The sequence below is a fragment of the Bemisia tabaci genome, chromosome 8 (genome assembly GCF_918797505.1).
Source record: "Bemisia tabaci chromosome 8, PGI_BMITA_v3".
Lineage (NCBI taxonomy): Eukaryota > Metazoa > Arthropoda > Insecta > Hemiptera > Aleyrodidae > Bemisia > Bemisia tabaci.
In genome coordinates this window covers 4,116,530-4,260,708 of record NC_092800.1, presented here as the reverse complement: position 1 = coordinate 4,260,708, position 144,179 = coordinate 4,116,530, and the positions used below count along the sequence as shown (strand labels likewise).

At 39.1% G+C, this 144,179-nt stretch overlaps 2 protein-coding genes and 1 pseudogene across 3 annotated transcripts; 1 reads left to right on the top strand and 2 right to left on the bottom strand.

Moving 5' to 3' along the window:
- Positions 1-25,578: 25,578 nt before the first annotated feature.
- LOC109037984 (angiogenic factor with G patch and FHA domains 1) lies at positions 25,579-85,980 on the bottom strand. Of its 2 annotated transcripts, none has more exons than XM_019052883.2 (10): positions 85,485-85,980; positions 83,519-83,755; positions 82,376-82,567; positions 80,711-80,792; positions 78,050-78,210; positions 76,705-76,948; positions 75,359-75,563; positions 74,170-74,275; positions 30,110-30,301; positions 25,579-27,486 (listed from the first exon to the last, which is right to left on the bottom strand). In XM_019052883.2, the coding sequence occupies exons 1-9, from the start codon at positions 85,659-85,661 to the stop codon at positions 30,164-30,166; spliced, it is 1,542 nt and encodes a 513-aa protein (XP_018908428.2). In that variant the 5' UTR covers positions 85,662-85,980; the 3' UTR covers positions 25,579-27,486; positions 30,110-30,163. The 2 variants fall into 2 exon arrangements, with proteins under 2 accessions (XP_018908428.2, XP_018908427.2); XM_019052882.2 differs by lacking the exon at positions 80,711-80,792 and adding an exon at positions 78,905-79,148 and having other exon boundaries at positions 85,485-85,976.
- Positions 85,981-87,970: 1,990 nt separating this feature from the next.
- On the bottom strand, positions 87,971-121,443 carry LOC109033343 (valine--tRNA ligase). Its single transcript, XM_072303536.1, is given in 19 exon segments — positions 87,971-92,482; positions 93,645-93,811; positions 95,270-95,390; positions 96,590-96,784; positions 97,578-97,736; positions 100,164-100,279; positions 102,428-102,551; positions 105,355-105,549; positions 106,191-106,287; positions 106,688-106,804; positions 108,771-108,916; positions 109,278-109,402; positions 109,775-110,009; positions 110,978-111,179; positions 112,481-112,645; positions 113,065-113,192; positions 114,350-114,526; positions 119,462-119,645; positions 121,192-121,443. Coding segments are annotated over 18 exon segments (2,781 nt in total). The 5' UTR covers positions 119,552-119,645; positions 121,192-121,443; the 3' UTR covers positions 87,971-92,260.
- Positions 121,444-125,374: 3,931 nt separating this feature from the next.
- LOC109036053 (cytoplasmic FMR1-interacting protein-like) overlaps positions 125,375-144,179 on the top strand; it is a 36,712-nt pseudogene continuing 17,907 nt past the window's right edge.

The window sequence follows — 144,179 nt, the reverse complement described above, 5'->3', positions numbered from 1 at the left end:
ATTGCATGTCCGACTATTCCACATGACTCGTTCTATTATCGTGCGACGCACTTCAGTTTGGGAAGTGTCATTTCTTTCCACTTTTTAAAGTTTGATATTTTGGCTTAGGAATCAAGATAAATCCGAGCAGTGCGAAGCAGTTTCGACGGTTTCTAATAAGTTAAATAGCGTCAGTTCCCCGACGAAATAACGTAACTAAAATCTGAGAGGTCTGGAAATTGACTCTAACAATTTTATTTTTTACAAAATTGTACCAGTTCAATATATGTCCAAAATTTTTCTGATTTTTACACGAGATCAGAGGAAAAATCAAGGAAATTTTCAGTTAGAAATGCCCAAGAGTCTCCTGGTATAAATACAATTTGTGAGAGGAATTGTGGCAACATTGGAATGTAGTTAAGTTCTTTCGTGAGGGAAAAGACTATATTAGCATAGGGATCGCGCATACTCGCTGTTCAGCACATACAGTTGGTTTCAATGCATCGCATCAGTTAGTTCCTCAAAACATACTTTTCGTTGCCCTAGTCTCTAAGCGACTTTAAGATCTCTTATCTTGTAACTGCACTATTGTGCTATGAGTTTTCCTGGTTGTTTTCAAATTGTTAAATTTGTGGCCGACCTTCGAAAATCAATGGTTCTTGAGGGCCCAACTGCTTTTGACACAATTTGATTAGCACTTTGTGGATGCACCGCGCGGAAAACAATGTTATCTGACATTTTGGAAACTTGAAAGTGTGAGCTCGGACCCTTGATGAGAAAAAATTTACAATCGTTTGACACATTCGACAAAAAAATTTCAGACGGTGATAATGTTCATTGAGCGTTATCCGAATAAAATAGGAAATTTCATTTTATTGAAACGTCAGTTAGCTCTGGGAGGAATTGTATTTAAACATCTTGAGACATAAATTTTCTAATTCCTTTCAATACCAAGCACGAGCATTATTTCAGGGGAAAGGTGGACAGCTGACCCTTGAAGTTTGAAAATGGAATACTTTTTTTAGTATAAATGTTGTTAATCTTAGCACGATCTTCAAGACTTGCTCAACTGTACCCTCTCCACCCACCCCCAAAAAAATAACTTTAACCAAAGTCGTTGGAGATAAATCTTCAGTTTATCTGCAACTTCTGGCACTAAATTAGCTCTATTAAGTACAACTTATGATCTCAGGAATTAAAGGACTAACGTAATCCTTTCCTCGGATATAATTACGTTTCAGTTAGAAACGCCTGATGTTCTTTCAGTAAATACGTAATTTGCAAGAGGAAATTTGACAACATTGAAATGGAGTTACGTTCTTTTGTGAGGGAACACTGGAAAAAAATTTACTTGGATCTAGGGTCCAGACTCTGTAAAAAATTGACAAGAAAAAATACGCTCGATTCAATCGGGCTTTTTGCTGAAATCAAGAGGAAATCCGCCTGAATCAAGAGGCTCGGCTTTTCGATTCAAGGAAAAATCGGATTCAACTAAGAGTATTTGGACTGAGTCAAGCAGAAAGGAACCAACCCACATTTTGGAAAAAATTGAGTTATGAGTGGTTTTGAACTCAACCACTGCTCTACTATCCATCGCCAAAAATTCAAAGTTTTTGTTGGAGCAAATTTTGTAGAAATTTAACTTGAAGTTTATCTTTTACATTAAGTCTTATGCAGGAGCTAAACTTTAAACCTCTTTTTCTCTGTTCGATCCCGATTTGGCTTGGTTCCTTTCTGTTAAACGCGGTCCAATTAAGAGTTTTTTTCCTTGTCTATGTTCTCAAGTGTCTGGACTCTAGAGCCGAGCGACTTTTTTCACCAGTGAAACAACGAGCTCACACTCTTCTTCACCCCTAAGAAAACACCAAGATAAGAAAAATCGAAGTGAAATAGGTATTCAACTTTTCTTGGCGGGCCCCGAAGTCTGCGGTCTTCCAGCTCAGATGATCAATCACTCCTGGTCTCGGCGTGGCGGTGGCGCTGCCGCTGTGTGGGTGGTGACTTTGAGCGCTGCACTCGCGACCGACCGTGCACTTGAACTTCCCCGAGACCGTAAAACAATATTTGGTCTCCGACCTTTACCCCTTTCACGCTCACACTCCCTCCCCCGGCCCCCTTTTAATCCGCGCCTTTCAGCGTACTACCACTTTTTTCAAGCAAACACCGCCCGGAGGATGAGTAATGGAGCTTCAAGATCCGTATCGCTCCCCCCCCCCTCCCCGCCCCTCCCATCGCCGTAACTCCGCGCTAAGATGAGCCCTGCTTCACATTTAACTCCTTGCTGTCCAGGGCTCACAAGCGAATGGAATTGTGCTTGGTAAGACGATTGATTCGGGCGATCCGTCACAGCCTGACATCTCGTCGCTCCTCTGACAAAAGGGCATATCTCGATTTCGGGATGAGCCCCAAAAAGCATGGATTCATATGTAAACCAGGACTCGCGTGGAAATTGACATACGTTCTTTTGTTGGAGGAACGACGATTTGTCCGCGGTGCACCAGACTGAAACAAGTTGAACCGTGGCTCGTGGTCACCAGATCGAGCCCGGCTTCCGAGGAACCTAACCTCAAAATCCCCGGCTCCCGCACGATCAGGCGCTGATGGCTCCGCTAATAGATTCGCCCGGGACGGTGATAAAATGGATCGTATAATACACATTCTGAACCTTGACCCGTTTGCAGTTTCAAGTTTAGTCTTTTCAGGGTTAACTGCAACCCCAGAGACAGGAGACCCTCCACTAGTCTCTTGGCGACAGGTGGAAACTTCTGCTGTTGGGGATTCAACCATCCAACATTTCCTTTTTGACGATTACATGGGAGCAACAATCATCTTACCTACTCCGTGGATAATGAGTTTAGGGTGTCTTAATGAGCCAAACAAATTTACCAAACTTCGGTATGTTTGCCCAAGGAGATACTTCAATGTCGTTCTTCAACATCCACCAAATAGGTAAAGTCAACAGTTGAAAGTTGGATTCCGAAATAAAAAGCTTTCGCCATTGAAAAATAATTAATATTTTCCCGAACGTCTTATTTAAAAATGATCGCCTTGAATAAACGTTGAATTCGCCAGTGAAATAATAATCGTACAGTTACTTCCGAGCATTCTGGCTTATTTGTTATTGAAATTCATGGCATAACCATAAATGTGCCATGAATTTCAACAATACAGAAAGCCAGACCCTGGTAAAAATTGGCAGTAGAATCTGTGTTCCAAATTACCGTAGACCTACAGCCGGCTGTAAAATTTCCAATAGCTTCTATAGCCGGCTACACAATTTCTTATAGCCTTTCATAGCCGATGGCGATTAAGCAACAGCCAGGCGATGAAGTGTATGCTAAACGTTACTAATTACGGATGCTAGGACTTAGTGAGTTTTTGGAATACTGCTCTCTTTTGGGGCCGTAGTATCTTGATTTATTTTGCGAGGAAAGCTCCGTACTTCTGATGGATGCCTGCCATTACTAATACATTAGAGCGCCTTCAGTTTTGTTTGATACTGTGCAATACCTCTGGTGTGAAATAGTTGCTTCAAGAGCCGTGGCAGGCGGGCAGCCAGCGCGAAACACGCATTGGCGCCTACAAACCTAACAGGAAAACTTCACGCGTTGCGCAATGCGTGAAGTATCCCTGTTAGGTTTGTAGGCGCCAGTGCGTCGCCGCTCTGCTTTGTGTTAGGCTCTAATATTTAATCAGGCGGAGTCAGCGTTTTTCAACTCATAACTTTGAAATGTTTGCACATCCTGTATGGATTATTCTCATTTTAATTGATGAAAAAAAATTGTATTAAAGGAAAAAATAATGTGTGTGAATTGTAAATATTAAGGTGGTTCCTTGTCAAACTTAATGATTTCCAAAGTACACGAATTTCTACAGAATTTCTTATAGCCTTTTATAATCTATGGCGAAAAAGCAACAGCCAGGCGATAAAGTGTAAAGCCCGGCAATAGGAACTATAGCCAGGCTGCATAATTTTTTATCGCTTCGTATAGCCCGGTCGTATGATTTTCTCCGCATTCTACAGCCAACTATATGATTTTCTGTAGCCTTCTTTAGACGGCTATAAGAATTCCTATGGTATTTTGAAACGCAGCTCTTATCGCCAATTTTTACCGGGGGAAAGCTCGTAAGTAACTGTATGATCGCTTTGTTTGAATTCGTCTTAAATTTGTTACCTATTTGGACTGCATTTTGCAATTTGGAACTATAAATTCTGGCTCTTCTGGAAAAACACTTATGTGCATAGGAAAACTAATGGCACATACGTTGTTTTTAAACCGGACTAGAAGTTACAGTTCCAAATTGCAAAATGTAATCCATTTATAAAGCCTACGGTACAAAAACCTATCGTGGTCAAAAAGGCTGAAAATTCAACATTAAACGGCGATGAGACTTGAAAAATGAGTGACTATACTCAATGGAAATTAAAATTAATTAGTAACGATTTTTCTGGAAAACCTCAGTGGTTCATTACAGGCGATGTATCGGTTCCGACGGACCTCCTCAGTGCCGCCTCGAGTACATCCAGGACCTTGAAAGAGGAGCGAATCAATTTCGGCATGCTTCCCTCACCCGAAAAATTCCTAAAATCCAGTCACTCTGCGCAATAACGACCCGCCTACGCAGGGCATTGTAATACCGCGAGAGGAAAAATTGTTCCTCTCACGACAGGGTTCTGACTGATGGCTTCCCACCTGATCACCCTCTTCACCCCTTACTCCGCGGGTCTTCACTGTCCACCCTCCGCTCCACATGCCCGAAAAATTTTCGGCTACACCCGCCGCGATAATCCTTAGCTCAGATTCTTCCGCCTGCTTTCAATGAGGTTTTAAGTACAAGGTTGCCGTGATGGGTCTCTTTTTCTAATCTCGGGGGATTTTCCCTGTTTCCACAGAATTTTAAAGATGAAATTCCCTGACATTTCCCTGATTTTCCTCGCGCATTTGAGTAAAATTCCCTGACAATTGAGGATATGCCAGATGGTTTAAAAGACATAGTTTGAAATGGTTTTCAGGCATTTGTTGTTCAAAACGTCAAACCCATTCTAAAAGCAAATAAAGGTCAATTAACAATTTCTTTCTGACACTTTCATCATTTTCCCTGACATTTTCCGGTATTCCTGGTATTCCCTGACTGTGGCGTCCCTGTGTTTCCCCTTCTTCAACGTAGATTAACTGAAAATGGGATGAGTCGACCTTAGAGAAAAAAGAAAAACATACGTTTAAAAGGCCTTCAGGCAAGGTGCTGTCGGCGGATCCAGATACTGTGAAGGGGGGCGAAAGGGGTGTCTGGGGGGATTCACGCGAACAAATCACACAACAAGAAGTCTAGAAATGAACCACTATCCGGAAGTGTTTATGCTGAAAGGAACTATGTAACATGCAATCCCTATGCACATAGTTCATTTCAGCATAAATAAGTTCATCTTTACAATTGGATTGCATTTTGCAAAAAGGAACCACTAGCATTGCAATGATGCTAAGATTGTGCAACTTCAGCTTTTGCAATAAAATTGCGGAAATCGTGAAAAACTATGAAATTTAGATGATAATTTTTGTCTTAAATTTACAGTTTTTAGCGAGTGAAATAGAAACTAATAATGGATAATCGGGTTTTTCCTCCAAGACAAAAGAAGTTGCACAATCTTAGCAACATTGCAATGCTAGTGGTTCCTTTTTGCAAAATGCAATCCATTTAACATTGGTTGAACTGCTGAAATGAAAATGACATCATTTGTAAAATCTTTCTTCCGTTAGACCTAGGTTAAAAAATACTTGTTGAAATCTCGATCAGCAGTTGACTTCTGAACTTCGGGATCGTTTCCCACGAGGAGGCAACTTGTAATTTTTTCTAATTGAGGCTCATAGATCGACGAAAATTTTTGTGAAATTTTCGGGAATTCGTAAGCTTTTCCGGTAAAAGGCAACCCCGCGACAGAATCATAAATCAGCGAGGCCCCGGCGCGCTAATGCCATCACTCAAACTCTGCAAGCCCGCTAATTTTCATATCTTCTTTCTCGGGCTGTCATCAGCCAGGACCCCGGCGTTGCCATTTACCAAATCACACCTACGAAAATCGGGTAATTTCCGGTTAAAAACGGCAACGCTGGTTGCAGGGTCGTCGTGGGTGAGAGTGAATCGTGCGGATTCCTGGCCGTAATTTTCAATGGCACCGCGGCGGCGCGGCGGCGCGCGGGGCGCTGAGTGCCAAATTCCGGCGGTCCTGCCCCCCGGTGCGGTGATTCGGTGCTCCGGCCCGAATTTTCGGGGCTCCGAGTGGGCCTCACCGTGTAATCAACGGCCCGTGTCGGGATGAGCCTCAAGACGCGCCCACCATCCAAAATCGGAGGTCTCCCAGCTCATTTTTTACCATTTAATCAATGCGAGATCTAATCCTTCGTATCTCAGCCAGCTAATTTTGAAAATTTCATTACTCTTCCAAAAATCGTTCTTATATTTGAATCAGTGAGAACGAAAAAACATCAACTCGAAAAAATGGAAATTTTCAAGAAATAGTCCAGTACTAATAGGAGTTTATGAATGCAAGAAAGAGGTCAGAAGAGGTTAAAGCTGATTCTTATGTATTTTTGGTCGCTGAATCCGAATTTGATGCTTCCCACGCACCAAATCCGCCTTGTGCGTTTTCCGGAAAAGCCGGAAAATTGCCGAAAATCACGTTTTTACGCGCTTTTTCTGGAATAAATTGTTGATATTAGATGAATCGGTGAAAAAGAAAGCACACCAACTCGGAAAAATGAAAATAACGAAGACACACACAAAACTGCACAGTAGGTGAAAAAGTTAGTCGGACAAAAATATTTTTGGTGCCGAGAGACAAGTAGCTAAGGACACTTGGAAGGTCCAAGTTGGAACAGATGCGCTAAGTCCAATGACCTTCATGAAAATTGAGCATTTTCGAGTTACCGAGTTGGTATGTTTTCGTTCTCACTGATTCTTTTTGGGTTTGGAATTATTTTTTACTACTCGGTGGGCAGGATATCTTATCTATACACTGTTCAAAAATAAATTAGGAGTGAAATTCTGCGAGCTATATTAACATTCTCATAATACATCAATCGTAATGAAATATTTACGTTGGCTCCTTACTTTTCCAGATTTTCCGATTGCGCGCTGCGGACAGCTGGGACTCCTAGTTTTCGCCAGTGGTAAAAACGTAATATATACAGTCAGACTACCGTGCGAAGGAAGAATTTTTTTTTTTTTTTTTTTTTACACTAAGTTTATGCTTTTGTGACTATTTATAGTTTCAATCTTAAAACATTGTAATTGTATCACAACATTCTATATGTTTTATTTGATGCAATAAATATCTTGAATCTTGAATGCCGCATGAACCTCCGGAGGTTATCAAGTTTCCTTCGATAAATCACGAATTTCATTGGAAGTTTGAGAATATTTGTCCTCCAATCTTTCAGAGCACATATATGTATTCCAATTTAACATCATTAAAAATGTTAAGGAAAACATTCATAAAACGCCGTCCCTATATTACGTGACGCTCTAGGGGGGTTGAGGAGAGCGTTGCGCCATTTTGTTTTAACGTGCTTTAAGGATAGGGACCTACGTCTCAAAAGCATTATAAAGACGGGAGGGGGAGGAGATCAGAAACGCCGAAAAAGTGCGTTAGGTAATTTGGAGACGATCCCTAACCTTCCTCCTAAATAAAGTTTAGCCCCTGAAAAAATTTGGACCTTTGATTATGCATTTTTGAATGGATAAGGCTACTTTTAGGGAATAGTTCCCGGACACCGCAATCACACGCTAAATGCGGGAGCTGAATGTGGCTTGAATGTGGAAGTCATCGGCCCGATGCCTGAATTTTGCGCGTGACGCGAAAAACTCAGCAACGATTCTCAGCAACCATCGGACCAATTTTGAATTTGTCTGAACTATTCGAGTAGATTTGATACACATCTGGATGAAAATAACTCGAACTTGCTTTTCAGCCGTTGGGCAATGACTGTTGACTTCCACATTCAGGTGCTAAATTCAGCGTCTGATTGCGGCATGAAGCCCGAAAAAGGGTTTTTCAGATGTAAACACTCATCACCCTGATTTGAAAATACTTAGCACGGCAACAGGAGTCTCCCACGAGCCATGGCCAAGCCGCGCTCCCACTACGCTGTCACCTGTCTCGTCTTCAACAACAGCGTCCGCGGTCTGGCCTGGACGACTCCGCAGAATTCCGACGTTGCCATTTTAAACAGAAATTGATAACTTTGAATCCCCATTGGAGGAGCGGAGTATTTTAAGCCGAACGGCAGCCCTGCTGTCTGCCGTTTCTTTGACGTCTACGTCGTCATCGTACTATGAACTAACGAGACGTCGCGTCGTACGTTGGGGCGCGTCGCGACGCCGCGGCTACGTAACCATGACCAAGTTCGCGAGTTTTTTCACCGCTAGCGCCCACCGCTCAGTGACGCAGATTCTCTGGTTTGCGGAACTCATGAAGATGATGGTTGGAATTGAGGGGCTTGGAGGACAAGGCGCATAAGTGCAGTTTTTGAAAAAAAAAAACGGGGAAATTGTGCCGGGAAATTATTCATTTTCTTGTTCGGCCGGAAGGGAAAATAATGATTTTTAACACTAGATCTCAAATCCGTGCATTCTCAGGATTGCACATTTTAAGGATAATTGGACTTCATTTCGCAATTGGGAACTGTAATTTCTGGCACACCCGAAAAAACACTTAGGTGTATAGGGAAACTAATGGTACATGCGTTGTTTTCAAGCTGAGCCAGAATTTATAGTTCCAAATTGGAAAATGGAGTCCAACTGAGAGACTTTGAGAGCAAGGCGTATAAGTGCAGTTTTTGAAAAAATTGAGATATTAATGATTTCAAGTGAAACTAGTCCTAATGCAAATTCGGTGAAAAATTCACTCCCGAATTACAATTTCAATATGCAACAAAAAATGTCAGTTTGAACTTTCATTCCGCCTTAAGGATCCATGTAGTTTCGAAACTTCAAACACGTATTTCTACAAATAGCAAAAAATGCGCTTATGCACCTTGGCTTCCAAGCCCCTCACTTGGAGTATTGATTGTGGAGCGCTTCTTCGTCTTCAAAAGTATTGAGAATGGGCCTCTTGCAAACTTCAGATAGAGATAAAAGAAGAGTTATTTCGTATAGAAAATGGCCCCAAAATCACGATGAGCGCATCGGGAAAATCTGAACTACACCCTAACTTCACAATCTGCCTAAAAAATGTGCGTTTTCCACAAGTCTCCCGCTTCAAAAACGACTTATCGTTTGTGAAGCGGGAGACTGGACGAAAGTTCACTGAGACGTCGTAACGTCACACTGGACAAAAAAAACACATTGGATCTTGAGTCCAGACTCATGAAAACATTGACAAGAAAAAATACTCTTGATTCAATCGGATTTTTGCTTGAATCAAAACGAAATCCGCTTAAGTTAAGAGGCTTGGTTCTTGATTTAAGATAGATTCTGATTGAATCAAGGGTACTTTTTCTTGACGATGTTTTTAAGAGTCTGGACTCAAGATCCAACGTGGTTTTTTCTCCAGTGTACACGATACTAAAAACGAACATGTTGGTGAGTGAAACATTTTAGCATGATGACGCAAACATGGTATACCAACTGGGTCTATTGTACCTTGCTGGTATGTACCATGCTGATAGCGTGTTGGTCACTTTGGCGCAGTAGTTACCATGTTGGTACCATCCAGGGTTGCCATAGAAGTTGGAAAATTAAATTTCCTGACATTTCCCTGATTTCCCTGACAAATTTTGGTGAAATTACCTGATAATTGAAGATCTGACGGATGGTTAAGAAAGCATAATTGAAGATAGTCTCTTTTTTTAAATCTCAAACCCATTCTAGAAAGCAAATGTATGTGATTTAACACATTTTCCCTGACATTTTCCGGTTTTCCCTGACTACATGGCAACCCTGCCATCATGATCTCAAGATGGTACCAACAGGTTCGTTTTCAGCAGGGATTTGCCAACGTCGAGATGACGTCTCCTTCGGATGTCGCGGATGCAGTCATGTCTGAGTCTGCTCGGCCCTTGGTCGCCCATTATTCATTGGATCGTTAGGTTTGAGGACCTCTCCGCCAGATGGTGTTGGCGAACCGGTTTTCTCGGTTCCCCGCGGGTTGCGATCCGCGGATTCTCGGGCACCATTTGACGACTGCGGCGAAGAATGAATGACCAAGCAGCCGACAGTAGCAGTGGCCACCGCGGGAGTGGACCGAAAAAAGAGGAACGCGGTTCCCGGGAGAGAGACGAAATAATGGTCTACCAGAGAGCAAAGACGAGGAGGCCATCGGCCTAGGCTAAATAGAAGGTGCCTGACCCCATTGTTGCCTGTTTGAAAGACGAAAACATAAAATTTGACACGATTTCGTACTGTTCCGGAAGTTCCTTCAGATTCTCGTCTACAAATTCTATAAGAAGGTAATGTAGCATCGCGTCCATAATATTGGACTCCATGCTCAGCTATATCTGTTCGGTTGCTCATCATGTCCAATATCTTGGACTCCATGCTTACTTTAACTAGAGATGCTTTTTTTGAAAAATCGAAGTGAGCAAAGCGTCCAAAATTGTGGGATGCAGGTATTCTCTGACAATACACGAGCATAGGGTCCAAAATGCATTAGGACAATTTTTGTGAAATAAATGCGAAAAAATGTGTCCTCAAAAAATTGTGCATTGCTTAGGTTAGGTTAGGTAAGGTTAGGTTAGGTTAAGTTAGTTCAAGTTACATTGGATAAGCGAAATATACGACGTTCAATCATGATGAACTTTAAAACCAAGGGAGGTCTGCTTGCTTTTGGACTCCATGCTCAAGTAAAGAAGTGAGAAGTTTGGAGATGAGCATGGAGTCCAAGATCTTGGACGAGGTGAGCAGGCATAGTATATCAAGGATGAGCATGGAGTCCAATATATTGGACGCGATGCTACATAATCCATAAGAATACAAGTGAAAAAAAATTGTTCTGCATGTATAAAAGGCCCTCTGATGCAATATCGGACGCTCGATACGCCATAACTTATTCAATGGATGTGTTGGACATTATTTTTTATTATGTATTGCTTGTATCGAAAGAACTAAGGAGCCTGATGTCACAGGAATTTTTCCGGAGTTTTTGGCCGACCGAAGACCCTAGAAAAATCAACTCGAGACGCCCCGAAATTTGGATTTTTAAAACGGTCACTTTCACGCACGGTTCCTAAAACAGCTGTTTTGTGTTCGGAAGGTGATTTCAAGATTTCTTAATGGCGCCAACGTTCTTTTCACGAAATTTGCCATTGGATTATCATTTTGCAAATACCCGCACCTTGCAACAGGCCCACTGGAAGTTCAAGGGACCGGGCGAATCTTTCGTTAAGAAGACATGTTCGTTACTACGGATGTCGTTAGGCATTGTCCTCACGGCACATTTCACGGGATTTCTCCAATTTCGAGTCGCAGGAATGAATCTTCTGGGCTTTTCCCCCGTTAAACAACACAAAAAATGTCTTCTTCTTTTAAGTCATTCCTGGAAATCCACAAGGAGTCTTAGTTGCACTGGAAAAAAAACACATTGGATCCAGAGTCCAGACTCTTGAAAACATTGACAAGAAAAAATACTCTTGATTCAATCAGATTTAAGCTTACATCAAAAGGAAATCCGCTCCAATTAAGAGGCTGGGTTCTTGATTTAAGCTTAAATCTGATTGAATCAAGAGTATTTTTTCTTGTCGATGTTTTTAAGAGTCTGGACTCTAGATCCAATATGTTTTTTTTTCCAATGTGGTACTGTGACTATTATTGACTAACTCAATATTTTTCCCAACTTCGCGGGTGAGATTTTTCCCTGGGACAGATCCCACGACACGTCATGTATAGCCAAGACGTCATAGAGAGAGAATGCTGTAAACATAGAATTTACCCCGAATATCTACTCCGTCAGACCTGGCACCCTCGCCTGGAAGCCCGCGCATCATAATTTCTTGCGCGGAAAAGCGCACTGACAACAGGAACAGTCGATGGAATATTAAAATGGCGGCAGTAGTTCATGTTGGTGCAAGTGCACGGGAGCCCGGATTTAAAGACGGGCATCTCCTTCTCTCTCATTCCACCGCCGCAGTCCTCGGTCAGGAGGAAAGGAGAGAGCCGCAAAACCTTCCGGATCAACTCTCTTATTCTGCCGCACTGAGGAAGAACACCGTATGAGCCTTCAGACGTTGTCAAGTTTCCTACCATAAAAGCAGGCTTTACTGGAAAAATTGCGAATACAGCGTGTCTAGTTTTTTTTATTCTGGGAAATCCTGATTTTTCACTTCTATATCCTGATTTCCTAATTTTTCCAAATCCTGGTTTTTCTCCTAAAATCCAAGTTTCCTCCCATACAAACAGGCTTTACTGGGAAAATTGCGAATACAGCGTGTCTAGTTTTTCCCATTTTGGAAATCCTGATTTTTCCTGATTTTTCACTTCTAAATCCTGATTTCCTAATGTTTCCAAATCCTGGTTTTTCTCGAAAAAGCCATGTTTCCTCCTATAAAAACAGGCTTTACTGGGAAAATTGCGAATACAGCGTGTCTAGTTTTTTTCATTTGGGAAATCCTAATTTTTCCTGATTTTTCACTTCTAAATCCTGATATCCTAATTTTTCCAAATCCTGGTTTTTGGCGGAGAAAAAGAGGCGAATGATTTAAGATTAGATGCTTAGACATTGGAGTTTGGAAACGAATTTTTCACAGACACGGGGAAAAAAACCGCTTGGATCTAGAGTCCAGACTCTTGAAAACAATGACAAGAAAAAAAAATAGTCTTGATTCAATCAGAATCTAGCTTAAATCAAGGACCAAGCCTCTTAATTTAGGCGGATTTTGTTTTGATTCAAGCAAAAATCCGATTGAATCAAGAGTATTTTTTCTTGTCAATGTTTTCAAGAGTCTGGACTCTAGATCCAATGTGTTTTTTTTTCCAGTGTGGCAACGTTTGAAGGTTCATACGGCGTTTTTCCTTAGCACGGCGGTATGCATGAATGTTGTGAGAAATACATGTTTATCAGGGGAAATTTGGCAACTCTGGAGTGTTGATACGGCGTTCTTCCTGAGGACGGGAGTATTGTTCTTGATCTGGCCCCTGAGGGGGCGGGGGGGGGGGGGGGCTCGGGAGGGGGACGAGCCGGGGGATTCTGCCGAGTGATGGGTGACGAGCGGACCCGTTTTTTGCGGCGAGGAATTCCGTGCGCTGCATGCGTGCATATCTATGAGCCGCGCCGCGGCCGCGCACATCTACATTCGCTCGTATATTTCCCCGGGCCGAGGCTTGGGTTCCTGGATCCTGTGCCATTTCAATGAGCGACCGCAGTCTCTCGCGGGACACCTTTCCGAGCGCAGAAATGCCGCCCGGATCCGCGAGCTTGTGTTTCAGCTGCGCTACGATTTTGCACAAAAGTTTTGTGCGGTTTTCGAAGTTTTTAGCTCAACGCCCCGAGTAGCATTTTTCAATGTAAAAGTTGCAACAAGTTGAAACAATGTTGGTATTTGCTGCAATAAAGTTGCAACTTTCGGTCGACTTTTGGTCGATGAGTGCCGATTTTCGGCGATCTGATCGGAAGACAAAGTTGCAACCTGCTGAGATTGCAAAATTGCTGAACCAAAGTTGTTTAAAATCTAAAGATAGGCAACCAGCAATACTTTGAAGTTGAAACATGTGTTTCAACTTAATTGCAACTAGGTCCAACAATGATAGCTCCTTCGGGGGGAGAGTAGGCAATCTGCACATCAATCTATTAGTTGCAAGAATCAAACGATTTTGTTGCAAGTTGTTGCAACCTCTGCTACTTGTGGTAGTTTGGTTCTAGGATTCTCACCTTTCTGATGATCTTTGTCGATAATTCACGCAGGAGTATGAAGACCTTGGACACATGTCTCAAGTTTCTGAAAATACGAATGGAATTAACGATCATCTTTGTTATTTTGCATTCAGGATTCTTAATGGAAAGCAACTTGGCTAAAGAGCGAGGGTGGTTTTTGATGCATCGGCTACGACCTCTACTGGATTGTCTCTAAACGATACACTTCATAGTGGACCAGTCATACTGCATGGAAGATGATTATTTCTCAATATTGATAAGATCCAGAGAATATAAAGTTGTCATCTGTGCAGATGTCACCAAAATGTATCGACAAATTTGGATCCATCCTTCACATTGACGATTCCAACGAATTTTCCGGAGAAAATAACCGGACGAACCCATGAGGAAGTCTTCATGCAACGTTGCTTTCAGAATAGTATCAACAATCTGCCTAACCTACGTCAATTAACTGATTTATGAACAAAAGAAATTGACAAAAATTGGCACAATACAACCACATCCGTTAAGGCTAGATTGCCTTTTCATTATATTGTAATGACAGAGTTCAACTTTTTCTCATTTTACATCAACTTCGTCAACTCGACGTTTGACGTGATACATTTTCGTAAACTTTCATGAAAAAGGGCTTGTGATGGCGCCAAACTGTACTATATTGGCTAGGCAACTAAACTAACTGCAAGGCACAAAGTGGAAGGTATCACAAGAAAGTGAAGGCGTCCAAACCCGAATCGTGCGTTCTCATTCCTGGTAATCTCTTCGAATAAACCCTGGTAAAAATTGGCAGTAGAATCTGTGTTCCAAAATACCATAGACCTACAGCCGCCTGTAAGATTTCCAATAGCTTCTATAGCCGGCAACACAATTTCCTATAGCCTTTTATGGCCGATGGCGATGAAGCAACAGCCTGGCGATAAAGTGTATATTAAATGTTACCAACTACGGATGCTAGGACTTAGTGAGTTTTTGGACTACCGCTCTCTTTTTGGGCCGTAGTATCTTGATTTATTTTGCGAGGAAAGCTCCGTACTTTTGAAGGATGCCTGCCATTCCTAATATGTTGGAGCGCCTTCAATTTCGTTCGATTGATACTGTGCAGTGCCTCTGGTGCGAAATAGTTGCTTCAAGAGCCGTGGTATGCTGCGGCGCGGCGCGGCGCGGCGGGCGGGCAGCCAGCGCGAAACGCGCATAGGCGCCTACAAACCTAACAGGGATACTTCACGCATTGCGCAATGCGTGAAGTATCCCTGTTAGGTTTGTAGGCGCTATTGCGCCGCCGCTCCGCTTTGTGTTAGGCTCTAATATTTAATCTCGTGGAGTCAGCGTTTTTCAACTCATGACTTTGAAATGTTTGCACACTCTGTATGGATTATTCTCATTTTAATTGATGAAAAAAAAATAACGTAGTAAAGGAAAATATAATGTGCGTTTTGTAAATATTAAGATGATTCCGCACAAACTTAGGATTTGCAACGAACAAAGCACACGAATTTCTACACAATTTCTTATTATAGCCTTTTATAGCCGATGGCGAAAAAGCAACAGCCAGGCGATACAGTGTAAAGCCCGGCGATAGGAACTATAGCCCGGCTGTATAATTTTTTATCGCTTCGTATAGCCCGGCCGTATGATTTTTTCCACTTCCTACAGCCACCTATATGATTTTCTATCGCCTTCTTCTGTCGGCTATAAGAATTCCTATGGTATTTTGAAACGCAGCTCCTACCGCCAATTTTTACCAGGGAAATCCTCGTTTCGGTGTCCTCGAGTTAGGTTTGAGCCATGTTCGCCGATGTCCTCATCGTGATTTTTGAGCCATTGTCTCTAAGAGACAACTCTTCTTTTTGTTCTAGCTGAAGTTTGTTATAGACCCATAAAGATTATCACTGAGAAATCAATGTATGGTTTGAGAGACAGTGGTATGAGTATGGTGATCACCAACGTACTCTATAGTAGTATTCTCCAAAAGTATAGTTGATCCTACGAGATGTCTGCTTATATTTACCCCCTACAGGATCACTCTGTCATAAATAAAGTAGACTCGTGATAGAAACAACCGTTACTCTGGGAAAATCTTTCATACTTTTTTCAGTGCCAACCGAACTTTCGTGTTACGAAAAAATGTTCACCAGTGTCGTAGTATCCTTTTGGAAGCGGAAAGCTTGAAAAAACTAATATCAACGGTGAAACGGCCAGACCACGTATCTCGGTTTGCAACGTTGCAGACTTCCTGTCATACTCCATTTTGTAGATGAAAAACTACTCAACGTCAATTCTTGAGAACTTCCGTGATTTTCTCTCTTTGAGCGAAGAAAAATCTGTGAAAACTTCAAGGAATGATATCGGTTTGTTTTCCTTCACAAAAATAAAATGGGAGCAGAGATTTTGAAACACCGCAAACGAGATACGTGGTCTAGTAATTACACCGTCGATATTTCCAATCGCTTGGATTGTGATTGTGATGTTAGGAGTGTATTTCAGAATGTCCCGAATGCACTCATTGTGATTTTTGAGACATTTTCTTAAAAAAAAAACTCTACTTTTTGCACAAAGCTTTGCTTTTTTACTTCTTTTTGCTTTTTATTTTCTTTCAGGAGGCTGCACTTCACTGATGATTGGCCCAACGAGGCCGAAACGCGTCTGCAGTTGCCTTCCTGATGGACGTAACGAGTGTTGCACCAAACAGCATATCTGTTGGTTAGCAGACGTTTGGTCCAATTTTTTTGTCCAATAAAGTTTTTGTCCCATTTTGTTCGTCCATGGTTATTGTCCAAAACATTAGGGAGTCGGCAGCACAACAACCTAGTGCAAGGCCTAGTGAGATCATCAGGACACAAGTAGGTGAACCTGACGAAGAAGTCATGATTAAGTTACCTTAAATATAGGACGAAATATATTTGCCCACATAGTCTTAGACAAAAACAGTAAACGGACCAATTTTTGGGTAGGACCAAATCATATTGGACAAATTTTTAAGGACTAAAAACCGTGGACGAACAAAATGGGACGAAAAGTTTATTGGACAAAAAAATTGGACCAAACGTCCTGTAACCTATCTGGTTGAGCGAAAACTGTGCTCATACGAGCTTTTCCCCTCTGTATCGAGCTTTTCAGCTTTATGCTGAGTCTTCTTTTCGCTTTAACTGAAGATTGCAAGAACAGATTCATTGATCCCTCAACCAATCGAATTGCTCTAGCCAGTCCTACCGAGCATGCTTTAAGTGCAATTTAACTTGGGCTACCAATTTCGACTCTCGTTTGGCATTAATAACTGACCCACTACCGCGAGTGCGTCACAACTGGGCTACTTCCAAAAGTTCGCGAAGGACTGGCTCGAGGCGCGGAGGCATTTCTGGACTCCGGATTCCAGCGCTGGCTCCCCGTGCCCCGTCAATCAGGCAGAAATTTACTACGAGCGGTGGCGTGGCCATTGTCCGGCCGGTGCCGCGACGCGACGACACTCGGCCTCATCGGGGGGCAGCGGGGAGTCCACCTGTTGCGGCTCGCGGGGGTCTGAGCCGTGTCACACCTTCGCGTCACTCAGACGTCCTTCGCGCCCGCGTTGCCGCTCCCCCCGGAATCCCCGGGTTTCGAGACAGGAATCCCCGGGTCCCGCCGCCGGGGAATCCGGGGGAACGGCAACGCGCGCCAGACTCGACGCACCGAGGAGCTGTCGAATTTGTTCTGCTCTAAAAATAAAAAACGCCAGCGAGTAGACATCCTCTCCGCCCGGTTGCCAAACCTCTCGCCTGATTATTGAAATTTCATAGACAAGGTTATAGACAAAAATGACTAGCATGATATAGAGTCGTTCTATTGGTAGTAGGGGGTGTACATTTGAAAATTCCTGTGTTACTTTTTTTCGGTCAGACCAGACAACACTGGAAAAAAAAACACATTGGATCTAGAGTCCAGACTCTTGAAAACATTGACAAGAAAACATACTCTTGATTCAATCGGATTTTTGCTTGAATCAAAACGAAATCCGCTCAAATTAAGAGGCTTGGTTCTTGATTGAAGCTAGGTTCTGACTGAATCAAGAGTACTTTTTCTTGTCAATGTTTTTAAGAGTCCTGGACTCTAGATCCAATGTGTTTTTTTTTTCCTGTATAGTGAAAGCTATAGACAAGAAGGACGAAGAGAATATAGAGCCATCCTATTTGTGAAATGGGGTGCACATTTGAAAATGTCCGTGTTTATGGTTACTTTTTTTCGGTCAGATCAACCAAAAGTTGCCAAACCTCCTGCCTGATTATTGAAATTCGTAGACAAGGCTATAGACAAAAGGACGAAGAGAGTATGGAGCCGTTCTATTGGTGAAAGGAGGTGCACATTTAAAAATGTCTGTGTTTTAAGTTGTTTTATTTCCGTCAGATCAACTTAAAGGACTTGGATTATCGACTACATTTTTGGTTAATAGGTCGACCGAAACCGTGGGTTAATCTGGGCATCTGGGAATGAAGAGCATGTCCTGCTGAACTAATGTACTCCTCTTTCTCCCAATATTATTCAGATGTTCATCACCAACGCGATCAAGGCTGGATCATGGCTACTCCCGCCTGGTTTTTCACAAGGTTGCAAATTTTCAACCCCAAGATTTGCTCAAAACCCGATGAAAAACTAACCAAAATATTGCTAACCTGACTTTTAGGTTACTCTGTGTTCTACTCCCATATTAACTTACAATATTGGTTACTTGTTCTTACTGCGTGGTTTTAAGGGTAAAATGAACACTGGAAAAAAAAAAAAAAAACATTGGATCTAGAGTCTAGACTCTTGATAACATTGACAAGAAAAAATACTCTTGATTCAATCGGATTTTTGCTTGAATCAAAAGAAAATCCGCTTAAATTAAGAGGCTTGGTTCTTGATTTAAGCTAGATTCTGAATGAATCAAGAGTACTTTTTCTTGTCGATGTTTTTAAGAGTCTGGACTCTAGATCCAATGTGTTTTTTTCCATTGAGGGGGAAAAAAAGACTACTTAACGGCAACCTACGAAAGCCCCTTTAGTTAGTCCATCATTTTCCTTCTTTGTCCATAGGGACCACCTGCTCTCATCGATAAAATCGCTCCATTTTTCTTTTGACTTCTTTGACCATCGCTTTGCCCATCAATATCAATGATCAGTCCGTAGGAAACGAAAACCAAAAATTACATTACATATACCTTACATGATGATTTGGGGTGGGGGAGGGTGGCAAAGTGAATCCGAGAAAAAAGCCCATCGTCATTTATGAGCGGCCCCTTATCTCTCCTGCGCTCCGGACTCATTAGTTTTGGCATGCGGATAAAACGACCAATGATGGGCACGACAAACTCCTATGCTATACAGAAACCGCTTATCAACGGGGGTTTTTCATTGGAGATAAGTGGTTCTTGCGCGGGAAGGCAGACAAGCGGTGCCGCCGGGTGAGGTCAGACCAGAGTCGCGACTACTCGTTGAAAGGCTCACCCGGATTGGAATTGGGAGGGTGGGTGAGGGGTAGAGGGGAGGGTGGGTGAGGGGAGAGGGGAGGGTGGACGTGGGAGATGCAATTTGATTTTGGACGGAGCGTAATTAAATTAAGTTCCTCGCTTCGCGGTCTCCCCGACAAATCGCCACAACGCCGCACAGTGGGTTCGAAGATTCATCTTGGGTGAGAATCAAAGTGGTTTTAGCATTACTTCCATGCTTGAATGCATTGAGTGCTTTCATGCATACTCAATGGAAGAACGCCGTATGAGCATTTGAATGTTGCCAAATTTACTCTTAGAAAATGTTTATTTGGACGTATTTCTGTCAAACGGAACTATGTGCATTAAGACATGCGCCCTGAGACCCTTAAGAATATATGTATGCGTAATAGGGCTCACGCCATAATACACTAAGTTCCGTTTGACAGAAATACGTCCATTTCTGAGAGCGTTATGCAAATTTTCCCTTCAAATTGTCGAACTTTACAGATTTAATTATCACAATTTTAGCAGAAACAAACCGAACACCCTTTGATTTTTCCGAGGGGGAGTCGAAATTAATTTCGGATTCAACATTGAATATAGAAGATCTAGAGTTATAATAATGTTTTTATCAAAATGTTGTAGCTATTGCCAAATTTCCCTCGACAAATCAAGAATTCTCAAGAAATTTGTGAAATATATCTCTTCCGAGTTTCCAGGGGCTTCCGTTCAGGATTCGATCATAAAGGTTGAGAATTTGAAAGGAAAATATGCAGAACGTTCTTCAGAAATAAACATTTTCTGATAGTAAATTTGGCAACATTCGAATGATCATACGGCGCATTTCCTTGGCACGGCACAAGGGTAGTGAGAAAAAGCGGTCCACTGATGTATTCTGGCGAGGGGATTTTAAATTTTGAACGGATCACCGGTGTAGGTAAGAGTTACTTGTAAAATACCGCAAGACGACAAGACGTTTCACACGCCCTATGGAAATTTCATATGGTGCCTTTTGAATTGTAAAAAAAAAGCCAAAAACTGAGAGAACATAATTTCATCACCACAATTTAGTTGATGACCGATTTGTTGCCTACAGTCTGAGGTAGTTTGACAAGCGCGAACTTTAGTGAGAGCGTGCAAAGTTGATTCCTCACTGATGAACTTGGAATTTTATTTAAAGCACATCCAGCATGATCTACGTGGAATCTAATGAAAGATAAATACACTATGCTATATTTCTTCCAACTCTTATTATCAGGGCTCTAAATTTTCCAAAGAGCCTAAAAAGGTGGGCAGATGGACATCAGGAAATATGAGTTAAGCACAAACTTCGTCTGTTTCGTGAGATTAAAAAGATCAACAATAACGCAACAGTTTAGCGGCTTGGGTGTGCGCCTTCAGAAACCGAGTGTGGCAACTCCATGTACACGAACGGAATCCGAATGAATTCACTAGCGTTGCGTTGATGCTGTAAATGACGATCACCAGTTATATTTAACCGTCCTCTCTAATCACTAAATGAAAAATATCGACATTGGGCAGCAAATACAGTCAAAGTATGATAGTCTATAATTGATTTCCAATCTAAACCTGGATACAAATCGAACTCTTCTTCGTATATTTCAAAAAAATGTTGGTGACAATATACTTGTTGGCATTGTTGTCCCCTTTGGAAGCTTTAAGTAGGGTCCTGACGTTGAAAAGTCTTCCCTTTACAATTTTTAAATTAACTTCTTAAATTCAAAAAGTAATAAGATTTTTATCTTAATCAATACCAAAAGTCCGAAATCCGCCCATTCTCGTTCAAAATACTGACCCTTGATGAGGAGGAGCAGAGCTCCCTACGATAGAATAATAGATCACAAAATTGACTTTAGCGGCCCGGGAAAAAGATGTTTTCATGGTTAATCGACCCCGAGGAATCCGTATCTGACGGCATCAATGTCTCTCGAGCCAGGAGCCTCGCTGCTATGGTAGAAGGGCGTTTTAAACTTTTTAAGTCTAGGGTTTGTTCAGTACCTCATCAGCGAACCTGGGCTAACGAATGAACCACTAGACAAGGTACGAATTTCAGCGTTCTGATACATGTTTCTTAACCAAAATTTTACGTAAAACACATTACAAACATTACCGCACATGCGCATTACATTATGCACAAAACAAAAATTACCGACATTAACTCCTCACGAAGATATTTAATGATTCTTGATGGGTGAATTCAAACCATCCGCTCATGAAAACTCAATGCTATACGTGATTCACATCGCGCGCTGAACGTTATCATGACAGTCTCTGCGATATAAAAATCTGACAACCTCAATCTTGACGCTTTGGCTTAGATTTAGCAAATTGCTCATAGTTTGAACAACACATGGTGGGAAATGAACATTACTTGATTGAGAAGCTTGCTGAAACCGTTGTAGTGCGCGATTTGACTCACGTAGAGCTTTGAGTTTCTTGTGAGCGGGCAGTTCAAATTCCTCGTGACCAATGTGAAATAAAAATGTCAATATCTCCGTCAGGAGTTGGTTTCAGTAATTTTCGTTGCGCGAATCATGTTATACGTAAAATTTTGGTTAGGATGTATGTATCAGAATGCTTAAATTCGTACCTTATCTAGTGATCCATTCGAGGTCACTTCAAAGTCCCACCATTTTATCGAGAACGCCTCTGTCCCCAAACTTTGGACCTACTCTGGACGAGGATGGGCTGATTTTGGATTTTAAGGGAACATACATTCAGGTCAACATTTTCGGCTCTTTCTTATTTTGATGCAGTAATATCCAAATTGTGAAGGGAACCCTACTTTTCAAAGTTGATCTCAATTAATTTTAGAAGATTCATAAATATGCATTCAGCACTAGTAGTGTCTGCGATATGTGCAAAAAATTGCACATAAATTTGGTATCGATGTACGTCAAAATTGTCTGCTCTTTTTTCTTCTGATGCAGTGATTTCAAAATTGTGGCGCGGAGCCCACTTTTTAAAGTTGATCTCAGTGGATTTAGAGGATACATTTTTGGACGAAATTTTCGGATTTCCTGACTTTCGAATGGAACTTCCACTTTGGTTTTCCCCCTTTAAATTACACTCACTTCTAGTAAACGCACCTCGCAAAATTTCCTTACTTTCACTGACCTTCCTGGCTTTCCAGACCTTTGGTAACTCTGTAGCAGTGTCCAAAATTTACCAAAAATTACATGCAATTTGCAAAATTTTGTAAAAATTCAAAAAAAATTACGTGAAATTCCATAACTTCCGTGATATCTCAAAAATAGAGTCTCAAAGGGTAACTCTGTGGCAGTGTCAAAAATGTACCAAACATTACATGCGTTTTGCAAAATTTTGTACAAATTTAAAAAAAAATTACGTGAGATTCCATAACTTCCGTGATATCTCAAAAATAGAGTCTCAAAGGGTAACTCTGTGGCAGTGTCCAAAATTTACCAAAAATTACATGAATTTTGCAAAATTTTGTAAAAATTAAAAAAAAATTACGTGGGATTCCATAACTTCCGTGATATCTCAAAAATAGAGTCTCAAAGGGTAACTCTGTGGCAGTGTCCGAAATGTACCAAATATTACATGCAATTTGCAAAATTTTGTAAAAATTTAAAAAAAAAATCACGTGAAATTCCATAACTTCCGTGATATCTCAAAAATAAAGTTTCAAAGGGTAACTCTGTGGCAGTGTCCAAAATGTACCAAAAATTACATGCAATTTGTAAAAATTTAAGAAAAAATTACGCGAAATTCCATAACTTCCGTGATATCACAAAAATAGAGTCTCAAAGGGCTGAATTTGATTAAAATTTCACGGCTCGGCGGCGCAACATGGTTCCCGACGTCTCGTCGCGGCAGACAGGCCCGGAGACGGGCGAAGGCCGGGGCCGGCGGGGGCCCTCGGGCCGAAAAACTCGGGAGAGGGCCCCGGCACAATAGCGGCCTTAATTATCCACGAGACTCGGCGAGCGTCTGGGCCGCGTCTCGCGATTTCGTCTGCTCCGTCCAGGATCCCGCCGCGGCGATCCCGGTTGACCCGGAGTCCGGAGGAATTTTCGCACCTGGCTCACCTGCCTCTCCACGTCCTGTTTGTTTCTTCGCCACCGTCTGCCTCGGCGTCGCCGTCCATGGTCGATGAACTTCGTCGTCGCGACGCCACCGCGATCCGCCGCTGACAAACAGCGTCTGCCCTGGAAAGTTCCGATTTGACTCATCTCCGAGGTGCTCTCGCCGAGCACCGGTTGCCAATTCTGCGGTGCTATCACGGAGAAAAAAACTTCGTGCGTGGGACCCGAAGTTTAGGTCATATGGATCTCTGAAGTTTCCGGATTGAGCATCTGAACACTTTAGGTCCAGCTGCTGAGGTTTGGATCACACATCTGAAACTTCAGTTCTTACATCTGAAGTACTTCGGTTTTCACATCCGAAAAACTTCGGTTCTCACATGTGAAGTACTTCGGATGTAAGAACTGGAGTTTCAGATGTGTGATCCAAACCTCGACAGCTAGACCTAAAGTGTTCAGATGCTCAATCTGAAAACTTCAAAGATCCATATGACCTAAACTTCAGGTTCCACGCACGAGGTTTTTTTCTCCGTGTAAAGAAGAACGTCATATCGTCGTTCTCTGGACGAAAGAACGTAACTTCATTCCGAGGTTGCAAAATTGACTCAAACAATTTAATTTTTCCTAAAAATGTACAGATGCGATTCTTCCCTAAATTAATCTGATTTTTGCGTGGGATCATAACAGAAAAATCAGGGAAATTTTCAGTCATAGAGTTGCCGTAAATGGAGATGTTGCATGTATGAGGAATTTGCAATTTGAATATTGATTCTTACGTAAAAGTTCGGGAGAAACACGATGGTGCCACTGGTTTTTTCTGAAATCAACCCCCAAGCTCAAAAAAAGCTCTCAAAGTGAGCCCAAAATGGAGGGGATATCCCACCCTACCCTGAGAGTCCATCTCTACATCAGGACGAACTCTCCATGCAAAGATAGGGAGCAAATACATTGACAGGGTTGCCGTGTTTCCAGTTTTGGAGTCCCCAAATAAAGTGGCAGCCCTGTCAATGTATTTGCTCCCTATCTTTGCATGGAGAGTTTGTTTTGATGTAAAGGTGGACTCTCAGGATAGCGTGGGATATCCCCTCCATTTTGGCCAAAACTTGAGAGCTTTTTTCAAGCTTGGGTGTTGATTTCAAAGAAAACCAGTGGCACCAGTGTTTCTCGCGAACTTCTAAGTAAGAATCAACAGTCAAATCGCAAATTTCTCACACATGCAACATCTCCATTCTCTTCCTAAAAATGCAATTCTCAACGAAAAATTTGGCAACATAAGGATGTAGTTACGTTTTTTCATGAATAAGACGACGATATGAGCTACCATAATTTTAATTAGTGGCAAATCACGAATTATCAGGTAAATTTGTGCATATATCCCTTCCGATTTTTCAGGGAATATCGTTAGTAATTTGATGTAGAAAGTCTGAAAATTTGAAGGAAAAATATTCATAACTTTCTTCTGAAGTAAATATTTTCTGTGAAGAAATTATGCAACCCTCAAAAGCTCATGCGGCACTCTTCCTATGTAGGGGTAGAACTCTTCGTGCGTAGTTCTTAGTTGAGCAGAGGCGGAACTATAGTAGCCCAGTACCAATGGATCTCAAATGGTGGTTATGAGTGCGAGAAAGAGGTCAGTATTTTTGGTCGCTGAATCCGAATTTGACGTTTTCGACCAAATCCCCATGGTGCATTTGCCGGTAAAGCCGGAATTCTGCCAATGCGTCCCACTGTCCCATCATGTCCCCACTTTTCCGACTACATGAACCTTAATTTTGGTCGGAATAGACAATTAGTCATGATCAAAGTTCTGGGTGGGTATAATACCAACAAAATTGATCTCAAGAATTGATGCGAGATTGTATGAAAGAAAGAGGTCAGAGGAGGTTAAATGTTGCTCTTGTGTATTTTTGGTCGCTGAATCAAAGTTCAATCCGCCTTGTGAATTTTCCGGGAAACTCAAAAAAATCACGTTTTTGCCCGCTTTTCCGGCAATATGAAGCTTGATTTTTGTCGAAACGGAAAATTGGTTATCTACGAAGTTCTGGCTGAGTAAAATTCCAACAAAATTGTGGGGGGGGGGGGGAAATTGGAAACAAAGAAGCGAATCAGACTAAGTTGGTTGACTAAATCATCAAAAGAAATGGTTCACACGCATCGCCAGGTCACTACCAGTGGATTGAGAAACTGCAAAGATCGATGAACAGGTTGTTTTTGAGAGCAGAAAAAAACTACCAGTTTTTTAATTTTTTCAAATTTATTTGAACAAAAAATGAAGTAACGAAAACTAGGTGGCAGAAAAGGCGAGCACATAATACTAACGAAAATAAGTTACACATTGGTATTAATTAAACTAAGATTGGTAGGTACGTTAATCAATAAAAGAAAGATGATAACAATTAAACAATTTTCATACTTGAACACTTGGTGAAAAGACAGTTTGTATTAAAAATCATGATCGTCCTAGTTGAAGTATAGCTTGATCCGTAGCATTTGAGGGGCTATATAAAGTGAATCTTAAAGAAATAGGGAGGGAAAAATTCATGTAAAAAACAAACAGCCGTGAATATTCCCGCGAATTTCCATTACCGGTGCTCAACTTCCACGAGAAACTTTAATTCCCGAGAGTAAATAACATTCTGCACAGTTGGAAACGTGGAATGGTTTCTTCCACGGATAATAAGGAATATCGTGGCGCAGTTTTCGCGTGGATTAGACAGATATCCACAAAACTACTCGTGGAATATGGAATGTTCGTGATTGTAGAAGTGAGCAGGGTATGATTCCAAACTATGTTTGACGTCATTTACCGCAAAATTAGAGAGACAATATATTTGTAGCCACGCTAATCTACAGGTTTGACGTTTTAAGCTGTTGTTTTCTCTCTTTTTCATACCTTATAATCAAAAACATCTATTTTTTGGCAATTTACCAAAAAATATACCCAAAAAAATGAAACAGAGGGAGAGAGAAAAAAATGAAGAAGAATTGAAGGGGCTTGGGGGACAAGGCGCATAAGTGCAGTTTTTGAAAAAATTGAGAAATTAATGATTTTTAGTAAAATTAGTCTTAATGCATAATTTGTGAAAAATTCGTTTCCGAACTCCAATGTCTAAGCATCTAAAAGTCAGTTCGAACTTTCTTCCGGGTCATAAGGATCCGTGTAATTTCGAAACTCCAAACACGTATTTCTCGAGATAGCAAAAACTGCACTTATGCGCCCATTCCTCCAAGCTCCTTAATTGAAAGCAGTACATGGCGAGAGCACATATTAGATTGGCGACTTCATAGAATCGAATTTTGCGGGGAACTAAAATGTATCTTCTTACCGTTCGAAAATGATTGCAAGCAAACACCAGCACCCTTCTTTACGCGAGAGATTGCCGTTTTTTTTACCAATAATTTTTACTTTTTCTAGCTATCACTACGTTTTTTGGTAAAGTTCACTGACGAGTTTCTCATATGTGATACTCTGAGATAGTTGGAAAAAGTTCAAATTATTGGTAAAACAATACACAGCTATAACGAAATACTCTCGGCTGTTTTTTTATTTATTTTTTCTTTTTGCTACGCCAGCCGGCGAAAGGAACAGTCTAAATTCTCAATCGGTTGATCACAGCTAAAAATGAGGGCAACCATAGATAATGGGCTAGAACTAAAATTTTTCACCTATATCTCTCTCCTAAAAGAAAGAATGACAATAAATGACTCTTTAATAAAATCGAAAAGCGACGAAATATGTTAGGTACCTGGTACATACGCAAAAAAAACGTAAAAAATTCAGTAATCAGTCGATCAACTTAAAGGGATTTTCTAATTTTCTTGCGCTAAAAAACTGATATGAAGAAGAATGACAATATAACGTAAGACTATTTAAAAAATTAAAGGTTTTGCCCTGAAGGTTTCCTCCTGTTTCCGATGTAGACTTTAGCCATCTCATTAAAAGTTGGAATTAAACTTAATTTCAACACAGTTCAACAATTGATTGAATAAAACTAAAATCTGAGTGGACACGCAGCCTATCAAAACCGAGCCCGGCTATGGGAAAATTCTTTCAGCGACGTCATCGGTATCTTAGAACAGCAGCAAGACAAGCATAGGAACACCATGGATAGCCCAAGAGGTGAGATGAACAGCAAATTTGACTGAAAAACCACACGAAAGGTATATATGAAATTTCTGAAGTGACACAATTTTAATGACGTTTGAACGCAAAGGAATCAGGGCCAAAATGGCTCATCTCAGGGCGTAAACCCTTTAGCCGGCTATGAGGGCAACCGGAAGACTTGTGAAATACTTTTAAAAAAAAAAAACAAATCAAAGCTAGGTGCTAGACGCATCCATGAATCATTATTTCCAGAAGAACCGAGTCAGAGCTTATAAACTATAATACTGATTTTAAAAACTATTAGTCTGAAAAAGATGAATTTTCCAATCATCCCGATCATTTTTGAAGAGAAATACGTCAGCTGAAAAGATCATTTTAACCTTATCGAAGAATGAATCATTCAATCTAAAAAGTACGAGGAAAAATTTTGAAGTAGAGACATGATGCTTAGTAAGAAAAATAAAAATAAAGAGATAGGAATACAAATATTTTAAACGAATCAGAGATCTAAAACAGCAAATCCCATTCAACGATCATTTTGTTGCCAATGACCATGTATTTAGACGTGACCGAACGATTGGAGCCCAGTTATGCGAGATAAAACATAACTAAATAATTGTATTGAAATCCACTGACTGGCCGCGAATAGCTTCTTTTGGCTGCGCTGTTGTGAGTTTTGAGTTTTTGGCGAACGAAAAGCAATCATTTTAATGATAGATTCATTAACCCTTAGCTGTTGAAGTCGGGTCAAATTGACCCTAGGCTTGCTTAAAACACGAGTCCCCTGGGTTGTAGGGACCGGTAAATACGAGCCTTAAATTTAGCTCAGCAAATACATCCTGAACAATAATCAGATATCAAATAGGAGAGATAAATAATTCGAGTGCAAACAGAGCCGAAGATAGAATAGACGTATTCGGGCCTCGTTTTTAACTTTTCTCCCGAAACACATCTGACAGCGTAGAACGGAGCATTGAAAGTTCACGCCTCGCGCCATCGCGCCTTCAATTTTGCAGATACAACACGGACATCCATCGAGTACGAATAGTTGTATCTCTGCGCCGTCATCATCGCGCATATATTCGCTCGCTCTTTTTCCATGTTTTGTAGGTTCCGTAAATCTTATTCGGAGTAATACTTGGAGGGCTAAGTGAGCAACACAGCGGATGACTAAAGGGACATAAACAAGCCTAGGTTTTTAAATTTCCTCGAATCTAAGTGATACCTAATTGCCAGCATGATGCGAATCATTGCAAGTACACGGCTCGTGCCATCGTGCCTTCAATTTTGTAGATACAACACGGACATCCATCAAATGCGAATAATTGTATCTCTGCGCCGTCATCATCGCGCATATATTCTCTCGCTCTATTTCCATGTTTTGTAGGTTCCGTAAATCTTATTCGGAGTAATACTTGGAGGACTATGTGAGCAACACAGCGGATGATTGAAGGGACATTAACAAGCCTAGGTTTTTAAATTTCCTCGAATCTAGATGATACCTAATTGGCAGCATGATGCGAATCATTGCAAGTACACGCCTCGCGCCAGCGCGCCTTCAATTTTTCAGACACAACACGGACATCCATCGAGTACGATTAGTTGTATCTCTGCGCCGTCATCAACGCGCCTCCTTTCCCGTGTTCTCTTTCCACACTATGTTTGTTCCAGTTTTTCTTATTTGTATTCGTACTGGAGCTTCAAAGGTTGTGTGAAGAACACAGCAGTAAATAGGAGAGACGTATAATCGGGCCTCGTCTTTTTCTTTTTCTACGGAATCTGAGCGACACCTCATTGCCATGATAAAATGGAGCTGCGGAGCATCGCAAATTCACAGCTCGCGCCATCGCGCCTTCAATTCTGCAGATACAGCACGGACATCGATCAAGCACGAATAGTTGTATCTCTGCGCCGTCGTCAACACGCGTCCCTTCCCGTGCTATATTTCCGTATTGTGTTAGTTCTGTTTTTATTATTTGTAGTGGTGCTTCAAGGGCTACGTGAGCAACACAGTGAAAAAAATGTGTAAAAAATGTGCACTTGCAAATAAAAATATACTATATTATTAGTATGTATTATATTACATATTATTATTATTATATATTATACAGTCGAAGATGGGAAAGACGTAATCCAACCTTCTTTTTTAACTTTTCTTCCGAATCTCACTAGCAGCATAGAACAGAACCATTGCGAGTTCACGCCTCACAATTCACGCCATTGTGGACCTGTCCTGTCAAGTGGACCTTTTCAAAAGGAGTTGGGGAGTTTCTATGATTTTCCTGAGATTCGGGGAAAATCTCAATTTGTCAACCTTTAAAATACGACGGGAAAAAAGGACTAACCCAAAGGATAAGAAAAAGTTAGACCATTTTTCATAAATCTTTCAGAGAGCAGTATGTAAACAAATTTTCACATACTAGTTCCTTCAGAGGCAGATAGAAGCGATTTTGCACGTTGGCAACACTGTTTCTCTTCCATTAAAATCCATTAAAAATATCGATTTTAGGCGATGCTTCGCCAAGGATCGATTGTTTTACATCCATTTAAATGCAGGAAAAGCAGTCCTGACAACTTTCAAGAATCGCCACAGCTCTCTTCGGAAGCAGATCAGTGTAAGGCACTGATAATAGAATAACAAAATGCAATTCTTCACTTACCCAGTAATCATTCACAGCCACAGAAACGTAATTTTTCAATAGAAAGGAGAGGGACTACTTCAGCTTTTTGAACCTTTGCTGTGTTTTACGCCACAATTCCTGTTTCTTCTCCTCCTTAGGATCCAACAACTTCGTCGGCGCAGAGCCCTCTGCCCCCAACCCAGCTTTAGCGGGACGCTGCTGTATCAGAATCTGGAACAAGGGTACAAAACATGTCAATTTTATTGCGGTCTTTAGAGCTTACGTAACAAGTAAATTAAGGAAAAATCGACAAAGCAACAGAGTATTGTGGTACAGACATACATAATGAACGGTGCCATTTTCCTCTTTGAAGCAAACAAATTTGGATGGAACGATGGAACGCCTTAAAACGCGCTTGACTATTTGGATTACATTTTGCGCCAAGGAACCACAATCTCTGGCCCATTTTAGAAACAACAAACATGCCATTAGTTTCCCCTTGCATATATGCGCTTTCATGGGAGAGCCAGAGATAGTGGTTCCTTATTGCAGAATGTAATCCATTTGTCGTATCCTGGACGAAGGAACGTAACTCAATTCCAAGGTTGCCAAATGGATTTGAACGATTAATTTTTTACGAAATAGTACCTGTGCAATTTTGGCACGAATTTTGTTGATTATTTCATGAGATCTGAGGAGAAATCAGTGAAATTTTTCGTTGGAGACGCCTAGGATTCACCGGAAAACAATTCAATTTATGAGGGGAAATTTGGCAATACTGATATGCAATTACATCCTTTCATGAGTAAAACGACGAGTGAGCCGTGCTTAATTTCCTTGATGTTACCCAACCAAGTTTCCATGACATTTCTTTGAAAGTTCTAAGAACAGTTCCTTCAAAAAAATGTATTCTCCTCGTCTTTAAAAGTTTCTTCCAGTTTTTTTAAACTAGTCTACATTACAAAGGCTAACAAAGAATTACATTACAGCGCGACTCTCCGTTATAATCAGATAATTTCCGGATTTACGGGTCGGAATGAGAAAAAAAAGAGGCAAAATACGGCGGATTTTTGGTGGGAAATTCTTGAGGGGCTTTCCATTGGTTCGGCTGCAAAGGATGTACTTATTTGCACATTCTGAGCAACACCCCTATAGGAAACATATTCCAGAGGCCCTGCACTACGTAACTATCTAAGCAATGTGATCAAGAGAGGCAGACAGTTGCGAGATTAACTCTAGTTTTCGCCTGGTGATGATATGCAATGATGTGCAACTTATTGAACAAAAAATCAGAATTGCACTGGGGAAAAAAAACGCATTGGATCTAGAGTCCAGACTCTTAAATTATCGACAAGAAAAAATACTCTTGATTCAATCGGACTTAAGCTTAAATCAAGAATCCAGCCTCTTAATTTGAGCGGATTTCCTTTTGATGTAAGCTTAAATCTGATTGAATCAAGAGTATTTTTTCTTGTCAATGTTTTCAAGAGTCTGGACTCTAGATCCAATGTGTTTTTTTCCCAGTATGGCCTATGATGACTGATGAATGTTGGAATGAGCACTTTCTTACGCGAGATTTAACAAATTAGTTTCGGATGGCTATAGAAATTGCTCATCTCTCTGTTCATCAGTCATCATTGGGCGAATTTGAGCATTGACTTTCGACAGCGACTTCTATACTGTAGGGAGGACAACAGTACGGGGTCTCAAAAAGGCATTGTCTCTTATCACTCCAAAACTTAAACGCCATTTCTGCAGAGAATGACTCGATTTCGCTCTTGAAAATGTGTGCAAAGGTGTTGCGGGTATGTGATCCATTTCAATGTCACCGATACCTCAAATGCCCCGCCGCAAAGTCCTGCTAATGCTTGGAGAGATTAAAAAGGATAATCCTGAATTATGTCCTTAATTTATAGGGCAATGTTGACTCTCCCGCCTTCTCGGAAAACTCCCGTCTTTGCTGTCACTACCCGGAACCGATGGATTTTCTCGGCACATCTCCAAAGCCTTTGAAATGGCAATTCATTCGACATTAGCTTGATCGCGGATGAACACCGTTAAGGACATTTTAAGAGTAAGAAATGTTAGAGAGTTAGCACAAAAACTCGAAAGCCCAGAAAATGCCTTAATAAATTCACATGCGGCCCCGAAATGACCTTTTAAGGGGAAAATTCTGAACTAAGGAAGAGTCCGGATGAAATCTACTTTTCCGAGAAATCTCAATAGGGAAACATACAGGCACGTGCAGATGCGAAGTTACTGTTCGAACTTTAAAGAACCATTAAGAAGGTTCCTGGAAGAGTGTTCGCGGATTTTTTCGTTCTAGTTTCCGGCGCTTAAAAGCATGGAGAAACAGGAACTGTTGCACTCCCAAAGCATAAAAAAATTGTCGAGCCCGTTAAAATTAACGAGCAAAGTCTCCATGTGGCAGAGACTTGTGTTTTAAGCTCAGCTGGAAACCCGTCATGATCGTTGTTAGAATTATAGACTTCCTTCTTGTCCGACATTCTAAGTTTCATCCCTATACTGCCTTGCGAAGTAAGAACGTCGTAAGTACCATCAGGCGTTGCCAAATTTCCTTCGAAAAATCACGAATTTTCAGGAAAATTTGTGAAAATTTCTCCTCAGATTTTCCCAGGGTTTTGTTCGCAATTTGATCTAAAAAGTTTGAAATTTTTTTTTTTTTTTTTAAAAAAAAACTTTATTGGATAAAGTACATATTGTCACCACTACCACATTACATTTACAGGGTATCTATTTACATGTGTTAATTATGGATATTAAATGATATAAATAGATAATAATAGCGAACTCCTTGAAAATTTCAGGGAGAAATATTAAAAAATTTCTTCAAAAATATATATTTTCCAAGAAGAAATTTGGCAACATTCGCTTATACGATTATTCGCTTATACAATGCTTATACGATGTTTTTACTCAGCACGGCAGTATATTCCCTCGACTCTTTGGGTAAATTTTTGCCAGAAATTCTCATTCGGACGAAATTATTGATTTTCAACGATCTACCAGAGATAACTTTGCGGCCCAATTTCTAAAGAAGGGACGCTCCGCGATACTCAGGACCTTAATCTTAATTCGAAAATTAGGAGACCGCAAGTTTACCTAGAGCATGATTCATACATTAAAAACTCGATTCCCAAAACCAAAATTGAGGACTCTTCATCAAGGGTTGTTCAGGGACTTCCGAAAAATTCTTCCAGTATGCTTCCGGGGATAGGCAACAAATTTTAAAGGCTTCAAAAAATGCGGTGAGAAATAGAAATTCCCTTTTTACACAGCTTTATGTGCTACTTCTTTGTTCTCTACTAATTAAGTATCAAAACTCAAACAGATATAAAAAAGGACGAAATTTTACAATTTGAAAGTTTTACTTATTTAAAACTCACTTTTCTACATAGTAAGGGCTAGAAAAACAGAGCTGAGGTCTCAGTCGAAGAAGAACAAGAAGTGAACAAAAAATAAGGAGATGAGGTAGTGGAGGAAGTTTCAGTACTGAAAAAATAGAGGGACACATTTTCGAATCCGCCGCTACGAATGAACCGAGCGACGTAAAATTCGAGGAATTCCAAGGACAGTAGTGCAATTTCCCGGCATCGAAATTTATTCAAGAACGTGGAAATTCGACAATAAATACAAGCGCATGAAAGGCGTTAAGAACCGTGGATCATTGCTCGCCGATTGCCGAAAAATCATGGAAATCGGCCCGGTAGATCTCCAGAAATAACCTCGCTCCTCTGACGTAACAGCGTATCTCGATTTTCGCAAGAACCCCAGAAAGCACGGATTTATATTTGAACCAGGGCTCACGTGGAGATTGAAATACGTGCTTACGTCAAAAGAGCGACGATAACTCGGGGGGAAAATGTAAATTCTCGGAGTCAGACTGGCTTGTAGTATTAAGAGAAAAAAGGCGTGCATCTTGCGGAATAAAAGCAATCAAAAAATGGCAATAAAAAGGCCACGAAGCTGACCCAGACGCTATGCGGCGTCTTTCCTTAATCCTCGGAGAACGGCGGTCATAAACCGCGTATCCACCATGTGTATGCTATGCGGATACGCGTTTTTCTCCGGCGGAAAGACGTCCGCGAGACGAACGCGTGAGTCAGAGCCGGCTTTTAAGCCGGCGATCTACCTCGCTTAGGAAAAACGTCGTATGAGCCTTTAGACGTTGCCAAATTTGTTTCGATAAAACACGAATTATCTGGGAAACTTGACCGTGTTTTTTCTCCATTTTTTAAGAAAATTTTGTTCAGAATTTAATCTGTAGTACCTGAAAATCTTAGAGAGAAATGTTCATAAGTTTTGTCGGAATTAAGTATTTGATTAGGGGAAATTTGGCAACTTTCAAATGTTCATACGGCGTTTTTCCTTAAGACTGCGTTGATGTCGACAGAGCCGGAGGAGGAAAACGAGGGAAAGAATGCTCGAGTTGAGTTTCCGAAAAAAAACCGGTGTCTGGTTTTGGCGAGTGCAGAAATTAGCGACACAAACGATCGGAATCCCATGCAAGACCGGTTTCGATTCCTCGCGGCCGATAGGTGCAAAATTAAAGACTGGGTGCAGATTCTTTCCGAGCCCGGATTTCGGGACCCAAGGCCCGGGGTGCGCTCACTCGCCCCGCGGTTGCGCGATTTTGCAGATTGCAATTTTTCTCCTCCCCCCCCCCCCCCCCCTCCATACCGTCGTACTAAAGAAAACAGCCGTATGAACATTGGAGGGTTTCCGGATTCCGAGTGATCAAAACTTCATTTTTGAGGAAATTAAAGGGTATTTTTTCTTGAAGTTTTCGACTATGTTGCGAGGAGAATCCTCTGAAAAATTGGAAGAAAAATATTTACGATGGAGAATTTGCATGCAATTTTTTTATTGCCTCGTGTGAAAGTGCTTAAAGAGCTGATTTCACAGTATTTTTTATGGTTTTTTCCTGAAATGGGAAATAATTTAAAAATAGTTTTAAAAGAGAGAAAATGCACGGCCTCGTGACGTTATCTGGCGGCATTTCCCATTTAAACACACGCATTTTAGCAGATTAGATCATTTTGTCATATCTTCTCCAATAATTGTTCAATTCATGAACCAAGGGTATCCTCGTGTTCAGTTCACTCAGTAGTTTCCACTTAAACACGAAATTCATCAAATTTCAGACAACTGCAAATTCTCTATTCGTTTATATCAAAGGGAATTCGGCAACGTCTGAAGGCTCATACGGCGTTCTTCCTCAGCATGGCAGCGTGCGAGAGAGGTTTTGCATTATTAAAACGCAATCTTTCAAGTAAAGATCAAGACATGCATAGAAGGTTACTTTAGCAGATTTGTCCGGAACCATAGCCTAGCTGCAAATCACGCTGCCTAATTTTCTATCATTTCGGTGGCCGAAGTGCAAAACCACGTATCTCCGTTTAGGACGTTGCCAGTTACACGATCAAATTGAGCCATCAAATTGAAGCTCTGATTGGTGGAAAAAGACCTGAGGTGAGGATGCGACCAATGAGAGGCCCAATTTGATGGCTCAATTTGATCGTGTTACTGGACCTTTCCCTGCCGTACTTTATTCCTTCTCGGGAATACTAGGTAAGGTAATTTCAAAAAAACTTCTTTGATTTTTTTTCCCTGTCAGCAGAATATTCTGTATAAATTTCACGCTGTACAGTTATAGGTTCTTTCTCCTCGAAAAAAATAAAATAGAGTCAGTAATTTTGAAACACAACAATGAACTTATGTAGTTTCGCATTTTGGTCATTGCTGTTGTGTTTTTTAGCAGAGAGCTAAACAACATATCGCCTAGAAACTTTCTACAAATTTTCTATTGATTATACAGAATATAAACTAAAAATTTCGAGGCGAAGTGTCGCTTAGTTCTCTGTAAAACGTAAAACGCAAACTGTGCGTAAGGAGTATACTTTAGACACTTTTTACACACCCGACGTAATTTTTGTACAATTTTCCTGATAAATTGTCTACGCGGTAGGCAATATCTCTTGGGTGCAACAGACTTATCGAACCAAGTTCAGCAGCAAAGAATTCAGCCACATCAAAACGGAGGTGAGAAAAAGAGGTGTCAGGTTTTATCCCTCCAAATATACGACTCGATGTTACATAAACCCTCATCCCTAAATTAACACTCAAAATACTTTTCCTTGACTTGGAATTTTGAAAGGCAGAAAATGTGCAAGTCGCATACATTTTCTTCCATCCAAAATTCCAAGTCGTTGAACTAAAAAAATACCTCCAACTCGTTTAATCTAAAAATGTGGTCCGATTTATTTTGAGTCATATAAGTACTCTACCGTGCACTGTATAAAAAAGTCGTATGAACACCTCAATGTTGCGAAATCTTCCCCTCAGAAACATACATTTTGAAGGGAAGTTGTGAATACTTTTCTTTGAAATTTTGCACAGCCTGTGATGAATTGATGACTGTGATTGATAATTGCTGATGAAATTCTCTGCTGAATCGGGAGAAATATATCCACAAGCCCCCTTAAAAGTTCGTATTTTGTCGAAGGAGATTTGGCACGTCTGAGGGCACATACGGCATTTTTCCTGAGTTTAGCATTATTACGTAATAGACTTAGGGAGGAGGGAGCTTGATCGTCATGGCCGGATTTACCTACTTGCCGCCCATGGGCCGCCTGTATTTTGCCGCCCACTTCTCTTTCATTTTGAAACATCAAAAAAACCATCAAATGAACGTACCGGAGGGAGAAGGGTGCATAAGACGCGTTCACTCGTGTTGGACACATTTTTTGCGTAAGCCCTGTCAACACTATTAGCAAAAGTTCACGGAACTTCGCGCGAAAGTTCAGTTCCGTAAACCTATCTCTGTGGGGACGAGGCCTTTCATTTGTAAGAAATTGACTAAAAAATTAAGAAAGAACAAACATAAATGTGGTTTAATAATTTTAACTTCCGCCGCCGCGCCGCGCTGACCACACTGTGTTTGGCGCAATGCGTGAAGTATTCATGTAGTCTTGTAGGCGCTGTGCGTTTCACGCCGCGCCGACCGCTGTTGACCGTACTGTATTTGACGCAATGCGTGAAGTATTCATGCAGTCTCGTAGGCGCTAATAAGTGTTACATGCCGACCGCCGCGTCGAGGGCTTCTCCTTTTCATCTCAAGTCCTCGTCATCATATCTCTTTGCGCCGCGCCGCTCCAGGCCAAATTACGTGTTTGGTTTCTCTCTCAACTAGACAAATGAAAGGCGCTGTCTCTTGTAAGTAAAAAAGTGTACATTGTAAGTGTAAATTAAAGGTGCGCAGTCTTTTGTATCAATGCTAAGTGAAACTGCCACCATAAAAGTTTGTAACAACCCGCAAAAAGAGTAGATTCCGCTTCGTAAAAGCGTAAATCACTCCATAAGAAGAGAAGATTTCGCTACATATTCCAGCCATAATTTCTTCATTTTTAAATTCCCCTTTCCTTGATATTTCCCTGACTATTTTTGCTTTTCCCCGACTCCAAAACTTCCAAATGCCTTGAATTTCCCTAACCTTGGAACAAAATTACTATTTTTCTATAAATACGATGACTTTCGCTAAACTTTGGACAAAATTTCCTTGTTTGGAGATCGAATCATGGGAAAAGGCGTTCGGTGGCTGGGTGAAAGATGACAATATGACAAGCCTTAAAAATGACCGCAGAAAGTGTAAACAGTTGGAGGATAAGTGATATGTTTCAGGATTAGTAGCTGTATCAGAAATTCCCTGACTTTTCCCACGAATTCCCTGACTCATCTCACAAATTCCCTGACTTTCTCCACGAATTCCCTGACTTTTCCCACAAATTCCCTAACTTTTCCCACGAATTCCCTGACTTATCTCACAAATTCCCTGACTTTCTCCACGAATTCCTTGACTTTTCCCACGAATTCCCTGACTTTTCCCACGAATTCCCTGACTCATCTCACAAATTCCCTGACTTTTCCCACAAATCCCTTAACTTTTTCCACGAATGCCCTGATATTTTCCACGAACTCCCTGACATTCCCCGACATTCCCTGATTTTCCCTTTTTTCCAGACCGCCAGCAAACCTGCCATTCATGTCACTCGGGGTTTTCCGGTGCAATATTGACTCCGACACAGAATTTCACTTCAAAATTTTCAACACTACAGTCTTACGTAAGCCTTCCATTTCAAAAAAAACCCCGCGCCCGTATCTTCGGGATGGTAACGCGATAACGCGGCAACGCGGAGGAGTATAACAAAACGGCCGACGAGGACGCCGCACGGTGGATCGAGTCAAAAGGAGAGGTCGGACCGAATTCGGAAACTTTAAACGCTCATAACTCCGTTTATACAAAACTTTGAGGTTCAAAAGTGGTTCCATTGGTTTTCTCGTGAAGTTTTCGTCAAGAAGCACTCTTTAAAATTTAAAATATGACGAAATAAACGACAAAATTTGCAGTTTTAGTCAAAAATTTCATGTCCGACCTCTCTAAGGAACTCGATCCAGTGTGCGCCGCTGCACCCAGCGAAATCCGTGCACTCCGGCTCGGGGACCCGGCAGGTGGATTTTTCAGCGGTGACGTCACCGCGCCGACACCGGCGAAGGGTTAAACAAATACGGAGCGACCCGTACCGGTTCGCCTTCACCTGCACAAGCGCATGCGCCGCCTGCACCCAGCAACAAAGACCGCCTTTCAAATCGTGGGATTTTATTGACTGAGTCGGCAATTAGCGCCAGGCACACGGTGTCCTCAAAGCAACCGACGAGATGCACTTTTATCCCGTCGTCACTCCTCACATCCAAGGTAGATTTACACAGGTATGGAAAAGTTGAAAATTTCCCATGAGCCTCAGTACGTGTCACATGACTACGTGACGTAGGTTAAGGGGCCCGTTTTTTAATTAAATTACAATCAAATTAACATTCAAACGTTTGTGCGTTTAAACGTTAAAATTAATATCGCATTATCAAAATTGTGCAAAAAATCCCACAAAATTTTGACAAACGATAAACCGAACATAATAAATCAAAATAATCAAAACATTCAAAATGGCTGACGTTAAGGGGCCGCTGGAGAGCCAATCAGAGGCCAGTTGTTAAGTTCTGTCCATACCTGTGTAAATCTACCTTGTCTCACATCGTCGCGCCTCTGACGTGACGACGTATCTCGGTTTCCACGTGAGCCATGGAAAGCGTGGTTGTATATGGAGAAAAAGGCTCACGGGGAAATTGAATACGCCTTTACGTCATTGGAGCGACAACACGCAGAAAAACTAACGAAAAAAGCAGGAATACGTGAAGATTCAATGGTAAAGAACCGATGGTTACAACGTATACCTATTGACGACATTGAGGATTTGCTTACAACAAGGTGGTAAAATAGTGCTGGGTCCATACTACTTTGCGGCGAAAACAAGGCGAAAAACTTCAAAGAAATTTTGTGAAATTTTCGAACTTTTTGTCCTTGTTTTCCCGCAAAATAGCGTGGGCCCAATACTATTTTACCACCTTGTTGCATACAGTTCGGGCCACGTTTTTAGTGGTTTTTTTTCTTGTCTATTTACAACTACTCATTCTGGTAATTTATGGATATTTCTCGTCATTCTAGATATTTTTGGTCTTTCCGGGCATTTATGGTAAAATCTGGTCATTTTGGTCATTCCTGGTCAATGGTTATTTCTGGCCGATTCTAGTCATTTCGGTCATTCTGATGATTACTGAGACTTCTGATCACTAGGAGACATGTCTAAATGTCATTATAGACACGTCTGATGGTCACTCTGGTCACTTCTGGCTATTTTTGGTCGATCAGGTAGGTTCCTCATCATTCTGGTCAAATATGGTGATTACTAACGATCTCAACTCATTCTATCTGTTTCCCGTTATTAACTTACAGCTTACAAGTCTCACTAGCGGACACGACTATTCAGTCTCAGGAACCATCCATTTCAACAAATAGAATTGCTCAATACTCCCAATGTCTTCTTTGTCTATAGCTTTGTCTATCAATTTCGATGATCAGCCCGCTGCTTTTTCTGGGACTGCAGCCATCCTAAAAAAAATTCCCGGACTACGGTCGACATTCTACGGCTGATCCCTGAATTTAAGTGGTTTTGGGGGACCGTCGCAACCCTGAATGGACATTCAACAAGTAGGAATCCCATTTTGCGAGACTACAAGAGGAGAAAGGGTGGCCTCGAGCTTTAAGGGCTCCGTGTGCCGTGCATGAGCCCCGCTGAGCCGGTGCAAATTGCAATTAATTTAACGCAACGGTGTCGTTTAAAGCGCAGTTTCGCAGTGCAATTTTATTGACGGAGGATTTTCTCGGGTCGTATAATTAAGGCTACAACTTTGCACAGCCGTCCGCGCTCATGGACCGCGCCGCGAGGGGGGGGGGGGGGGGAGAGGACGGGGCACGTACAAAGTAAGTAATAAGTCATAAAAGTGATAAGATCGTGTCGCCATAAAACGAAAACTCAGCGGACGGACCGTCCGAGCGGCGAGCGCACAGTAGGTTCAGATTTTTGCGGGAGGAAAACAATTATCATGGTCGAAATGTACCGAACCATGTACCGAATATGACGTGTGCCATAGCCTCGGCCAGAGGCTCAATTGTACAAATTATAAAATAAAATAAATAAATTGAGGAGTTAGGTGCAAAAACGACTCGAGTACTACACGGAGAAAAAACCTCGTGCGTGGGACCCGAAGTTTAGGTCATATGGATCTCTGAAGTTTTCAGATTGAGCATCTGAACACTTTAGGTCTAGCTGTCAAGGTTCGGATCACATATCTGAAACTTCAGTTCTTACATCTGAAGTACTTCGACCAAACAACCAACAACCAAAGTTTTTCGGATGTGAAAACCAAAGTACTTTAGATGTAAGAACTGAAGTTTCAGATGTATGATCCAAGTGTGTTAAGTGTTCAGATGCTCAATCTGAAAACTTCAGAGATCCATATGACCTAAACTTCGGGTCCCACTTACGAAGTTTTTTTCTCCGTGTAAAATCGCGGTACCACAAAGCAGCGATTGAATGTTTTACTGTGTACCAATTCGTCAAATTATCAGGTATGGCAATGGCTGAGTTTAAAAATTAGTTGTATCCTCAAGTTTAAGTTGGTACGATTGAAATACAAAAAGATATTATTAGAAATGAGAAATAACAGACAGAGAGAGGGTGCACTGGGGCCATTTTTGCATAGAACGACTGATTTAAGAAGTACATTATGTGTTCACAGGCCTGAAACTCAGGCCGTTTTTGCATGGAATCACTTTTAACCTATGTGGGATGCCAATAGGGGTTTCTTAGAAGAAAAAAAATAAAAAATTGAAATAAATACTTGAATTTTTTTATAAAAATGATAATGACATTGCTTTTTTATGTATGATCCGAAAAGTTGTTCTCCGCAAAAACGTTGCACCTAATTACTCAAATTTGGTGGGATCGCGTATTTATCTGGCTATTCAAGGGGAAGCTCTGACTAATCGAACCAGAGTTTCCTGATTTTTCCTACTTAATAAGAGTATGTTTTGAGTTTCTTTCTTTGCATGGAGTTTGTACGTGCGCAAAGTTTCTGAGTTCAATGCAAATGTAGATCAGGCCGATTGAAAACAATCCATTAGAGAATGTATAGGCGTCTGAACTTTTGTAAATTGTATTTTTAAAATGAAACCGCAAGGGAAATTAGGCACGAAGGTATCCTTGGTTTCTAAGTTGAACAATTATTTGAGAGAAAATGACAAAATAAACCATCTGCTAAAATGCATGTCTTTAAATGGGAAATGCCACCAGATGACGTCACAAGGCGGTACATTTTCTCACTTTTAAATCTATTTTTTCCGATTTCCTTTTTCAGAAAAAATTATGAAAAATACTGAAAACTCAGCTCAAAAAGCGCTCTCAGATGTTGCAATGAAATTTTTGTGTGTAAATTCTCCAGTCTGATGTCATTATCGACATCGCGGCAGAGCATATTATGGTTCTTTCCACCTCAGTTTTATCGGCTATGTACTTGGAGTCATTGATGCACAAATTTACATCATTCATTGGTAAAAGGAACTAGGAGATACAATCACCCGGGCGGTAACGTCGAAGTAACACCCTTTTGAGGGGATGATACGTGGATTGACATTTTACTCAAAGGTCCGGTGGAGATCAGGGAAATTTCAGGGAATTTCATCCCCCAAATTCTGTGGCAATCCTGAAATTATCATTTTTTCCCGGTTCGTTCTATCGTTCACGGAAAAACAACTTGGCGCTGAGCCCAAACACTGTAAGTAAAAGAGCGTCAACTAAAGACAATGATAGTGCTGAGCCCTTCAGCCCTACAGCTCTAAAGCTGTAGGGCTGAACCTTAAAGCTGAAGGACTCAGCACAATCATTGTCTTTAGTTGATGCTATTTTACCTAAAGTGTTGGGGCTCAGCGCTCAGTTGTCTTTTCCGTGGACGATGGAACGAACTGTGACAAAAATGAAAATTTATGGGGTCAGAGAGCTAATGCTTATAGTAATGATTATTTTTGTTAAGATTTGCGCCAAGGAGCTAAACTAGACTTAAATGTTGCTTGTTTATTTTCCCAAATCCGTTGCAGCAACCTCAATGACGGTTCCGCTGTAAATCAAATAAACGATAACTTCGACGAAACTACAATATCGTCAGCTTCCGGCCAAAGTATCACGAGCACCATGCGACGTTTCAAAATTTCCGCCGCCGTTTCATTTTTTACAGAGAAATTTTTCAACGAACCTATCCAAAACTTTCACTGAATTTTCTTCGCGCTGCCGATAAAATTCGATGAAATTTTCGAACTGATTCAACCAACAATTTCTGTGTAAAAAAATAAAATGGCGGCGGAAATTTTGAAACGTCGCAAGGCGCTTGTGATACTTCGGTCGGGAGGTGACGAATTCTGCACCCCTAACTCTCACATTTCGTCGAGTGTCTTGAGATCCTAAGCCTTTGCCACACAAAATCCGGCCCTCCGTGTGGCGGGCGGCCCATCCCACAAATCCACACCTCCACGTTCCTCGCAACTCGCCACGTCTTAGTGACTCAATTTTTTTTTATTATTCTTCATTTTCGCTTTTGTTTGTGATTTACTTCTTTTCGCGAACTGGAGCAAATATTAGCTCAGGTGAGGAGCGCGAGACTTGCTTTATGGGCACTGAGACCTCCTCGGATCGGTCATCGCGAATGCATGCGCTGAGTATCTCCTGGTGCAATTGCAAACTTTCGTGCAATGAGGGTTTGGTGGCGGGGGCAGGGAAGAAGAAAGGGGGGCGGGGAGGGGACGCTATAAAATTGACCGGGAGGCGGGGAGGGGGGGTCCAAGGTCAACAGTCATAAATAGAGACTTTTGTGGCTTCAATTGAATTACCACAGGTGTGGCGCTTACTGGTGGAATACCTTCAGTTGGACGTATTTCTATCAAACGGAACTATGTGCATTAAGACATGAGCCCTGAGACCGATAAGAATGTATACGTAACAGGGCTCACGTCATAATGCACATGGTTCCGTTTAATAGAAACACATCCAGTTGTGTGACGTGCTTTGCGAGAGATCGATAGATCTGTCATTTAAACCAACGAAAAAGGATTGATAAACAGGATATTCGTAACGAATACTTTGATGATCGATTCTTTACCATAGCTACAAATGGGGAAGTATCGCATCGATTATCGATCATTCACGCCTCGCCATTGAATGCCTCTAACCAGCCACGCAAATGGGCCTGTTACAGACTTCGGCTAGAGCAAATTGAGGAGTTGTTTCTTATGGAAAATGGCTCGAAAATCATAATGAACGCATTGGAAAAGTCCGAAATTAATTCCTGCCTTCACAATCCGCGTAAATAATATGCGTTTTTATTTTAAGCTTTAGTATCCTAGTGCACCCTGGTAAAAATTGGCAGTAGAATCTGTGTTCCAAAATACCATAGACCTACAGCCGGCTGTAAGATTTCCAATAGCTTCTGTAGCCGGATACACAATTTCTTATAGCCTTTTATAGCCGATGGTGACTAAGCAACAGCCAGGCGATAAAGTGTATACTGAATGTTACCAACTACGGATGCTAAGACTTAGTGAGTTTTTGGACTGCCGCTCTCTTTTTATTTATGCCGGCGTAGTATCTTGCGATTTATTTTGCGAGGAAAGCTCCGTACTTTTGAAGGATGCCTGTCATTCTTAATATGTTGGAGCGCCTTCAGTTTCGTATGATACTGTGCAATACCTCTGGTGTGAAATAGTTGCTTCATGCGCCGTGGCAGGCGGGCAGCCGGCGCGAAACACGGAATTGCCGCTGCCATTTCATTTTTTAACAGAAAAATTGTAACTTGAATGTGTTCGAAAATTTCACGGAACTTTATCGGTAGCACGAAGAAAATTCAGTGAAATTTAGGACAGCTTCGTTGAACGATTTCCCCGTAAAAAAATAAAATGGCGGAAATTTTGATTCGTCGCACGGCGCTTGTGATACTTTGTCCGGTAGGTGACGATATAGTCTCTGAACGCAACTCGTCCAGAAAAGACTCCTTCGTCCCAAACGGAGGAGCGGAATGGAGATGTTGCATGTGTGAGGAATTTGCGATTTGACTGTTAATTCTTATGTAAAAGTTCGCGAGAAACACGATGGTGCCACTGGTTTTCTCTGAAATCAACTCTCAAGCTCAGAAAATGCTCTCAAGTTGAGGCCAAAATGGAGGGGATATCCCACCCTACCCTGAGAGTCCACCTCTACATCAAAACAAACTCTCCGTGCAAAGATAGGGAGCAAATACATTGACAGGGCTGCCACTTTATTTGGGGACTCCAAAACTGGAAACACGGCAACCCTGTCAATGTATTTGCTCCCTATCTTTGCACGGAGAGTTTGTTTTGATGTAGAGGTGGACTCACGGGGTAGGGTGGGATATCCCCTCCATTTTGGCCTCAATTTGAGAGCTTTTCTTGAGCTTGGAAGTTGATTTCAGAGAAAACCAGTGGCACCATCGTGTTTCTCGCGAACTTTTACACAAGAATCAACAGTCAAATCGCAAATTCCTCACGCATGCAACATCTCCATTCCTCGGGAATCGCGGCAATTTGGCGGGTGACCGGTCCGGTCGGGCGGTCGGTCCGCGGGCCAATTTGTCGCCGCGAGTGCACCCGCCGCCCGCGTCACGCGAATGATTCAGTTTCTCATTTGTACCGCGACAGGAATTCCGTCACTTCCTTCCTGACCGAGCCCCGGGTCCCGACCCGCCAATAAATTCGCTTGCACCTCCTCGACAACGTTGCCAAATTTCGAGAATAATCCGGCCTGCTCTGCCGTGCTAGGGGAAAACGCCGTATGAGCCTTCAGGCGTTGCCAAATTTTCATCGGTGGATTACAAAATTTCGGAGAAATGAGTCAATATTTACCCTCAATTTTTTCAGATAATTTTGTTCGCAATTTCACCTAGAATTCCTGCACATTGCGAGGAAAAATATCCATGGCTCCCCTCAAAAATAAACATTTTACCGGAGGAAATTTGGCAACTCTTGAATTTTCATACGGCGTTTTTCCTTATCACGGCAGTGCTGGGGCGGCTCATGTGCCGAAACGACGAAATCCGGCAACGGTGAACGGCGGCTATTTTTAAAACTTGCCGCTTTAATTCGCCTACTTCCCGCGCACGGTGGGCAAGAGCTTAAAACGGGACCGGCATCGATCGGTGGCGTGGCGTGCTTTGCGATATATTGATTGATCTGCCGTTTAAACCTATGGGAAAATATCGCTAGACAGGGTGCTCGCAACGAGCACATTAATAATCGATTCTTTAACATAGCTTCAAATGGGGAAATCTCGATAATCGATCATTTAAGCCACGCCACTGGCATCGATGATCGACGAAGTTCGGCGTGATTACCGCGAAGGACCATTCGATAAAAAGGACACATAGCACAAATGCATATAGAGATGGAAAATTTCATCAATTCATTCGCGTGAAATTCGACGAAATTTCATGAAATTTGGAAAAAATGGAGAAAATCGATAATCGATCATTCACGCCTCGTCGCACAGTGGATCGTGTCAATTGGAAAGGTCGGGCAAAATTTGGAGACTTTAAAAGTTCACAACTCCGTTCATACAAAATTTTGAAGTTATGAAAGTGGCTCCATTGGTTTCCTCGTGAAATTTTCTACCAGGGAAACCCCTTAAAGTTTAAAATGTGACGAAATAAACATCAAAATTTGCAGTTATAGTCAAAAATTTGACGTCCGACCTCACTGATTGACTCGATCAGTTGGACTGCATTTTGCAATTTGGAACTATAAATTCTGGCTCTTCTGGAAAAACACTTATGTGCATAGAGAAACTAATGGCACATACGTTGTTTTAAAACTGGGCCGGGATTTATAGGTCCAAATTGCAAAATGTAGTCCAGTTATGCGTTGCTGGTTTTACGTCGAGTTAGGTCGAAAATTCGTACTTCCAGATGAATTAGAAAGCGTACTTACTGTTAGTGTCTTAAAGAATAAGTTCTGGGGCTTTATACATACCATAAGCTTTGCACTATCGTTTGGCGATGAGCTTTTAAGTAGAAATTGTCGTGAGGTATGTTTCCTTACACAAATTACACGAACATACGTGTTTCATGTTAAATAAGTCCGAAATAACTGTGGGAAGAGAAGGGGGATCAGCCTGCGTTACGAGGGGGCGGGGGTCGTTTCAGTGTTACGTAACCCTCTGAGTTGGTGAACAACCCACAAAATCCAGAACGTATTATTCTCATTTCGAAATTTTTCCCTCGACGTTATTTTCATGCTATCATGGAAGATACTTCAAATTTTATCCAGCTATACAAATACATTCAACGAATTCCCATGATTTTTGGGAACTGAAGGAAGATGGAGTTCCCAAAGCGTTACGAAATTAGTAAGGGGGTTCCGGTGCTGCGTTACGGAATGTTACGAAGGGGGAGGGGGGGTCCAAAATGCCGAAAAAGTGTGTTACGTAATTTATGAACGCTCCGTAGTGAGTGTAACTATGTATTTTCACCACTCTAATTGAGAATTTGCAGGTGTCTCAAATTTTGTGAATGTTTCAGAAGAAACCGCAGGGTAAATGAGCACGAGGATATCCTAGGTTCCTAAAATTAACCATTATTAGAGGAGATATGACCGATTAACCGAATTTACTAAAATATATGCGTTGAAATAGGAAATGATGACACCACAAGGCGGCTGATTTTCTCACTTTTAAATAAATTTGTCTAGAGTTTCCCATGTCGGACAAAAATCATAAAAAATACTGCCAACGCAGCTTCGTAAGCACTATCAGATGCAGCAATAAGACAATTTGTGCAAATTCTCCATGATACCAACTTCTCGCTTGTTATCGGTAAAGGTAATAACTTTTCAGTTTTATTTTTACCAGTAAGGGAAAAATGTCACATACAGCTCTCTGAGAGCAACGGTCTTAGTGGATTTACCTGCTCATTGTTCTACACTGGGAAAAAAACACATTGTATCTAGAGTCCAGACTCTTAAAAACATCGACAAGAAAAAATACTCTTGATTCAATCGGATTTTTGCTAAAATCAAGAACCAAGCCTCTTAATTTGAGCCGATTTCCTTTTGATTTAAGCAAAGATCTGATCGAATCAAGAGTATTTTTTCTTGTCAATGTTTTCAAGAGTCTGGACTCTAGATCCAATGTGTTTTTTTCCAGTGTAGTTCGCTAACGCACGTGAAACCAGTGCCTTCGAATCCCAATTTGACTACCGCCTCCACTAATTTCTTAGTGTTGGGCTCTAACCTTGCCCGGTGGTCCGTGCACTCCGCGAAAGTTCAGTTAAGCCTAAGGGTTTAGTTCCGGGGAGAAATCAAAGCCGATCTGCGTCCAAATTTCTCGGCTGACCTCTGCAAACGCATTACGCTGCCCCTGCCAACTCGCTCTTAAGCATTTCCCGATCATCGATTAATCGAGCCCTTTGATACTTGATTAAAGTTATCAATTAACGGTCATCCGATTCATCGTCTGATCGATTGTTAATTTACGATTACTCAGTTTGAGTCTACGTTAAATAACGTTTTCTCGACGTGCCACATAATCTAACATTCAAGCAATTTTAGTTGTCAAACTAGTCGTTTTTCGCACATTCCAAAAAAATCGATTAATTATTGACTATTGAAAAATCGATTGCTTCGCTGCCAATTAATCGCTTGATCGATGTTTCGATTACCGATTATCGATTATTCGATTTTCTAGGTAATCGAACATGCCGACTCGCAGTTTCTGAGAAGGCGAGAGGAGGCTCTTAGTCCGGCCTTTCGAAGTGAGACAGGATGAAATTGATTCCAGGAAAGGAGTAAGACCTACTCCGATGAGAACTGCCCACTCTGCGACCATCACTGGCGCACGCGAATGACCGCCTGCGGGTCGATTGTTGAATCGTTATCGAATGGACTTGATCGATAAATCCCTATCTTTACAATGCTATTTATCGATCAAGGTCATTCGATATCGATTCAACAATCGAACCGCAGCCTGGAGTTAGTGATTAAATTTGAATTTGGGCCCTTAATACGTTTCTCATTCCCCGCACATCGGACGGATGCAATAGACACGGTGGCTAAAGATGTTCAAGATTTCGCAAGTATTGGAGGATTTAAGAGGGGGGAATCAATGACCGTTTCGGCCATGAGCGAAACTAATATCGGGCCAGGGGAGCCTTGCCTCCTCCCCAGAAATTGGATTTTGCTGGATAAATGGACGTATTTCTACCAAACAGACCTATGTGGAGGTTAGAAATATGGGGTGTGCTCGTCGAAGCTGCATAAGAAGCAATGTAAAAGTGGGCGTGATTCCTTTTGAGAGCTTGAGAGACCCTGTGAGAGCTTATCCTTCTTTGAGGTGTTTTTGAAAGAGTTTTGCCTGATTTACCAGCGCAAAGTAGTGACGTTTTGCAGTTTTCTCGAATAATTGCTCATTTTCGGTCCTAAATTAGATTGTTTATGTATGAGCACAAGCGACTACCACTTTTATATTCGAATATGTTAATCTTTAGTACACCCATTACAACATATTCAAAGGTAGTCGCCAGTACATTATGTCATGTATGCCATACATGACATTATTCTAAGCTGTTTCAATTTTTGACCAAAGTTAGGGCCAAAACACCCTCCTTAATGGGACACATCCTTTGGCCAGTTAAAGAAAATGCAGCGAAAATTTCTAAATTTTCTACACGATTTCCTGAGCTTCTACGCTTGAATAAAATCTACTGACTCTCCCAAGTTTTTCCAGAGTCTGTCGTTACTTGCCGCCCATCCTTCCGACTTCACAATGTTTTATTTTTATTTTTATCCTAAACACCGTGTTTTACGGGATTCTACTCATTTTCGGCCGACGAACTTCGAGCTTTCGCCCACCGAAAGTCCGAATAGGTCCACTGCCCCGATTGTCTAGCCGTTCATGTACTGAGGACCTGCACTCGATACCTCGGGTCCTGCGCCCTCTCTGCCACACAACAATGCCACATTGACATGCTAACACACTTCAATTCAATTAGACCTCTTTTGATTCCACCAGTTGACCCCGTGACCCTCCTAATGTCATCCATCAGGGGATTAAACCGCGCTGTGATCTGTCTCATCAGAGCGCCGCCCTATTTCTAGTCGGCGTCCAGACCGCAGGCTAATTCTGCCGTGCTAAGAAAAAACGCCGTATGAACCTCCAGGCGTTGCCGAATTTCCTTCGATAAAATGTTTATTTTTGAAGAAAGACAGGAATATTTTTCCTTGAAATTTTCAGGAAACATAGGAAAAAATGCGAACAAAATGATCTGAAAAATTGAAGAAAAAGCGATTACGAATTATCCCGAAAATTCGTGATTTATTAAAGGAAGATAGGCTCATACGGCGTTTTTCCTTCGATAAAACACGGATTCCCTGGTAAACGTATGAATATTTTCTTTCCAATTTCTCGGATAATTTTGTTCGCAATGTCACCTAAAGTTCCTGAAAATTTCAAGGAAAAATATTCATAACTTTCCTAAAAAATGAACATTATATCGAAGGAAAATTGGCAACTCTCAATTTTTCATGCGGCGTTCTTCCTAAGCACGGTAGAATTCTATACGCAGATTTGTCCGCTACTGACTGGAATGGTTTGGTGAAATGTATCATGTAGAATTTACAATACTTCTGGTAAAATTTTCCATACTTATGTCCAGCGTGTGATTGGGTTTTTTAATAAAAAAAATGGAACAAAGACAACTTAAATATGGTTGCAAGTTGGATAAACTTTCGGATAAATTTTCCGCCTGCACGCTTATCGAGGTGCTTTAAATTTTTCTTGACTTTCCCTGCCTTAACAAAATCCCCCACTTTCTGTTTGGTGACATTAATTGAATTTGTCTTGACTGTTTTTGGTGATTAAGAAAAAATCTTTGACTACGCATGACGAGATTCCATGATTGCGAATTCTCTAATCCCTCGCCTTTCACTGAACGTCCTGGGCAGGTATGTGGGGAGGGCAAGGGAACAATCACCGAGTAAATTTCGCCTCTTCCGAATTTTTACCCTCCTAAGATTCTTAGCTAAAATGCTACTCAGCTCAAATGAAGCCCCTACTGAGTGCTGACTACGAAAAAATAACTCCTCAGCGTAACAGGCCCACTAGAAAAAAAGTCGCTTGGATCTAGAGTCCAGCCTCTTAAAAACATTGACCAAAAAAAAAATACTCTCGATTCAATCGGATTTTTGCTTATCGAGAACCAAGCCTCGTAATGTAAGCGGATTTCCTCTTGATTCAAGCAAAAATCCGATTGAATTAAGAGTATTTTTTCTTGTCATTGTTTTCAAGAGTCTGGACTCTAGATCCAAGCGACTCGGTTGGCACTTCTAGAGGCTAACAACTACGTCCCGCCACAACCACAACCTCGGTTCAGTTCGAAATTTTTGGACGTTATTTGCGACAAAATGTTTACACAACACTCCTCGATAGAACGGTGTACCAGTAACTAAATTTGAATATTTCGACACTGAGGTATTTTTCCTGTTACAACTAGGTTCCAGGTGAAATTCTTTGGTCTAAAAACCAGGGCGTAATGTCTGTCGACTAGACGAGGTGTTTGTCTTTCCTCCAATAAAAGCTCTCGGAGAGCAAACAAGGAAAAGGTAGGAGAAACATCTAACAAGGAAACTGAGAGAGAAACAGACCAACGAAAAGGTCCAATAAAAGTCTAACACAATTAGCCTGTCTATCAGTCTGTTGTGAAAGGAGAAATTTTACGGCTATGGAAAATAATTGCTGTAAGATGCGTACTTAACTGAATCTTCCGTGAGTTTATCGATGCTTAGGAGCAGGTAATACAACAAGGGCCACCGTTGCCGTGCTAAGAAAGAATGCCGTATGAGCCTTCAGACATTGCCAAGTTTCCTCCGATAAAAACCAAAATTACTGGGAAAATTGTGAAGATTATTTTCAAAAATTTTCAGAAAATTTCGTACGCAATTTAATCTAAAATATCTGAAAATTTCAAGGGAAAATATGCATAAATGTTGTCAAAATACATGCTTTATCGAGGGAAATTTGGCAACTTTCGAGTGTTCATACGGCGTTCTTCCTTAGCACGGCAGTATTGAGCAGACGCAAATACGCTACAGCGAGAGCCGCAGTTGCCACTCTAAAGCTATAGAGTGAATATACATTACGCGTGGAAAGGGGATTCGATAGAACTGTTTGATCGTTTGTTTTAAACGAACTTCAAATGAGGGAATCGATTTTCACTGTTGATATGGAACGTTGACCATTTGGTAAGTTATCCGAATCCTTTTCGAAAAGATCAACTACTCGCGCACCTCGTTATGCTGGTTGTCTATTCCGTGAAATTGGAGGCAAACTTCCAGTTGATGCAGATTTAATGCAATCAACAATGAGTTACCTAGAGACAGGCAGACCATGCGGGCCCTAAAAAATGTAACTGATCATAGTTCCTATTCGCCGATTTTTTTTTTTAAATCTGTACATGTGTTTGTTTCTCCACAATTTATTGGCTATTATGACATTTACACTAGAGAAAAAAACATTCAAATATCATTGATTTGTTTCAACTGAACGTTCTTTCTAATAATTAATTTATAACTGGATGCGTCATGCATGACGCGTGATCCTGAGATGTAAAAAGACAGTCGCACAGGAGGAGATTTCGACCTTTTGCGGCATTTTTAAACTGACTCCCATTCTCCGGTAAATAAAATTCAAACGGTAATTCCAAAAATATTAATTAAAATTTAGGAGAGAAATATTAAAATTGCGAAAAAGTTCTGGGGTCGACTCGAATATTCACCGACCTTTTCTGAAATTTTCATTGTACAGTCAAATTGTCAGACTTATCCATTTTCCCCCTCACTTTTCAAGAATTTGTCGTTAACCCTTCCCAGTTGATTGCTGAATTGAGGCATATTTCGGTAAAAGAACGTATAAAGCTTGCAATGCTGCTAAGATTGTGCAATTTTTTACAGCGTTTGTGGCAAATAAAATTCATTCACAGCCGATTTACTTCCTTACAATAGTGAGGAAAAACTCGAAGCAAATTCAGGGAAAAATTCATAGCAGAACTGCCGGACAAGTTACGTACATCTGGAGAAGTATGTTGCTCAATCTTAGCAGCATTAGAAGTCTCATACACTCTTTTACCGAAAAATGTCTCAAATGGAGAGGTCAAAGAAAACTGATTAAACCCAAAGAAGTAAGTCTTGCGATCGAGACATGTTTGAAAAAAAAACCGTTCCTGAATGGTTGCGTCATTATTTTGGCCTGACAAAAAAATGTACACTCCATTGAAACAGTAAATTTCTACGTCGTATATCAAAGGACAAATCGCCCTTTGAATAACACGGTGGATGACGTCATCAGGGCCGGATTTACCTACTTACCGCCCCCTTCTCACTCGTTCTGAAACTTCAATAAAAATCATTAAGTGAACGTGCCAGAGGGGGTGGAGTGAATAAGACGCGTTTACTCGTGTAAGACACATCTTTTGCGAAAACCCTGTCAACACTACTAGCAAAAAGTTACGGAACTTGGCGCGAAAGTTATGTTCCGTAAACCTATACCTCTGCGTGAAAAAGGCCTTACATTTATAAGAAATGAACGAAAATATTATGAAAGAACAAACATAAAGGAGGTTTAATCATTTTGACTTTCACCGCCACCGCGCTGACCCCTGACCGCACTGTATTTCGCGCAATGCGTGAAGTATTCCTACAGTCTTGTAGGCGCTATGCGTTCCACGCCGACCGCCGCTGACCGCACTGTTTTTCACGCAATGCTTGAAGTATTCATGCAGTCTTGTAGGCGCTAATATGTGTTACATGCCGACCGCCGCGCCAGCTCTCTGCGCTGCGCGCCATTCCATGCCAAATTGCGTGTTTGGTTTCTCTCTTAACTCGAATAATTAAAGGTGCTGTCTCTTGTATCACCGAAAGACGACACATTTAGAAATTACTGAACTCTCAGGAAATGAGAGATTATGTCGGTTTTTCTCGTTTGTAATTTTTTTTTCGGAATCCGATTTTTTTCATAACTACATTTAAAAAAATTGCAAAATTTGCCGCCCTCCTAAATTTGCCGCCATGGGCTGCGGCCCATGTGGCCACCCCCTGAATCCGGCCCTGGACTTCATCCATTGCGCTGTAGCATACCACGGTTCTTGTACTCACGAATCAAAGAATAATACAAAACACAACCGCTACACAAATATCAGCTTTTGGAATCCTTCTTACTTCACTTAACGTTACCTAAGTGAGGAAGAGTTCGAAAGGTATGAAGATTCAGGGCTCGAGCGGCCTAAATTTAATTATACTCATGAACTAATTCTTTTCGAGAACTTCCAACTGAAAATGCCTAGACAATTAAGAACTATATAGCACGCATTTTTAAGGCATTGGCGCAGAATATTGGAGAATAAATTCTCTCGGATCCAGAGTCTAGACAGAGTCTTAAAAAGTTTACCAAAAAAAAACCCCTCTTGATTCAATCGGATTTTTGCTTGAATCGAGAGGCGAGCCTCTTAATTTGAGCGGATTTCCTTTGGATTCGAGCAAAAATCCGATTGAATCAAGATGATTTGCTTCAGAACATTGGAGAAAAAATTCTCTTGGATCCAGAGTCTAGACGGAGTCTTAAAAAGTTTACCAAGAAAAAACCCTCTTGATCCAATCGGATTTTTGCTTGAATCGAGAGGCAAGCCTTCTTAATTTGAGCGGATTTTCTTTGGATTCAAGCAAAAATCCGATTGAATCAAGATGATTTTCTTCTTAAATTTTTTAAGAGTCTGGACTCTGGATCCGAAAGACTTTTTTCCAATGAATATTTCCTCCAATAATCTGGAAGACGAGTGAAAAGTACACCAAAAATTCACACATAAATCTTCGCTCCTCTGATGTGAGGGCGTGTCTCTATGCTCACATGAGCCCCAGAAAGTGGAAAGTTATATGCAACACAGGGCTCAGGGCTCACGTGGAAATAGAGATACGCCTTTGCGTCAGAGCAGCTACGAAATGATCCGATATTCGACAGAATACGGCTGTTTGGACCAGTATTTCGGCAGCGCAAGTAAGAATTCGTCTACACAACTAAATATAAGAAGGTGATAAAAATATTGCAATTTATCGTCCCAAAATTCCAAGTGCGAGGATTACAAAAGTTATCATACCTTTCCATAAAAATTATGTAATTTTAAAGATTTAAGAACCGCGAAAAAAAATACGAAGAATGCACAAGGGCGTTGAGGTGCAGGGCAAACCCCACAGATGCAACTATTCGAGCGTGCGTGTCGGCATCTGGTATCGTCCAAAATGTAGGCGCATTAAGACTCTAGAAACATAGCCGAAGCTCTGCTTCTTCTTGTGCGAGATACAATGGCTCTCCCAAATATCCTGATAGCAGAGGAGAAAACTCAGGAAACTTTTCAAAAAGTTACGTTGACTAGTTTTCCGAGGAGAAAGTAAAGTATTACGGGAAGCACCAAACGTCGCAAACGAAGATACGCGATTTTGCAATTTAGCCATTAAATTGTTGTCTTTGTATGCAAACTTTAGCTGACTTTTTACCTCACCCAGGAAATTGACGCGGTGGGTGCAGAGGGGGCATTTCTTGGTTACAGTGTCTCAAAATCTCAGCGAACGTTTTATCCATTATAATTAAAGCGAATCGACGGTGTAGGTCGGCAATCACATAACTCGGTTTGCGACGTCGTCGCTGACTTCCTGTCATACTTCATTTTTGAAACGGAAAACTACTCGACGGCAGTTCTTTAAAACTGCCGTGATTTTTCTTCTCTGTGCGAAGAAAATTCTGCAAAAACTTCAAGGAATGATGCCAATTTGTTCTCTTTTAAAAAATAACACAGAAGCGGAGATTTTTTGACACCGCAAACGTGATTACCGACTTACACCGTCGAAATGTACGTTATTTGTTGTAACTTTTACTGAATATTCATTATGATTTTAAAGTGCTGAAAATGTAATATTTCAGAAAATTCACCCCATAGTTTCCTCCTCAAATAAAAATTAGCACTGGAGATTCTGAAATATCGTAGCCAAGAAATGCCTTTTCTGCACCTAACGCCTCAATGGAGATGTTACATGTGTGAGGAATTTGCGATTTGACTGTTGATTCTTATGTAAAAGTTCGCGAGAAACACGATGGTGCTACTGGTTTTCTCTGAAATCATCTTCCAAGCTCAAAAAAAGCTTTCAAAGTGAGGCTAAAATGGAGGGGATATCCCACCCTACCCCGAGAGTCCACCTCTACATCAAAACAAACTCTCCATGCAAAGATAGGGAGCAAATACATTAGCAGGGTTGCCGTGTTTTCAGTTTTGGAGTCCCTAAATAAAATGGCAGCCCTGTCAATGTAATTGCTCCCTCTGTGCATGGAGAGTTTGTCTTGATGTAGATGTGGACTCTCAGGGTAGGGTGGGATATCCCCTCCACATTGGCTTCAACTTGAGAGCTTTCGTTGAGCTTGGGAGTTGATTTCAGAGAAAACCAGTGGCACCATCGTGTTTCTCACGAACTTTTACTTAAGAATCAACAATCAAATCGCAAATTCCTCACACATGCAACATCTCCATTTCGGTGCGCGGAGCCGTTTTTCGGCAACATGGTGTCCGGGCCGGTCGCCTGGTTACGACTGGACGCGAGAGTTTACGACCGGACTCGTCCTGGTCCCATTCGGAATTGTTTCGGACGATCGTTATTTACGACCGCTTTTCGGGTCCTCCGGATTGAGGAAACGCGCCGCGGGCTGGACACGCCGATTCGCAGAAGCCCCGGCTCCCGGCCCCGGCTGTGGGAGGTGTCCCATGCACAATAATTAAAACTTTTCACAAATTCCGCGCACGTGGAGTCATTTCGGGGACCGGTTGTGATCCACCTCCAGCTTCCCGCCCATCTCCCTCTCCGTTTTACATTTATGGAGACCGGTGTCTGGCTCTCGTCGGTCCATCCAAGTAGCGCGTGGCTAAGGAGGTCCCGGGAGGACTGCAAGCACACAATTTAGATGGTTCAGTTGCGCTGGTTACAGAATCGTGTTTTGGTGCTTAATTCTTGTAGATTAGCTACAAATAATTAAGTCTGTCCAAACAACAACTTCCTACGTTCAATATTAATCGAGATATCGCCCTGTGAAAAATCTGGTTTTTGACGTCATCCACCGCGGTGGTGACACCCTTAGTTCCTTCCACTCCGCTTTCATCAGTCAGTGTGACGCACGATAGCACTGGTTACTCAACGTGAAACTCGGATGAAAGCAAGGTGGAAGAATCCAAGGGTGTCACTACCGCGGTGGATGACGTTAGAAAACCCGACTTTTCAAAGGGCGATATCTCGGTTAATATTGAACGTAGAATAGTGCTGTTTGGATGGATCTTATTATTTATAGCGCACCTACAGTTTCGGAAAGACCTACGCTTTTCTTGTCTTAGACATAACTACTTTGCTTCATGAAGCTGTAACGATAATTGGATTGCACTTTGCAAAAAGTAACCAAGAACATTCCAATGTCGCTAAGATTGTGCTACTTTAGTTACCTTGCAGATAGAAAGTGATCACCCAGACAAGTTTCATCGCTCCCAATAAACTATGAATTCAAAACAAAATTACCTTCGCAAATTTAATTTTTTGCATCATTTTAGTAATTTCATAGCAAAGAATGTAGGTCGAACAATTCTAGCAACATTGGAATGCTTTTGGTTGCTTTTTGCAAAGCAATCCACTCGTTCAACCTAATGGACCACTAGACGGGTACGAATTTAAGCATTCTAATACATGTTCTGACCAAAATTTCACGTAGAACACGATTCGCGCATCAAAGTTACCGAAACAACTTACGAAGATATTAACCTTTTATTTCACTGGTACGAGAATTTGAACTGCCGCTCAAACTCAAAGCTCTGCGTGAGTCAATCGCGCACTACAACGGTTTCAGCAAGCTTCTCATCGAGCAATGTTCATTTCCACCATATGTTGTTCAAACTATAAGGAATTTGCTTAGCTGAGCCAAAGCGTCAAGACTGAGGTTACCGATTTTTATATCGCTGAGACGTTCATGATATACGTTTAGCGCGCGATGTGAATTACGTAGAGCATTAAGCTTTCATGAGCGGGTGTTCTAATTCAGCATCAGAATCATTAATATCTCGTAAGGAGTTAATGTCGGTAATTTCGTGTGCGTATCGTGTTCTACGTGAAATTTTGGTAGGAAACATGTATCAGAATGCTGAAATTCGTACCTTATCTTGTGGCCATTGTTCACTTGCGAAGGCTCAGAAAACCCTGCGACTGAAAGGCGCTTCGTGGCATTTGGAAAAGTGCTGACACAATTTCGACGAGGCGCTTCAAAACGACCAGGGTTTCTTTTCCGTTGATCAAGTTTTAAGCTGTAAGGATCCTGCAACCAAGTTAGGAGTTGGAAAGCATGCATGCCTGGAGCGAAGAACGCACACGTTACGTTACAACTCTGGGTCTCCAGGTCGTACCGAAAACTTTGGTCATTATACATTTATTCAGGTGTTAGCTGGACAATTTTGCGAATTCTGACAACCTTTGCAACGTCATTACGAGTTGGATAGAGCTGCGCGAGGCACGTTTTAAGCGACTGAAAGAGCTGACAAGTTGTTAGAAACTAACTAGATATCCCCGATATTAAGCGACAAGCCACGTTGCTATAGAGAAGAGATATTTGCCAGGGTGTCTAGTATTTTTTAAGTTTGAAAAATCCTGATATTTTACTTTTTTTTCCTGATATTTTATAAGAAATTCCTAATATTTTCATTTTGATAATTCCTGATATTTTCCTGATTTTTCGACGACTCTTGGCACGGCGGGCAAAAAGTAGTTAGACTTCTTCGCTGAGGAAATTCGCGTGAGATAAATTCCTGATAAAACGTCTGATTTTTCCGATTTTCCTGATATTTTCCTGATTTTTTCCTGATCGGTCAAAATTCCTGATATTTTCCGGTTTTTCCTGATGCTAGACACCCTGTTTGCCCACAACTATACCCTAGACTTAGGACTGAGGCTGTGGATCGAAGTATGGGCCTGTCAAAAACTTGAGCTTGAGTATGAAGAAGAGTTGTTTCTTACAGCGAGTAACTTAAAAATCACGATGAGCGAATCAGGAAAGTCTGACGTACACTCCTAACTTCACAATCTGTGTAAGAACTAAGCGTTTTTTTAAGGTTCTCGCTTCAAAAACGATACGACGGCAGACAGGGCCGGATTTACCTACTTGCCGCCCATGGGCCGCCCGAATTTTTCCGCCCCCTTCTCATTCGTTTTGAAACATCAATAGATCGTATTCGACGGTGGTTCGGTTTATCGTTTGGCTTAAAACAATAGAACATGACCTCAAACAAGAATTTTAGGATTTAATTCGGAAAAGCTGCAAATAATAAAATTCCTAACAATTTCACTTTTCATTGCCATTTGGTACTCGAGAGAATAAAAATTCGATCACATGAGACCCGTTACCTCAGATTTCTAAATTGACTCTTTGAGGCTGTGATTACATATTGAACCAATCGATATCAATATAATCTCACCTGTGTGATCTGTCGAATACGATCTACGTATAAAAACCATCAAGTGAACGTGCCGGTGGAGGAGGGGTGTATATGAGACGCGTTTACTCGTGTTGGGCACATTTTTTGTGAAAGCCCTGTCAACACTAAGAAAAGTTCAGTTCCGTAAATCCATCCCTGTTTGGACAAGGCCTTCCATTTATAAAAAACGAACGAAAAAATTATGAAAGAACAAACATAAATGTGTTTAATAATTTTAACTTCCGCCGCTGCCCGACCGCACTGTGTTGGTGCAATGCGTGAAGTATTCATGCAGTCTTGTAGGCGCTACGCGTTTCACGCCGACCGCTGCTGACCACACTGTTTGGCGCAATGCGTGAAGTATTCATGCAGTCTTGTACGCGCTATGCGTTTCATGCCGACCGCCGCACCGCTCCGTTCCAGGCCAAATTGCGTGTTTGGTTTCTCTCTCAACTCAAATAACTAAAGGTGTTGTCTTTTGTATCGCCGAAAGACGACAAAATTAGAAATTACTATACTTTCACTCTCAGGAAATGAGAGATTTTGTCGCCTTTTCTCGTTTGTCATTTATTTTCTGAATCCGATTTTTCTCTCTCTTTTTTTGATACCTACATTCAAAAAGATTGCAAAATTTGCCGCCCTCTACATTTGCCGCCATGGGCCGCGGCCCATGTGGCCACCCCCTTAATCCGGCCCTGACGGCAGAGGTGAACATTCCGTAAGAGGAGTCGTTTCATCCAACGCTTGCGCACTGGGATGCTACGCAGTATTCAACATGGCCGACGCCAACCCGCCAAAACACGTCGTCCAAAGACCACCTTCCGGCCAAAGTATCACAAGCGCCATGCTACGTTTGACAATTTCCGCCGTCACTTCATTTTTTTACAGAGAAAACGTTGATTGAATCTGTTTGAAAATTCCACTGAATTTTCTTTGTGCTAGCTGCCGACGAAATTCAGAGGAATTCTCGAACAGATTCAATCAACATATTCTCTGGAAAAAAATAAAATGGCGGCGGGAATTTTTAAACGTCGCGGGGCGCTTGTGATACTTCGGACGGATGGTGACAACGCACAATGGATCGAGTCAATGAAGGAAGTCGGACAAAATTTGGAAACTTTCAAAGCTCATAACTCCGTCTAAACAATACTTTGAGGTTCTTAAGGTGGTTCCATTGGTTTTCTCGTGAAATTTTCGTAAAGAGGCACCCCTCAAAAATTTAAAATGTGACGAATTAAACATCAAAATTCGCAATTTTAGTCAAAAATTTCATGTCCGAGCTCTCCAGTTAACTCGATCCACTGTGCGACGGGACGGGATTTTTTCAGCCGACGTACTTATATTTACATTTTTCTTGCGTTGACCAACACCACGATGCTTCCTCGCGATTTGCGCGCGGAAGCGCCAATCATGTTTCATATTGTGTAGCATCTTAATGCGCAAGGGTTAGATGGAACGACTCCTCTTACGGAATGTTCACCTGTGCCGAAGTGTCGTCTTCGAGGCGGGAGGCTTGAAAAAACGCATATTTCCTGCGCAGATTATGAGGTTAAGAGTGTATTTCAGACTTTTCCGATACATACATCGTGAGGCCTTGTCTCCACGGGAAGTTTTCATGGGATTTGTCCCAAGTTCGAATCGCAGGAATGAAACTTCTGGGATTTTTCCCAGTTACCGTCTCCACGGGACGAGGCTCATACGGCCCTGCGACTAGTTTGCGCGGGGAGATAAATTAGTTAAAGTCGAGTATTTAACCGGGATTAAAATAATAATTACACTCAATCGACAATTAGACACATTATTTTGACAAAACAAACATGAACAATGGAGTAATGAAGAAAATATTACACAACTCCTTTTAACTTTCTCTTCCTCTCTCAGTGGGTCCTAAGGGTACAAGGACCATACTTGGTACTGGGAAAAATATTGATTAACTCAATATTTTTCCCAACTTCGAAAGTGGGATTTTTCCCTGGGACAAATCCCGTGAAACGACCCGTGGAGACAAGACCTGATTTTTGAGTCACTTTCTGTGAGAACCAACTCTCCTTATGGCTGTTGTTGAAGTTTGCAACAGGCCCGTTGCATTGTTAGGAATCTGAGAATTCATTTCACAACTTTTCTTAGTTACAAAGCTGTTTGAGGAGCGACCCTTAGCCCCAACCCAGTCTTTCTGAATTTTGAACTCCGTTCCATTTTTGGCGAACTCTCGAGAAAGGTGGATACTCCAAGAGCAACCACAACAATTACTCGCACTTCACTTCCCTGAACAAACGTGGCGACCATTAAGGCAACCTCCTCGACTGCGAGAAACTTAACCGAACAGAAAAATCCATCATTTCCGACTTCCGCGAACCAGAAATTTCCAGTTTCCTCTCGTAGGAGCGTGTCGTCCGTAACTCGCACCAGTTACATCCCCGTCTCGCTGCTCATTTTTCCAACTTTTAATTCCATTCCGTCATACTTCATGCGCCGCTCTTGGAGTTACGTGGATGATAACAGCACAGCGTTGCAACACCGGGGCCAAAAACCCTGCATTTCGCACCGAATAGAATCCCTCGTGACTCCGGCTGGCAACGCCGAAACCACCCCGCGGCGAGGAGTTACGACTCTTAATTGAGCGCGAGAAATTTACAGGGCGTCACCGAGCCATCAGAGGCTGTAATCCTATTATTCCTCGTACGACAGACGTTGACAGATTTAATCTAGTAATATTGCTTACGATATGAAAACTGCCGTGCTAAGGAAAAACGCCGTATGAGCCTTCAGACGTTGCCAGATTTCCTTCGACAAATCACGAATTTTCTGGAAAATTTATGTATATTTTTCTTCCAATTTTTCAGGGGATTTCGTTCGTAATTTGGTTTTAAGTGTCTGAAAATTTCCAGGAAAAATATAGATAAATTTTCCAGAAAATTCGTGATTTGTCGAAGGAGATCTAGCAACGTCTGGAGGTTCATACGGCGTTCTTCCTTAGCGCGGCAGAAAAAGGGTGGTTTTTGGGGAGGATCCGGCGGGGGTGGAGCTACTCCACGTTACTTTCCTCGAGTGTCGCGGGTTTGTGGGCGCGCTCTTTCGCGCCGGAAATGGACGAGAGGAGACGCTGCGCTTCCGGGTCCGGGCGCCGGAACTTACGATTTCCGGAAATTCCGTATTTTCCGGAATCCTCGACTTTTAACGACCGAAACTCCGCTTGAGTTATCGGACGAGTTAGCGCTGTGTGCTCGCCTTTTTCAGCTCCGGCGCTTTGAGCCTGGAGAACTTGGCCGCCGCTGCCATCGCGGTGAGGAAATTACTTATGCAAGAGTTTGCGAGTTGTCATTCTTTATTGAAGGGACGGACTGACGTACTCGCCGCCGTCAAGTGCGGACTCCGCAGGAAACAATTCGAAGCTGTTGAAAATTCAAAGGGAGCGACCGTCGTGGAAACTTTTCGGAGGGGGTGAAAAGATTCTCCGCGGAAATTCTTGGAATCGGTGTATCTCACCTGTCATGGGGTCGCAATTCCGTGATCGAGCATCGTGAATTAGTAAACAAATAATGAAATCAGTCTGGACATCAAGTTATGACGCCCAATGTTGCCAGCGATATCACTCTTCGAAAAGCAAAGCGGTGGCTAACCGCAGAACTTCCGTGCTAAAGGAAGAACGCCGTATTAACCTTCAGACGTTGCCATATTTCCTTCGATAAAAAAACGAATTTACCAGGAAAATTTTGAATATTTTTCTTCAAATTTTCCGGACAATTTTGTTCGCAATTTATGCTTAAATATCTGAAAATTTCAAGAAAAAATATGCCGAACTTTCCTTAAAAATACACATTTTATCCAAGGAAATTTGACAACTCTCGAATGTTCATGCGGCCTTCTCCTTTAGCAAGGCGGAGCAGTGGCGAGACGTGAATGGTCGATCATCGATATATCCCCATTTGAAGCTGTGGTAAAGAATCGATTATTAAAGTGATCATGGCGAGTACCCTGTTTATCGATTCTTTTCCATAGGTTTAAATGGCAAATCAGTCGATATATCGCAAAGCATGCAAAGCACTGCTAACCAAGGGTGCAGAATACGCTCGATGGGAGCGTAAAAAATTCCCAGAAAATATTCAGGGAAGGAAAATTTAAGGGTCAAGAGTCGAATTTTTGAAGGAAAACAAGAGAAAAAGGCCGTCATTTTTGGCAATAGTGGGCAATTTTGAGGATAACCGATGGAGAAAATGTGAAAAAGTAGCGAGCGGTCGCAAGAAAATGTGAGAGCTTGAAAGATTCTGCACCCCTGTAACTGACATCATATTTCAGGTCAATACGCAACGGCTTTCCTCACCCTGGTATCATCACTAATGTGAATAATTCAAGAATTAAGAGAAGGAAAGCGTCATACTGCGAGCTGTCTATGGGAAATGTCATATATTTTGCAATCTATTGAAAAAAAGGCACACAAATGCTTCTATGTGGATACTCTCAACGGGGGGCGGTACGATACCGTATAGCTTTGGTTCGGGGTAAGCAGTGGTGCTTAAACCTCAGTTAGACGGCTTTCGGCCATCGCTTTCCTGATGACGGCTGAATCCATGACCAGGGCCTGGTATGGTGCGATGCTAGAGGGCGGAGTAGGAAACCCCTTCGGCGAAAAAAATAATAAAAGATGGTCCATTTGTATAGGCGGGAGGATACGTAAAACTCCTTCATTCCTCTCTATTTCTTTTCTTTTCATTCGCGGTAAAAAGTGGATCGGTACGCCTAATGGGGATGTTCAACCACTATAAAGAAAGGAACAACGCGCCACTGAACTTACCTCCTGAGAAATCAAGTTTTTACGCTGGTCTTTCCTCTTCAAAATCATCAATTATCCGTCACCAAAACAAAGTTCAATGAAAATAACTGTGTTTTGATGACGGATAATTGATGATTTTGAAGAGGGTTTCTCTAAGGTGGTGTGGAAAGAGTTCCATGGATCAACCAGCTGCTATTTTATGATTTATGATGCAACTATTCGGGCGTTACAGAATAGAATTGCTAAGTCAAATAAATGAGCACTTTACGCATCAAAACTTCCCGCCAGGAATAAAAATTTGTATAGCGCGGTAAATATATGTATCTTATTTTGCATTTAGACTAGTTTATGTTGAGAAGTTTGTCGAGAATCCCCCATGAAAAAACCATACAATACAACTCTCTATTGGTAACAATATTGGTTAAAGAGCAAAATGTTTTTCAACGTGTATTAAACGGTTGTTTCCAATTCGCCTTCAGCTCCGTCCACAGCATTTATTGTTACTAATATGTTTGGCATGCTGATCTCAACTCATTACATACTCGACTCTCTGAAGGCGTTTAATGTTCGAAAGTAGAGTACCTTGTTGGAGAACAACAGAAGTGAGATTGAATGACTCGCTCAATCCCCACTTCGTTCGTTCTCCGAGAGATTGCGCTACTTGTGCACATAAAACGCCTTCAGAGAGTCAAGTATGTAATGAACTAAAATCAGCACGCACAACATATTCGTAACAACAATTGCTGCAGACGCACCTGAAGGCGAATTGTTTTCGCACATTAAACGCCTCCAGAGATTCCAGTGTGTAATGAGCTTAAATCAGCACGCACAACATTGTTTTGGTAACAAAAATTGCTGCAGGTGCAGCAGAAGGCGAATTGTTTAGTTAAATAAAAGAGTATGATAAGTAGTCTGAATGTAACGAGAGGGTATGTATTCGATCGACATGAATCGAACGGGGGAAAAAACGTGAACCGATCAACGCCGATTCAATGGACAAATATACAGAAAAATAAATCAAAATCAGTAGAAAACTTGTTTTTACTGTGAAAATTTCAAATCGCGATACCTAGAAATCAGGATTAACCAAGATTTTTATTTTTCGCGATTTTAAGTCCACGCGCACCATAGACTTACCCCCTGCGAACAGTTTTTGGGTACATTTTAGTCGCATTTATTTTTTCTTGCTTCAAGACTACTGTGCCGGCAAGCTCATGATAAATTCTCAAAGTTGCAATCGTGAAGACAGTGCCGTATGGGACTACAGGAATGTCCACCTTCGTATTAAATAAAATTCTCTTTGCAAAGATAGGGCTCAGCACTTCAACTGGTGGAACATTTTGGACCTAAAAAAATGTACGCTCTCGGAGTACCCGTTAAATGTTAACCAAAAGTAAGTACAACGAAGCCAAGCGGGAACATAGTCTTTAACCAATAGGTTCGCCTCATATTCCCTTTGTCTTCTTTGTCTGTCGCTTTGTCTATCATTTTAGATAACTGATGTATTCCGCTCTACCTCTGCCCTCGCCTACTAAGATCCCCATGACAGCAAACAGCAATTTCTTGGTAAAATTTGAAGAAAACATACTTAATTATGGACTAAGTGTATGGCATGATGCCGATGTGGCAACTTGAGTGCAGCTGATATTGCCTATTTCGACGCAAATAGTGTGTGGCCACTTCACCAGATGGAGGTCTTGTCAGGACTCAATTCACGTGGAACAACACTATTCTGCGTGCTAAGCAAGAACGCAGTAAATCCATCAAGATTTTCCTGCGTTTTTTGGAAATAAAAACTGTTTTACCCATGCACCTTAAATTTTCAGGTTAAGTTCTTGGTCGTATTTGCAAAAGAATTCTGTTAAACCATTGCCCCGAGGAACACAAGTTTTTCTGCTAAGATACATTGTTTCCAAAAAATTTAAAATGCCCTAGTAAAAATTGGCAGTAGAATCTGTGTTCCAGAACACTATAGACCTACAGCCGGCTGTAAGATTTCCAATAGCTTCTATAGCCGGCTACACAATTTCTTATAGCCTTTTACAGCCGATGGCGATTAAGCAACAGCCAGGCGATAAAGTGTATGCTAAACTTTACTAATTACGGATGCTAGGACTTAGTGAGTTTTTGGAATACTGCTCTCTTTTTGGGCCGTAGTATCTTGATTTATTTTGCGAGGAAAGCTCCGTACTTTTGATGGATGCCTGCCATTACTAATATATTAGAGCGCCTTCAGTTTCGTATGATACTGTGCAATACAATACCTCTGGTGTGAAATAGTTGCTTCAAGCGCCGTGGCACGCTGCGGCGCGGCGCGGCAAGCGGGCAGCCAGTGCGAAACGCGCACTGGCGCCTACAAACCTAACAGGGATACTTCACGCGTTGCGCAATGCGTGAAGTATCCCTGTTAGGTTTGTAGGCGCCAGTGCGTCGCGTCGCCGCTGCACGTTGTGTTAGGCTCTAATATTTAATCTGGTGGAGTCAGCGTTATTCAATCAATGATTTTGAAAGGTTTGCACATCCTGTATGGATTATTCTCGTTTTAATTGATGAAAAAAAATGTGTATTAAAGGAAAATATAATGTGTGTTTTGTAAATATTAAGGTGGTTCCGTATCAAACTTAATGATTTCCAAAGCACACGAATTTCTACACAATTTCTTACAGCCTTTTATAATCGATGGCGAAAAAGCAACAGCCAGGCGATAAAGTGTAAAGCCCGGCGATAGGAACTATAGCCCGGCTGCATAATTTTTTATCGCTTCGTATAGCCCGGCCGTATGATTTTTTCCGCATCCTATAGCCAGCTATATGATTTTTTGTAGCCTTCTTTAGCCGGCTATAAGAATTCATATGGTGTTTTGAAACGCAGCTCTTATCGCAAATTTTTTAGGGTGGCAGTTACGGCGTGTTTGCGTTGCACGGCAGTATGGCAGCCCACGAGTTAGTGATTTTGACTATCAAGCCTGGTAAAGGCGAAAGGGCGGGAGCCCCATGCGATTGCTTCAATGCACAGTATGATAAAATGTGATGAGAGGAGACATCGGGTCAATCGATTCCTCCTTGACATTAGAGTCCCTTTATACTGAGAGTCAAGACAATTTGAATCCATTTCTGATTGGTTCCCGTATTTTAGACCTCCACAGTGTCACAAACGGGAATAAAGATTACAGTTTCACCGATTGCAAAGATTATAATCTGGAATGGACCGGGGAATTACGGGTTCGGCAAGGAACAAACGGAATGAGGGAAGGAACGAAAAAAGGAATTCGAGAATGGGCCGATCAAAGATTACGAAAAACGTTCAATTTCTGTTATCTTTATTCCCGTTTGTGACTCCATGAAGGATGTTGTCTTGACTCTCAGTATAAAGGGACTCTACTTGACATCAACGCCAGTGGCGTGGCGTGAAGGATCGATTATCGATATATCGCCATTTGAAGCTATGATAAAGAATCGATTTCTAAGGTGTTCGCTGCGAACGCCCTGATAATCGATCTTTTTTCATAGGTTTGAATGGCGATTCAATCGATATCTCGCAAAGCACGCCACGCCACTGATCAACGCGCCCTTAGGACCGCTAGAGGCTATACATGGTAAGAAATGAAACACCACAACACAAGTTTCTTCGTCAAAATTTCAGGCAAAACACGCGGTAGACACAGACAGAAAGTTTGAAATTCATCTCCTACATGAGGAATCAAAACGCTCTGTCCTCGTTAATTCAAACTCGTCGCGGGACCAGTGACGTGTGGCGTGCTTTGCGATATATCGATTGTTATGCCACTTAAACCTATAGAAAAGGATCGATAATCAGGGTGTTCGCAGCAAACACTTTAATAATCGATGCTTTACCATGGGTTTAAATGACGGAGCAATGGACCTATCACAAAGCACGCCACGCCACTGCGCGGGGCCATGTTTAGACCCTTGCCGAAAGTCAAAAGAAAAATTATCCTAAAGTGGACAACCTTGAGCTAACTGACGACACTTGGTGGAGAAGTTGCAAGCTTGAGAAAATCACGATAAAGCACGAGGGAAGGGGGTTGCGGCGCGGCGCCACGGGGGCGTGATAATGAAGGGGACCGGGGGATAGGGGGGGTCGAAAGTGCAGAAGGACTGGGGAACGACCGCTGTAACGTTGCCACTCACTCGTAAAAAATTAAAGAAAAAATAAAATTGGATGGAACTAGGCAATCGAGGTATATTTACGATGAAAATTTTGAAGAAAAAAAAAGACCTAAGTGCAATTACTTGAGACTGCTAGCATAGGTTCGATAGAAAAATTAGTGAAATTGGAGGAGCGACTGAGTGGTGAGACACGGAAGAGGCCGGAATATCGAGAAACTCCCACGAAAATCAATCAAGACTCCATAAAATCCCGGAGGCGCTTAGGTGTTTTTGATCCTCATATGGATGAGTCCTATTCCAGCTGGATGCGATTCTACCTCGTGCACAAATAAGTAAAACGGACCTATCTATGAAACTGCGAGAGGAGAGACGTACAATTTGCCCATGATAATTTGCAAGCCTCTCACGACGAATAAAAAACATTAAAATTCATTTTGAAGGAGGGGTTGCGAAGGCCGAAATCGGGAAAGTTCTGAAGATTCGGCAGTTGACAATGCATATCGACGGTGAAACTACCAAACCACGTATCTCGTTTGCGGTGTTTAAAAATCTACGTTCAAATTTTATTTTTTTGAAGTAGACCAAATCAATATCATTCCTTGAAATTTTCACTGAATTTTCTCCCCGCACAAAGAGGAAAAATCACAGAAATTTTCAAGACTGGATGTTAAGAAGTTTTTCATTTAAAAAATAAAGTATGACAGGAAGTCTGCGACGTCGCAAACCGAGATACGTGGTTTGGTAGTTTCATCGTCGATATTTAACAGATATAGTCGGGTTTTGCTGGTGCAAAAATTTTTCGGCTCCGGAGCCTAAAATCACGGAAAATTCGCATTTTTCGCGGTTCTACCTCAGATATCGACCTGGACTCAAAGGAGACAGGACATGCGAGCTTCGAATATGTTGTGAGAGACCCCTAGATACGCAACATATCGACGGTGAAACTACCAAACCACGTATCTCGTTTGCGGTGTTTAAAAATCTACGCTCGCATTTTATTTTTTTGAAGTAGACCAAATCAATATCATTCCTTGAAATTTTCACGGAATTTTCTCCCCGCACAAAGAGGAAAAATCACAGAAATTTTCAAGACTGGACATCAAGTAGTTTTTCATTTAAAAAATAAAGTATGACAGGAAGTCTGCGACGTCGCAAACCGAGATACGTTTGGTAGTTTCACCGTCGATATACGACAATATGGACATCTGTCACCTTTGGGCCAAAGTTCAGAAGCGATCAATCCTAACTTTTCAGCCCAAAATCCCGGAAAATTCGCGGTTTTTCGGCGGTTCTTCCTTCGATTTCCACCTGGGCTCAAAGGTGAGAGGTATACTCGGTCTCTAGGAGTCTCTCTCGATATATTTGAAGCTAGTGACCTATCACCAGTAGGCACAGGTCGATATCTCAAATAGAACCGCAAAAACACGAATTTTGAGCTATTTTGGGCTGAAAAGTTAAAAGAGTGCGATTTTAAACTTGGGCTCAAAGGTGACACGGGGTCATATTCTTGTATGTTACGAATATAGGTGTCCCTCACAACATACTCGAAGCTCATGACCTATCACTTTGGACCCAGGTCGAAATCTGAGATAAAACCGCGAATTTCCCGCAAGCCAGGTTCAGGCCCCTGTTTCGGAGCCGAAAAGTGTGTGTATCGGCAAAACCCGACTACTTCTGAAAATATGCCAAATATAAAAAAATTTCCCGATTTCGGCCCAATACTCGATGTTAGATACTTCCCATTCAGTGACGTGGTATGCTTCGCGATAAGTCAACTGACCTGTCACTAAAACCTATGGGAAAGGATCGACAATCTGGGTGTTGGCAACGAGCTTCTTAACAATCGATTCTTCAGCATAGTTTCAAATGGGGAAACATCGACAGTCGATCATCCACGCCTCGCCACTACAGCCTGCGGGCTGATTATTGAAATTGATAGACAAAGCTATAGACAAAGAAGACATGGGAGGTATGGAGCGATCCTATTGGTTGAAATGTGTGGCTCTTATAGACTGAAAGAGAAAATGATGGACTAGCTGTCGGGTTTCTCGTGAGTTCCCGTTAGTTAGTCTAAAACCTACTGCCTTTGTCCATTGCAACCACCCGCTTCCGCCAACAGGTTCCCTCCATATCCCTTTTGTCACCTTTGTCTATAGCTTTGTCTATCAATTTCAATAATCGGCCCGCTGATCGTTGAAATTTATGTCGGCTCGACACGAATCGAAAATCGATATATTACACGACGCAGACAGGGAGAAGACATAGGTTTTGTCTCGTCTTACCGACAGAGCCAGTTGAAGTTTTAACAATTAGGCTCCAGCAGGCTGATTATTGAAATTTATAGACAAAGAAAACATAGGGAGTATGGAAGAATCCTATTGGTTGAAATGGGTGGTTCCTATAGACTAAGGGAGAAAATGATGGACTAACTGTAGGGTCTCTCGTTGGTTGCCGTTAGTCGGTCCTACCTCCTTTGTCCATTGCAACGATCCGCTTCCACCAATAGGATTCTTCCACAATCCTTTTGTCTTCTCTGTCTATGACTTTGTCTATCAATTTAAATAATGAGCCCGCTGCTGTGGGATTATTGAAATTGATTGACAAAGCTATAGATAAAAGAGACAAAAGAGATATGGAGTGATCCTATTGGTAGAAGTGGGTGGTTGCAATGGACAAAAGAGGTAGGTAATAGACTAACTAACGGCAACCGCACGAGAGACCCGATAGTTAGTCTATCATTTTCCCCCTTAGTCTATGAGAACCACCCATTTCAACCAATAGGATTCTTCCATACTCCCTATGTTTTCTTTGTCTATAAATTTCAATAATCAACCTGCTGGATCCTAATTGTTAAAACTTTAACTGGCTCTGTCGGTAAGACGAGACAAAACCTATAGTCTATGAGAACCACCCATTTCAACCAATAGAATTGCTTAATACCCCCTATGTCTTCTTTGTCTATAGCTTTGTCTATCGATTTCAATAATCGGCCCGCTGGTCCCTTTTCGTGATCCCGTGCGGAAAAAACGGCGAGAACTCGGCGCTGGGGCCGGCAGCGGCGCGAAAAAACCCCGAAACGTCGAGGTGGAGTGTGGAGCGGGATCATTAATCAGTCTGAGGGCCACAATGTCTGTCAAACTGCGACAGCGATGAGGTAACGTCAGTTATTGTTCCCGTCGGCGGGTAGCCGCTTCTCCGGGTCCCTCGGCCGAACCGGCCGGGAAATCCGCGGGTTTCCGCGCCATCCGGCGACGCACCGCACAATGGATCGAGTCAGTAGGAGAGGTCGGACAAAATTTGATAACTTTTAACGCTTGTAACTCCATTTATACAAAACTTTGAGGTTCTAAAAGTGGTTCCATTGGTTTCCTCGTGAAATGTACTTCAAGAAACACCCCTTAAAATTTAAGATGTGACGAAATAAACATCAAAATTTGTAGTCTTAGTCAAAAATTCCGTGTCCGGGCTCTCTGATTGACTCGATCCACTGTGCGCCGCCGCGAGACGGCACACCGCCAAACAGACGAGTCGGCGATTCGCTAATTACTCCTTTTCATAATGATCGCCCCGGCACGAGGATAAGATGCGCACAGGGTGATTCTTCGTCCAGCGGGCTGATTACTGAAATTGATAGACAAAGCTATAGACAAAGAAGACATAGGAGGTATGGAGCGATCCTAATGCTTGAAATGTGTGGCTCTTATAGACTAAAGAAGAAAAAGATGGACTAGCTGTCGAGTTTCTCGTGAGTTGCCGTTAGTTAGTTTATAACCTACTGCCTTTATCCATTGCAACCACCCACTTCCGCCAACAGGTTCCCTCCATATCCCTTTTGTCACCTTTGTCTATCAATTTCAATAATCGGCCCGCAGTTCCAGCATTTTAAAAGTTTAAAAGAAGACTTTCAGCGGGCTGATTATTGAAATTGATAGACAAAGCGATAGACAAAAAAGACATGGGAAGTATGAAGCAATCCTATTGGTTGGAATGGATGGTTCTTATAGACTAAGGGAGAAAATGCTGGACTAACTGTAGGGTCCATCATTGGTTGCTGTTAGTTGGTCTATTACCTACCTCCTTTGTCCTGTCAACCGCCTGATTTCACCAATAGGATCTCTCCATAACCTTTATGTCTTCTTTGTCTATGGCTTTGTCCATCAATTTCAATAATCGGATCACTGGTCGTGAGACATTTTCCCGGAGACGATTTTTTCGGTCCTCGATTCTATGCTGCCGTGCTATGAAAGAACACCGTATGAACATTCGAGAGTTGCCAAATTTCCTTCGGTAAAATGTTTACTTTTGAGTAAAGATATGGATACTTTTCTTTGAAATTTTCTGGAACGCTAGGTAAAATTGCGAACAAAATTATCTAAAAAAATGGAAGGATAATATTCATAAGTTTACCAGGGAATTCGTGTTTTATCAAAGGAAATTTGGCAACGCCTTAAGGCTCATACAGTGTTCTTCCTTAGCTCGGCAGTATACTGCCACGCACTGGACCGAGTCAATAGGAGAAGTCTGACAAAATTTGGAAACTTAAAAAGCTTATGACTACGTTAATACAAAACTTTAAGGTTCTAAAAGTGGTTTCATTGGGTTTCCTCATGAAATTTTATTCCAGAAGCACCCCTTGAAATTTAAAATGTGACGAAATAAACATCAAAATTTGCAGTTTTAGTCAACAATTTCATGTCCGACCTCTTTAATTGATTCGATCCACTGTGTGCCGAGCTGAGGAAAAACGCCGTATGAGCCTTCAGACGTTTCCTTCGATAAAAAGCGAATTTACTGGGAAAATTCTGAATATTTAGCCTCCGATGTTCCAGACAATTTTGTTCGCATTTAATCTAAAATATCTTAGAATTTTAAGGCAAAATATCCATAAGTTTCCTCAGAAATAAATGTTTTGTCGAAGGAAATTAAACAACATCTGAAAGTTCATGCAGCGTTCTTCCTTAGCACAGCAGTACAACCCACCAACGTTTGAGACAGTACCTAAACAGCTTTTTGAAAATTATAGCAACGTTCAAACAACGGCAACGACAGTCATTTCAGCTAGATCGGGACAGCAGATAGATCAAGTCTTTAGAAAGGCACAAAATTTCCTGGAGGGGCAAAACCCGACAAAAATTGCCAAAAATATCAGGTGGAGGGGGATTATTTCCTACAAAAATGCCCCTTAAGGTGACTCGATGTGATCAAGGGACGAGATTCGCTACGACATTGGGCTGTCTCACGGATTACGTTTATGAGAAGCAAAAACTGTCGTAATCTACAAGATGATGCAAGAAACTGACCCATGACGACGTGTAGCGGCACTAATACTGAGTAGAATGACGTCAAATTTGTGGGGATTCATAGAGAATTTATATCGGAAACGACCAAAACGGACATCGCCCATTGACTCAATGTGTAACAGAGAGATGACATGATAATAACTCTCTCTTACATATTGAGTCCGTAAGCGACTTCCATTATGTGGTAGTTTCAGATACCTATGAATTTTCAATAAATCTTCACAAAATTGATGTCATTCTACTTGGTAGTGCTGCTGCTATCAGTTTCTTGCATTATCTTGTACATTACAATAATTATTATTAAACCATGTTGCGGCGTAATGTGGGGACAAATCTCCTCCCTCGATCACACAGAATTGCCTTAAATGATATGAAAATGATGATCGGGTATTTCAGCACTGAGGATTTTGAAATTAATATTGACCATCTGAAAGTTCGATTGTTAACTACCAAAAACTTTAAAATGAGTCCTGAACCTATTTTTCAGAACCAGCCAGGAGAGCAGATGATCGGCACTTTTTCCATTTCTGAGTAGGTACATATCTAAACGTTTTTGATCAAAGATGAGTTTAACAGGAGGAGAAAAACACTTATTTTGTTGAGAAAACATACTGACAAGGGCACCTGCACCCTCTCAGTAACATCTGCTTTTGAGGGATAATAAGAGAAATAAATTAAAAATAAAAACATAATCTTGCAGAGAATCACTCTTAAAATCACACAAAAATTGTAAGAAAACCGACCATGTGCAAGAAAGAGAGATAACGGCTCATAAAATCAAATTTGAAAGCAAGTTTGATGAAATAGTGTTAGAAAATGGTAGAAAATTTTTAATTCCCTTACCGGTTCTGTGATGGCATCTGATTTTTCTTCTTTTCCTAGAGCTTGTCCTTTGTTCCAGCCCATCTTAGCAAGCATTTTAAAGCCTTTGTTTTCACTGGGTATAGATCTGTAACAAGTAGAAGGTACAATTAATGCCAATCAGAAACAAAAAGGGAAATAACGACACTTTGTATTCACTGAATGGAACAAAAGTTTCCTTGAAACAAATTATAAAGGAATGGAAAAGAAACTATTCTAGTATGTAGGGGTGCAAAATTGTAAGAATGATCTTAAGCTGGAATCACATGCTGAATATGGGAGCTGAATGTAGCTTGAATGTGGAGGCCATCGGTCCAATGCCTGAATTTTGCGCCTCATACAAAAAATTCAGGGCACCGATGAGGAGCAGTTATCAGTTTGTCTGAACTATTAGAATGAATTTGATACAAATCTGGAAGAACAAGACTCGAATTTTCAAAATTTCAGCTGTTGAGCAGTGACTGTTGACTCACATATTCAGCTGCCGGCTTGTGATTCCAGCATTATGATCTTGAAACTGAAAAGAAAGTGAGCCTCAGGCTACTTGTGCCAAATTTTAGCCTTTTGGACAGCTTATAAGCTTAGGGAGACTTTTTCCTTAAAGCCATTAGAAAAGTATGTTTGTACAAGTCGCTATAACGGCGCACTAGGACGCTTTGCGACGCCTACCCGCCACAGGAACCTGTCATGGTAGAGATCCTCTGGAGGTTGGCATCTCTCCATCTCTAGACGGATGCCCTCTACCCACCGTTTGGCTGGACGCCCTCTCCATCGCCTACCTGGAGGGACCCACTCCAACACCTTCTTCGGCAACCTGGTATCAGCCATCCTCTGCACATGCTCATACCATACCAGCTGCTTTTGCATTTGGAAAGTCGTTACTTTTTTGGGGCGTTTTTTCCACCTGCCTCAAAAACTAACCTTTCTATTACAATAAATGTTGAACGATGTGAGATAGAGCTCTGATTTTAATTGCAATAGAAAATTAACTCACGACTACATACATCAAAATCATACATCAGTTTTCCCTGAGCGAGTTTTTCAAGGGCCAAAAAGTGGACAGGAATAGCCAACTCTCCGCAAAGTTTGTCTGGTTATGAATTTAATTTCAGTGGAATGAGTTTTGTAATTGAAATCTGACGGTAGGGTGGCACAAAAAAGAAAAACTTACTCTTGAACGGAAGCTGTTTCAGTTTTGAAGTTATCAGAGGATGAGCCGACTGTCTTGCGCCTAATGTCAGCTTTATCCTCATATCCTGGAGCAGGAGCTGATAATGCGCTACTTAAAGACTCAACTCCGTACTTGCTTTTCAGTCTTTTTAATTCTGACTTATAATTTTCTCCTTTGTTCACATGGATCACTTCTTTTTTCTTATCTGGAAAAAAAAAAACAATCACTCCATCAAAATGTGTGAAACTGCCTGTGTCAGAAAGCAACAAATTGGCGAATGCAGGTTAGCGATGATAGTGCATTTTTAACCATGAAAGGAATGAATGGTAAGACACTCTAAAGTGAAATTCTAAGTGACAGAAAATTGATGGTGATTTAAAGATTCATCACCCCTCTGCTACTCTCACTTAGCGATAAAAACAGCATAGACAATTCATTTGGACGTATTTATGCTAAAAGGAACTATGTGGAAGTGGAAAGATGGGGTGTGCTCGTGGAAGCTTGATAAGAAACAATGTAAAAGTGGATATAGTTCCTTTTGAGAAAATGGAAAAGCGGGATTTGACATTAAATCAAAAGGAGCTGAGCGCTAACTCGTGAGCTGTGCACATGTGACAAGAGCTTGAGGACAGGGTTCATGAGTTAAAGACGAGCAAGAACGATAACGGAGACAGCTTCGTTGCTGCTGATGTAACTGGCGCTTTAAAATTTCCATTCATTCTTATGGCCCGAGCACTAACGAGCACACCCCAACTTTCCACTTCCACATAGTTTCATTTAGCATAAATACGTCCATTCCATAATAGGATCTTTACCTCCTGATCAGTGTTATTCTTTCCATAGAGAAACAATATTCAGCTACGAGAAAAATATTTTACTTTAAATGACTGAAAATTATTAAAAGCAGTAATTTTCTTTCTACAAAGAGCGAACAAAGTTTTAGTTTTCTGCATTTATAATTTCACAATCCATTCTGCTAGGCAGCACTAGGTGCACTTAAATACTTTTGCAGAACACACTTAAAAAGTAGAGGATGGATAGATTAACAAAAATTAATCTAACTGCATTTCACATTGCGGGATTTACTCTTATGTTTTTCTATTTTTTCAACTGAAATCAAAACAACATAACGCCTTGAAACCTAAGGTGAATTTCTCTAAGATTGGAAAGAATGTATTCACAAAATGACAAGTTAGAATGTTGTTTGATTTCCTGTACAAAGAGGAAAGAAGACAAGAGAGAAAATTAGGCACTGTTTGATGTCATTCGGCTGATTTTGCTTAAATCTATCGGAGTGATCATGAGAAAAATCTGACAAACAAAAAACTTTATTGAATAGTTCTCACCTTCTGTTATCATAACTCCTGGCTCACAATTTGGACAAGTTTCTTGGCCATTATGAACATGACAGAGTAATTTTGTAGAACCTATCTGAATTTCACTGCCATGCTCTACAGGGAATGGATCACTTTCACTTAGCGCTACTGATAGTCTTTGTCCGTTCAAGTATGTTCCGTTTTTACTTCCAAGATCGACTAAAACATAATTCCCATTCTCGTTTTCACCCGAGAATGAAAACTTGGCATGATACTGAAAGACAAAACAAAATGAATGAATAGGGTTACGCAAGGAATGAAAAATTTAGTTGGAGGGAAGATCAATGGAGTTCAGATTAAAGTCCGGAATGATTTCTTCAACTGAGTCATATAATCTCATTCAGCGCAGGAAATATTTTCAAATAGACAAAAGATTCTGGATAATTTCTTGCTAAATATTTCACTGCTGTTTTTTATTGATTTGAGAAATCCTCTATTTTTAACGATTTTTAAATTTTATAATATTTAAATGTTTTAATGTGTTCGATACTAGATGGCCTGACAAACAGGGCTACGCCCTCGTTGTTTGTAGGAGAAGAAGAATAATAATGATGAGAAAATTTCTGAAAAAATAAAATGCTGGACAATTTCTTCTACGTTTCTCCTATTATTATAGATAAAAAAGCATGGAGAATCCAGGCTAAATGGATTATTCATCAAAGGCTGTAATCCAAGTAAGATAGTGTTCCAACCAATTTTCTAGGTCAGTATGTCGGAGCTTTTTAGCCAACGTGCGATAAAAATTCAGCATAAAGCTGAAAATCGCAATACAGAGGGAAAAAGCTCACACACAAACACAATTTCCCCTCAAAGAGATACCCTGTTTGGTACAACACTAGTAATGACCATTCAGGAAGGCAACTGCAGACGCGTTTTGGTCTTGTTGGGAATATCCTCAGTGCAGCGCAGCCTCTTGAATTTTTAGCTATCAAGCTTGGAGAGGTTGTGAAAACCAGCTCAAGACTTAGGCAAGCGGTCGCTGGCACAAGTAAACTTTTATGTATTGAGATTTTCAGCTTTATGCTGAATTTTTAACGTACGTTGGCTAAAAAACTCCAACATACTGTCTTGCGACCTGTGCGTCCACTGCAATCAGTTTGTGAATTTTCTAGGTGTCAACGTCAATAAAAGTCATTGATGCTGATTGTCTTACGTTACTTTGTGCCAACAATTATTTCAGCCACTTACAAGCCGCTATCTCCAACTACTTTATACAGACTCTAGTCATTCAAGTTGACGTAATCAGAACAACTTCAATGTGATTTATAGATATAGAAATTGTCTTCAATAGAACTGAACTTTAAAGTTTTCATACCTTGCTAACATTGTGATCTGGAATGAGAATGGAATGATCCCCTTCTCTACCCAGCGTTCCTCCAGGCCAAGTAATCATGAATAACGATCCAGGTTTGACACCTTTGACATTACTTTCTTGAACTATCACCCGCATACATGGCGGATACTGTTTGCTAATTTCTGAAAGAAGAGGAAAAAGACGAGAGTATTATCAGTAAAGTTACTGCACAAATGAGATTTTAAAAGATGGTACATTACTAACGTCACTCTTTTACTGGGAAACACTTTTCAAACCTATGTTATTACAATAACTTCACTTTGAACATTGAACGTACAAGTTCTCGGTAAATTGAATACTAGACATCTTTTTATACACAAGTTCCTTCATCAAATATTCTTCTGGTTCCTCAAAATATTAAAACTCGGATTGAGGTTCTACTGAAGAATCTACTTTGAATACATTTTTTACTGACATGAAACGTGACTGTCAGAAGAGCAAATTAACTACAGAAACTTGATAAACATGCTAAAAGTGCATAGGAACATACATTAAGTGTGCAAGACATAGAGAAAATTCTATGTAGGCATTACTCAATAAAATAAACAATGCAAAGCAAAGAGAAATAAAAATGAGGAATGAGGAAGAACGAAAGACGAGATAGTAAACCACATTTATTTTCAAGCCGATCCTTAAGTGCAAGAAGGAAGAGTGTTCGTGAGAGGTATGCTGAGAATTTACAGGCTGCTGCAGTTTTAGTGGGTTAAGGAATAAATTTCAATCGTAAAAAGTGATACCACTGCAGTTAAAAATGAAACAGTTACAATCAATCTATTTCAGAAAAATTGATGGGGAAAAAATTAAAAAATAAATTACCGGTGTCAAATTCATCATTATCAATGCTTGACTTCGGCTTAGATGTCGCATCCCCATTCGACTGAATCAAAAGCGTGGCTGGATCTTCGACTTTGGTCTCCGCGTCATCTTTCACAATTTCATCAGTTTCTTTGATTTCTTCGTTGTCACTATCTGAACATTCACCTTCTTCTAGAACTTCCCCTTGCTTTGATTTCTTGGGTGGATCATCCCCCTCTTCGTTCTCACATTGTTTTCTTTTGGTCTGCCAAAAAATAAACATTTACTCTTGAAAATCCATGACGGACGATACTCGATTATTCAGAGACCCATGCTATGGAGAGGGCTTTTGTGGTATATTTCAAGGTCTGCATAGAAAAATGAGGGCTTTGAAAGTTGCATGTATAATTATATGAAAAAAAGCTAATGAATATAAATTTGCTGAAATAGAGATGAATATAATTCTGATTTGGCTCAGGGTAGATAAGGCTACAAGCTTTTTTATATCTATTTCTATCAATGAATTTAGTCTGTTAATAAAAACTGCGCCTTTTATGAGCCATTCCTCTGGCAAATTATTTAGTTGGCAATGTTGGTAAAAAATGCTTCTTACAACTTTCTGGTCTAATCCAATACTAGTTACTCTCTCAGGTCTTGTAAGAATTTTCCCTATAGTTTCCAAGCAAATTGACTTGTTTTGCAAAGTAGTTTCCAAGTGAGAAGGGCTTTGCACTATAAAAGGAGTCAATCGCCAAGCAAGTTTCAAACACTAAACTGGTGCAGCCATATGGTAAAGACTTGGATAGTTTTCATCAGTAATTCTTTCTCCGCAATCAACATTTCTCTCTCAATGTCATGTGCAACCCTATCAATTACAAATACCACTTCAAAACTATTTTATTACATGAAAGTCTCTTTTTTTAAATTTCCAGTGCCGATAAGCCGCTGGTGCCGCAGTAACAATTACATTCAGGCGGCAGTGGGCCACTGCCAACAGTCGATTATACTCGCCAATGTTAATGAATGTACAATCAGATTGCTTACGTGACAACAGCTATGGACTTATATTAAAATGAGTTTAATTGAAAGCCACAAAATTCCAACCCATGGCATGGGGAAAGAATCCAAAAAGGAACAAACACTTTATAAATCTAAAGAAATCCCTCTAAATGAGATTCAAAGAATAAAAGGGAACCTTTTATAATCCTTTAAGGTTTCCTTATTTCTGAAAATAGATTGACTGTAACATTATGATCAATGAGAAAGTGTCGAGGAACGATACAAACTTTCAGGCAACATGGGAATAAGGGCTCAGAAGCTAATGATTCAAGCACTTTCTTTCTTTGAAAACCACAAGACAAATGAACTTTCCTGAAGATGTTTCCAAAGCTTTTGAAATTTTAAAAAAAGAGAAGAATATTTTCAAGTAATACGATGTGATATTTTAGGGAGATGCAAAGCTTTGGAATCTTAGTGATTTTCATGGGCAATTACCATGAGTTAAATAAGTTTTTATGCATACTTCAAAAATTGATGAAAAAATATACGTTTGGCAACATTTAAAAAGCCTTGCACAAGTTCCAGCTTGCATAATTAGGATCGATCAAAAACAGAAAAAGTGGATGAGAATCATTAACTCCTGAAATTAAGGATGAACCGTTACTTAATTGCAACAATATAAAGAAGGAACGACTCCAAACTGAGAGGATGTAAAGAAGTGTTGGTAATTTTGACCGTTAATGCAGAATCGACCAAAATCATTGAAAGCACTATGCCACCAACTCTACACATTCACAAGCAGATGGATGAGGTCAGATCAATTATTACCCTCAGCATATTTTCGTAGGTTGGTTTTGATTGATAATTTGCTAAAGTCCGTCAGGAAAGAATCATCCACTGGTTTTCCTGACTGAAAACAAGTAGCTGGATTTAAATTTATGAAAATAATTTTGAAGTATGTGCATGATTCTGAATGATCAATTTTTTAGTTGTTTTCCTTTTCTTATCCTAAGAATCTTTCATTAGCGATGCCAAATGGCACAAGGGTCGCACTTGTAAGCCATGCCTTGCATCATATCCATTATGGCAATTCAGTACTGTCTAGGATTTTGCGGAGTACTAAGCTGGGATTACTGACAGAGTGTGTTCTGCTGTATAGCTCAAAAAAGAAGTGAACCGAGAAAGATCTCCTAGCAGGACTCCAGCTAAGTGCCTATTCCAATAAATCGGCCTGAACTCTTACTGCTCAGTCTTACGATGAAACTTATTACAGTTCATTTTGTAACAATCATTCTAATTATTGGTTTTTTCTACCTTTAATTTCCCACAGAACAGCATGGAGCTAAGCACTATTTTACCATCCCGTTACAAAATTGTAAATATTCAAAAAAGGAAAACAAATCTGCCTAAGTACAAAATAACTCTTAAAAACCAAAAAATTGTCCACCCTGACGAAACAAAATGACAGGATTCAAATGTTTGTCAGGGTCCTTTGTTTCCCATTAAAATATCCATACTGATTTAACTTAACACCAATTCTCCAATGAGGCATGGTTTGTAAGTATATTTCACTCCAAAAAATGTCTAAAACGTAAAATCCTGTTGTTCAAAATTTTAAGCCTTACTGATGGCAGTCATAATTGAAGAACATATATCTTACTGCCAAGACTGCTTGTCTGTCGTGAGTAATACATACTGCCCCAATCAAAATTAGTTACTTTAACTGATCAGTTGATCAAAATTGTAGAAAAACATTGGAAGAGATTATTTTTCGAACTGTTTTTGATGTTTCTGCAAAAATTGGAGGAGAAAACTCAAGATCTTCACCACACACTCTATGGGATGATTTAATCTCCTTGCCATGAGAATAAACACAGGGACGGACAAAATTCCGCATTTTTATTGCCATAATGGACCACTAGACAAGGTACGAATTTCAGCATTTTGATACATAATTCTTCACCAAAATTTCACATAAAACACGATGCGCACAACGAAAATTACCGAAATCAACTCCTTCTGAAGATATTTTATGATTCTTGGTGCGTGAATTGAAACCACCTGCTCATGAAAACTCAATGCTCTACGTGATTCACATTGCGCGCTAAACGTTATCATGAACATCTCTGCGATAAAAAAATCTGGCAACCTCAATCTTGACGCTTTGGCTCAGCTGTGGCAAAGTACTTATAGTTTGAAAAACACATGGTGGGAAATGAAGATTGCTCGATTGAGAGGCTTGCTGAAACCGTTGTAGTGCGCGACTTGACTCACGTAGAGCGTTGAGTTTCTTGTGAGCGGGCAGTTCAAATTCCTCGCTACCAATGTGAAATAAAAATGTTAATATCTCCATTAGGAATTGGTTTCAGTAATTTTCGTTGTGCGAATCATGTTCTACGTGAAATTCTGGGTAAGAAACATGTATCACAATGCTTAATTCCGTACCTTGTCCAGTGGTCCATTAACCAGGAATAATTTCAAAACAAGGCATACCTTTACTGATTCTTCACTAAAGTTTTCAGTCTCCATTTTTGTTTCTGATTGTGGTTTCTGCTGACTAGCTGATTCATCCAGCACTTTTGGAAGTACAGAGGGTTCGACTTTTGAATGAAAATGATATGTTCTTCTGGCTTCATCATAATAGTAATACGTTCCTGTGTTGCCATCATAATACAAACCTAACTCCTGTAAGGAAAAAAACCCCAAAAATATATGTTTCAATTCTTAGAAATTACATCAGAAAAATCATTCTGATCAATTGTTCAACTTTTTTTTCTTTGGTTAAACATCTTGAATTTGGATTTTACATACATTCAAGGTTTATTTTGATAAGTAGTTGCTAAAAATGTTCGAGATTTTTGTACACAACTTGATTTTTCAGCATTAAAACAATCGGTGGATGACTTTCGGGTGTAAATTTCTTTCTAAACTGAACAAAAAATCTAACCTACACTGGTTCAACAAAGCTGGCAAACTAAGGACAAATCTAATACCAACTCATTTTTTTTTCGTATTTCCGGTTGAAAATGAGTTGGTAACTATCTTAAAACGTCTCAGTTCCTTTTTCACTTTATATTTTGTTTCACCTAGGTCTTTTGACTTTTGCAGAAGCTTTCCCCACATTCAATTATTACTTTAATGTGTTTTTTGGCTGATTAAGTTGTTTCTCATTCTAAAAAATACGACTGTAAAACTTCTATTGGCACAATGAAACATTCTGTTTGCGTATTTTTGCTCAAAGAAACTCATGTGTGATTTCCTTCTAAAACTAATTTTCCTGCCCAACTTAACCCTTCCGAGTACTGCTGAGCTAGGAATACAAATTCAGCGTTCCCTTGGCCAAAACTACTCATATGAGATAAAACATTTCCTGGGAGCTGCTCTTGAGTATATTCCCATTCATAACTTCATTTTAATTTCCCACCTAGCCCAATAGCGGCAAATTCAATGAAGTTGCAAATATTAGTGTACTCGGACAAAGTTCTCAAGAATGATTTTTCTGCTGAAAATATATTCCGCCATACTTAGGACGTACTCAAAGGATTAAGAGGAACCACTTCCTTGAACAATCATCTGCATGCATTGAAGTTCCTTTTTCCTTCAGAGAATTACAAATTATGATAAAGTAAAACTTACAGCATTGTAATAGTATCCCGTATTATAGTCATAATACATGCCAGAAGTCTCCTCATATACAAAACCCGTCTGTTTCATGGCATTTTCTGCAGCAGCTGTGACCTGCTCTTGAATGCTGACTCCAAGATCTTTGCTATTTACAGACCAGTTATCAGAGATCAACTTTACATCTGACTTAGATGGGGAAACGGAAGATTCCTGCCCCAGAGGAACGTCTGTTTGAGTCGAGGCATCAGTCTGAAACAACACCACACCAAGAATACGAAGTAATTAAAAGTTTAATTTATGAAAATTTCAGGTGTTTAAATAAATATAACCTTAAGCAATATGGTAAAAGGCAAATCCATAAATTAGGAAAAGTTAATAATTTTACGCAAATCAAGTTTCAGAATCGCTGCATCGTATAATCATCGTCCGAGTTGCTAAATCGTTGCAATTAAGATACTTTTTACCCTTTATTTGGACTGCATTTTGCAATTTGGAACTACACACAGATATATAGATGGACAGAATTTATTGATGCATACAGCCTTATAGTAAACAGCTCTGACACAAGTCAAATTTACAATTTATACAACAATTACAACAATTTAAGCAAAATGAAATTGTACAGGTTCCTCAAAAAATTCTTATAGATTATAATAAGCTTTATTTTTTAGTTTTATTTTCAATTGGTTAAGGAATATTTTGACGGAACTTTCCCTGCACATTACTTTTATTTCGTTGATCAAGGTGTTGAAAAATGTTATCGCTTGATTTTTCATTAATTTACTCTCCCTAGTTGTTACAATATTATTGTTCATGAAGCAAAGTCTGGTGCCATATCCATGATCAGGGGTCATTCTGTCAATCGTTACAATTTCAGAACGTATACCTTCATTGATAGTCTCATAAATGTACAGGGAAGGAACCGTCAAAATACATATAAACTCTAGGTCTTCTGTAAAAACACTTGTGTGCATAGGGAAACTAATGGCAAACTGACGACAACTGCCTCGGGCAGCCAAACTATCAGCTGACAGAAAAAAAGCACCCGGAAATAACAAGAAACCGCACATCTCCCGACGGGACGAACGGGCTAACCGATCTTTCAAAGGGCGCAAGGGGCATGGAGCCAACTGTGCGATCCCTCTGTTTTTCCAGCCGTCCAGTGACCGGGACGGTCAAACCAGAATCGCCCATGCCCAGGTCGACCCGGCGGTCCCCGCTAAATTCTGACCTGAAGGATCAGGCTTGCGCATAGAGAAAAAAAGGAGGTGTTTACATCTTGAGGATTGTTAACCCTGTGATGTAGATTAGTACAACCTAGCCAGCAAAATTTGGAATACAAAATTTGAAAACGGACCAGAGCGTCAAAGTCTTTTGCTAAAATCAACTCATGACATAATTTCAAAGTCTTAATATAGAATGACTTTATACCATAAACTACACCATTCCCAAGAAAATCTATAGTAAAACTTGTCCGTACCGACCTACATCATCAAAAAAATCTAAGATGCCCGAGATGCAAACACCTCCTTTTTCTTCTCTATACTTAGGGCTTACGGAATTATATATTGTGATTTATATTCTGCTTGTTTTGAGTTGAAATTGCGGAGTGTAATGCAACTTCATACCCTGTAATTGCACAAAACTGCTTTCAACTAATTCTCCCAGATATTTGAGTTATTCATGAAAATTTCAAAATTCTTTTTCTCAACCCAACTGAACAAAAATTGCTCAACTTCAAATTCTACCCCAACAGACTGAGGTCCTCTACTTAGTGTATGGTCGTACTGAAAGGAAGTAGAATGTTTTCAGGGGAGATAGTCCACTCATGCAACGTTATATTTCAATTAGGGTTATTCGATGAGCTATCGTACAAAGTTCAGCAATTGGCAGGCAAGGCTGATTCTTACTCAGGTAGATCGGCCATTGCTTCAGATTACACTTATTCTGCAATGCCTGAAAATTTTGATGGACAAACCTTTGATTTTTTTTCGTTGTAAAATCGAAGAAGTATCTTCCTTTGACGAAGGATGATGTTCTGAAGTCTCTCTATGTACGCCGTAACTTCTGGCAAATCTTGCAACTCCTTCTGAAACGAATGGTCAATAATTTCAAAGGATTCAGACTGACTTTCTGTTTCATTTTCTTTGCCCATTCTGAGGACTCAGATTAGAGATTAAAAGCTGATTAATAACAAGAAAAGTCGCCCTGAGAATTCATCGATGGGAGAGAGACGATGAATAAAATGGAACAAAGTAAGTTTTTCGTGGGGTCAAGACACAAAAGAAAAGTGTAACATGTCACAGACGCACAGCACAGCCACAAACAAATTATAATCCTGCACACATAGAAAAGATTGTCGCAAGAAAACAGGTGATCCACTTTGGGAAATCATGTGAAATTTTCAAAATTTTCGGATGTGGTTAATTTGAAAACATAACCTCAAACAATAAAGCGGAGTGCCTCATGCGGTGTTGCCTTATCGCCTCCCGTTCAAGGCACTAATCGTCACGAGTGTTCCGTCCGACCACTAATGAGTAATGATCGGGGAGGAAGTTGGGGATTGGGAAGGGGGAGGGAGGGAGGAAGAGTACTTTCTACATTATTTTCTGAATTACTTTAGCAAGCGCGTATTCTGTTTTTTTTTAAATTTTTTATTTTTAAACATTTAACATTTTATACCTACATTCAAAAAGGACCGGGGAACCCCCGAAAAAGCCACACTATTTATTTGTATGATAGGGAGGCAGATCCTGCTGATTAACGGAAGTAATTAACAAAGAAATAAATACATCAATCTTCAAAAAAATTGGTAGGAGACACTCTCACAATATGCGGAACGAGAAATTAAGGTCCTTTTTCCCGGACCTATCTCCAAAAAGGGCTTAGCAAGCTCAAAAAGGGCGACTCGACAATACCTACGTTAATTGAGCCAAAAGATCCGGAGTTAAAAATGGGATTTTAAAAAAATTCAACACACCAAACTTCATGAAAATTGGCGTGAAACACTCTCAAGATACATGAAACGAGAATAATGATGGTCCTCTTTTCCAGACCTATTTCCAAAAAGGTGCCATCAACCTCTAAAAGGGCGATTTGGCAGTACATTAAATGAGCCAAGAGGTCCGGGGTTATAAGAGCAGTATAGAAAATGATATGCACTTTAGTACGTGCTGCCAAAAAATTAGAGACGTGCCAATCACCTTTCAAAATCGGGGGACTTGGGGGGAGGCATGTTTGAACATTTTCAATATTTTACGGAGAAACGCTCTTAATGCTGATTTTCCACCCATATTCTAGCGTATTCGTATTCTCAAAGTTTTTTTCCACTGAAATAAAGGGACTCAAGTTTTTTAAGGATCCTTGGATTCTAGTTACTATTGATCCTTGGAAGTCAGAGTACAAAGGAGCAATTTTTATTCGTTTGAGAAAAATGAGTCTGAATTTCTAAATTTCATGGTACCAAATGGTCGAAATGAATTTTGACCATGAATTATGAAGCTTAAATATGATGCTTTGATGTTCAACTGTAAAAAGTGTCACACTGTGACTAGCTTCATTGGAGCATCCAATACGACTATCTTTAAACCTTTTTTTTCTTTGGGTTTATTTATTTTTTTTTTTTTTCAAAATCTGAACTTGTGCCTACCTCTCCAAATATCTCACATTTCAAAGAAAACAGATTAAAAATTGTTTTCTTCTTCTCCTTTCCTTGTTTCAATCAAAAAGTTAAGACCTTCGAAAGTTGGAAGCTTACAGAGGGCAAAAGTGGGCTTGTAGTAAAACTAAAAACTTCACATTTTATAGTTGTACAAAAATGCATTTATTATTAGGAGTACAAAGAAGAACGTATGATTTAATTAACAGCCAGAGACAGTATCACAAGGCAGACTGCATTTTATGCAGCGAAAATTATAAATAAGCAGGTACAAAAATAAAAAAATAAAAATTATTCCTCTCAGATTTAGAAAAAAAGATTGAACACAATAAGAAACTAAAGATAAAATGCACTATACAGAGTTACAGTTGTAGATTAAGTCAGAGATTTATAGTTTGAATAAAAAAATTCAGTTTAGCATTAAATAACTTTAAAAACAATTTTACAATACGCCCTTTCACAGGCTATCTCTTTAAATAATACCTTCAGACAGGAGGGTGAAATAAGTAAAATAATATCTACCATTTTGAATGAATCGATCGCAGGTACATTTGTCACCATCTGGCCAAAGCATCACAAGCGCCATACGACATTTAAAAATTTCTGCCTCCATTTTATTTTTTTACAGAGAAATTGTTGGTTGAATCTGTTGGAAAATTTCACTGAATTTAATCGGTAGCACCAGGCGAAATTTTCGGACAGCTTTGTTGAACAATTTCTCTGTAAGAAAATAAAAAGGCAGCGGAAATTTTTAAACGTTGGATAGCGCTTGTGATACTTTCGCCGGAAGGTGACAAAATAAAACATTACAGGTAAGAAAAGATCTACAAGTATCCATCAAAAAAGCGCTGACAGTTTTATAATACGCCTTTCTACACGGCAGTCACTTCACATAATACCTTCCGACAGAAAGGAGAAACAAGTAACCAACCATTTTGAATGAATTGATCACAGGTAACACATAGTTATGATTATTAAAACAACACAGAAAGGATTAATAACCAGGAAAAATAAGCAGCGCTGTTACAGTGTTTTAAAAACCGCGCAACTTCTCCTTCTCTCTTAAAAATACTTGACTTAAGTACATTACTAAAATTTACACAATTATTTTCCCTTAAAATAACAATTTTTCCATCGGGAGCCAAAGCTATTCACTGTTCTGGGAGATTGCTTAAATATTTACGTGGAAGCAACATTTTTACAACACTGTTATTATGCTGGTTCCTGTTTGCAAAATGCGATCCACATACATAAGAGGATAAATACTTTCAGAATAATAATAAAAACTCCAACAAAAACATCATTTGTAATCAACCAAAATTGATTAAAAAACATTAAACTAATTATAGTTATTTTCATGATTATTATCGTTTGTTCACTGTACTTATAAAAAAATCAGAGGTAAGAAAGGATCAAGAGGCATCCATCAAAAAAGCCCTTAATTCCTCATAGGAGCATTGCATCAACATACAAACATGACTGCGTGTTTCCAAAAATGCGCTGTTATTGATTTTCAGAGATAGGAACGATTTCATAGGACACTCTTTTTGAATGAATTGATCACAGGTAACACATAGTTATAATTGTAAAAACAACAGACAGAGGTGAACATTTCAAAATTTTCATCACAGTTGACTTGTGGCATTCTACCCACGAAGTTTCCGACAGAGAAAGGATTAATAAAGAAAATAGAACCTCCCAAAAAATAATACAAATTCCAACAAAAGCATCATTTGTTATCAACGAATAGGAATTATAAAATATAATACTGATCATAGCTCTTTTAATGATTATTAATGTTTGTTTACCGTACTAATAAAAAATCAGAGATAAGAAAGGATCAAGAGGCATCCTTCAAAAAAGCCCTTAATTCCTCATAGGAGCATCAGATCTACATACAAACAGGTACATATAAAACATTACAGTTAAGAAAGGATCAAAAAGCATCCTTAACAAATTTGGTACAATATCTTTGGCAATATCTATGGCCAAAACGACGATCCCAAACACAAATTGCTAATGAAAACACTTTCAAGAAATCCCTCCCATGCTTGTTTGACATGGAGCATAAAAATGCATTACAAATGATTAAAACGAAGAAGACAGACAATTTTGAATTTCTCGACGCCAAGAAGGATGAGTTGGACACATGGGGTCCGTTGATAAAAACTTGACACGAAAAGAGCAGTGGAAAAAAGTTCGCGATGAACAGAGGAGAGCATCTGTACAAAAAAGTCAGGAAAAAGAAACACGCCTAGCAGCAGAGGGTAAGCGTTTAAAGGAAAGAAGTCGTTTGGTGCAGCTTGCCTCTTCCTCAGACGATAATGGGGGAACTTGTTCTCATCATCTGAAGGAAAGACATTGAAAAGAAGGCGGTCAAGATCAAGACAAAAGGAAAATGTACCCGAAAAACGGTTCAAAAATATTGCAAACCCTAAATTGGTCGCGATTTTAGACAGAACTAGTGTCAGCAACCGTGCTGCAACCAGCATCGTAGCTGCAACATCAAGTGCAATTGGAGAAAGTGTCAGTGAATTACCACTCAGCTAATCTACCATTCATCGCCAGCGACGAAAAATTTGCAAGGAACAGTTTCTAAAAATTAAACATGACTTTTCTGAGAGCGCCATGACACCACTTACAGTACATTGGGATGGGAAGTTGCTGCCAAATTTAAGCGGTAAAGAAAAAAGTGATCGATCGCCGATTATAGTGACCGGTGTGAAGACTGAGGAGTTGTTGAATGTTCCATCATTGAAAAGTGGCACCGGAAAAAATCAAGCTGATGTTGTATACAACACATTAAAAGACTGGATTTTGTGTGAAAAAGTTGTTGCTATGAGCTTTGACACAACTGCAACCAACACTGGGAAACACAAAGGTGCGTGTGTTTTACTCAAAAACAAACTGAAAAAATCGCTGTTATATTGTGCCTGCAGACACCACATATTCGAGTTAATGCTGGGTGCAATTTTTTGCGCTTGTCTTGGTGAGAGGAAAGGACCAGAGGACGAACTATGCAAGAGGTTTCAAAATTTCTGGCCCCAGATTGATACGTCTCAAATTAAAACATGCTCAAGGGACCAACAATTTTCCTCAGTACTTGCAGATCAAAAGAGAAAAATCGTGGAATTCGCTGAGCATCAGTTTAAATTTTACTTCTTTATTCATTGAATAATCACATTAAAAATAAAGAAAATAAAATAGGTACCCTTCTTTCTTTTCTTCACTTCTTTCTCTCTTGTTTTCTTTTGGACTTTTTTTTCTTCCTTCTTACTATTAGTACAACTATCACTACTATAATACTACTACTATTACTCTTTTATCTATCAAGATTCACTGAAAAATAAACTTATTACTGTGTTACTGTCACAATCGAACAGAGATTTGGCTTCTTTGTTTTATGCGTAGGCTTACCAGCCGAGGGAGGACTACAAAGAACTTCTGGAGATAGTATTAATACTTTTGGGTGAAGCTCTCAAAAGGAAAATCAAATTTTGCTTTCCTGGCTCTTTTTCACACGCAAGGTGGGTGTCAAAGGCGATATATCGACGGTGTAAGTCGGCAATCACATAACTCGATTTGCAACGTCGCAGACTTCCTGTCACACTTTATTTTATAAACGGAAAACTACTCGACGGCAATTCTTTGAAACTGCCGTGATTTTTCTTCTCTGTGCGAAGAAAATTCTGTAAAAACTTCGAGGAGTTATGTCAATTTGTTTTCCTTTAAACAAATAACATAGAGGCGGAGATTTTCAGACACCGCAAACGAGTTATGCGAATGCGGACTTACACCGTCGATATGCTCTCAAAACGTGGATCTTTCAAGATCAGCTTGCTTTATCACCAGCAGAAATTGAAGGGCTCAATCAAGTTTGCCTCTTCATAACTAAAATTTACATTTTCTATTGGTACACTGCTCCATCCCCAATTTTTAGCCCCGACTAATGATTTAGCTTTAATTGTCAAAGTTGTTCAGTATAAAAAGGTGAAGAAGATAATTTCTGACATCGTCCTAGATGTCATAAGTCGTCATTTATGGTATCTGAGTGAAAAGCTAGCACCCTTATCCTTTTTCGATGACTCTGGGCCCATTAAAGTTAAGGAAAAAATTATCTCTGCTTTCACTGAAAAGAAAGGTAAAAAAGATAATTTAAAAAAGTTTGAAGTGCAGGAAAAAAGTGTAAGTCAATTAGCTAAAAGGAGCATCGACAAATTTATAACTAAAAATTCCTCACATTTTTTCTCATACTTAGGAATAGACTGAGATTTCCTCAAAGAACATCAGTCTACTTGGAGCCACAATGAAGCTTAAAAGAAAGGGCTTGATATTGTTACGAACTTACAGGTAACGAATGATCATGCAGAACGTGGCGTTGCTCTCATACAAAAGTATATATCAATGACCAAACACGAGGATCAGTTACAAGATTTATTGCACATGATTGAAAGAAACCTAGGAATTTTTATGGTTCACACATAAAGTGTGCTTTCACTTCAAAATTAGTATATGACCGGTAAGAGTCAAAGAAATTTTTACAAAAAAATCCTTTCACATCAGAATACACAGGAGTGCAAAAATCAACCACATACTATGTAAACAGTTTTTGTTATTTTCCGCATAATTTCCTACATATAGTATTGATAAAATGACAATACGTACAATTGATGAAATGTGGTCGGCACCCTAAATTCTCTGCTAGATTTTCTCATTCTTCATCAAAGCGACAAAACAAAAGAATATAAAAACATAATCAATACTTTTTGTAAGCCTTACTTCATCTCATCATAGAAAGACACTGATAAAAAATTACTGATCATTTGAAAGGCTCAAAGGCTGACTCACCCCCTTCTCTCAGTCCTTAATTTGTCTCATTGAAGAAAATACAATAATGTTCTAATGACGCTCTGATGATATGTACGTCTAAAATGATGGATACATTTTCATCAAATTAGTAAGATATTCCATAATTTAAAGGCTCTTGTAAAGGTTCCAGAATTCTGAGAGTGTACGCTTCCTTGACAATATTAGACCATATATGATCATAAAATGTTCTTGATCTATAATGCGCATTCAGGGTAAACTGAACGTCATTATCGGTCCATCGTACTCAACGCTGCTAAAGCATCTGCTAATCTGATTAGTTCTCCTTCAGATTGGCCCAGTTTTTCTGTATTCGCAGCCTGTACTCCTTCAGGAACTTTTGTGCTATAGTCAGGAACTGACATAGACTGTTTCAACTTACAGATAGTTTGTTCCAAACTCTCCTGTTTTTTCTTCAGTTTTTCAACCTCTTTTGAGACATCTATGAGACCCTGAAAAAAATTAATGAATAATTCTAATCATACTTGGCACTTGATCAATTCATTAAAAAAAATAGTAAAAGCTATCAAATTTTGAAAACAAGATTGAATAAAAAAACTAACACTTTTACTGAGCATTCAGAACGCGTTATGGTGGCTCCCTTGGCAATCAGAGTCAGATGATAGTGGCCAAGGCAGCCATCGAACAACTTCTGAAAAATACCTCCTTGAGTGGGGGTGTGAGTTTTATGATTTAAACATTTTTTAAAATTATTATTAAATTTTAAGTTACCAACTTGTCAGAACCAACACTGTTGATAGGTAATAGTAAAATAAATAAATTATTCAACAGCTGCTACTCAACCTATCAGGTAATTTGGCCCTTTTTCCCTATTTAAAGGTTGTTAAGGAGAATATCGTAGCAAATTAAAATTATTGAACATCTCTGAACATTGTTAGACACGAACTTGTTGAGTTAGCCCTTCAGGGAACAAAGGGACTGGACATCAGACACCCAGCAGACAGCACCAGCACAGAAAACTAATGAATACAATTTAGGTTTACCAGAGATCTTTTCCAGAGATATGCTGGTCGTTTTATCAATGAATTTCAATTTAGCGATCTGGTAGAGAGATTTATTTTTTGCAAAGCTTTCATCTTGAGTAGACCTACCACCAAAGAAAAGTACTCTCACAGCCTCTTTTCACCATGAACTCCTTACTCTCACCGTACGATTATCTCGTAAGTGCATGTTGCTTTATAGCTCTTCTTGGCTTTAAGAAACGTAAATGCCACTGACACCTATTGAGCCACAATGTCTTAAGTCCATAGTTTAGTCATACAAACAAGTAAAAGGTATCAATAATTAAGAGCTAAAATGTAACCAACAATTTTAGAAAAATAACGCCATTTGCATTCTCGGCATAATTACTAAGGGATCTAGATGTGTAAAAATAATGGTAACGATATCTAACGGCAGGCCCCAGATAAAAGGTTCTTAAACTTGCAAAATATTCTGCAGGCAATAAAGCTGTTGCAAAGTTTTCCCCTGATTTCTGGAAACCATGAAAATTTAGATACAAATCTACTGCCCTTAACTGCAGATATAGACTGTTTGTAACTTTAAGGTAAAAGATATAAGGCACTTTAAATAAAACATAATGCACGCACACACCTTGAGAGAGAGATGAATTTGGCATTTATCCGAAAGAGTAAGAATGGCACACCCAGCCGGAGGAGCCTGAGATGTTTCCAACTGGCTGCACAGAGCCAATTTTTGCACCACCAATGAGAACTTTTCTATGATGTTTTTCACGCTATCTGACGTGCAAACAGCATACGCTAAAAAAGGGAAAAAAGGGCAAAAAGTTTATTTTCAGAAATATCTAAACACTAAGAATAAACCTGCTAAATTGTCCATTGGAGGAAATGCAAAGAAGCTGATAAGGTTCGGGATTTCTACAACTGTTTTCGTTCATGCGGGCAACGAGTCTGTTGCAAGCAAGAGGTGTCAGCAAGTGAATGGACTATCTATAGATAACATTACATAGAAATTATAATGGACACCTAAAAGAAGTCTGAAATTCACTCGATAGCGCGTTCGCACTTTTTTAACATTTTCTGCTTCTCTGACAGTTTTTCTAGTCCCCAAAGACCAGGTTTGCCCAGAGAAGGATGTGAGAAAACCTAACTTTCAAGCTTCCTTTTTCTCCTTATTTCTTTGTTTTGCACACACGGACACAAGCACCAACTCACACACTAAAAAGCTTTCAATCATACACAAAGAAATTTTGTAACAGCTAGCAAGATTGTTTGTTTGTTTAAGCTTTACTTGTGTCCCTCTCTAGACAAGCCTGATTGCTAGCCTCTTAGAAACACAGCCCACAGACGCAGGAAATTTGAAAAAGTGTGTTACAAACCACGCAGATTGCATACTTAGGACTGACTGCATATCTGACTTTTTAATACACTGATCGTATATTTTCTTTAATTTTCCGAGAGAAAAGTTTCTGTATATTTGGACTGTCTCTATATTTTTAGCGAGCAACAAATTCATTGTTACAAGAAAGGCAGAGAATAACAAAATGGGGCAGTTTATTGGTCTAATTACATTTTGTAGATTATAAATTAGGATTCATGACATTTTTTAAAAAATAAAATCAAGCATTATAAAAAAATTTCAAGAGTTCACATTAGGAAAGTCAGACTTTCTGGAATCTTTTAAGGATTACCAAAACAATTTTCTAGTACTTCCCAGAATACGTGAAAGAGGTTTTAAGCAGAGTTGGAAAATAGTAATTAGAAAATTATTTGGTCAATTAGCAACGCCCGATCAATCATCAATCAGACAAATAATATGACGATTGATCCATCTTATCAGGTAGAGAATTCTGAGGGCGAATCGTCTGGTCAGAGTTGCCGCATCAATTTCAGTAATTGCCGAATTATTCCTGCCCAACTCTGATTTTAAGGCCTTAAAGAAAGTTTACTATTTATATATTTATTCCTCTACTAAGACATAAAGACAAAAACAATGTGATGAACACACAATACAATTTCAGTTTTAGGAAGTCTTCATGCCAAAAGAGAAAAAAACCTATCTTCAAGACAATTAAAATTTTACCCAAACGATGCAAAATTTAGAGTATTTCAAGAACTTTTGTATAATTTTAAAAAAAAGTGTATTTCCTTTGCAAAATACACAATAAATTTAGTATATTCAAGAATTTCTCAATCCTGCAATCGTGCCATTCATTTTCATGACCTTCTTCTAACATTTTTTAAAAAAATTCAGATTACCATCGACTTTTGCAGACTTTGCGAGGTTGTAGTCAGAACGAGCCGATCGAATACTGTGAACAATTTTCCGCATGAATTCTACCTCTTCCTCTAGTTGCACATCACGGAATTTATATTCCTCCTGTGAGCAAAATAAAAAGTATGGTTACATTGCTAAAAGTTGGAAAAAATCAGTACTTGGATATTACTTTATAGAAGGATAACTTACTTCTATGATTACCGTTCATTGCATTAGGATTATTTTAAATTAGAGTGAAAAGAGCAGGGAAAGAAATATAAGGAACACAAGTAAAACATTCCTCTCAGTTGGTAACGTTACAAACGAAAATACGCCACTTAGTTTTCACCACTATCTTTGGAGGAAAAACAATCACAGATTATCTGTGATTTGAATGCATATCAATGGCAGAAGTTGAGAAATGCATATCTCATATTGCAGCATTACAAGTCTCCGCTCATTTTTCATTTTTATTAAAGGAAAAATATTGAGCGAACAGCATCTATGTTGGCCCTGTAAGCCGACGTTACAAAAAGTTAGCTCAACTCATCTGTGAAAATCCCCTTCTCTCAGAGACATTTAATGAGCCATTGCTCCTGTGGAAATAGATGCTACTAAGTGAGACATTCTTTGAAGAAACGACGTATAAAGGAATTTTAAGTTTCCAGAAAAAAGATGATGAAGTATTCAAAAGCGTATATTATTGGAACCACTGCTCCAATTTTAAAAATCTAAAGAAATTTAGGAAGAGCAAACTATCCCTAATCATTGTGCAATATTTCACAGGGCTGGTGCATGAGAAGCAGGGTCACAGCAGTGAAATGTCTCTCCATTTATACGTCATTTCTTCAGCGATCGATTGATTCTCGTGCTTACATTCTGATTAAAATGAAATATCTGGAACCATTTGAAGGGGAAAAGGAAAAGTTCAAATGGGTTTTGGTTTACCTTGTGTTTGTTGGAAACAAGATAAAAAAAATTAATTCCTATCAAGATCCTCACTGCCTGAGTCACCAGTCGATCAAACAGATCCAAGATATGATCACGGCAGCATCGGCGCAGCATGGCGCGCGGTGGCGGCATGCGGCTTCCTCTATCGCCGCACCGCGCGACCAAGTTTCTGCACCGCTCGGCAGAGATATGACTCATTTTGCCTACCATGGTAAACACACATAAACCACATATATTCCTAAAGACAAGATCATGGCGCTTCAAAATCTGCAATCTCCAGAAAAAGTACATAAAACAGGTACACGTCGTTTCTACAAAGAATGTCTCAATTGTTAGACAACAGATTAAGTAACTAAAAATATCTTGCTTACAGGTTCAGGGTAGGAGGCAACGCAAATACTGGGGGCTGGATTTGGCAGTGGAAGCCTTTGATAAAGCTCCTGAGTTATAAAGGGCATAAAAGGTGAAAGTAACCTTAAACCCATGTCTAAACACAAAAGTAGGGTTTCTTGGGCAGCCGCTATACTTGCTGGCGACCCTGATGCAAACACTGGTTTCACTGATTCCTGGAAACAAATGAAGAATTCATGGTTTAAAAGATCTTAAATCCTCCAAAAATGAGAGTAAGGTAATGGAAAAAGAAACATATTTTTATTAAGCTGGCGGACTATGGAAGCAACCAAATTTTTTCCTTTTTGTTTGTTTATTAATGCTTGAGTATGTAAAACAGATACATTTTTTCACTTACAACCTAAAATAAACGGCAATTCCTAAGTCCCTCTTAGCTTGTCCCCTCATTTCCATGCTCTCGACTAAAACAACAAAAAAAGGCTGCTGCCTTTTTCCTTCCCTCATATCTCGGTTTTAATTACACACAGAAATACAATTTTTGTTGGATTAACATACTGGGATGTTAAAATCTGTGCAACAACTCTAAGAGTGTTGCTATGAACGCTCCAGCTGTTAAGTAACATCCTTATGACGTTGGAGTAACAACTGAAACATTCAAATCAATATTCCAGAGTTGTTGCGCAGATTTAAAACATGCTATATATTAGTTCAACAAACTTTTTTTTCCATGTAGCTCCGGTTGTCAATTGATTGCAATCTGCCACAGAATATTCTTCCAAAGTTGACAACATTTCATGTAAAATTGGATACATCTCAGTCTTGACTCAAAAAATTTAGACTTAATCTTGAATATCACTCAACAAAGCTTTTTATTCCACTTCGGCTTGCTTGACAACTTTTTTTCATTCCTTAAAATAGAGTTTCAATCAATCTTGAGGTCTTAATGCTCTACAGAGTGTTTAATTCTCTGTTTGTGAAGCAATGAATATAACAAACAAAATTAATTACCAAATAGACATCACATAAATCGTAGAGCCAAAGGTTGTAACATGCTGTAGTAATGACATTAAATTCATATTTCACGAAGGATTCATTGCAAGTCTGAACTGCGTATGCTAATCTGCTTTTGATCCACTTGTCCATAACACTTTCAGTTTTATCCGAGCTCTGGAAAGGAAAGGAAACATGTGGATTAAAAGAATAAAGTGTAAAAAGGTCAGTGCATGGTAAAAAATATTTGTCCATAAAGATTAAAATTTTAAAATGGACATCACATATTACGATGATTCATCGACTACTGACCTAGGTATGAGATAAAATTATTAACGTCAAAATGCCTTCACAAAGCAAAGTTTACAAGAACATGACTTGAAATTTTTAAGTGAAAAGAAATATTATTACTTAATATAGCTGATTTTCAGAGACTCCTCCAGTAATTGTTTAACTGGAATGTCCATTAAATTATTCATAGAAGTAACATGACTTGAAATTTTTAAGTGAAAAGAAATATTATTACTTAATATAGCTGATTTTCAGAGACTCCTCCAGTAATTTTTTAATTGGAATGTCCATTAAATTATTCATAGAAGTAAAGTTATCAACAAAAATATTTGACTTTGACACTCAAAAAAAGGAAGCAAAAAGCGGTGACATTTGTTAATACTCACTTGCGCATTTCCTGGATGCCCTCTGAGCCCATTAATAAGACAAAAACAGGTGAGACAGGCTTGCCGTAACAGCTTCCGTCGCACCAGTAGATTCAATTTCAAAGGACAACCAGGTGATGTGCGAGTGAGAAACTTAATTTCACCGCACGCCACTAGTAAAAAGCAAAAACTTAAAACTTTAAAACATTTTTGCTTAACAGCTGACAGCAGAGAGAAGTTTTGATTCAACAGTAGAGGAGAGCATAAAAATATTACATAACATCTTTACTAAGAGAGTATGAAAAGTCAGTATTGAAAGCGAAGAAAATCTATGGTTTGTATTGGGCATGAATGTTTTTTTCTTACTTTTTTTCCATCGATTGCTTCATTTATAAAATATTAATTTTTTTAAAAAAAACACTTCATAGTATTTTTTTCCAATTTTTATCAATGTTAAAAAAAGTCATTTCCTCTTAGAAATAAACATTTACTGTAGTAAGTTCATTGAAAGTTGTTTTTTAAGCTGAATGGATACTGTAAAGACAAATACCAAACAGAAGAGGACTAAACAAAAGTAAGCAATGAATAAAAATAGAAAATTTCTGAGTAGAAATTGGATTTTTAGAAAGTGTGCATGAAGTTTCCTACTGAACCCTATCAAAAAAAGACTTTGGTCACATAGTGTATATAATTCATTCAACTCGCATGAAAATTTTTCCCCCATATGTATTTAAAGGTGGACATAAAATTAAAATTAAAAAAAAAAAAACTGTAATGACGAAAAGCTAAGTAATCAGCAATAGCGAAAATCATCTTAACCATGATGGCTAATCTACTGCTTTCAAGCAAATAATAATGTTAAAGGAGACTGAATACTCACATGTACTAATGGGCCTGTTGCAAACTTTTGCTAGAGCAAAAATAAGAGTTGTTACTCATAGGAAGTGTCTCAAAAATTATGATGACCGCATCGGATAAGTCTGAAATGCACTCCTTACTTCACAATTTGCGTTCTTTAGAGCTTCCCGCTTCAAAAACGATACCACGGCACAAGTGAACATTTTGTTGGAGTAGTCATTCCATCCAACCTTACTCACAAGGATACTACGCAATATTCAACACAGCCGACGCCAATCTGCCAAAACACATGTGACGGGATGAAGATTCTAACCACCTGATAACAATCAGTGTGTTTACATTCACATTTTTCTCGCGTTGACAGATATCCGCTTAGATTGACCTTGTGCTCTCCTCAACTTGCGCGCAGAAGTGTCGGCCATGTTGAGCAGGGATTGGATGGAACTACTCCTCTATGGAAATGTTCATCTGTGCTATAGAATCCTTTTTGAAGCGAGAATCTTAAAAACGCAAATTTCTTGCGCAGATTGTGAAGTTAGGAAAGCATCTCAGAGCCTGCCGATGCGCTCATCGCGATTTATGAGACATTATCAATAAGGAACAACTCTTATTTTTGCTCTAGCAAAAGTTTGCAACGGGCCCAATTTCAATATTCTAAATTTTACGAAAAAGAGGACACACATGCATCAATTTTAATTCAAGCGGCTGGAGCACAAGACACCCAAAATGAAAAGCCAAGTAAACTTACAATACTGCTGCCCACTGCTTTGCTCCTGGCACCATGACCTTGAGTTCCCACACAGACACCATCACCAGGAGACGGAGAAGAAGAAGAAAATAGATGCGACAGAGATTTAATATGTTGATGCCACCGAAAAAGATGTGGATACTGATGAGAAGAGATTTTAGTATTTTTCAGATACGTCAATAAAATTTTATCTAGTTCACACAAGGAGTAACCATCAACATAGCTGTAAAGCTCGAAATAGCTGTTGAGAATTGATACGTCAGACTGATTTGACTGGATGGAGAGAGACTTTTTACACTTCTCGATAATTTGTTCAAATCGGTTTTCTGTTTCACAACTTACTTCAGTCTTTGGCTTATCGTTGAAGTACATGAGGGCAAATTTGACAGCATTCCAAAGCTTGTTACAGAAGAAACGATATCCTTGCACCCGCAGGATGTTCAAGTTGATGTCTCTACCTGAAACAAAGAGGATATGGAGGTTTTTAATTATTTTTACAAAGTCAACTTCAATATGCGCACTCTTTCCTTTCGATACTGGACACAATTTGACTGGAGCTAAACAAACAGTCACATCTATGTTACAAAGTTTCAATAACTCGTCTCCTATTTAAAGTTTTTGGAAGCTAAACAACCAAGATTTTTGCTTGAAATTTTGTGGCAATAACTTTCGTGCAGGCAAGATATAATGCAACAATTTTCAAGTTGGAGGTTGGTTTGTTTCCTTCCAAAAAATTAAAACAGATCAGATTTTAAAAAACTTAAAATTGGATACAACTGTTTTGCTTAACTTTATACGTTTATGCAAGTGACGGAACCAGTATTTGGACAATTTTTGGATTAGGTCAAATTGTGCTGAATATTCAAATTCGGATTTAGTATTACAAGTATGTACTCAAACCTAAATGCGTACATTTCTCAGTTTAAGTTATCTACAGTTTCCCAAATATTTTTTGTACCAATAGTTTCTTCGACTTGAATGGCGTGAACAAAACTACTGCTGTGACAGAGACTCCTTCAATTGTTTCGCAAAAAGAAATGAGGAGAAAGGTAAATGTTTCCTAACCCGAGAAGTAGAACTCAAAACAATCTTACAAAGTTTTGAACATATTCAGATTTCTATGTATTAAATTTTAAGAGGTTTTCGTTTTGGTGATCCAAAAGTAAAAATCTTGGATACACATTTGTGTAAAATTTTCATCAAATGCTTTGACAGCAATAGTAGAAATGAGTTTAGCTGCATTTCAGACGCGTTGTTAAACTCAAAAAGTGAAGTCAGCGAAATGACGTCAGTCCGCCATTTCGGAGTTATCCGCTTAGCAAAACAAAAATAAAGATTGCCTATGACGTAGTAATAGCAGCTCAGCCAGCTCAGCGGACCACGGGACATGGCTGAGCGCTGACCAGTTTTGCTGAGAAAATGGCGGCCTTTGTTTACAAACTGGCAGCTCAGCGGATAACCTCAGAAAACGTTTAACAACACTTTCGCTGAGCTCAGCAACTCAGCGGATAACTCAGAAGTCGCAATTCTGACTTTAACAACGCGTCTTTCACCCTACCTAATTTTCTCTCAAGTTTTATTTTTTTAACAGACAACAAAACTACTGAATGCCTTTAAACTCTCTTTGAATTTATCTTAAATGATGAAAAATATGTTGATAATATTTAAAATTTTCTGTTTAAGAAAATAAAACATCGGAAAAGTAGGCAACGTAGTTCAACTGATCCCAATCAAATTTGTTCAATTGGACTACATTTTACAATTGGGAACTAGAAAAATGTATAACTCAGGTCAGGAACAGGGTATGTACTATTGTTTTCCCTATGCTCAAAAGTTTTTTTTACAAACGAGACAGAAATTGTAGTTCTAATTTGCAAAACGTAATACAATTCATTCTAGTTATAGTTCCAACTCATTGTAAGGTAACAGCACCAGTACCCGGAATGGTACCAGAATCCGGAAATTTGCTCAGTTTTTCGTAAAAAATAAGCGGTAGGTACATCAGTGCAAAAAGGGCATCAGGTTTTCACAAATTACACTCAGAGGGCGCCCCTTTGCAATAAGTGTGATGGTCGTGCGCTCCTTCAATTATCTGTACCATGCTTCTATAGTGACGTATTCAAAAAGAATTCAATGCTTGAAAACATACCCCAGATAAAAAATTGAAGCGCCGAGAATAAAAAGCTGCAATCTCTAATCGGATGTTTAAAATTTGGCTGATAGTTTAATCTTCAAAGAAGAGAAATCAATAAGACTTTGTACATGAGGTACTATGTAGAAAAACCTTGAGAAATTACTCACATAGAAACTCATTTTCTTCCTCTATAATGAATTAAAACAATTGCCAAATTTTTAGACAGCACAATAGAGATTGAAGCTTTTGATTTTGGGCGACTCAATTATCCATTCCATATACCATTTTAAAAAAAGGACATTGTTCGCTTGTAAAACAGAGCATGCATACAATTTAGAAACTATTTATGCCTGATGCTTTAGATCTGTTCCAAGAAATATTCACTGATGAGAAAACCTCAAGCTAAGCTAACAAGTTAAAAAAAATAATTACAGAGACAGCTCCCGATACAAATGTTTAAAATATATAACTTACTTGAAAGGCAATTTATTCAACAATCTTTGTCCAAAAAAGACCATTCTTGCGACCCAGAAGAAAATGATGTCATGCCCAGTTTCTAATAGGGTACCAGGGTAGAATGCATTCAGCTCTTCAGTCTAGAAATTTAAGAAAAATATTAAAACAAAAGTACTAAACATAAACAGGAACAATACGCTCAAAGTTTTTCGCAGAAGTGAATCAATTTGCAAATAAAATACAAGGATAAAATCATCACTTTTTCTTTAGTGACTAAAAGTATAATCTGGACTACATTTCCCGATAAAAAACTACTTCCATGCACCTATTGCATTGGGAGGTAAATGGCATGTATTTCATTTCTAATGCGCCAGAGGTTGTGGTTCCTTATTTTGTAATGTATCCACTTGATGTGTCATCCGCACTATTTAGATTGTGTAGATAGGTACACTGAAGAATTTGAACAGTAAATTCAAATTTAAAAATCCAATTGCAGGCAATAAATTGTTAGATCGTGTACAAAAGGGAACTGGGAGGAGTGCGTTTTGAGTCTGATACCAAGCTAGAAGGCGAATAGTTCAAATCATTCTATTTCCAGAAATAGATAAAAATAATTTAAAATTAAATAAAAACTAGGGGCTTATGGGCTGCTTCGCAGCCCCTTATTTTTCCTGTACACTTTTCACTTTCACATGTTTTTTTTTTTTTTTTATTTATTTTCATTTAATTTTCTGTTTTGTCTTTGAATCGGGTCTAATTATTTTTTTGAGAGAATAAATATAACAAATGTTTTCAAAAATTGTAATTTTATTTAGTAAACTTTAAACTAAAATTTTGTTTTAATCTTCATACAAAATTATTTTTTAGGTTTTACATTTGTTTTCAAACTAATTTTAAAGAAGATCTTTTTTTATTTTTTAAATACTTTGCTTTTTTTTTCGATTAAATTGTTGATTCTTCTTTTGCCATTTCTGTCCTGCTTTTCTTCCTATATTTCCTACAACTTTGCTCTTCTTCTTTCCTCCTTTTGTCTTTTCTTTTTTTGCTTCTTCTTTTTCTTCTTCAGTAGCTGTTCCTTCTGGTTCTTCTTCTTTTTCTGCTCCTGTTTTAACTTCATCTAATTTTTCCGCTTTTTCTTCTTCGTTTTTTCCATGTTCAGTCTGCTTTCTGGTTTCCGGGGAATGCAGCTGCATTCCGGATGCGTTAAGGGGTGGGAAGGAGGGAGGGACGGACTGAGAAACTGAAAAAAGTACGTTACGTAACGGTAAATATTAAATAAACTTACCTATATATGGATCCTTGAACTTTAAAGCAATAAGGTCCATCACCCGGAATATCAATTCGATTTACAGAGAAAGAGGCAAAAGCAACAGCACTATTATAATTTCTGATACGCTTTATGAAATTTGGAGAATAATAACATACTCGGTAAAGAAATTAAGCCATTTTGGCAGCAGTTATTAAAATGACCATTGGACATTTCACCCTGAAAATGGCGAGCATCACAATGATGACAAATTATATTCATTGAACCGACTGAAAATTTGGTAACAAAATTTTCATCAAAGTTCTGATCATCAATTTTATACTTCCGAAATGAAGAAATGAAACTTTGATTTTCTATACTAATAACAGAGTTAAGTTCTTGCTTCACTAAACGAACATGCGAAGAATTCTGGAAAACGCGACCACGTTTTGGAGGACGACCGCCTCGGTCATTGAAAATTTCACTCATAACAACTGTTAAATTTAAAATTAAAATTAGTAAAAATTATTATTATTTTAACAAAATCATAACTGAAAAGTTCAATTTTTAAATTAAAAAAAATAAATCAGAAGAAAAAGGATGAAATGAAAATGGAAATTAATAATAAACATATTTATACACATTGAAAAGAAACAGCGTGAAAAGTTCTGATCGGAATTTTTTTTTTTTTTTTTTTTTTTTTTTTGGTATGTTAAAATGAGAAAAAAACTTGGAGGTTATTGACTTAATGAGGAAAAATTGGCAATAGGAAAAAGATGGAAGCAATCATGAAAAACCGTAAAAAAAAAAAAAAAAAAAAAAAAAAAACGCGGGAAAAGAAAAATGTAAGTTGATGGCAGTTGAGTGTTGGAAGTAACCTCACTTAATGATGATTGTTGAATGAAAACAGCTGATAAAAAGACAGCAAACAGTAAAGTAAGATGCGTAGCAACAAAACTTTTCCGAAAAACAAAAAACAAAAAACCCCCACTTCCCCTCATCCAATTTATGAGTTTTTAGGGATTTAAAAATCGGGGACGAACCCCAGAAAATAATTTATAGTTTTCCCGAAGCATTGAGAACAACACCTTTCAAATGAACCAACGCCCCTCGCAATTGGTACAGTGGTTGATTCACAATTTCATTCTATTTTTCAAATTAAATATTAAGATACACATATTTTAAAATTATTACCAAAAATTCATTGATCTGCTGTACAAAATTTATATGATAGTCCTCTTAGAGATGCTGAAATTTTTTTTCTTCAAAAAATTTGCCCCTTTGACGTTTAGTTTCCGAAGAAAGTGTTTCCACTGTGCTCATTTTTTTAAGTATTCCATTGACATTCCCCATTGATAGCATTTTGTAGATACATCCAAAAAGAAAAGTGCGTCATTAAAGCTTTACAATGTTTTTTTACACAAAAATAAGGAGGATGATGGTTTTGATAATGTTTGCTGAGTTAATTTGAAAATCTAAGACAGCCTTATCTTACTTAGTAGATATGTTCAATTGATCATACAAGCGTCAAACATTTTTTACAGCACAACTCAAGAAATCCGATCTGACAGGTTTCGATTGTCATTCAAAATAATTGTCTTGCAGAATATGCTTGCATTCAAGAGAGAAAACATTTATTGACAGACCTTTAATACAAGGCAAAAGGAGCTATCAGGTTGAAATTATTTCAGAGATACCTGTTCCGGCCAGCCAAATACAGAGAACGGGAATAAACCAGATGAAAACCAGGTGTCCAATACATCCTCATCTTGTTTCAAAACTAATTTTGATTCATCAACATTGAGTTTCTTGGCAGCCTTCTTCAAAGCGGTTGCTTCAGATCTTTCGCAAACCCATAAGTGATTCTCAAGTTCTTGAAGAGTCTTGCTTTTCTGAAAAGAATTTAAGAAAAAAAAATGTCAGATTCATTCTTAAGTTTGTGACAATATTCATTGTAGTCGAATAAAGATCCAAAAACAGATCAAAGAGAAGAGATAGCAAAAGGAAAAATAAACATAAATGTATTCAAAATTTCCTAAATTGATTAAAAAACTTCAAATGACTCAAACTGATTCGAACGACTGATACTTACGATACAAGGAAATTCTTTTTGCAAAATAATTTGTCGTATGGATACAATTTTGCAAACAGGAAAATATGTGTAAAAGTAATGAACGCAATGGAATTCAATTTATGAGAATTAAAACATACCAAACTTCAAAATTAAAATTTAAATTTTATTAAAGATGCCCAATTTTCATGAAAACCCTTGCAGATGGCGCAACTGTGTCAACTTGGACCTTTAACGTGTCCCAAAGTAATTGTCCTTTGGCACGAAAAAGCTTTTCCTTAGACCAATTTTTTCACCTACTGCACCGTTTTTTGTGTCTTTTGAAAATTGTCAATCTCCTGAGTTGATGTGTTTTCATTCTCACAGATTCAATTTTAAAACAGACTAAGTATTGGGCACAGTTACAAGAATTCCAAATAAAAAAAAATAAGTAACTTAAGTTGAATACTCCTAAAGACTTACAATGTCAGGGCGTTCCAAAAATGTAGGATCATTCACAGTGACGTGATAAGCAGGGATCCGATGACCCCACCAAAGCTGACGAGATACACACCAATCTCTGAAACAAAAATGAACGAATAAGTCTCTGTGTGAACAACCAAAAAAAACCTACGAAATTAATCACAGATATTCAAAGCCGAGTTAACGGCCTCCAGGATTTTGTGAGGACATCTAATTAGCAAAACGATGGAATTGAAGAGACTTGTAAAGGACTTCTCTGTACCTTCTCAAAAAAGTAAAGAGATTTGTGAAACTTACAAAACGTTTCTAGTAGAGGCATGAAAACTAAACATTTTCTGTTCACATCCTATTTTATTCTGTTTTTTCAGGAGATTATAAATTCTTGACAATACAAATATAATGACAGGGATATGGAACGGAACTACTTTTAGACAAAAGGACGATCCAGAATAAATTTTGATGAATAAGGAGCAGACAAATAATTTAAGACTTAATACCTGATATTTTCCATCTAATGGAACCATATTTTCTTGTGCTGTTCGGGGATAATTTTCAACTCTCCACTGTTCACTGCTTGCATCGCCTTCTTTGCCATTTCATCACACTTGACGTACCTACAAAAAATCAACGATGGATCATAAAAACTGTGTCATCTGATCATTTTTTGCGGGAATTGCCGTTCGGGCACATCTTATCAATTTCTACTAAATAATCAAGTTCAATCATCAAGACAAAATTAGACAACATTCGGCACTTTGGAACTACGATTTCTAGCTTAATTTAGAAACAACTTATGTACCATTAGTTTCCCTGTGTGCATAAGTGTTTTTAAGGATGAGCCAGAAATTGTAGTTCCTAATTGCAAATTGAAGTCCAATTCTGCACAAACGGAAAGAAGAAGAGGAAAAGTGGCACTGATGAAGAAAATAAGAGTTGTTACTCATAGAAAATGTCTCAAAAATCATGATGAGCGCATTGGCAAAGTCTGAAATGCACTCCTTACTTCACAATTGGCGTAAGAAATTTGCGTTCTTTCGAGCTTCCCGCTTCAAAAACGATACCACGGCACAAATGAACATTTTGTTAGAGTAGTCATTCCATCCAACTTTGCTCACAAGGATACTGCGCAATATTCAACATAGCCGACGCCAATCCGCCAAAACACATGTGACAGGATGATGATTCTAACCACCTGATAATAATCCGCGTGTTTACATTCACATTTTTCTTGCGTTGATAGATATCCGTCTTGATTGACCTCGTGCTCTCCTCCACTTTTGCGCGGAAGCGTCGGCCATGTTGAGCAGGGATTGAGTGAAACGACTTCTTTCACAAAATGTAGACCTGTGCTGTAGTATCCTTTTTGAAGCGAAAAGTTTAAAAATACGCAAATTTCTTACACAGATTGTGAAGTTAGGAGTGCATTTCGGAGTTTGCCGTCGTCATTTTGGAGATGTTATCTATAAAGAACAACTCTCATTTTTGCTTTAGCAAAAGTTTGCAACAGGCCCATTAAACGGACAGCATTTTGCAATTTAAGACTACAATTTCTGGCCTAGTTTAAGAACATCGTATGTACCATTAGTTTCCTTACAGAAGTATAAGTTTTTACAAATGAGCCAGAAATTGTAGTTCCTAATTGCAAAATGTAGTCCAAATGATAATCTGTGAACCAGTTAAGTGGTGAAAGCAGAGAGAAAACAACAAAAAATTGACTGGGGTGAGTTTCCAACTATTATTGATATGGAAAAGAGGTGATCTGACGTCTCATTGGGGAAAATCGGAGGACTGGAAAACAGAGAGCAACAAATACCCTCTCATGCAATCTCCGTAAATTTACTATGAATTAGCATTTGAGAACACTTTTTAACACCAGTTAAAAAAAGAGTCCACCAAATTAAAGAAACTTGCAAATAATGGACCACTAGACAAGGTACAAATTTAAACATTCTGATACATGTTTCTTGACCAGAATTTCACGTAAAACACGATTCTTGCATCAAAAATTACTGAAATCAACTTCTAATTAAGATATTGATGTTTTAATTTTGCATTGGCTACTGGAAATTTGAATTGCTCGGTCACAAGAAACACAATACTCTTTGGGAGTCAAATCGAGCACTACATAGTTTTGGCAGGCTTTTCAATCAAGCATTGTTCATTTCCCACCTTTTATTGTTCAAAGTGTAAACAATTTGCTATAGCTGAGCCAAAGCAACAATATTGAGATTGCCATATTTTTGTAAGGCAGAGACTGCGATGGTAACGTTTTGTTTATGATTTGACGTAAATAGACCATTGTGTTTTCAGGAGCAGAGGGTTTAAATTCACACATCAACATACATTAAATATCTTGGTTAGGAGTCAATTTCACTAAGTTTTGTCCCATTTATTGTGTTCTACGTTAAATTTTGGTTCAAAAATATGTATCAAAATGCTTAACTTCGGGTCTAGTCTGGTGGTCCATTCTTCGAGACCATTAATGTAGCACAAACGATTTTTAAATCTCAAAAATCAATTCAATTTTCACACAGCAGAAGGAAAAATATAATTCTGAAAAGATAGTGAACTAAGTATTACCATTGTGGTTTTGGCAGAGGTTCAACAACATCTTTAGATCTACTACAGATTGGAACAACCATAGGATTATTTTTAACTTCAACGAAAAGATTCTTTTCTTTCAAAGCTTCTAATACAGCTTTCCTGGCATCAAATCTTTTCATCCCCTGAAAAAAAAATGTAGATTGAAACTTAAAAAAGATAAAGAAGAAGAAAAAATCCCGACTGACTGATATTACTTATGAGGGAAAAAATATACATACAGAGTAAACATCAACGGCTGTATTTCCGTTAGTAAGAATATAATTCCTTCGAATCTAGAATTCTCATCAACACAGCCATCAATTTTGTGTATTTTGTTGATACGAAAATTATCGAGTCAAGTTAGCTCATGCATTACTTGTGGTGAAAACAATTGATGAAGACAGTCTTGTCTTTCATTTGTGTTTGCGCCTTCAATTGTTCATCTTATAAAATATGATCTTCCGACAGTATACTTAAAATTCACTAAAAATCTAATAAACTCACAGTAAATTTTCCATAATTTCCAATGATGTAGCCCTCATCACTTAAGATAGTAATGAATGGCAACTTGTGACGTAGCCCGACTTGATAATCGTTATAATCATGAGCTGGGGTAACTTTAACAGCTCCTGAACCGAGTAAAATCAATGAAGACATTTAATTTCAAAAGCTTCACTTTTAAGGACACTACCACCAAGAATTTTGTGACTGTAAACATTTTTGCAGTATTCTCACTCCATTGCATGCCGTGAATCAACTGTGCCTAAAAATTAAACCTTGAAAACTGAAAAGGGGGGAAGTTCACAAAAAATATTGAATGAAAAATTGGTACAACCCTGATTTTTGTAACATACCTGCCTTGAGCAAAATTCCATGCATTATCATACAATTATATGGGATCCAATTAGTTCATGGGCACAACGAATTTATAGCGTTCAACGCAAGACAAATGATTATTGTTATTTAAAGAAAAAATAATAGATGCTAACATTATTACTTACCTGTTCCAAACTGCATATCAACAAAATCGTCAGCAATAATAGGTATTTTCCGATCACAGAAAGGATGTTTGACAGTTTTGCCTACACGATGCTTATACCGGCTATCGTTAGGATGAACAGCTACTTCACTATTTTCTACTTCGTACTTAAATAGGACCAGAACTCCGAGTTCTACTTTATTTTCATAACCAGGAACAGGTAGAAAAGTTCTTTCGGTCAGTTCAATTTTGCCTACCTATTGAATTTAAAAAAAGGGTGAAAACATCAAATTGAGAAGAAACTAATTAAACCTTAAGAGAGAACAATGAAATAATGATAGACATTTACATTTTTCAATCGCATCTTGAGAATTTGTTTCCACATACTGGACTTAGAGGTAAAAATGCAGAACTGCTCTCTTTTATAGGATTAAGATTGTGCATAGGACTATATATGAATTCCCTCTGTACGATAGTATTCGAAATGACTGTAAATTCTAAACTTTCCTCTGGGATAAACAGGAAACTATGCATCATAGATGCAATAAAAGAATACAATCAAGTCTTTCTTCAGTAGGAACACTTTTTATACCTTTTTGGGGGCAATTTGCCTGTTACATTTGGTTCGCCAGATGAAATATACTAGATCCACATTACATTTTGAGTGAGATTTAAAAAGTGAGGGAAGGTTCCAATTTCATACTAGTAATAGTACGTATAAGCACAGTTGATACAGTGCAATAAGCCCTTTAGTTAAGACAAAAAAATCTAGAGCAAACCTGATAAGACCTTAACAGCAATAATGTGGACATCATTTGGAATTAATTATGGTAAAAGAAACAATGTGCATAGGGTTTGCGTGCATGGCTCCTTTTGGCATAAATACGCCCATTTAGCCTAAAATCATAATTTTACAAATTTCTGGGGAAAAATTTGAATTCCCAAGTAAATTACCTGAAATGACACATTATAATGCTTCCTGTTCCACTGTTTGATATTAAATATGAAAAAGCCCTCATAATTTTATAGTCGGATATCTAACTCTTTCATTTTTCTCTCGGTTGCACAGTTTAACTAGTGCATTCTTTAAGTATTTCTTCAGAAACTCCTGGGTGACTGAAAAGAATACAAAGAGAGCAAACAGTCTAGAGATAAAGAGAGAAAATTCAAAAGACCAATTTGTCACAGTTCCATAAATATAGATTTTCTTTGAAAAAGAACTTACCTCAATATCAGAAATGGCTGGTTTTAGAGTACAAGACCAATTGACAAGTCGATCACTCCTGTAAATGTCACCCTCATCGTACGGTCTGATAAATGCCTCGACAACTGCTCGGGATAATTTTGGATCCATTGTAAAGCTGGCTCTATCCCAGTCCAAAGAGGACCCGAGTCTCCGAAGCTGTAGGTAAATTCTATCCCCTTTCCTGGTTAAACGCAGAGAACAGAAATATTTAGAAGAGCAGATGAAATGTGAAAATACACATTCAATTTTGGCTCAAAAACTACGCAGACTCAATTCAGTCTCGAATCAAACTGGATCAGTTTACCGAAATGCCAAGTATGCAACAAGAATTGGACTACATTTTTCAATAAGGAACCACTATTTCTAGCTCATTTTAGAAACAGCGTATGTGCTATTGGATTCCCTATGCAGAAAGCTGCTTTCATGGAAGAGTGATAGTGGTTCCTTATTGCAAAATGTAATCCAATTAGCAGTTGCTCCAAAGCAAAATTAACTTAAAATTAAGAAGAATAGAAACTATGTGGTAATATTTTCAGATGCTTTTGGAAAAGTTTTTATGGGCTACAATTACTCTGTAGATCCATACTAACTTAGATCCTTCATGTTTTCTTCACTAATTTTTTCAAGGAGGGGGGGGGGGATTCTGGAAAAAATATGACCCTCTGTCAACGATACAGAAACTATTGATTGGTGGTGGCCGACGAAAAAACGAACACACATGGAGCCGTCGTTCGATAGGCGGGCGGGGAGTGGAAATGGTCTATTGCTATCTTCGTCATAACCTCAAATACATGGAATCTTACAGGAGTTTTTAGAATAAATGATTTAGCATTGAAATTTTCATTGTAAACGCACTTGATGAATGGCTAAGTTTCATATCTGGACACAGATTTTCAGACAGTTGGTTCTAAATTTGATATAAGTTCATATTCAGCAACAGTCCCATAAGAAGCCATAGAAACTGACTATCTTCGTCCTAACCTAATTGTTGATCCTGGTGTGTTACGAATTTCACTGTTTGCGTAGCAAAGGATCCCCCTATCTATCGTTTCTAGATCGTTGCCCTCTGTACACTTTATCAATACGCCAAAAACCAGCCAATTGCAAGGCAGACACAGAATTTAGGAAATTAAATTTCCTGATATTTCCCTGACACATTTTGGTGAAATTCCCTGACAATAGAAGATATGCCAGATGGTTGGAAATACATATTTAGAAATAGTTTTCCGGCAAAATTTGTTGTTTGAAACGTCAAACCCATTCAAGAAAGCAAATAAAGAGGACTTAAAAATTTCTCCCTGACAACGGCTATCCTCGTATTCCCTGACTGTGGCAACCCTGTCAAGGAGAAAAAATTAGATTTATGTCGACCTAAAAAATTGACATGCAAATTTGTACAGCAAATAAACTGCACTGGATTATCACTTAGAGAATTTAAATTTTTTTCCTCCATGACTGGTGTCCGAGGAAAACAGAACTTACTCTCTCTTCCATTCCCAAACTTTTTCAACAAATTTTTCTCTTCCGATATCATGCCTTGTCTTCTTCTCTTCCCTCCAAAGCTTCTTTTCCACGACGACTTGAGTGGCTATACCAGCATGGTCACAGCCTGGAACCCAAAGCGTAGTGCGACCTTTCATTCTATGCCTGAAAAAAGAAAAGTTTCCACCATGATTTAACTTCAATACATTTTGGAGGAGGAAAGTTTAGTACGACACGTGTGAGGTTCCAATCATTGTTGAACCACTATCATTGAGTTGAATAAAATTTATCAGCAGCCCACTTCCTGAATTATTTTCCCCAAACCAAAATAGCCGACCATATGTATAGACGTGAGAATAGGCGTTTGTATATAACAAAAGTGCATGGTGATTCCAAACTTTGTGTGAAATCGTCAAGAGTATCCAGAGATATCTGTTATTGGAGTGAAAACAAAACGGTCAATGGTAGGCTGCATTTGCATGAATACTTTGTTGTTGATTGGGTCCAGAATCTGAAGAGATCAATGCATGAAACAAAATTCTGTTGATATAGTAAAAAAGGTTAAAGCTGAATTACTTACATACCATCTTGTGATAGCATCTTCTACAGCGTTAGTAAGAGCATGCCCCAGGTGTAGAGAGCCGGTTACGTTGGGTGGCGGTATCACCATGACAAAGTGCCCTTTAGGATTAGGTTCTGAAATTGATTTCCGCTATGAGGAAAGAAAAAAAAAGGGTTCATGGTTACAAAACATCAAGACAGAGATAAATATTCACTTTCTAAGGGCATTATGAGCCAATGTATAATCATTCTAAGAATTGAGAGAAGATAAAATTGTGGGTGGTCGGCATATTCAGACAGCCTTCCAAGAAAAGGTTTTCTGAAAAAGAAAAAAAAAAAAAAATAAAACTGTAAAAAAAATTATGCATATTTGGCTCACATTTTTATCACTTATATTATATATAGATGCAACATGCGGCTGGACAACTTTCCAAAAAAAACCTTTCAATCACTTTTCATTTATCCCCACACATTAAATACTAACATTTTTTGGACGACCTACATTTCAGAATTTCTGTACTGCATAGAAATTTAACGCATTTGTAACAGTGGTACTTATCGCCAAACATGACTATGAAAGTGAGCTGTCAGGCACCAGCATCTGATCTGGCCCCAAAGAACTAAAACTAGAAAACTTATGTACTTCTGAGACACTTAACAAAGCTTTCAAATCATAATTTGTAGACAAAAAGAACCATTATTGTTCATATTTGAACATTGTGATGAATATCTTTGTAACACCAATGATGAATTGTCGGGAGGTTATTGAAAACATACAACCCCAAGGTGTTAAGATAGTAAACTTTTTATTAGAGCCGAAGCTTCTCGATCTTTGTGATCATTATCAAGGCTAAGGAAGTTACACTGTATCGAGCAATAAGAAACTACAAAGTAAAATGAAGAATAGGATGCATAGTGGCAGGTGAAAAATCTAAAAAAAATTGTTTCAAAGATTTGTTGTTCTAGATTTTTTACAGTCCCCACGCATCCTATTCTTCATTTGCATTTGCAATTTCTTATTGCTTGATGTAGTGTAACTTCCTTAGCCTTGATGATGATCACAAAGATCAAAAAGCTTTGGCTCTAATAAAAAGTTTACTTTCATAACACCTTGGCATCACATGTTTTACATAATCTCCTGATGATTTAATTACTGTTCAGTCCAATATTCACCTGTCGCTTGCTAGCATTTGATGCTGGTAAAAATTCAGTGCACTGTCAGGGCTTGGTCTTTAACATTGTTATCAACAAGATTGCAGGCAAAAAAGCCTTAGTAAAAGAGTAAAAGAAATTAAGCAGAATACATACATTATATTCGGGTTTGAAAAATCCTTCCTTCTCCCACCAGTTATACCAAGCTGCTTCAACACAATGAGGGCTGTAGGCGTCTGGCATTGGTCCTGATAAGTCCTTCTTTTCACCATCAGCTGTATTTCCAGAATAGACAGCTGCATCTTTCTTAACTTCCTTCTTCTTTTCTTTTTTCTGTAAAAATTAACAAGTTAGGGTTTTTTTGTCAAGGGACAGGCGTCGGGGACGCTGTTAAGACCAATGAAATTAGCCCTTGTGAGTAGAGAGAATAACAAGAAAAAAAAAAAAAAAAGATGAAAAAAGAGATGGGTATCTCTACAGTAAGAGTACATAAGTTATTATTGCGATAATAAATATTTATAGGCAAAATAACAATTTAGGAAAAATCCGACCATAAATAAGGGGATAATAAATAAATAAAGTGGAGAAAATTGAGAAAGAGACCGTCAAGTAGAACTTAAGACTTGAATCGAAAGAGTACCATGCTCTTTGTCTGGGGAAGTAAGCATTCTTCTGAGATATGTCATTCCATCCTTACATTCTAAAGAAGTCTTAGAATCTACTTTTGGACACTTGCTATGGCTCAATTAAAATGAGCTCTACCTCTACCTATGTTTAAAAGGTCACCAATAGCTCTTAGCAAGTCTCAATGGAACTATCAAAACTACAATCAAATTGTATGCAGAGATAGTAGACAAATAACGGTGAGCCTATGGCAAATTTTGTGGTTAACGTAACCCCACTGGATCCAACTTACAAGTTCTAGGTGCAAAGCTCATTTACAAGTAAACAACATCTATAAACTCTCACAAAATTGTATATTAAAAATCGAGGCTCAATGCTTTAGTGGAAAGGGATCTCATAACTGCTTCATTTCTCTGACTTTTTTGGCTTTTTCCTGACTCCAGAATTTTGCGATTCCCTGCTTCTCCCTGATTTTTGGACAAAACTACCACTTAGATTTTTTTCCTTACAATTACGCTGACTGCTGTTGAATTTTGCATGAAATTTTCACTTAGATTTAAATTATAGAAAAAGGCACTTGAAAGTTGTCCCTGCTCTCTAAAAATAATGCCGGCTGCAGTTGCTGAGCTGATGCGCTACTTGCCGAAGTCTTGGACTTTTCAGGTTTTCTTGAACGCCGAAAACCCTGGAGATTCATTAAAAAATGTGTAATAAAAGAAGTATTTGGATGAAGTTTGACAATTTCCTGTGGATTTATCAGAAGATCAATGTTTTGTGAGACTTTAAAACATTTCGAAATAAAATTACATTTTGGATTTTCCTGATTTTTTACCTGAATGAATCGATAATTGTCTAATTATAAAAACCAACATATGTAATGAACTGAATAAAATGTTTCACTTTTCCATGTGCTAAACTGCAAATAGTTGAAGAATGCTTGACACACTCGGAATTTTCTGATTCATGACCGATTTTCGTAATTTTTCCCGATATTTTTACTAACAGTGGCTGCTCTGAAATAGAAGACACATTACTATTAATAATACAAGTTGGTATTGGAGGAAAAACAATAGTTTATACCTGAATTCATCCATTTTCCAGACTGCTTCTCCTTCAGGTGTGAAAATATCTCTCGATTTATTAACCACTTTTGGTTCGCAAGGAGGTGGGGAGGACAAGTTTATCTGATAGCTTTGCTAGTTTATCCTCTTTCTCGTCTAGTTTCATATCAATATTTTTATCTGAAAAATAAAAAAACAAGGCAAATTGATTAGGATCGGAAGTTCCATTGATAGAAAATTTGACTTATCGATCGAAAGAAGATTCAACTGATTGATCAAAAGAGGAGTTGAATGGTCCATAGACGAATGATTTGCCTTGTCAATGGAGAGACTTCTAGTCAATGAAACAGATGATCCAACTTATTGATTGACAGAGAATTTGATTGGTTGCTCAACAAACAATGTGACTGGTTAATCCAACGGGTCAATGAATAGACAGTTTGACTGATAGAATGATAAAGAATTCGATCAGTTAATTGACAGGAAAGGACACTACAAAATTGTTCGCACTCTCTTGAGTGGCACTCGCTGAAGTTACTGAGCAGATGCGCTATTCGCAATATTCCAATACTTTTAAGGAGTTCCTTAAATTCCTGACTTTCCTGGATGACTGTATATTCTCTGACTTTCCAGATTTTCTAGACTTTAGAAAACTAAGCAAGGGCTAAAAAGAGAGAAAAATAGGGGTCATCACTCCCGCAAGTTGCTCCTCAACCCAAGATTTGCCTTGTTTGTTGCGATTCACAGAGAAGGTATTTTTAGCACCCTCACTTTATGTAACCCTGAAGACAGAGGCTAGAATTTGTGATACACCTTGAAATTTTCTTTGTTAGAGATCTTAAGTCATGGGAGTTTCAAGAAGTATTTCCAAATTTTGGTTAAAGGATTACATGTCCTACAATCTCACACTCACCAGTATTGAGAAAAGGAGGGAGTTGAAATTCTTCAACATTAAACGTTCTCTTTTTCTTCTTCTTAGCTTTTTCTTTTTGCTTAGCACCTTCTTCGCCAGTTCCAACATCACAATCTTCATTGTCTTCATCATCGTTATTTTTTTTCTGGCTGAAAAGAATAAATAAGAGGTTACCAAGTATCCTCGACAAATGTAACAAAAAATGACTAGGAATTTACTAAATTCTCAGAGAAAACTGTGTTTTTAATTTAACCCTTTCGATAGAACCATTGCATCAACCTATCCACCTGTTTGTGCATTGCGCTCTCTCTTTAATGGAACAATTTAATGGAATCCATGAACCCTCAAGAGTTGGTGCCAAGTTTTAGACTTCTTGCATAATTTTCTATTAAGATATGAATGAGAAAACATGTTATACCTAAAAAAAAGCGGACGTCAGAATTTGCTGTTCACCTTAACCAAGCTCATTGATCTCCTTGATGATAGTGTAAATAAGCACATTAAAGTACCTAGTAGTAAACATAAATAAGACTGTTGAATATGGGTATCTGTAGGATGGCACCCTCTCCCATTTTTTCCCTACTTTAGAAGATCAATAATATAATTTGACTCTTGTGTCCAATTTGAAAGTTAGCAAACACTTAGTTCCATAGAAAAATCATTAAAAGATTCAACAGTTATCATACGTTGATTCATTTAAAGCACTTTCCCTTTTTCACATTAAATAAGTAGTTAATTTTATGTCTTAGAATAGTTTTACGTAAGAACAGGAGATGTGGTCATTTTTTTAAAATCACTGCATCTCAATTGAGGGCTTTGGATGACAAGTGGGCTAAGAGCAATTTTTGCTATTTCAAGGGTAGGTTTTGAAAAGTTCAAAGTAGGATGGAGCCTTGTTGCGGAGAGAAAGTTCAAACTCAGTTTTTGATGGTTAAAAATTGGATTTTGGTAGTGGCTTTTTCACAGAATATATTCTAGGCCTAGTTTTAGTTTAAATCATTAATATCTAAAAATTGTCAAAAGCTGCACTCATCCTCCTTGTCTCCCAAGCCCTTCCATTGAATTTGCTTTAAATTTAAATTCCTAGAGCTCATTTTTTAGAAAAAGATTTGCTCTTTTGTCTAAAATGATGTCCTTGACGAAACCCTCTTTGCTGTACAGACGCAAATGTGCACAGCTTTGACAACTTTGAACGTCATTTTCTCAAAACTTAAAAGCTTAAAAACTTGACATCCGCTATCTATGCATATATGGCTTTATATACTGTCTGTTGGTGAAGATATGAACTACAATTGCATCATATTTTTGACAGATGGCGGACACATCTATGAATGAGAGAGGGCCGTAAAGCGCCTCAGACTGCCATGTTTTGCCAATATGATTTTCCTAACTTGGTTTGTGGGATGTACATGGCGAATCTTCATCTAGCGCCTATTGAAGGAGTGAAGAACCTGAAAAAATACTCTGATCACTTACTTCATATTAGCAGATAAAGCAAGCCGTATGTTCATAGCTCTTGCCCAAATTGAGTCGACATTCTTGGCAAAGATAATCGATGAATTCTGAATCACCATCGCAGCTTCAGCAAAATTCATTTTTTTTACCGCTGAGGAGTTATTGTAGAGATTTCTAATATTCCTCATGTATGCCTCCAGGTACTGAAAAATGTACTTGACAGGTAAGCGAAATAAGTAAGTATATTCATTTTTTCTCAGCTTTGTCATACCTAAATACATTTTGCTTCTCTTGCAGGCTTTTAAGGTGCACCTCATAAGTGCCTTGATAAGCTTTTCCCTTATTCTGTAAAGCTTTTTTTTTATCAAATTAGTGAAGACTGCAATAAAAAATATTCAGTCACCAACACACCAACCACATTCTTATGGAACCATGTGGTAGAAAATGGAACACTGGACCACTCTTCTGAGGTGTCTTCAAAAATTAACATGTAAAATTGTGCAGCCAGGTTGCGAATTCAAGAGATGGTGAGTTCCAGAAAAAATAAGTCACCATGAAGGCTTTTTTCTGAAATCTGACACCGAATTTTAACTTAATACCTTGTAAAATTTCTTTGCTTTAGTTTATCAAACATTATAAGGCAAAAATCTGGAAAACAAGACGGATATCAATTCTGCATGAATGAAAGCTGGGCACTTTTTTTCAACCTCACTCTTGCAATTAGCAGAATATTCCACACAAGTTTCATTAAGTCATAAATTTGGCTTGCCCCGCTTCAAAAAAAAAAGAGGGAGAAAAAAAATAGGAGCAGAAATTTTGAAACACTGTGATGGAGATACATGATTTCTCACTTTAGTGTACAGCTTCGACATAACTTTGTTCACACTTTTAACTAAATTCTTTTTCCATAAAAACACAATGTTCTCATATCAAAGTTCTACTAAGTTGATTGCAGAATGTTGGTGAAAAACCGATGGACTAAAAAGTTAAGGGACATCTTCCCTTTATATACGATGCATAACTGTGCATAATTTTAGTCATTATTACATTATTTCTTGAGCCTGCAACATTTTAGGAGAGATCTTTGACAGGTTTTGAACTAAAATATAAGGAGAAGAACAGAAAAAATATGAGCTATTTTACCTAAAAAAGTATTCCAGTTCTCATTGATTAACAAAATGATTTTACTTGATGAAAAATGTTTAAAACTCATACCTGAGAATAATCTATGGAGGCCAGTTTGGATAAATTGGTTGCTTTGAAGAGCAACTCATGCTCAGAGATATCCAGTGGCTCTGGCGCCATTTTGATATGTTTTTACATACATATCAAGCCGGTACCTCAGCGCACTAGAGCGCTCTGCGACTCCAAATCGCCAAACTTTGATATGTTTTTAAATCTGTAAAAAGGAGGCATCTACATTAGGAAGAAGGCAACAAAATTCTTTGGGCTTCTTTTTTTCAAGTACCTGCAATATGATGAGCAGGTTTTTAATTGTTGCAAAAGCAACCTTCCAAAAATAATACCACTCACTAAGAGACCAAACGATTTTTTGCTGACTACTTTTACTTGTGTAAACAGTCAATAGCAAATCATTTAGCCAGTCGTACAGTGCGGAGGGTGATACAGTAAGATTACCGCTGAAGTTGTTACCTCAAACAGGAGTTTAACTCCTCTCAAATAAAGTTTACAAAGATACAAAGTATATGGCAAAATGCTTTAGTTCTTGTTGAATTAATTTTAGGTCTCTACATACCCACTCTGATCAATTAAAAACAGAGAGTACACTGTAAACCAAGAATAAAGATTCTTGAGTGTTGCACGATTCAATACCAGAGGGGGTTGACGGTGGAGAGTAGATGAAATTGGTCAAATAACTTTCAGCCTTCAAGAGGTAGTACAATCTTGTGTAAAACTATCAGAAGTAATACTGCTAACTTGAGGTAGAGGTGTCATCAGCTAAGTTGGCACTTGAATACATAACATACACAAGCAACTACAGTGTAGCTGTCCTGCAGTAATCAAGGATTGACTGAGCTCACGATCAGGCTGCCGTCAATCCCCTATAGTGACGCTATTAGTGGCACGTCACAAAAAAGCGATAAATACATCGATTTATTCACATTAAGTAGTAGCAATGAAAGAGATTACGCCAATGTTATTGTATGGATCCAATTCGATATAATGGAGAATCGCTATGATGATGTCACCACTAATATCGTCTATTGCTTGCAAGTGGAATGTAAACAAGTGCCAACTTAGCTGATGACACCACTAGATAGCAGAGTAAACAGGTAATTGCGAAAAATTTAGACTTGAAACAATGGAAATATAACATAGGAGTGGAAGAATGGGCTAGTCCTGCTGGTCTCAGAATCGTGTCATGATACTTCATTCTTGCAGATCAACTAAAAATGATAAGATCTGGCCAAACAGCAAATTTCTACGTTGAATACTAACCAAGGTATCTCCCCTATAAAAACTCGACTTATGATGTCATCCACCACGGTAGGACGTATCATGTTACGCACTACCGCAGTGGATGACGTCATAAATCAAGTTTGTCAAGGTGAGATATCTCCATTAATATTCAAGGTAGAGAGTTGCTGTTGAGACAGATCTTTATATTTAGAGCTGATCTACTAGAACCAAGCATCAAAACATGATTCTGTTACCAGTGCAACTGGCCCATTGAATAAAGAAAGAGAAATGATCAGGTGAAACAGAGGCTAAGCTATCGGTTCGCAGGGAAGAGAAGAGATTGTCTAGGTGAGCTTTCAAAATTATGAATTTGGCCTCATTATCACAGCAAGACTACATGCAGACAAACTAACTCTTTCCTTCACAGATTAAACGACATGAAAGTGAAAGATGGAGAGAGTTACAGGACATTTGGGGAATGAGGAAGTTACAATTCTTGAGGAGGAAATTTAGGCCGAAAATACCTGGCAATGGAGTCCGAACTAGGATGATCTTTAGGCGTAGCAACAATATTCACAGTTCTTGCTATATGCAGGGGATTGGGAAACAAAACCTATAAAACACTCTTCACTGTGCTCAGAGGTTCCTTCTTTAAAGTTAGCTTCAGTCAACATGTCTCACACAGGAATCGATCATTGAAACTCATTTCGGCATGTCCAGACCTAGGAGATCAAGGACTTCCAATCGCAAAGCTCACACATTCCTTATCTTGTCCTGGCGTACCAACAGAGTTTCAAGAACCGGTCTGCATTCATAGATTGACTAGATAAGATAAGAATGGATAAAGAGATACATCTTGGTCCATAGTGGAGTCTCCAAGACAAGTCAAGCGACAGACAAAAAGACATTTTCCGTCACAGGAGTCTGATGACAATTCTGTTGTAACATCGTAAGTTATGGGAACTTCACTAAGTTCTCATGTAGGAATCAGTAGTGTAAGCTTCCTCGATTTAGTTGAAAGAGAGATGATTGAAAGGAATACCAGAAAAACGACTCATACACTCATACCTGTATAGATCCACTCAGAACTTCGGTGTCACAAGCACTAGAGCTCGAGGTTACCCTAGGTTTCACCGCACTTCCCATGGCTTCTTCTTGATTTTCGTTGGCCCTGGGGTTAAATCTTCGTCTCGAATTGATGAAATACTTCTAAATGAGCAAAGAAGATGACAGTTTCAACTGCTAATAATTAAATAAATTACAATTCAACCATTACAATTAATTGAGCGATCCAGAATTCGGGCACCGGCGTGATTGCGCGGGAAAATGCATTGTTCGTGCATTCTTGGCCGCCATGCTGAATCAGCTGGATGAATATCGAATATCGTATCGCATGCGACTATTCGATTATCGCACTATCGATTCTTTACCATAGCTTCTAACGGGGACGTGCGTTATTCGATCATTCACAAAAGTTGGCAAGAAATCCGTCGCTCTGGTCTCTCAGCCACTGACTCGGTTTTCGCCCCGGCTCGGCTCATCCAGGAAAAAATGCCCCCGCATCGCCTTACTTGTTGTGGCTATTTTACTCGTTCCTGGGGATTTCGTGCTAAACCAAAGTATTCCTAGGGTTATTTTGATCGTAGAATTCATTTCTGACCTTACTTTTTTCAATAAAATGACGCAAATACACAATTTTACGCGTTCTTTCAAACTTTCCGGAGAAACATAAAAATTTATAACTTACTCAAAGATAAGTTTTACTCGTTCTTGAGGGCATTTCGTGTTGAAACTCGGCGTCTGTGTTGACTTTTGATCGGAGATTTCATTTTTGACCTCACTTTTGTTGATTTGTTGACACAAATATATGATCTCGGCGGTAAAAAGAAAAGGTACTCACCCTAGATTGTACTCGTCCCGGTAGACATTTCGTGTTGAAACTTCGCAAATTAATGGTACTTTGATCGAAAAATGAATTTATGACCAAACTTATCCTAAAATATATGATGACACAAACGATGATGACAAATTAAGGGGGGGGGGGGGTGTCAGTGGCGTGCGGTCCGGATAAGCAATTAAGGCAAGCACTGCTTGCCAAAATATTTCAGAAGAAAGAGGAAAAATTACACCTTATTAGATGTTTTAAATTTTAGCAAATATTATTGATCAAATGTATCAGTAGGTAAATTGCATTAAGAACAGAAAGAGAGAGAGACAGAAATACGTACATAGCAGCTACAAAAGTAGGAAAGCGGCAGAGCGGACGGTGTGGTGGCGCCAGCGCGCTGCGCGGCCTGAACACGGCACGGGCCATCTCACGCATGCTCTGCTCAGTGCTCACCTTCAGATCAGAACAACAGCATAATGCTACGGACAATAACAGCTTGCTGAAAAAATTGGCTGAGAAGCAAAAGAAGGCTGTACGAAACATAGAAAATTTTCCCTCCGAAACATGAGCAGTTTGAGAGCCAGACCCGTGTGTACATGTATGTAACATACAAATATCTCATTCATTAGCAATGGCCGGCCATTGTATTAATAGCTAGGTATAATACGCAAAAATGGTGAACCAGGGCTCAGAATGAAACTCGGTCATTGCGACTTGAATGCTTTGTTTTGTTTACCTACTATCAATCCCTGGTCATGGCAGCATTCAAACTTAAAATTTTAAAGGAAACGATCAAAAATTAAAACGAAAGTACTCACACTTTACGATTAAGTTTCCTATCAGCTATTTCGTGCGTCCATTATTAAACATTTTATTAATCGATTTAAGCACAGGAACAAAAGCACATGAAGACTCAGCACTCCTCACATCATCGAACAAGCAAGTAAGCAGCAAGGCAGTAAGCTTCCATCATTGAAAAGGACCCCGCACACCTCTTATGGGAAGCTGCACCACGAGGAATTGCCTTCTGACTCTCATTGAATTCTCCTCAAGATGCTGATCAAAAGTTATAATTGCGCCAACTTTCTACGATGCACCGTTTTCGCAAAAAAGCTAAGTGAAGATTCAATTATTTGGCGATAAAAGGCTAGAAAGATTCCTCATTTCAGTACTCGAGTGAACAAATCAGGGGAACTCCCGCACCGACCGGCAGTCTTATCTCGGATTCCGCACGCCGTTTTCCTCGACCATCCAAATCAGTTCCTCTCTCTCTACCGCTCTATTCACCTCTTCCCCTTGTCTCTGAATCGTTGATCAGTGATCGACATCCAACGTTGCCTGGTTTCACTAATAATTTTTAGTTTCATTTTCGTTTACATTAATTCAGCGGTTGTGATAGAGCTTGTTGTGATAGAGGTGTGCGGGGTCCTTTGAAATAGCGACGGTGTAAGTCGGCAAACACATAACTCGTTTGCGGTGTCTGAAAATCTCTGCCTCTTTGTTATTTTTTTAAAGGAGAACAAATTGACATCATTCCTTGAAGTTTTTGCAGAAATACTACTTTTGCCGCACGAGGCTAGACCTCTTGGCAAGATGTGGTTTTCCGTTGAAAAAATAAAGTAAGACCGGAAGTCTGCTACGTCGCAAACCGAGTTATGTGATTGCCGACTTACACCGTCGATAGTCAATAGCTTACCTACGCTAAACATGTTTGAAAAATTATATATTAAAAGCGACACTTTACCGAGATTTCAAAAACGAGATTTTCCGATTGTTTACAAAAAAAAGAACTGTCGGAGCGATTTCCCTCACACTTGGCAAGAATAAAGCTAAGAACCACCTTTACAAGTCTGAAAAGTCAAATTTCGAAAATAACGCCGCTGAAGCCCAAAAGAGAGAAAAGTTGTTTCTCCCTATACTAATGCATGGGAGATAGGAGGTTCTTCCTCGCGCCGCGCCGCTCAGCGCTGGCCCGCTGGGGCTGGGGAGCCGTTGATAGTTTCGCCTTGCCGGCAGGCTACGAGCTCAACTTACCCCCACTCCTTATATTTCCGACTCACATTCCTGTATCTCTCTCCCTCCCCTCCTTCGACAGACGCTCTGCCCCCCGCGCCGCGCGGCGCAACGGGCAGCTCCCCCGCCCGTCCCCCTCTCGCTCAAATCCGGGTCCGGTTTCCGGTCGTGTGAACCCCGTGCGTGCCGCAGGATTTTCTCTTTCCGTTCCGCATGCCGCTGTCGGAAGCCAAGCGCCCGTTAATTATTTGCTGTCAACTATTCTGTATGTATTGTTTCCCACATCCTTAACCATAATTTATTAATTGTTCCAAAATATTTTAGGGTTTTCGGCGAACACTGCGAACCTATGGACGCCACGCCACTGAAACGATCAGTTGGAATTTCAATCTAAAACTTGATAAACTTACAGTATTTCCATCGTAGAAGTCAATTTTGGCCTTACTTTTGCTCGTTTGACCGAAATGTATCATTCGTGGAGTTTATGAGTTGTTGGTTGGGGTTGGAAAAAAGCTGTTTTCATTCTAGCTCACACAAATAGACATATTGATGGAGAGTACCTACATTAAGTATTACCTATACTATACATGTTCTATCAATACTTTTTAATGAAAGTGTTCGTTATACATATGTGTCCGCCCTTTTGCATTGGTTTAAGAGTTACCTTACCCACGAGTCTCCAAAGCACTGCTTCCTGGGATTGTGCTCTTCTCAGCCGACTCTCATATTGGGTCTAGTAGTAGAAAAGGGCTGAAAAAGAGTTGTCCTTGAAAAAGGCATCTAAGGGTGGAAAAGGGTAAGTAAGTAGAGATGGTATCAAAATGACTCGAAAAGTGGTGGGAGGGGAAAAGTGCAGTCTTAAGGGAGTGAGATGGGGCTGAAAAATCGCGTACCTATTGATGTGAACCATAAGTAAGGTCAAAAATGGGATTTTCGATGAACATACCATACCATCAAGTATCAAAAATTCAACGTGCATTTTCAACCGGAACTAGTGATATCTCTCTTTGAATAACTTCTTTTCACTCTGATACTAAAAGTTTAGAAATATACCCCCCCCCCCCCCCGTGCAAGCTCTAGCGATCTAGGGGGTGGTGGTGGTAGTTTAACGTAGCCTATAGCCCCCTTCGCCTCGAGAAAGCCTTAGAAAATTGTTAAAATTTAGATCCTCGCGAACCTCAATTTACTCTATTTTTAGGATGAAATCTGATGGAAAATCTTGAAAAACAATGGTTTCATTTCATTCTCTCTTATTTATGATCATTTGCCACTTATTTGAGCCATATCCAGTCGTTACTCTACAGCGTTTAGAATTTTTTGAGTTACTTATTTAAATTTCTCAAAAAAACATCTCTCTGCGTTTATAACATGCTTGGGAAATGTCTTATTCATCACCAATTAGATCCAAGTGAGCGACATATTATTGAAATGGAGGAAACTTGCTCCGAAGGGAGCAAGCGCAACCACGACGGGAAGAGGGAACAGGACGGCGCGGGCGCATCGGAGTCAAAACCAGCGAAGCGCTCGAACTGGGAACGTACCGCTCTCCCCGCCCGCCGTGATTCCGCCGCCGAGCAGTCTAGCAACCGATTCTCCAGGGCATGAGTTGGCCCGTGCCGTGTTCAGGCCGCGCAGCGCTCTGGCGCCTGGTGCCACCACACCGTCCGCTTTGCCGCTTTCCTACTTTCGTGGCTGCTATGTACGTATTTCTGCATCTCTCTCTTTCTGTTCTTAATGCAATTTACCTACTAATACCTACATTTCATCAATAATATTTGTTAAAATTTAAAACATCTAATAAGTGTAATTTTCCTCTTTCTTCTGAAATATTTTGGCAAGCAGTGCTTGCCTTGCTTATCCGGACCGCACGCCACTGACACCCCCCCCCCCCCCTTAATTTGTCATCATCGTTTGTGTCATCATATATTTTAGGATGAGTTTGGTCATAAATTCATTTTTCGATCAAAGTACCATTAATTTGCGAAGTTTCAACACGAAATGTCTACCGGGACGAGTACAATCTAGGGTGAGTACCTTTTCTTTTTACCGCCGAGATCATATATTTGTGTCAACAAATCAACAAAAGTAAGGTCAAAAATGAAATCTCCGATCAAAAGTCCTCTAGGATACCGAGTTTCAACACGAAATGCCCACAAGAACGAGTAAAACTTATCTTGTGAGTAAGTTATAAATTTTTATGTTTCTCCGGAAAGTTTGAAAGAACGCGTAAAATTGTGTATTTGCGTCATTTTATTGAAAAAAGTAAGGTCAGAAATGAATTCTACGATCAAAATAGCCCAGGAATACTTTGGTTTAGCACGAAATCCCCAGGAACGAGTGAACATAGCCGCAACAAGTAAGGCGATGGGGGCATTTTTTCCTGGATGAGCCGAGCCGGGGCGAAAACCGAGTCAGTGGCTGAGAGACCAGAGCGACGGTTTTCTTGCCAACTTTTGTGAATGATCGAATATCACCACGTCCCCGTTAGAAGCTATGGTAAAGAATCGATAGTGCGATAATCGAATAGTCGCATTCGATACGATATTCGATATTCGTCCAGCTGATTCAGCACGGCGGCCAAGAATGAACAATGCATTTTCCCGCGCAATTACGCCGGTGCCCGAATTCCAGAATTCTGGATCGCTCAATTAATTGTAATGGTCGAATTTTAATTCATTTAATTATTAGCAGTTGAAACTGTCATCTTCTTTGCTCATTTAGAAGTATTTCATCAATTCGAGACGAAGATTTAACCCCAGGGCCAACGAAAATCAAGAAGAAGCCATGGGAAGTGCGGTGAAACCTAGGGTAACCTCGAGCTCTAGTGCTTGTGACACCGAAGTTCTGAGTGGATCTATACAGGTATGAGTGTATGAGTCGTTTTTCTGGTATTCCTTTCAATCATCTCTCTTTCAACTAAATCGAGGAAGCTTACACTACTGATTCCTACATGAGAACTTAGTGAAGTTCCCATAACTTACGATGTTACAACAGAATTGTCATCAGACTCCAGTGACGGAAAATGTCTTTTTGTCTGTCGCTTGACTTGTCTTGGAGACTCCACTATGGACCAAGATGTATCTCTTTATCCATTCTTATCTTATCTAGTCAATCTATGAATGCAGACCGGTTCTTGAAACTCTGTTGGTACGCCAGGACAAGATAAGGAATGTGTGAGCTTTGCGATTGGAAGTCCTTGATCTCCTAGGTCTGGACATGCCGAAATGAGTTTCAATGATCGATTCCTGTGTGAGACATGTTGACTGAAGCTAACTTTAAAGAAGGAGCCTCTGAGCACAGTGAAGAGTGTTTTACAGGTTTTGTTTCCCAATCCCCTGCATATAGCAAGAACTGTGAATATTGTTGCTACGCCTAAAGATCATCCTAGTTCGGACTCCATTGCCAGGTATTTTCGGCCTAAATTTCCTCCTCAAGAATTGTAACTTCCTCATTCCCCAAATGTCCTGTAACTCTCTCCTTCTTTCACTTTCATGTCGTTTAATCTGTGAAGGAAAGAGTTAGTTTGTCTGCATGTAGTCTTGCTGTGATAATGAGGCCAAATTCATAATTTTGAAAGCTCACCTAGACAATCTCTTCTCTTCCCTGCGAACCGATAGCTAAGCCTCTGTTTCACCTGATCATTTCTCTTTCTTTATTCAATGGGCCAGTTGCACTGGTAACAGAATCATGTTTTGATGCTTGGTTCTAGTAGATCAGCTCTAAATATAAAGATCTGTCTCAACAGCAACTCTCTACCTTGAATATTAACGGAGATATCTCACCTTGACAAACTTGATTTATGACGTCATCCACTGCGGTAGAGCGTAACATGATACGTCCCACCGTGGTGGATGACATCATAAATCAAGTTTTTATAGGCGAGATACCTTGGTTAGTATTCAACGTAGAAATTTGCTGTTTGGCCAGATCTTATCATTTTTAGTTGATCTGCAAGAATGAAGTATCATAACTAGATTCTGAGACCAGCAGGACTAGCCCATTCTTCCATTCCTATGTTATATATCCATTGTTTCAAGTCTAAATTTTTCGCAATTACCTGTTTACTCTGCTATCTAGAGGTGTCGTCAGCTAAGTTGGCACTTGTTTACATTCCACTTGCAAGCAATAGACGATATTAGTGGTGACATCATCATAGCGATTCTCCATTATATCGAATTGGATCCATACAATAACATTGGCGTAATCTCTTTCATTGCTACTACTTAATGTGAATAAATCGATGTATTTATCGCTTTTTTGTGACGTGCCACTAATAGCATCACTATAGGGGATTGACGGCAGCCTGATCGTGAGCTTAGTCAATCCTTGATTACTGTTGGATGCCTACATTATAGCTGCTTGTGTATGTTATGTATTCAAGTGCCAACTTAGCTGATGACACCTCTACCTCAAGTTAGCAGTATTACTTCTGATAGTTTTACACAAGTTTGTCCTTAGTTATTTGACCAATTTCATCTACTCTCCACCGTCAACCCTCTCTGGTATTGAATCGTGCAACACTCACGAATATTTATTTTTGGTTTTCTGTGTACTCTCCGTTTTTAATTGATTAGAGTGGGTATGTTTTTAAAACCATTCATTTCTCTATGACCATTATGTCTCTGATGGTTTTTTGCATAAATGAGTCAACCTCTCTAAATGGCAGCAGATAAGCTAACATTAACTGATGCCCTATCCAACGTCAACACATTAGATGAGCTTAGGTTATCTGATGAACAACCGTGTATCACAGCTCAGCCATGCCCTGTCATTTATCAAGCTAACTTCGTTACCAACTTCGAAGACTGGAATGGGTCCGTCACTGGCGTCAATAGGTGGTACATTGAAGAAGCTACCGTTCATGCCAGTTTGGGAAGCTTCACATTCCTGCTGCTTGACCATCGTTAATCTGTTTAATTCAATGGATGATTAATGATATTCTATGATTTTTAGAAAAATCTTGCTTTTCCAAGATAATTTTGAGTATAATGAGAGAAAATCATAAGTTTTTAGGAGGGAATGAATATCATCAAGAACTACCGTTAACATGCTTAAATTGGGGCTCAGAAAAAATGATATGACTATTTTACTCTTACCTAAATCATTACAGGGCTACAGCAGGATCAGAAAATATCATATCCAAAAAGTTAGTTCCATGCAAGTGTTTTCAACTTAAAGCAGACATTTTGAAAATTGGTAGAGGCTTCTATTTTAGAATAAAATCATTAATTATGTATTTCGTTGATGAAAGGTCTTTTGAACCTTGATTTCAATTTTTGAAGATTTCAAACTATCCAAGGAACCCATTGCAGATCGACCTTTAAATGTAGGTGTATCCATTTTTGAATCTTTATAGTATATGCACTGAAAACAGTCAATAGCTTTTTTAATTGAAATTTAATTGACACAGGTTTTGGTCGTTTTAAAAATTCAGAGCTTTGCCATGTTGTGAATTTAAAGTTGTCAATCTACCAATCCTGTAAAATATCTATTTGTAATGCTCCAGAAGGAACTGTTGGAAGATGGCTCGGAACATGCGGTCATGCTGTGCACGTGGCGATGTTGCTCTCAAGCCATCCCGCAACCGAAGTTCAATGAGCAGCCGAACTGGGTGGAAATCTATGAAAAGACTGTTGAAGTATTAGCTCCTGAAGTGAACAAGTTGCTTAATTTCATGTATTTTCAGGTGAGCATTCTAATTTTGTTAGTTTTTGACACTCGGTAGGTAATTGAAGTGGTGTATTTTAGGTGTAAACTTGCATCACATTCTCTACCAATGTGTCTAAGAAGTGTAACTGATCTTGCCAGGCCAGAAAAACATGCAAGAAAAAAGGGATATTTGAATGCTTCAAACCACAATTTCCACTAATTGCCACAATGCTAGAACATAGTTTAGGTTACCCACCTGACACCTGTAGTCTTTAGTTATATAATAAAAAGACAAATAACTGAACAAAAGTTTATCAATTACACTGATAAAATGATTCAATTAATTATCTTTGTCTTTAATATTAAAAATTTTGATAAAAATATTTACTTTATCAACTAAAATTCCTTCCCTCTGCTTTTTAGTTCCGTGCAGAAACTGGTGATGGTGCCTATATTGCACAACTGTATGATTTCTATTTATTTAGTATGATTTGGTACAATTGAAACAATAAAAATTGTTATAGTACATGCAAAATACCGGTCACCGTGCCTGGAATTACCTGGCGCATTTAGCAAGAAAACGGCCTTGCCTGTGGACTTGTCAAAGGTCCTAGTCTTTTTGATTTTCATTCAGTTTTTCCGTCTTTTGACTTTCATCTTATATTTGCCAATATTCATCGGAAAATTTCATTTTTTCTAGGATATATGCCTGAGGTTTAGGTCTCAATTGATTATACAATGATAAATTCTTGCTTGCCCAATTATAACTACTTCTTTAAACTATTGCCCAGAGGAAAGTTTCATGCTTTCAGAGAGAAAACAACTGAATGAATTTTCTGTAAATTTTCACTTAGAGACTTGTAAAATCATGAAGAATATTTAGTAGGAGTTTCAGCGAATTACAAACATTTCCTTGATCATCATGGATGAAAAATTGGTGAAGATTCTGAAACACTGCAACTGAAGAATGTCCTTTTTGTGGTTTGATTTTTTCAAAAATTCGAATTACTGAACAAATTCTGATGATGAATTTGAATGTCACTTCATCATTATGCTCTTTATACTTTACTTTGTTTACACAGCACAACAAATTTCCAGTTTTGGTTTGTCCTTCGAACCAAACCAATTTTTATCGTTTCCTATAGGTGCTAAGCAAGTCCGAAAATGCCCATATAAACTTCAGGTAAATTGTCTGGTGCTCAGGACGCGGCCAATTTGAATTTTTCAAAATTGAGAAAACCCACGATTAGATTTTTGCAAATATCTCCTCAACAGTTCATCCCACGAAAAAAAAAAAAAAAAAGAAGAAAACCAACAGAAAGAACATAAAATTTCCTATCGAAATCACCCTCCCCTGTTTTTACAGCTTACTTTTTTGGTTCTAAAATTAACGTTTTCTTCAAAAATGAGCTTTAAAATGGTGCATTTTTGCTGATTTAAGGAGAAACTTTGCTTCAAATCTCCAGCCACGATTATCTGAGAAAAAAACTGTTATGCTCATTGAAAAGAGTGTAAAATTTACTTCTAGAAAACTTATGTCAATAGTTCCTAAACTTGATTTAATTCTGTGAAATAGCAGTTCATTAGCTTCGCCCTTAAATTGTGATTTTGTCAACCATCTCCTTTAAAACCAAGAATAATAGAAGAAAAAACCTAAAACGTGGCCCAAACTGTGTAACAAGGTTGTAAAATAGTGCTGGGCCCACACTATGTGGGGGGGGGGAGGGGGCAAAGCCAAAAAGTTCAAACATTTTCGATCAGAGCCAAAAATGTTGAGCTCTAATGAGGATCAGTACAAAACTGATGGGGGAGAGTGTTCAGCTTAAGCAGTTTGCATTGGAATATTAATGTGAGGCAACGTCGAAAGATCTATAATTTTGGGTCTTTTTATACCTCAGCAGTAGATCACACTAGTCAGTGAGATCAAAAGTTCAAAAATTTTCAATCAGAATCAAAACTTTCGAGCTCTAATAAGTGTTAATACGAAACTTACCATCTTGCAGTACAAAACTTGTATCTCGAGCTTGTGCTTTGATGCGGTCTTGGATTTTGCAAGATTTTCTTGGGTTCATTGACGAGTGTGATCTTCTACTGAGGTATAAAAAGACCCAAAATTATAGATCTCTCGACGTTGCCTCACCTTAATATTCCAATGCAAACTGCTTGAGCTGAACACTCTCCCCCGTCAGTTTTGTACTGATCCTCATTAGAGCTCAACATTTTTGGCTCTGATCGAAAATGTTTGAACTTTTTGGCTTTGCCCCCTCCCCCCCCCCCCCCACATAGTGTGGGCCCAGCACTATTTTACAACCTTGTTACACAGTTTGGGCCACGCTTTAGGTTTTTTCTTCTATTATTCTTTGTTTCAAAGGAGATGGTTGACAAAATCACAATTTAAGGGCGAAGCTAATAAACTGCTATTTCACAGAATTAAATCAAGTTTAGGAACTATTGACATAAGTTTTCTAGAAGTAAATTTTACGCTCTTTTCAATGAGCATAACAGTTTTTTTCTCAGATAATCGTGGCTGGAGATTTGAAGCAAAGTTTCTCCTTAAATCAGCAAAAATGCACCATTTTAAAGCTCATTTTTGAAGAAAACGTTAATTTTAGAACCAAAAAAGTAAGCTGTAAAAACAGGGGAGGGTGATTTCGATAGGAAATTTTATGTTCTTTCTGTTGGTTTTCTTCTTTTTTTTTTTTTTTTTCGTGGGATGAACTGTTGAGGAGATATTTGCAAAAATCTAATCGTGGGTTTTCTCAATTTTGAAAAATTCAAATTGACGGCGTCCTGAGCACCAGACAATTTACCTGAAGTTTATATGGGCATTTTCGGACTTGTTTAGCACCTAGGCAACGAAAAAAATTGGTTTGGTTCGAAGGACAGAACCCATGTTGAGCGGTGTTATTCCTCAATTTATTTAATTCTATGAAACTGTACATGACATCTAGAAAAGTCTTACTTTCTACTAACAAAATCATGTTTTATGCTCAGTCCGCATTTCAGCAGCTTCTGTGGTCACGATCATCAGTTGATTGTCAACGTTGATGGTGGCCAGGAGGGTAGTTACTAGAGGGCATACTGATCATGAAAAACGTAGGTGAAAGTGTTTTCTAAGTTTGGTGCACATTTTGATCACATAACTTTTACTGTCAAGGAACAAATCAATTTAGTGAGATCATTAATCTCTAACTCCAATTATTTCTTTCACAGCAAAAAGCTATTGAAAGATTTGGTGCAGAGGTTAAAAGGCTGTGCCATGCTGAAAAGAGGAAGGATTTTTTGTAGGAAGCCTACTTGCTCACCCTAGGAAAATTATATGTTTGCGGTGCCAGATGAAGTAAAAAACATGAAATCAAGTGTGAAAAATGATTATTTTACCTATCGCCGGTAAATTCATGTCTGTGAAGTCATAAAAGATTTCTCCATTTTGAAGTTTTCTCCTGTGTACCTGAATGAAGTTCTTTTTAAAAAATGTGTGTACAGAAGTAATATTGCAAAAGTCTCTACAAGAGCTGTCCAAAAATTAATATTTAAGTCTTTTATGTTTTAATTAGAGTTTATTAGGACTGGGGAAAGAAAAGAAGAGACAAAAGTCACGTCAGTCTGAATGCATCAAATCATCAGTTGGCCCATTGGTTAGCATGTAAATATTTGTTGAATGGTGAAATTTTTGGATGTGATATTTGTCTCTTCTTTTCTTTCCCTAGTTCTATGTCTTTCAGCCATCTGGCATACCTTCAATTGTTGAGGAATTTTACCCAAATGAGTCAGGAAAATTCTTTTCTAAACTCTGTGGCAACCCTGTGTCGCATTGTGGAGAGTCAAGTCCTTTGTCCTTGACATCGAACAGTTTTCTCCCTTCCTTCTGATTCATATCAAACCTCCGTTGTAGCTCAAAAGTATCGTGACAAGTCTCTATACCATTGCTTCTTTTTTCAGTGCCGCCCAGATCTTGAAAGTCATGGCAGATTCACACACCCCGCAGGAGTCGCAGAATTTATCCATGTTTCTCGCTACACAGAACAAAATTCGAGACACGGTGATAGAGAATTTGGAAAAAATAATCGGTCACGAAGAGCTTCTGTCCGATGTTGTCAATCTGTGTGTGCACATGTTCGAAACAAAAATGTACTGGACCCACCGAAAAGCACATGCTGGTTGAAGTGAGTATCATGTCATCCCATCTTCGCGATTTGTTCGACCTTTGAAAGTGATTGGTTTTGACATTTCTTTCAAGGCCTTGAAAGTGCTTGAATTCTTCTCTACTGATAAGAGTCAGCAGTTAATTTAAAGAAATAAAGGAAACAATTTTTGATGTTTCGTTTATTGTAGGAAAACATCTTGTTTACAAACGAAATCACTGTCTTTCTGAAATGAGAATCCAAAATTGCAGACTCAAGCTCTTATCACTGGGAAATTACTGTGTTTTGGATAAAATGTGGAAAAAAAGTGAACTGTTGTTCCAGTCATAAGCCAGTTAACGTAAGACTCTGAAGATCTCAAAATTGAGATTTTAACACTACTCTCAGAAAAGTGTTTTTTAAAAATTCTCGCTGCCACTTAGATTTTAGATTTTAAACTAAAGTTTTAAATTCCAGAAATGTAACTGAAGTTTAGGCGATTCGTGAACTTTTAATAAGATTTTGTATTTTGGCCATGTGTCTCATTGTCAGTCCTTCGGCGCTGTTCTTGACTTCATAGCAAGACAGTTCTAAGTTACTCAGTATTTTTTTCTCAGGTTTCACAATATTTCGCCTTTGATAAAAAAAAAAATTAAGTTTGCAAATCATCCAAGTCTTCATTTGTGATCAGATCTGTGCAAAGTATCCTTGTCTTCTGGGAGAAAATCCTTAACTTTTTTCCAACGTTTAAACCACGCTTTTCTACTACCCAAGAATTTTTTATGGATCTTCAGGACTAACATCTCCTTCAATTCTTAAGATTTTAGGGTCAAACTTGCGTCAAAATGTCCTGATTTTCTTCATCCTCGAATTAGCAAAAAGTTATGGGAAATTTTCTCTGCGGAAAAAAGATCCCTTCCCACAGATTCGGTCACAATAACTTGAAAATACTGTCAGTAAAAACATCGTTTTGTCTTGGTTTGCAGGTCATGGGCTTTGGTTTGTTTTTGATGGACAATGAGCTCTGCAATATCAACAAACTTGATCAAAAGAAAAAACTAAATCTCAGTAAAATCGACAGAATTTTCAAGGTATCATTTTGTCAAATTTTATCACAGTGTCTCATTTTCTTCACTGACTTTGTACACTTTTCAGCAAAGCAGTCAATGATTCCAAGTTGTTTATTGTTCCAGCGTTTTCTGTATTTCTTCCTCCAACTCCCAGTTCTTCCTGTATAATAGCTTAACCCTGTATGGCATTAATCAATTTTGGATCTTTGGTTCTATTATCTAGTTTTTCCAAAGTTTCTATTTTTGTTTTTTGTAATAATTATAAAAGGACGAATCCTGTGATGGTTGTAAAAATGAAATAAAACAAAAGAAAAATTTGATAACTCAAGGTGACACCCTGCCATAGTACTGTACTAAAATCTGACCGATTAAAATCCATCAACACGATGAGCGCATCGGCAAACTCTGAAATGCACTCATAACTTCACAATCTGCGTAAGAAATTTGCGGTTTTTTGAGCTTCCCGCTTCAAAAACGATACTACGGCACAGGTGAACATTTTGTAAGAGGAGTCGTTCCATCGTCGGCAATAATCATCATAGCCGACGCCAATCCGCCAAAACACGTTTGATGGGACGAGATAACACCTGAACTGGATTAGACCAGATAACAATCGGTGTGTTAACGTTCATATTTTCCACGCCCGAATTGATTGACCTTGAACTCTCCTTGAATTACGCGCGGAACTGCGTGCAAGCGTCGGCCATGATGAATATCGCCGACGATGGAGCGACTCCTCTAACAAAATGTTCACCTATGCCGTAGTATCGTTTTTGAAGCGGGAAGCTTAAAAAAACGCAAATTTCTTACGCAGATTGTGAAGTTATGAGTGCATTTCAGACTTTGCCGATGCCTCATCGTGATTTTTGAGGCATTATCTACAAGAAACAACTCTTATTTTTGCTCTAATTTAAGGATGTCCCCCATGTCCTCACAGGGATTTGGCAGGGACAGGAACAGGAACAAAATTGGGTAAACTGCAAAAACTGGAAAATCAAACTTTTACCATACCCACTTGAATTTTGGTTTTTCTATCCTTCATGAACTCCATTCATGGTGAATATTTTGTATCAATCTTTAATATTCTAATCTTATTTTTTTTTAAATCACTGTCTAGATCAATTTTCCATGTCTGATGTCTTTCTCCTTTTCTTTTTTCAGAATCTAGAGGTTTTCCCTCTCTTTGGTGACGTGCAAATAGCGCCATTCAACTATATGAAGCGCTCGAAGCATTTCGACCCTGGAAAATGGGCCTTTATCGAGCTCTACTACGATCAGTCCCCAAGCTGATTTGATGGTGCACTTGCTGCAAATTCAAAAAGACATGTCAAGTACATCGGTGAGCTTGCTATCTACAGTAATGAGGTACCTCCTCTCCCGCTCACAAATCCCTTCTCCATTTTTATTGTTATTTTAATTTTTTATACCTCTGCTTTAGAAATAACAAGTGTGAATGAACAGTATCCAACAAATAAAGCGAGAAGTGTTGTAATAAGTTTTAAACATGGAGCATTCTCATAAGAAATTGAATTTCCATTGAAATCTAGTGTATCGAGCTCGTTATCTTTTTTCGTTATTTGCCAGTATCAACCATTTATCTTGAAACATTTTTTCATCTGAAAGTAACTGTTAAATTTTTGCCAAGCTTGTAGTGACTAATAGATGCGCTTTCTTCTGTCAGTAGGTTGTTTGTACACTGGTAGTGTATGAAAGCTTAGAAGCCTCTGGAGTGTAGAGGGTCATTCCATGTAGAACCTACCAGCCATGCAACCGCCTGACTCGGATTTTGATGATAAATTTTTTCTTGATCAGACCACCAAATAATGAACTTCTGCAAAATATTAGGTCTCAAATCGAAAAACTCACTGAGATATGAATTTTTGAAGTTTAAAGAATTTTCAAGAAAGAGACGTTTCGAACTTCCGAGAAAGAGAGGGTCGTTTTTCCCAATAAAATTCACCCCGGGCCTATTTTTCGTTGGATTGAAGTGAAAATTTGACACAATGTCAATAAAAGTATGTAGACTTGAGAAAAAAATGCATAAAATGTTTGACTTTACCCATTGATGTGCTGCGGTTGATTGTTCTTTGTGATTTTGTCTGATTTTAGCGTCAAAACCTTCCCCCCTTCAAATGCCCATAACTTTTGAGCTGCAAGTTATTTTTTGCTCCTAAGAGTATGAGAAAGACGCCTAAAGAACAATTCTGATGGCGTTTTGGGCTCTAGTATCTTTTTTTTTCACTTTTGTCCAAAAAAGGCCTGAAAAACTGAAAATAACACCAAAATTGTTCCGATAATCGTCCATTACCCTGAATAGTCAACTCAAAAATCGCTCAATTTTTGCCTGAATGGTCCTTACTGTGTGTACAATATGTTTGAAAAATAAAATCAATGGTATTTTGGGTTTCAATATCTTTAACTTCGAGTTTTTTCCGAAAGAAGGCAAGCAAAACTGAAAAACACTGAAATTACACCAATTATCGGCCCTAACTTTGGAGTAGCAACTCAAAAATTGCTCACATTTTTACTGAATGGTTCTCACTGCATGTGAAATGCGTCTGAGGAATAAAAGTGATGGTATGTTGGGTTTCCATAACCCTTTTCCCAACATTTTTACTCAAGAAAGGTTCGCTCACTGAAAAAAGCGCTAGGAAAAATCTCATTATTTTTTGCAAAGTTATTTTTTGCTCCAATTTTTTTTAAAATGCTCCTTAGATTATTAGAAAGACGCCTAAAGAACAATTCTGATGGTGTTTTTGGGCTTTAGTATCTTTTTTTTTCACTTTTGTCCAAAAAAGGCCTAAAAAACTGGAAATAACACCAAAATTGTTCCGATAAGCGACCATTACCCTGAAAAGTCAACTCAAAAATTGCTCAATTTTTGCCTGAATGGTCCTTACTGCGTGTGCAATATGTTTGAAAAATAAAATCAATGGTATTTTTGGTTTATGTATCTTTAACTTCGAGTTTTTTTCCGATAAAAGGCCAGCAAAACTGAAAAACACTGAAATTACACCAATTATCGGCTCTAACGTTGGAGTAGCAACTCAAAAATTGCTCACATTTATACTGAATGGTTCTCACTGCATGTGAAATGCGTCTGGGGAATAAAAGTGATGGTATGTTGGGTTTCCATAACCCTTTTCCCAACATTTTTACTCAAGAAAGGTTCGCTCAACTGAAAAAAGCGCTAGGAAAATCTCATTAACCGACCATTTTATTGAAAAAGCAATTGATTGGGGGCCCAGATTTTTCACCGAAGGACTCTTGTTGTATGGGAAGCACACTAACTTAAGGAGTGAATATAGTGTAATCATGGTTGTAGTAGTTTTCCCCTTCACTCCAATCTTTACGATCGGCTTTAAAGTAAGGAAATAAAACTGCAGGTATCCCTGAACTGATGGGGGTTCCCTATTCACATTTAAATGTGATTTACAGTCTAGACTCCTGGATGGCATCATTATGAGGTTAATAACTTTCAAATGTATTCTGACATTAAAAATCTGAGGACAAGATAAAAAGCGCTAATAGGAATTATCAGGACATTTAATTGTTAAAAATTGAGGAAGGTTATTCATGCTGACTAGAGTTGAAGTATTGTAATTATTAGTTTTGAAAAATTGAGTTTTCTCTTTATTTCCTCAACATCTCAAGCAAGGGTTTCACTCTTAATGGGAGGGGAAAAATATGTACAAAAATCATGTCTTCAGATATTTTACGATAAAAAAATAGAATGTTATCAATGAAGTAACTGTAAGGCTTCCCTTGATTTACTCAATTCAGAACTTAGTTCCTTTTTCAACTCGAAGCATTAAATTTACTTCAAAAAACTTTTTAATTTTCAGATCTATAAATTAGACTGTTGCTGATTTAGATCATGATCTTGTTTCCCCTCAATAATTACTCTAACCCAGAGTAAGTTAAAGTTATGCTAGAAATCACAACAAATTCGTATGTTGCATGTGCGCATGATAGGCATTGGTTCTTTGGGCTTGCTCTATCCAAATCAGAGGAAGGCAACGATTTTGAGTTTTCATTTTTGTATCCGTCCGCCTCCGTGAAAATTAAAAAGGTTTTTGAAGTAAATTTAATGCTTCGAGTTGAAAAAGCAACTAAGTTCTGAATTGAGTAAATCAAGGGCAAACCTTACAGTTACTTCAATGACAACATTCTATTTTTTTATCGCAAAATATCTAAATACATGATTTTTGTACATATTTTTCCCTCCCTTTAGGAGTGAATCCCTTGCTATATTCACTCCTCGAGTTAGTGTGCTTCCCATACAACAAGAGTCCTTTGGTGAAAAATCTGGGCCCCCAAATCAATTGTCAGTAAATAATCAGCCAATTGTCAGCCAATTAATTGTCATCAAAAGTCAGTAAATCACATTTAAATGTAAATAGGGATCCCCATCAGTTAAGGGATACCTGCAGTTTTATCTCCTTACTTTAAAGCCGATCGTAAAGATTGGAGTGAAGGGGAAAACTACTACAACCATGATTACACTATATTCACTCCTTAAGTTAGTGGGCTTCCCATACAACAAGAGTCCTTTGGTGAAAAATCTGGGCCCCCAATCAATTGCTTTTTCAATGTAATGGTCGGTTAATGAGATTTTCCTAGCGCTTTTTTCAGTTAAGGGAGCCTCTCTTGAGTAAAAATGTTGGGAGAAGGGTTATGGAAACCCAACATACCATCACTTTTATTCCTCAGACGCATTTCACATGCAGTGAGAACCATTCAGTAAAAATGTGAGCAATTTTTGAGTTGCTACTCCAAAGTTAGGGCCGATAATTGGTGTAATTTCAGTGTTTTTCAGTTTTGCTTGTCTTCTTTCGGAAAAAACTCGAAGTTAAAGATATTGAAACCCAAAATACCATTGATTTTATTTTTCAAACATATTGTACACACAGTAAGGACCATTCAGGCAAAAATTGAGCGATTTTTGAGTTGACTATTCAGGGTAATGGACGATTATCGGAATAATTTTGGTGTTATTTTCAGTTTTTCAGGCCTTTTTTGGACAAAAGTGAAAAAAAAGATACTAAAGCCCAAAACGCCATCAGAATTGTTTTTTAGGCGTCTTTCTCATACTCTTAGGAGCAAAAAATAACTTGCAACTCAAAAGTTATGGGCATTTGAAGGGGGGAGGGTTTTGCCGCTAAAATCAGACAAAATCACAACGAACAATCAACCGCAGCACATCAATAGGTAAAGTCAAACATTTTATGCATTTTTTTCTCAAGTCTGCATACTTTTATTGACATTTTGTCTAATTTTCACTTCAATCCGACGAAAAATAGGCCCGGGGTGAATTTTTTTCGGGAAAAATGACCCTCTCTTTCTCGGAAGTTCAAAACGTGTCTTTCTTGAAAATTCTTAATACTTCAAAAATTTATATCTCAGTGAGTTTTCCGATTTGAGACCTAATATTTTGCAGAAGTTCATTATTTGGTGGTCTGATCAAGAAAAAAATTTATCATCAAAATCCGAGTCGGGCGGTTGCATGGCTGGTAGGTTCTATATAGAATGACCCTAGAATAAGTTAAATGAGGATTTACTGCCTTTCTACTAAACAAGAACTGAAAGGAAAGGGAACCATTCAGGCCTTTTGCCAATTGTTTTTGTGCCAAGTTCATATATTTAATGGAAAAAACGTGTAATAGAGGTTGCTTGCGCAGTATACCAAGAATGTTTTATCATGTTAAGACAATGAGACATGAATGCATAGTATATCCAAGAAAGCATCAAGCATGCTACCAATTGTGTCTAGCATGGGGTTTATGGGGGAGCCGTGTGTAAAATTGGGCCTGAGGTGGGTTTACCTGAGTTAAAGAAACCAAGGATGTCCTAGCAGTCGTTCAGGTAACAAGCACAAGACATGGGAATAGTTAACGCTGAAAGCAATGTAGCCTCTATGCCTATCTTGCAACAGATCTGGATTGATAAACTTTCCCTTTGAATCTCCCATGCAGAAGGAAACAGCATTAGCGGTCCTCTGCTCCCATCCAATTTTCCTTATCCTAGATTTTGTCCCCTGTGTGTTTCAGCAATAGTCCAACCGTTCGCTTTGAAATATAAGCATAACGAGCTATGGCCAACAGCTGGGGCGGTTGGACTTAATTCTTCTTCTTAATTTTAAGGTTAACACAACATTCAAAGAAATGAGAACAGATAAGGAAAATAAGGAAACAGCCGATTTAGCCTTGTGTGGTTTACAATTGCTGTCCAAATGGAGTAGTGTTGTCACAGAGCTTTACTCAAGGAAGTTGTTGCACCCGACGGATCATCATCAAAATGAAGAATGCCCACAAGAAGCTGAAGAATATGAAAGAGTAAGTACATCACCATTCTTGGAATGTCCACTCTAGGTCATAGCATTTTTTTAAGTTATTCATTTAACTTTCCCCCTCCCTGAGAAAATTGAGTGAAGTCCTGCGCCATTGTGCTGAACTTTGGATGTTCATTGCCAGGTTTGCAGCCTTTAGAGCGAAGGAAAGTGAAGCCATGTGGATCATCAATTTATTACAGTAGCAATTTTGATAAGTTAGCAGTATGAGGTTTCCCCCAATTAAATCAGCGGAAAATCCTTTTGAAGGGAGGGTGAGTTACACATAGAGATTTTTTATTTTACACTATCAGTCGATATGATTAATTGTTAAAATATATCTAGATGGAGGCAGAAGAGTGTTGCCAGCTTGCAAGAGCTGCCTTTGATTCTGTACTGTAGGATTTCGTTACATTGAAAATCGAAGATATTTGAACTGAATCACAGAGCTCATCATTTTGAGAAAGTCAAAAATCTTTTTGGAAGATACCAGAATGTAAGGAAATTTTCGTATTCATTGGCACTCCGGATAATGTGTATTTTTCATAATTCTCAATTTATCCTTTTGTCTCTTTATTTTAATATATTTCTTAATGTAGTCAGCACTTCAAATTCTATTTTTATTCAAGCATTTCTTTAAATCTTTTCAAATTTCTCTTCGTTGCTTTTAACCTTTACTTTCCTTTGTTCAGGCAACTTGCTACAACTACACGGAAGAGGAAAAATTTGCGCTAATCGAGGTTATTGCAATGATCAAAGGCCTGCAAGTTTCTATGTCTCGTATGGAAACCTTTTTTACCGAAGCCATCAGACGCAATACTTATGCCGAACTCAGAACTTTGTGCAAGTAATTCTCAGAGAGCCTTTCAGAAAAGCCATAAAGAACAAAAGAGACCTAATCAGAAGGTACATTATATTTTCCTTTCTTTCCTTTAAATTTCTTCAATTCGGGTGGGATTTGATAGCTTCGCCGCGGAAAGCTTTCATTCTGAGTGCCTTTTCGTGTGGTCTCCAGATGGGTTGTGTAGTACTGGAACGACTGCTTGATTTGGTAGTAGTTGCTTTGGTTTTGCATGATTCAAGACCCGGCCCCACCTATAAGTAGTAAGTCTCTCTCGCCTCATTTAGGAGTTAGAGCTTATAAAACCAGATCTCAGCGGTTCGCGCCCTAACAAAGCGGACCGCGAGCAATGTATAAAAATATCAAAGCACAACCCTGATTCCCTGCTACCATCAAACCCCTATTGCACTAATGCACGCTTTTAACCGTCTAAATTGTTATTTAAACACATCAAGCACAACCCATTAAACTCGTATCGTAACAATGTACTCTCTTGCACCATCTAAATTTGCTACTAAATTATTATATATTTATTTTTGTTTTGGTTTTTGTTTACATATATTGCTGCTTGCTGTTTTTGCTTTAAGTTAGTTTCTTACTTGGGTTGTTGCAAAGCTTGCGGTCCAGGCCGCCACCCCCTGAATTTTTTTTTCTTTTTTTTTCTTTTTTTTTCTTTTTTTTTTTTTTTTCTTTTTTTTTCTTTTTTTTCTCTTTTTTTTCTTTTTGCTTTTACTCTTCTCTACTTTGCCAACCTTGTAGTGACTAATAGATGTGCTCTCTTCTGTCAGTAAGTTGTTTGTACAGTGGTAGTGTTTGAAAGCTTAGAAGCTTCTAGAGTGTAGAATAAGTTAAAAGAGGATTTACTGTCTTGTTACTAAAGTGTATGTGTTTAGCAGAAAAGTGTCTGCAATAATGGAAAACTAGTATCAGTGACCGCGGGAAGTGTGCACATCGGAAAAATGCCTGGGGATGGAAGTTGCCTTTTCAGAGCATTACTACATCATAAATGCAGACGGTTTTCCCAGAAAGAGTACCTGAAGGAGGCGCGACTCGTCTAAGACTGATCATTTGTGAGCATCTGATCAAGAATGTGAGACAACCGAGTGTTTTATATAACGTACTTGAGACAGCCAGTCAGGATAGTGCACTCATGGAAATGAATTTTTTTTTCCCCCCTTTTTTTCTCTTCTTTTTTCTCTCTTTTTCTCTCTCTCTCTCCTTTGCCAAGCTTGTAGTGACTAATAGATGCGCTTTCTTCTGTCAGTAGGTTATTTGTACAGTGGTATTGTATGAAAGTTTCGAAGCTTTTAGAGTGTAGAATAAGTCAAAGGAGGATTTACTGCCTTTTTACTGAACAAGAACTGAAAGGAAAGTGTGTGTGTTTAGTGGGCAAGCATCAGCAATGATGTAAAAACTAGTATCAGTGACCGCGGGAAGTGTGCACATCCGAAAAATGCCTGGGGATGGAAGTTTCCTTTTCAGAGCATTACAACATCATAAATGGAGACTGTTTGCCTAGAAGGAGTACCTGAAGGAGGCGCGACTCGTCTAAGACTGATCATTTGTGAGCATTTGATCAAGAATGTGAGACAGCCGAGC

What these genes read in the sequence shown, in the direction of transcription:
- LOC109037984 (XM_019052882.2), bottom strand. Translation starts at nt 85,661, where the DNA reads ATGGGCAAAGAAAATGAAACAGAAAGTCAGTCTGAATCCTTTGAAATT. An exon ending in CGGGATACTATTACAATGCT is followed by an intron (nt 82,568 to 83,518) that starts GTAAGTTTTACT and finishes TTTTCCTTACAG; the next exon opens with GAGTTAGGTTTGTATTATGA. An exon ending in GAAACAGCTTCCGTTCAAGA is followed by an intron (nt 74,276 to 75,358) that starts GTAAGTTTTTCT and finishes TACTTGTTACAG; the next exon opens with ATCTATACCCAGTGAAAACA.